This window comes from Camellia sinensis, chromosome 12 (assembly GCF_055761805.1).
Source record: "Camellia sinensis isolate YWXY chromosome 12, ASM5576180v1, whole genome shotgun sequence".
NCBI classification, from domain to species: domain Eukaryota; kingdom Viridiplantae; phylum Streptophyta; class Magnoliopsida; order Ericales; family Theaceae; genus Camellia; species Camellia sinensis.
This window is the reverse complement of record NC_138972.1, coordinates 114,599,698-114,743,876: the sequence shown is the minus strand read 5'-3', so window position 1 is coordinate 114,743,876 and position 144,179 is coordinate 114,599,698. Positions and strand designations below refer to the sequence as shown.

Genomic DNA, 144,179 nt, shown 5'->3' with positions numbered 1-144,179 from the left:
CTGTTTTTGGGTCTCATGGTCGAATGATTTTTTTTTTTGCATGCTTGTAGTTCAATACCCATGTTTAACTTTGAGTTTTGAGGCTCATTCCATGCATATACTGAGGTGTTTTCATGCTTTGGGGTCATTTTGCATCATATTTTAGAGTCTATATGAATGTCATATTCTCATGTTTTCTACTCCTTAAGTGTGCTTGAGAGTTGTCCATGAATGCCTTGTTTTCGGATCAATGAATGAGCTTCATTTCTTTGCATGTTGAGCCACCATTTTAGACTATTTTCCCACTATTTCAGACTTGCTTAGGGTCTGTTTGGGGTTGGTTTTGCCAATTGTGCATTGCTTTGGGTATCTCTAGTGTAACGCACTTCACTAGTTTCGGTACCCGGGCCATCTAGCATGCATTGGGTGACATACTTGCATATTTCGGGACCATCTTTTGTGCCATTTTAGAGCTGTATCATATGTCATTCTCTGCCATATTTCATCCTTTTCCATGCCTAGTTAGAGTTGCATGTTGTGCCCTAGGATCGGTCCTTTGCATTCGTGCATATTCGCATGTATCTCGGTTGTCTCATTTTCATCACATGGCCACTGATTTGGGCTTAGTTAAGAGCTGCCCACATTAGTTTAAGCCCATCCCTTTGCATGTTGTCGCATGCCTGTCTTGCATATTGTTGTATGCTTGCTCCATCTTTGCATGTTGTCGCATGCTAGCCTCATTACATGTTGTTGAATGTTCATGTTGCATTTTGTCATGTTGTCCAAGGTTGTTACCTCACATCATGCATATGTGCTTGTTGCATGTCATTAGCCTTGTCAGGTTGTTCATATTGCATGTTTGCCATGCTTACGTATTGCATTGTTTGGATTAAGTGTTAATCCGAGCACGAGAAATGAGAGGCGTTTCATACTTCGAATGATGGAACGTGTCTCAATTCTCAGTCGCCGAAGCTCTTGTTGATTCATGATAAAGTTCTAGGCTTTACTTGCTTTATTTGTGCATTCATCTTCATATTGATTTGCACAAGTTGGATCTTTGGCCATCATGCATCGGGATGCGTGATTGATGGTCGTGGATCCGACTAGGCCTCTCCCTTGATGTTTTGAGGTGATTTGGGATGGCATAGTGCGTATACACCCTTGGGAGACCCTCCATTTTCTCTATTTTGTGCTTTGTTGCAGCTTGGTGTCACAGCACACCAGTGGCCGGCAGTGCACCACTGATGGCCGGCATACTCTCATCCTTGGCCGGCAGTGCCCTGTTGTTGGCCGGTAGTGCTCCTTTCATGGCCGGCAGGCCACTAGTGTATCCCTTCAGCAGTGTTTTGGTAAGTTTCAGCAACAAACACTAGAAGACACCCTACAAACAGAGCCTCTAAAGAACAACCGGAAGGCGTTTCGAGGCGAGGAACCGAAGCGAGCATGCATACCCTCCTCTTCTTCAAACAGAGCTGGAACAATTCTCTTTTACTGCTTACTAGTTAGTTAACATTTGTTATTTGTAATAATTAATTTGTTAATTAATTAAGTTGTGTAATAATTAGTCGTAGCTAGTTATTCATTTGGTTTCGTAATAATTAATTAGCTTGTTAGTTAGTTAATTAGGCGACTTGTATTATTTATTCAGACCCTTCGAGAGAGGGCACAATTGTGTAATAAGCATGCGTGAGTGGGTGCATGTCTTCCAACCCCATTTCTTTCTCCCTTTTATTTAACCACTTACGATGGTTAGATTTAGGGCATCTTTCAATTAGCATACTTATGCTTGCATGTTTGCATCATTCATTTGTATTGCATGCACTAGGCTCGGCGCATCATACTAACTGCATTGTATTTCAATTTCAAGTTGAATACATGTTAGTTGTAGCATCTCATATGCCATCTTAAAAAAGCCGAGCCTATTGTAGTTGCATTCCTGCATGTGTTGCATTAGCCATCTTAACATGAACTAGGATCATGCATGTGATTACTAACTAGTTTCTGTTTTGGCTCGGAATACTCGGTAAGTGTTTATGCTTTAGCATCCTTGCATGTGTGTGAGTGACTGCCATGATAGCATGCTTACCATGAGGCTAACTTCTTATGTAATATACCTGCCTGAATGCCTGTGGGTGAAGGTTAGATTATCTGAGTTGGAAAAATGCATTGACTGTGAGTTTTAAGCCCACTTGAGAGTGGCAAATCATCTTGTTTTCTAAGCCCACCCGAGGGTGGCAAATCCACGTCTTAGCCTATTTACGAGTAGCACTATCAAACCATTTTCAAATAAACAAACATGAGATGTTTTGTTCCAATTTAGGCGATCCAGTCTATACTTGTGTGCTGTGCGCATCACATAGTAAATCTAGGCTAATAACCGGAATAAGAACGCATAATGTTTTCAAAACTCGATATCATGGTTAGTAGAGGCCGATCTTTGATCGAGCGAGCGGGGGTGCTCACGAAGTGACCTTCCTTAATCGTACCCAAGTTCCCGAGCCGAGACAACTTTGGTGATGACGGACACGTGGCCTTAGGCACGAGTCAGGGTTTCTTATAGTCCCTCAAAATAAAATATTTAGGTGGCGACTCTGTATCTGGCAAAACAGTCCATGTTTGGCACTTCTTTCTAAAAATCAGTTTTTCAAAACGATTTGCCGAATTTAGACTCTTTGATGATTCATCGGTCTTGCGTTGCACTCTGTGAGATTAGATACAGGACCGTGATATTGAGTCCTGAACTGTAGTGAGCCCAAATGAACAAAACGGGATTGCCCTCCCGGGACGTTCGGGGACGTCTACAGCTGCTAACTCAGTATTCAACTGGAGAGCACTGGCAGAATAGATGGCGCCTGAGTGACCTGTAACAGAAAGAAGAGATTCTGGCGGTGGTTCGTCCACCCGGGGGCACTCTGATGATCAAGTCAGTTATCTCCCAAAGATAGATAAAGTGCTGAACTCACTGTTCAGAATATAAATTTTGTACCTTAGACCCATTGGGGGTGCCTCTCTTTTATAGTCAACTCAATCCTAGTCCCAATAGAAGCCTAACTTCAATGGACTTCTGCTCAGTGCTTATCTTGGACTCTCCAATAGATAAAGATAAACTCCCTAAGAGCTTTATCCTTATCCAAGCTGAGGTCCTTCCTCATTCTAGGACTCTTGTCTCTTATCCGCTTATCCCGGACTCCGATATCTTCGGAGATAACCTCGGCCTAGCCGAAATCATCTCGGCGTCACGACCAGGGCACGTGGCACCCCGGCTGACACGTCGGCGTCATCTTGGCCACGTGTTGGTACTCAGAAAATATATCCCCACAACTGCCCCCTAGGTTCTATTACCTCGACATCCTGAGGTGATGGAACCTATATCGTCATATCGTATACAATGTCGACTATCTTGTTATATCATCCATTTATTGAGGTCATAATTCGTCGGCTTCACACGACCAAGCCCTGTAGTCTGTCTCATCAAGGTTTTTAGAACCAATAGCCTAGTTTATTTATTTAGCCGAGATCTTTCTACCAGCCGAGGTCATTGCTTCATTAAACCAAGAACTCCAAGAGTTTTTATCACGCGTATGAGCTGTCATGCAAAATAAATCAACCGTTTTTGCCACGCGTCTTTCCCTCACTGGATCGTACTCGATACGCGCCTGTAAGGCGAATTTTTCTCGCGTGCACCGTCTGACACATATGTCGTTTTAGGCACATTAATTGCCTCTTTGCCGCCGTTTTTGTGTTTTAGAAAAAACGTCCTTCCTCTCTCCGTCTTTTCACTTTACACCATCGTTTTTGAAGCTTTCTCTCTTTCTAACTTTTTCTCCAAAATCTGCCATTGTTCAAGCTTTCCTAGCTCTGTAACTTTGCTCCGTTCACCTATTCCGGCGTGATTTTCACCGCTCTGTCGCTTTTGCAACCGTCGTCTGACTTCGGCGATCCCCACACTGGCCTTACTTTTTTTGGTAAGCCATTGTTCCTCCTGGTTTCAGTTCTTGACTTACCTCGAACTCTGTCATTTTTGCGAACTTGCTCATGTCTTCAATCATTTTAATCTATACCTTAATTTTCACCATGTGTTTGAGTATGTTTGCTTCGTGATTCTGTTTTTGCCCAATCCTTTTCTTGAATATTCACACACTGCTCACAAATTTGTTCACTTTTGCCACTGTTCTTGGCCTTGTACCCTCGCACGCACTCTGTCACAGTGTTTTTGATGATTTACCACTATTCTTGATTCTGAATCATTGCTCTTGTTTGTGTTTTCTATATTTTCTCCAGATTCTTGCCTTCAATCTCCGTTTGCTTAGACTTAGGTTTGAGATTTGCCCTAGAACACACGAATCTTAGGGAAAACTGAAACAAATCCCCCTCTGATCTTCACAAATTCTTATCCCAGTGTGACCTTTAGGTTTTGCCGAGGTCTTCTGAGCCTTTACAGAACACTTTATTTCTAATCTATACACCTTCCCCCTAAGCCGACGTCATGGGTATGTGGAAGCATAGGGTAGACATCCCGACCAAATTAGAATACTTTAGGCGGGAGTTTTCCATCTCTGCCGACGTCCACCTCAGGTTGGCAAGGGAGGAGGATTCCATTATGCCCGATGTGAACCCCATGCCTTTCCCAGTAGTGGTCTTTATCGAGTGTGGACTTAGGTTTCCACTTGACACCTTTTTTCTAGAAATCCTTCATTATTATAAATTAAACCCAATGCAGTTTGCCATCAATTCTTATCGAGTTATCAACGGTATAATAGCCTTAGTCAAACAAGAGAATGCTAGGGTTACTCTTGCCGATATCCAATACTACTACACTATGTGTCGCCCGAAATCGAAAAAAGGCCATATCTATTACCTCAAGCCGAGGTCCACTGAGTACAAGCTCATTGCCAACCTCCCAGACTCAAACAACGGTGTTGGAGACGATTACTTCATCGTCTCGGGCAACTAGCAGTTTCAACCAAACGATGACCTCCACATTTATCCCCTAAGCCGAATAGTTTTCGGGGAAGGAGATGGTAAGGGCCAAGTGTCACTTTTTCTTGCTTTATTTTTTAAAGTTTTCAATACTTTGTTCTAACGTCTGTGCTCTTCTTTTTGCAGTTCTTCCCCAGCCACCAAAGGGCTTTCGCAAGTCTTTCTTCCCCAGTAAGGACTTGAAGAAGCTATTGGATTTTCCAGTCCACAAGCAGAGAGCCCCTCTGCTGCTCAATTTCATTCCTACTTACAAGTCGGTTCTTCCCGACGTTCCAAAGAAGATGAAGAAGAGTCAGTCTCCTCCATCCACCACTACTCCTTCCATCACTTCAACATCTCGACCAGAACAAGGATCGACCTCTGATCCAGCAGAGCAACCGTCAACCTCGGCTCCATATATGATCCCACCATCTCAACGCCAACGCCGCCGTAGAACTACAATTTTCACCAAGATGGGTCGCAAGAAAGCTGTCGCTGACGATCTTCTAGCCGACATCCTTGACTGAGTTGATGCTTAACTAACACAAACCCAGCCTCAACCAAAGCCAAAGCCAAAATGTCTGAAGAAGGCTCAACCCAAGGCAACGGTGACTCAGATTGATACTGAGGACACCTTACCAATTTCTAAATTGGACAAGAGCGATAAGACCCTTTCTGCTACCGAGAAGAGGCCTGCCAATGCCCAACCATCCGAATCCACTAGATCAAAGAGGCCGAGGTCATCCTATACGACAACCTCAGGGCCGTTAAAACATGATTCCCCCTGGGCTCCGCCAATTACAATCGACGACAAACTGGTTAAGGCTGGTGATAGTACCAACAACATTAAGGTCGGCGTTGCCCTTTTCACCGCCTTGCTATTGCCCGAAGATCTTAATCGTAATGCTCAGATGAGCGAATACGAAAATTTTGCTCTGATGCTGCAGTATTTCGTTCAAGTAAGTTCTATATACTTGATATTTTTCTTTCTTTTTCTTTTTTACACTTAGAAAATTTTCTAATAAGTTATGCGTTGTCCATTTTTCTTCAGGCGATCCAGCACGCCCACTCCTTCTCAATGCAATCTTTTGAGATAAGGAAGGAGTTGGCCGACAAGACTAGGGAGGTTGCTAGTCTGCAGAAGGCCATAAAAAGGGCCGAGGCAAAAATGAAGACTTTGGCAGACCAGGCCGAAGCTACTGTCAAAGCTAAGGATGATGCCGAAGAAAAAGCGGATGCCGCTGAGGCCATTAACAAAGTTCTTGAGGCCGAAGAAAAGACAACCAAGGCCCAGAAAGAACTCCAAGACGCCCTAGCCACAAAGGAGGCTGAGATCAAGGCCGCCGATGAGAGGGCATATGCAGAGGGGGCGACCGACGTCAAGGAGGATTGTAAAAAACAAGTGAAGCAGGCATGCAACAAGGGTTCCGCCCTTGGTTGGATGGCCGTTCTAAAAAAGCTTGACGTCCCTGAGGACTCCCCCCTCAAGAAATTCGATGTCCTACCCCTGTCATTCCCCCATACTCCAAGCCAATCCGAAGACGATTCTGAGTCTGATGAGGAAGCTTTGGTGAGGAAATCGAAGGAAGCTGCTGGAGCCAAGTCCTTTACTCCAAATAAGCAAATCCTGGACTTGACTCGGGATGAGGAGGGTGAGGAGGTCTCCAAGGATGCTACTCCTGAGAAGGCAACATCGGATATGCCTATCACCGACAAGAGCCTCGATCAAACCCTTTAAGAAATACATGCCGAGCTCGCCGTTGAGAAGGCCGTCGAGATGTCTTCTCAGCAGTCTTTCGAACTCCAGACCCAACCAGCCGGAGGCGCTGAAGAGCCTTAGCTTGATGTTTTTCTCCTTTGTACTTTTTTTCTTTCTTTGAAACAATGCAAGCTCTTTATGTGGCCGACATTCCATCCTTTGAATGTAAATACAACTTCTTCCTTTGAATGCTTGTGTGTTTGTCTTCCCTTTACAGCTCTTATATGACTCTTATACTTAGAATATTTTGCATATCTTCAATATACACCTTAACTGTGTAATCTTCTCGGAGTGAAATACCTCGGTTATACCCACCAACGGTTTACATTGGCAAGTACATAAGTACTTATTTTAATACAACCTTGGCTTTAACTTGTAAATTTTTTCACAAATTTCAACAAGTGTTCAGTTCAACTTCAGCTTGTAAATTTTTCTCAAATTTCAACAAGTGTTTAAGCATGACCTTAGTTTAACTTTATCTTGTAAATTTTTCTCAAATTTTCAACAAGTGTTAAACATGATCTCGGTTTAACTTCAACTTATAAATTTTTTACAAATTTCAACAAGTGTTAAACATGATCTCGGTTTAACTTCAACTTGTAAATTTTTCAAAAATTTCAACAAGTGTTAAACTGATTTTAGCTTGTATATTCTACCTTGTCAGGAACCATTTTTTTAACTTTCTCCCCCCTAATGTGAACTTAAGTTCCACTTTGATTCTCATTATGCATGTATTCCAGAAACATCATTAACTATCTTATCAGAAAAATCAAGTTAAAACTTTATTTATTACTTTGGCTAATAAAAAAGAACTAAAAAGTCTAATGATAAAAAAAATTCAGATTGCAAGTATTCCAGGGCCTTGGTAACTCTTTGCCTTCATTATCTTCAAGCCGATATGCCCCATTGCCCAATATCGAGATGATTCTATAAGGTCCCTCTCAATTCGAGCCAAGCTTGCCCTTTCTAGGATCCTTCTTATTGTCTCAAGACGAGGTCACCGACTTGAAACTCCCTTGGGTTGACCTTCTTATTATAAGCCTTGGCAAGCTGCTGCTGATATGCCGCCAGCTGAATTGCAGCTCTCTCTTTTCTTTCTTCTAGCAGATCCAGATCTCGGGCTAATAATACATCATTGGTCCCATTCTCTACTCCCTGGGTTCTGATCCCTGGGATTTCGACTTCTAGAGAAATGACTATTTCCGTATCATAAGCCATGGCAAATGGGGATTCCCCAGTTGATCTTCTCGACGTAGTCCAATATGCCCAGAATACACTTGGCAGTTCATCCACCCACTTTTCCTTTGCTGCTTGGAGCCTCTTCTTAATCCCATCCAAGATGACTTTGTTGGATGCTTTTGCTTGTCCATTGCTTTAAGGAAAACTTAGAGTGGAAAAATAATTCTTGATTTTGAACTTTGCACAAAAGCTCTTGATTAGCTTACTGTCAAACTGTGTTCCATTGTCTGCAACTAGTGCTCTTGGGATCCCAAATCGGGTGATGATATTTTTCCATATGAAGTTCTTCACATCCACGTCTCGGATCTTGGCAAGGGGCTCAGTTTCTATCCACTTGGTGAAGTAATCTGTTGCTACCAACAGGTACTTCCTTTGCCCAGTTGCTTGGCGCAGTTTTCCAACAAGATCCATACCCCATTGGGCGAACGGCCAAGGACTGGATATTGAGTTCAGGTCTGCTGCTAGTTGGTGCATTAGTGGTGCAAACCTTTGGCACTTTTCACACTTCTTGACATAGGCTTCTGCATCTTTCTGCATGTAGAGCCACCAATACCCTTGGATAATGGCCCCATGAGCAAGTGATTTGGCCCCAACGTGGCTTCCACATATTCCTTCATGTATTTCGTACAAAAAATCTTCAACTTGTAACGGATGTACACACCTCAAAAAGGGTCTAGTGAAGGATCTTCTGTAAAGATGTCCCTTTATTGTCAGACTGAATCTTGCCGACTTCAATTTGATCTTGTGTGCCTCTTTGTGATCATCTGGCAATTTTCCTTCTTTTAGGAATGCTACTATTGTATCCATCCCGCTTGGTCCCATGTCCACACACATTGCTTCACGCTCTGTGGTCAGTGGTTCGATGCTCGGGCCCGACAAGTAGTCAACCATTATCGTCCTTGCCTTTCCAGGTTGTATTGCACTAGCTAGGTTGGCCAGGGCATCAGCGTGACTGTTATCATCTCGGCTAACCTGCTGTAGTCGGCAATTCTGAAACAAGGCCACCAACCTGCTGACCTCTTTTGCGTAGGCTGACATCCTCTCATCTCGGGCTGCTAACTCGCCCGTTGTCTGGTTGACTATAAGCTAAGAGTCACAGAAGATTATCACCTCATCTACTTCTACTACTACTGCTAGTTTCAGTCCTGCAATCAGTGCTTCATACTCGGCTTCATTGTTTGAGGCCTTGAACCCCAAACGAATAGATTGTTCTAGTATCTGTCCATCTAGAGATACCAGTACTACTCCTGCCCCCGCTCCTTGTCGGTTTGAACTTTCATCAACAAATAGACGAAAGGAGTCGCCGATGTAAATACTGCAGGGCCTGAGTTTTTCTTCCTTTCTTTGTTCTGTTGCCCTCGGCTGGGCTCCTCTTTGCTCGTTTGGACATCGTTCGCCTCAGCTCAACGGAGCCTGATGTACGATGGATCTTGGCGTGAACTCAGCCACGAAGTCGGCTAAAACTTGGCCTTTGATTGCTATTCTGGGTTTGTATTCCAAGTCATACTAGCCCAAGACCACTGCCCATCTGGCTATTCTGCCTGTCAGATCTCCTTGCTGTAAAAGGGACTTCAAAGGATGTTCAGTTAACACCACAATTTTGTGGACTTGAAAGTAATGGTTCAGCTTATTTGAAGCCATTACTAAAACCAGCATTAACTTCTCCAAGGGTAAATACCTGGTTTCTGTATCAACCAGGTTTTGCTTACATAGTAAACAGCCCTTTGTTCCCCTTTTTCTTCTCGGATTACCACTGTGCTTATCGCATGTTCCAAAACTGCTAAGTACAGGAACAACTCCTCTCCAGGTTCTAGATTTAAGAGAACTGGAGCCGTGGTCAGATATTTCTTCAAGTCGGCCAAGGCGACTTCACATTCTTCTGTCCATAAGAAGTCTGTGGCCTTCTTCACTAAGTTGAAGAAGGGTTTGCATTTGTCAGAACTTCTGCTTATGAACCTATTCGGGGCTGCAGCCCTTCCAGTCAACATCTGTACTTGCTTCACTGATGTTGGGCTTTTCAATTCTAGGATGGCCTTGATCTGATCTGGGCTGGCCTCAATGCCTCTTCTGGTCGCCAAGTATCCCAAGAACTTACCAGATCCAACTCCGAATGCGCATTTTGATGCATTGAGTCGGAGCCGATATGTTTTTAGGATGTCAAAGACTACCTTTAAGTCTTTCAGATGGTCTTTAGGTTCCCTGATCTTCACGACCATGTCATCGATGTATACCTCTACTGTTCGGCTAATTAGGTGTCTGAACATCTTGGTTACCAATCTTTGATAAGTTGCTCCTACATTTTTTAACCCAAAAGGCATCACTTTGTAGCAATACAGTCCTTTTGGGGTAATAAACATAGTTTTCTTCTCATCTAGGAGGTATATGGCTATCTGATGGTACCCCCTGTAGGCATCCTGGAAGCTCATCCTTCCATGCCCTGAAGTGGCATCCATCAGTTGGTCAATCTTGGGTAAAGGAAAACTGTCATTGGGACAGGCCTTGTTTGGGCTGGTAAAGTCCACGCAGACCCTCCATTTACCATTCTTTTTCTTCACCACCACTGTATTCGATAGCCATGTCGGGTAATTTACCTCTCGAATGGCTCTGGCCTCTAGAAGTCTGCCCACTTCCTCTTCCACTGCCTCAACATGCATTAACGTCAGTCTTCTTGCCCGTTGGATTACAGGTTTGGCCGACCTGTCTACGTTTAGCTTATGGCAAGTGACCTCGAGGTCAATGCCTGGCATTTCTTAAGACGTCCAGGCAAACACTTCAATATTTTCTCTCAAGAAAGCCTCTAGTCCCTTTTCCTCTTCTTTAGCTAAGCCCGAGCCGAGAAGGAAGAAGCGTTCTTTATCCCCTTGTTGGACGAGGATTTTCTTTAGGGCTTCTTCACTCTTCTTAGCTGGCTCCTTGCCGACGTCCTCTAGGACTTCCATGGCCTCATCTTCGACCTCTGCCCTTTCTGGTTCCCGTATGTTGCAGTTGGATTTCATTGCTGCCATGGAGCAGTTCTTTGCCTGCAGCTGATCGTCTATAACCTCCTCTATCCCATGCTCTGTTGGGAATCGCAATAGCTGATGTAATATTGAGGGAACAACCCCTATTGCATGCAACCATGGCCTTTCCAAGATAACATTGTAAGGGGAGGGTGTGTTGATTATGGTGAACTCTGTCTTTATCTTCTAGGTGCCAGCCTGCATTTCCAAGCTTGCAACTTCCAGTGGCCACGTCAGCGTTCCATTAAACCCGACCATTGGGCTATTGGATTGCTCCATATCGTCTAGGTGAAGGCCAAGCTCCTTGTAACATCTGACATACATGATGTCACAAGAGCTGCCTTGGTCAATTAGTATGCGCTTCACTTGGCACTCCCAACCTGGAGGGATACTACCAAGGCATCATTGTGCGGATGTTGTACCATCTCCAGGTCGACTTTAGTAAAGGACACTATTGGTCCCTGGCACTCCTCGACCTGAGGCCTTTTCTATCAGACCTGGTACACGTGCTGCAAGTGCTTTACCTTCTGAGTCTCCCCCCGTATTTCGTTTTCGTTGACCTTCGAGTGAATTACATTAATTACCCGAGGTGCGCCTGCTTACGGTTGTTGTGCTAGGAGGGTGGAGCTGCTGGTGCCTGAGGCAATCTTGTCTGCACTTCCCTTGTCCTGGCCTCATCTACAAGGTCCCTCAAATGGCCTTGCCTTACCAAATCTTCTAGGTGTGACTTCAGGGCTCTACAACCCAGACTCAGATGCCCATCTTCATTATGGTAAGCACAATGCTTACCAAGGCTTCTTCTCATAAACTCTCCTAGTACCCTACCTGGTGCTCTGAAATAGGGTTGGGTTCGGATTTTATCCAGGACTTTGTGAATTGGGATTCGGAATACAGTTGTGACTGTCTATGCGGTTCTCAGTCCTATCTCTTGTTTGTTGGATCTGTTGTTACCTCGGCCTCGCTTCGGCGAGCCGTTTCCTTTCTCTTGCTTTGTCGCCTTAATCCCTGGCGTGTCTTCCTCGGCTCTGGCATATTTCTCAGTTCTGACCATGAGCTCCTCTATGTTTTTTGGCAATGTCTTTGCCAATGACTTTCATAGTGCACAATCATCTTTTAGGCCATTCTTGAAAGACACGACCGCCACCTCTTGGTTGCACTCAGGTATTCGGTTGAACATCTCATAATACATTTTTGCATAGGCCCTAAGGCCCTCATTCTCACTGATCCTCAGAGCCATCAGGGCGTCTACCCTTAATGGCTGTAGTTTGTTTGTCACGAACCTGGCCACGAACATCTCCGCCAGGCCTTCCCAGGTCTTCACACTTCCTTTTGGCAATTTGTGAAACTAGTGTGATGCAATTTTCCCGAAGGATGAGGGGAACACCTTGCAAAGCAATGGCTCGTTCCCAGTGTACAATGTCATCGAGTTCAGGTATAAATCGACGTAAAAGTTAGGGTCCGATTTACCATCGTATATCTGGAACCTCGGCATACTGAATCTTTTCGGGGCCTCAAATTTATCTAACTCCACTGAGAATGGTGTTCTCGGCTTAACAGGGGAAGTTACCTCGACATTTTGTTGCTTCCTCTTGAGGTAATCTCTCAAGTCCTCTTTGGTCTGCCCAGGAGCTCGGCTATCTCCTGATTTCAGTCTTTTAGGTGCACTACTTTCAGCTTCGTTGTGAGCCATTTTCGATCTTTCTCCATTGGTCGCATCGAAGCACAACTCCTGCCTTTGAACATACCGATGTCCTCTAGGATTTGCTTCCTTGGTACGGTGTGTCCTTCGAGATTCTTCCCTTCTCGACTCTTCTCGCCCTACCTCCCTTGAAGGCCGGTGAGAGTGTTTTTCGCTCCTGATGTGCTGTGGGGCTACAGAGATTGTTTTCAGCCCTCCCTTCTCGGCATTGACCGCTGGAATCGGCGTGTCCTATAGCGGGAATGGTGGCTGCATGACGTTGTTTTGCATCATGAAATTGACGACCGATTGCAGGTCTGCCAATTTATTCGCCATCCCCTTTATCTCTTCATCCCTCCTTAGGCATCTTTTTTTCCATACCTGGAGGTTATCCTCATTATAGTACTCGTTTTGGTCTGATTTCTTCGATATGTTGCCCTCCTGGCCGATGTCCTTTCCTTCGTGGTTCTTATCACGAGTCTCTTTGTTGCAGTTGTCTCATTCGATATCAAGGTCAATAGGTTTTCCACTCTCCGTACGAGTGTTGTCCCCTGCTTTCTCTTTATGTCCATCATTGGCCATCTATTCTCCTTTCTTTCCCATAGACGACGCCAAATTGTGTGAGTGAATTTCTGACCACACTGCCAACTCAGTATTCAACTAGAGAGCACTGGCAGAATAGATGGCGCCTGAGTGACCTACAACAGAAAGAAGAGATTCCGGCGGTGGTTTATCCACCCGGGGGCACTCCGATGATCAAGTCAGTTATCTCCCAAAGATAGATAAAGTGCTTAACTTACTGTTCAGAATATAAATTGCGTACCTTAGACCCATTGGGGGTGCCTCTCTTTTATAGGTAACTCAATCCTAGTCCCAATAGTAGCCTAACTTCAATGGACTTCTACTCAGTGCTTATCTTGGACTCTCCAATAGATAAAGTTAAATTTCCTAAGAGCTTTATCCTTATCCAAGCTGAGGTCTTTCCTTATTCTAGGACTCTTGTCTCTTATCCGCTTATCCCAGACTCCGATATCTTCGGAGATAACCTCAGTCTAGCCGAGATCACCTCGATGTCACGACCAGGACACGTGGCACCCCGGCTGACACGTCGGCATATTTACAGCTGTCTATATATCTGGGTCCAGCCTCAGATATTTGTCGGTGGAGAGAGATAAGAGAGATATGCTTTTGCAATTGGGGAGTTATTACACTGAGGTGATTTTCTGGTACCTTGTTTCGTCCCTCCTTTTCTTTCTGCCAATTTTGTCAATTTATTTGGTATACAATGTTGTACTCCTTAGAAGAGTATCCCGAGAATTACGGGTAGTTCACTCAAATGTGTGTAGATCGCTTTTTGACGTGGCAACTAGGACTGTGGGAAGAGAGCCGGCAGAGAGCTCCGGTGAAGTTTGTTCCGGTGTACGAAGATCAGAGGGCAAAAATATCAAAGCTAAGGTGTCTGTACAGAAGGGTTAGCAGAGGTAACAGATCCTGTAGAAGTGTTCGTATAAATGATTTGGAGTTATTTATAAAAAATGGAAGGAATAGGAAGCAGCCGTTACCGGACCCCCTTTGCGTACCGGAGGTTAAGGACACTGGCGGCCAGTGGATATAGGCGTAGTTACCGTAGTCGTGTACCTTTTAAGACCCAGTATGTTCGCAGACGGTACATTCAGAATATTCCCCGATTGATTAAGAAGACTAACAGGGGAGTAAGGAAATTACAGCTATACGATGAACAATTAAGGGACGTTAAGTTTGATAATAAAGGCGTGGCGAGATTACTTAATGGTATTGAGTTGGGTAATAAGAGATTTGACCGTCAATCAGACAAGATCGTGGTTAAGGGTATTGTAGACACCCTATTTTTGACTGACCTTAAGACTCAGACGTCACCGATTGAGCGCTTGGCAATGTTGCATAATGTGCTCGTTCAGAAGTTTCAGAGTCGTGGCCGTGAGCCCTGCCTCCGGACTTCCGAACCCTCTTCTGTGCCTTGCCTCGGTTTGCGAACCAGACTCGGTTTTCTCTGTTTCTTTTCCCGAGGGGAGGGAGAGGTCCCGTAGACCATCTCTCAGTGGCCGTGGGCTACATTTTGTGGCCGCAGGCCATTTTGCCCATTTCGGAGTCCGGTTTCCGGTTTTTCGGGACCGTTGGCCGTGTGCCTCGGTTCGGGACCGCCTAACCATCTCCGTTTGTTCTGATTTTTGGCATACTTCCTGTTTACTCCCTTTTGAGGGACACTGGCGTCTGAGAAACCCACTTCGTGGCTGAATGCCACTTTCGGTGCTTAACAGCCCATTTTCGGGACCCCGAACTACGTGTTTTGGTCCTCGAACTTTCGTTTTGCATCGGTTTTTGTTCATTTTTGGCGGGTACCTCTGTTTCATCACCGGGAAGGTCACTGAAGGGTGGGAGGCCAGCAATTATCTTGGCAACCAGTTATATTCCATTTTCGCCCTCCGACACCCGTTTTTCTCACTTCCCAGCCAATGTTGAACACCTTGGGGCCACTTTCTTCAACCCCAAACCACATATTTGTGTTGTACACACATGGGAGGACCCTAAAAGTTTATGGCCAGCCAGAAACTCCAATTGAACCTTTTGAACCCCTCCTAAAAATGGCTTGTTCTCTCTCCTGTTTTAGAGTTTCCAAATTCGAACCACAGGGTTGTGATGAGGGGACCTGAGAGGCCATCTTTTTGTGGTGGCCGGCCACTAACTCAACTTGACCTTTTTGACCCCTAGCCGGCCGGCTAGGGGGGGTGGCCGGCCGGCCACCTGCAACTCCAAAAGGTGGCCGGCCATGTTCCTTGCAATACACACTTTACAGCTGTATAGCTGTATCCCCCAGAAAATATCTCAATCCGGGAGATATTTTTTGGGGGAAAACTTGCCTCCTTTTCCCCCACCTTTTCCCCACCTTTACTCCCTTTTTTTGTTCCATATAACTAGGGGCCAGCATTTGTATTAGGGGTTACAAAAAAATCCATTAAGCCTCTTGCATTATATCCCCTCTCCTTCTCTCATTTCTACCCTAAAAACACCCAAGTTTCATCCCCTTTTCTTCACTACCACCTAACACCATCACCACCACTCCATTTCCAGCAGCAAGGAGGGCTTCTCAGAGGCTAAAGGTGCTACAACTTGGTCCAAGAAGCAACCAAAGATTGGTCTACAAGGGTGAGTTGCCATTTCCTTCTTTTTAAGCCAATTTTTGCAACATTCCTTAGCCATATATGCTTGCTGTTTTGAGCTCCGGCCCTAACTGAAAGTGGCCTTATTTTGAGCTCTTTTTCACTTTTTCTTAAGGGCTCAACACTGTTTGAGCCCCCCATATTGCACTTGCTTCAATATCCTTCTTAAATACCGTTATCTTGCGTAGTATTTTTAGCTTGTGTGTGATCTGTTTTGGAGCATGATGTAAACTTTAAATAGGCTTATTTTGAGCCCCTATTCAACATTGAAGAAGGGATCAACACTGTTTGGGACCTCCATGCTATACTTGCCTTTATATTCTCTTTTGGGTCCCATTTTTGCATGTTTTGGCAGCCTATTATGCTTCGGTTTTTGGTCATTTTACAGCAATGAAAATAGTCTTATTTTGGTCCATTATTCATGTTTTATTAAGGGTCTTTCATGGTTTGGGACCTCCATATGCTACTTCATGTTATATCCCTCCTTGGTCCCCTTTTCTTGCATGTCTTGGCAGCCTATTGTGCTTCGGTTTTTAGTCATTTTACAGAACTAAAAATAGTCTTATTTTGGCCCATTATTCATGTTTCATTAAGGGTCTTTGGCTGTTTGATGAATATTTTGTATACTTTATGTTATAGCCACTTTTGGGCCTCATTTTGCATTGCATTTCTAGCATGTTTGTATACTGATTTTGGGGCTGCCATAAACTGTAAATGTGCATATTTTTGGTCCCTCTTTAGTGTTGTAGAAGGGTATTTTTCAGTTTGGGTTTTACATATACCACTTGTTTCATTACCCTCTCTTGGCCCCTATTTTTGCATGCCATTGTTGCCCTATCTTTGCTTGCTGTTTAGCCATGATTTATACTGGAAAAATACTGATTTTGGGACTGCCTTGCTACTGTCTATTCATTACATGTCCATATTGTGCATGTTTGGTATAGCTATAGGCCATTTCGGGTGCCAAAATTCATGTTTCGGAACTATTTCATGCATCGGGTGTACTTTCGCCTCATTTCGGGGCTGTTTTCCCCACATTTCAGTGCTGAAATTCCATTAGCATGTTTGCATATCATTTTCCATGCCATTGCATTGCGTATGCCATTGCCTCGGTTTGCGTGCCCGTGTGCACGCATTTCGAGTCACTTCATTTTCATCCATCGGCCTCTTATGTGAGTGCGGCTGAGGCTCTCTCATGTTAGTATAAGTCCATGCTGCATTCTATATGCCATTTTAGCCATATTGCATTGCGTATGCCATTGCCTCGGTTTGCGTGCCCGTGTGCACGCATTTCGAGACACTTCATTTTCATCCATCGGCCTCTTATGCGAGTGTGGCTGAGGCTCTCTCATGTTAGTGTAAGCCCATATCACATTTCCATGTCATCTACATTGCGTATGTCATTTTCTCGGTTTGCGTGCCCGTGTGCACGCATTTCGAGGCATCTCATTTTTACAGTATAGTGCATACTAGGTTGTATCTTAGATCGCATTCATTCATTTTTCTCGATTTGCGTGCACGTGTGCACGCATTTCGAGACATCTCATTTTCATAGCATTGTGTATGTCAGGCTGTATCTTAGTTGTGTTCATGCATATCATGCATATTACATCGTGTTCGGGATAGGAGTTAGCCCGGGCACGGGAAACGAGGTGCGTTTCGTACTCCGAGTGACGGAACGTGTCTCAATTCCCTAGTCACCGACACTCCGGATCATCCATGATGGAGTTAGGTTCTTGTTGTGTTTATACGTGCATTCATTTTATATTGAGTTGCACATTTTGATTCCTCGGCCATCATGCATCGATATGCGTGATTGGTGGCACGAGGATCGAGGCATGCATATATCTGTGAAAATACATTGCCATGCCCCTTTCCTGCTCTCTGTTGCAGCAAAATGATGAATCAGTAACTTTTTGGAGTTTGGCGCGCATTTAAAGAAAAATCACAAAACAGAGGCTAATTGGGGCATCCCAGTGGATTTTCGCGCCAGGCAGCCCAGACATACAGCATTCATCAGAAGCAAGGCAGTCCCTGGCTTGCACGCCAGTTTTACAGCTTTCTTAGTTAATTTGATTAATTAATTAAGAATTTGTATATTATTTGGACTGTATTATTTGGACTGTAATATTCTTTTATTCGGGACTGTATATTTATTCGGACCCTCTGCGCGAGGGCACAACTGTAATAAGTGTGTGTGTGTGTGTTGTATGCCTTCCAATCCCACGTCTTTCTCCCTTTTATTTATCCGCTTATGATGGTTAGATTAGGGCATATTTCAATTAGCATACAGTATGACAGCATGTTTGCATCATTCATCTGTTTTGCATGCACCAGGCTCGGCGCATCATACTAACTGCATTGTACTTTCAATTCCAAATTGAATACATGATAGTTGTAGCATTTCACATGCCATGTTTAGAATAGCCGAGCCTGCTATTGTTGCATTTTGCATGTGCTGCATTAGGCATTTCTGTATACTTAGGATCATGCATGATTTCTAATGTGGTTTCCATTTTGGCTTGGAGTACTCGGTGAGTTTTATGCTTTAGCATCCTTGCATGCGTGTGAGTGACTGCCATAAATAGCATGCTTATCATGAGGCTATATGCTTATGTGATATAATTGCATGAATGCCTGTGGGTGAAGGTTGGGTCACTTGGATTGGAATAAATCATCAATTGTTTGTTTTAAGCCCACTAGATAGTGGCAAAACCATTGTTTTCTAAGCCCACCTAAGGGTGGCAAAATCTGCATTTTAAGCCTACTTGCGAGTAGCAAACCATCTTTCAAAAATAAACATGAAATGTTTTGTTCCAATTCAGGCGACTCAGTCTATACTTGTATGCTGTGCGCATCACATAGTAACCTAGGCTAATAACCGGAATAAGAACATACAATGTTTTCAAAAATAGATATCATGGTTAGTAGAGGCCGGTCTCTGACCGGGCGAGCGGGGGTGCTCACGAAGTGACCTTCCCCAATCGTACCCAAGTTCCCGAGCCGAGGCAACTTTGGTGATGACGGACACGTGGCCTTAGGCAACGAGTCAGGGTTTCCTAAATTTCCCAAAATAAAATATTTAAGTGGCGACTTTGTATCTGGAAAAGCAGTCTATGTTTGGCACTTCTTACAAAATCTGTTTTCTCAAAACGATTTGCCGGATTTGGACTCTTTGGTTCAGACTTAGAACCGTGACACAAAATCGAGTCCGAGCCGTAGTGAGGTCCCCCGCGGGCTTGTTACAGGTATCAAATTCATTGGTAATGTTCAATTGGGACAGGATGCTAAGGACGAAGCTGTGGTCCACCATGTGTTATTTTTTGTTATCAGTGATAATAGTCCGTCAGATTCCGTCCCTACACCTGACAAGATATTTATTGGAGTTGGCGAGGGTAATCCTGAGACCTGGATTGTTGATCCTGACCAGTCCGACCGTTTTCGGATGCTAAAGAAAATGAGATTCAAGCTCGTTGGTGGCAAGGACAAAGAATACGTTCGTCACGGGATAGAAGTTGTAGACCGGTTTTTCCCAGTTGATGTTTGGACGGACTACAAAGATACGCTGTTGGGAAATGTTGGAAGCATTCAAAAGGGTGAATATATTTAGTGGCTACTACTGTTAGTGGAAAGGAATGCAAAATTACTTCAAGGAGTCAAATGTACTTTAAAACTGTTTAGAATTGTAATTTGATGTATTTTTATTTTTGGTGTTCAGGTTAATGGAGGTGGACGATATAAAAACTGGGGTTGTTAAATGTGTTTCGGCAAGTGATTTCAGTTGTATTGAACTTGCGTTGCCTAATTTATTTTCTCAATTGAGGTTAAGATACAAACAAAAACGTATTAAGGTTGATAAAATATTGATAAAGTATTAATAATAATTTTAATACAAATAACATCACTATGTTTGTTTCCAATTTTTTTAAAAAACTTTTTAGAAAAATTTACTTTATTGTTTTTTGTATTTTTTTCACTTTTATTGATTTTTTATAAATATTAGGCATTTTTTTTTAATTTTTAGACACACTTAACATAAATACACTTAAAAAGTATAATTTTCGTTAACAAATCTTTAAAAAATTCACTAAATACCAAAAATATAAAAAATATGAAAATTCAATATATTTTTCTTATTTTTGTGTATTACCTAAAAGTCCTATCTACATATTTTGTGGTAGCTTAGGTTCTGTCAAAAAGTTTTTGAACCAATAAGCCCTATTTAGAGGTAAATAGACGGTTTGCCCTTTAATCCCAAAACTGAGAATGTTCTCAATTTCAAAATTGAGAATGTTCTCAATTTATAATTATCAAAATTAAGAAATTTCTAAATTTTTTTCTAGTACAAACTGAGAATATTATCAAAATTAAGAAATTTATAATTATCAATTTTGAAAAATTTCTTAATTTTTTTCATCATTAAAATTGAGAATATTATAACTGAGAAGGTTCTCAATTTCAAAAAACCCTAGATCTCTCTCTTTCTCTCTCAAATTACAACAAAGAACTACAAAAATAGTTTTACACAAGTGCCATAAATAGCTAGGCATTTCAATCAAAGCCCCCTTCATGCCCTTGTTTTCCTTCTTCAGAAGTTCAATATGCAACTAACGAAAATTACTCATGGCTTTAGCGATTGGGCCAACAACTACAAAAACAGATTACATTAAAAGTTGGGAAATAGCTAAAGATCTCGAACAACCCTTCTCAAGTCCTCGTTTTCCTTGTTCAGAAGATCAATACGCGATTGAAGAATGTTAATCATGGCTTGGGCCCTCATCACTTCAAGCTTCATCGTCTCTCTCTTCATAGAAACATTAAGGATCTCATTTTCCTAATTGCCAATGAATTTCAAATATCCGGAAGGCACAAATTTCTCAAGACTAGATGCATCGAATGTTGGCGGGTTATTCGGATGGTTTTGTTTGGGTTCAAGAGATTCCAACAAAGGGAATTCCAAGAGTGCAAAGGGAAATTTTGTTGTGGTTGCTACAGTTGTAGATATACAAAGATCGTGAGTTGTCGTGAATCTTCCAAACCATTTGCAATGGAGGAGGCTTGGAAGGGTAAATTGATCTATTAAAAATTAATGGGACTTGAAGGAACAAATAATTTTATCTAGGACTTAATGGATTATAAGTTCACAAAATGAGACTTGTATGTAAATGACCCTTAATTTTTTAAAATATTTTTTCATAAATATTTTATTTTTTAGATACATCTAAGTAAGGTGTATTTAAAAAAATATAAAATAAAAAGCTTAAAATATTCACTAAAAAAAAAACAAAAATAAAAAGCTCAATTTTCAAAAAGCTAAATTTTAAAAAAATGAAACCAAACATGTTAATTGTTTTTATTTATTTTATTTTAAAGAAAGGTTGCTAGTTTTTTATTTATTTATTATTATTATTTTATGTTGGGGAAACGTTGCTTGCTTAAACCGCTTTAAAATAAAGGATTTTATGACTTAGGTCAAGTTTGACATGATTGAAAAAAGATAAAAAGTTAAAAAGTTACTATTTTATTTAAGTCACATCATCTTATTTAAGTCACATCATCTTATTTAAGTCACATCACCTCTCTAACACATCACTTCAAACCCAACCCAAACCCAACCAATATTTCATAAAAAGTCAAAAAGTGCACTTATTTAGTCTTCCCAAACTAGACCTTACTTTTTGACTTTTATAAATAAAATAAAAATATATGTCAAAAAAAAATAGAGAGGTGATATTATATATATTTGTCTGTTATTTATTTATTTATTATATATTAATTAAAACTAGAAGTGTTAAATGAATTAAGTTACTTAAACTTGACTTGTGTGCAACTCGTTAAAAAACTTGTTTAAAATTGATTCATTATGTAAATAAATTAAATTTAAATAGAATTTTAAGTTCATTAAATTTGAATAGCTTATTACGAGACTCGATAAACTTATATACACTATAGAAACTTAAGTTATCTAAGCTCGACTTGTTAAAAATTCATTCAAAATAAATTCGCTATATAAATAAATTAAATTTAAGTATAATTTTAAATTTATTAAATTATAAAATCAAGATTAAACAACATATCATTAGTTTTGACTCGAATGGTTGTTTAAGACACTATTTGATATAAATTAAATAAGTGTAATTATTTAGACAAATACACTTGAATCATATTGGTGTTGTTTGACAAGTGGGTTGATTTTTTAATTTTTTGATTTTTTTTTTTTACTATTTTAGTCTGAGCTAAAAAATTTAATTTTGGAAAGGCTTTTTAGTTTTTTAACTTTTTTTTTTTTTTAGAGAATAGTGTAATGATTATGGGTTCAATGTGATGTTTTGTTTGTTGTGGTTAAAATAGTCTATTTTACTTTTTGTAATTCAAATAGTCAAAAAAAAAAAAAAAAAACTTCCAAATCTTGTTTTCAAACGGTGCCATTATCTTGGTTTTATTTTTTTATTTTCTCATAAAAAATTAAAATTTATTTATATCATATCAAACAATCTCTAACTTTTGAGATATTTATATCATATCAAACAATCCCAGAGTGGTTGAAATAGTCTCGTACGTGACGAGACTTGAGGCCAGATCACTGAGAGATTAGTTGAAATAGTTTCGTACGTGACGAGACTTGAGGCAGATCACGAAGCCCAAGATCTTGGTAATAGAATTGGGCCTTAAAAAGAGTTTACCAAAATAGCAAAATTTACGTGACTGACAATAATAGAGTCGAACAAGTAGCAGACCCATTACTATTTCCGGTTAGGATAAATTAGAGCATCTACAATGTGTCAAAGTTGTATATTAAAATATGTGTTATATGACAAAAAAAATATATATATATATATTTGAAGTAAAATCCAAAATACGGATTAAGAGTTTATTAATTTAGTTAATTAATAGTGAGCGAAGAGTGATACAATAAATACGTTAAGGGGTGTGTTAAAAATATATATACATAATAAATAAAGTATATAAATAATTTAATTTAATCATCATTTTCTTAGCCTAAAAAAAAATCAACCTGTCAGACTCAATTTTTTTTCCCCCCCCCCTTTTCTTGAAGGGTTAGACATCCGGGAGGACTTCTCCACAACACTTTTCTCTCTCTCTTTCGCTAGCTAAAACGCTGGTTACAGTTAACACACAACCTAACATCTGACACTAACTTTGATCACTAATGTTGACCTTAGCAGCTTTACTGCAGTACCAAATAACAAACTTTGCTGCCCAAAACTTAATAGCTAACATTAACAAATACACTAACACATCCATTGTGGATACTCTTACACCATATCTCTTCAGTTTAAACCTTGTTTAGGAACAAATTATTTTATTAACTTTTTGAATTTTTAGCTAAAATATGAGGTAAAAAAACTTGAGTATATTTGGAATGACTTTTTGATTTTTTACGAAAAGGTGTGCAAAAAGTAGAGAGAAAATAGAATATTTGACTTTTTGGTATAGGTTGTTGACTTTTTAATTTTTTACGAAAAAATTTGTAAAAAGTAGAGAGAAAATAGAATATTTGACTTTTTGATTTTTTAGTGGCTTCTTAGCTTTTAAGTTAAAAAGTGATATTGTCAAACGATGCTTTACTCTAATTACATTATATCACTTGATATTTTGAAATTTACATTCTTATCCTAGTGGTTAATAGTCTTATTTTACAAACTTCATATTTAAAAAAAAGAAAGTAAAGCAAAGTAAAAAAAGTGAGAGTGCATGAGTTCGATATTTTCATTCCGTCTAAATAATTACATTGACAGAAGGGGTTAGTATAATGTTCCAAATGTCATGAGATGATATGCATTAAATCAAAACCTCAGGAAGTATAAGTGTAATTTACTGTTCTGAATATTTACAATGAGAGAAATTATTGGTTGTCGAGTCACCTATATTGTAATTAATAGTAAGGATAGAGTCCATGATTTTATATTGAGGTCTCGGTTCATAATAAACTATTTTAGTAGCATTTTGATTTTTTTTACTAAAATATGTACAGAAAAATAGATATAATGATATAACAATTTATAGTGATTTTTTAACTTTTTTGCTAAAATATATAGTTGATAAACGAGGCCTGAGTGATTGAAAAATATGTGAGGCATGAAAGTTTATGATTGAGATCTAGGACTAGAGGGTACTGTTGGGCCTGTAGGGGCTCACCACGGGTCCCGTTTCGATAATCTGAACTGTTCAATGTGTAGAACTCATCGAATACTATATATTTGTAAAAAATCACGTTGATCGGATATTGATAGCTTTTTTATCGGATCAGATTTCTGTCAACCGTTTATTTTTTCACCATCTATTTTTTTTAATACAAAGCTGATTTGATTATGTAACTATCGATATCTAATCAATGTGATTTTTTACAAGTATATCGTATTCGACGAGTTCTACATATTCAGCGGTTCAGAATATCAAAAAGAGACCCATGGTGGGTCTCCACGAGCCTAACAGTACCTTTCAGTTGGACTAGAGAGAAGTCAAACTACTTATGATTAACTTAGTCACGTAGTGTCCTAACATCATCTAATAATTTTTCTCATCTTTTAAATTATTACAAAATATTATTTTAATTTTTTAATTATAAAAATGTACAAATAAAAATTTTAAATTATTAAGAAATATAATTTTATTTTTTAAATCATAAAAATAACTTCTTAAATTATAAAATTGTATATAAGTTAGACCTGTAATCAGAATAGTTATAAAGTGAAATATGTCCATGGTGATAGGTCTTGGGTATATGCTCTGTTACATTATGTTTGGAAACTTAGGGGAGAAAAGAAAAGAAAAGAAATGATTACTTAAGTAATAAGAGAAAAAAAAAGAAATAAAATGATTGTGATTTCTCTCATTTTTGTTTGAATAAAGAAGAAATAAAAGAAAAAAAAATGACTGTGATTTCTTTTATTCTTGTTTGGTTAGGTTTTATTAAGAGAAAAGAAAAGAAATTATTTTATGTTATATTACCAAAATAACCTTTCTATATTTTCAATCATTTTATTTCTTTTATTTTTATACGGACAAAATTGGTATTATGAAAATAGTGATTTTTTTTCTCTCCCAATCTCTCCACTTTTGGAAAGATTGAAAATGAAACTTATAAGAGAAATGAGTTTCTCTTCATTTCTCTCTATTTATTCCCATTTCTCTCTACTTATGTTATCCAAACAAATAAGAGAAATACATATCACTCTATTTCTTTAATTTTTTTTCCAAATCACTCAATCTAAACATAGTGTTAAAGTGAAACATGTCACATATAAAATGTTTATTTTACACGCTTTTACAATTTTAGAAAAGAAAATGTTATGAAATTTAAATAAATCATCAATTTTTTTTATCAAATCTTTACGCAACATGCCCATGAGAAAGATTTAAGAAAATATTTAATAATTTATATACGTCATAGCATAACTCTTTTAAGAAATTAAAGTGATAGGTCTCGTGTAATCCAAAATCTGGACCGTTGATCCATCATCATCAACTCTTTCCAGAACTCTCTTCTGTACACCCTCCGATCCCCGCAACTTGCAACGCACGCCTTTTGTGCTTTTCTCAACATTCCAGAAGTTTCTTTCCACAAGGGTTTAGAAGAGAAGATAGCTAAGGTTTTTCGAGTGAAGAAGAAGAAGAAGAAGAAAGATGACGAGGTACTCTCTCTCTCATCTTCGATTGCTTTGTGATCTCTACATTGTTCATCATTTTTTCTTTTTTTTCACGATTATATTTGGATTGGTTTGTAGTTGTAAATGTGTGTTTTGGTTCTTGTACTTCTATTTCTCTGACTCCGTTTGGATGCCGAGAAAATGCTTCTTAACGGTAGAATACTCTATTGAGCTTGTAAATGATCAATGGGTGTCATTCATTTATTGTGTGGTAAATGGTGAAGCGAAAGTTTGATTTAGTAGTCTCTTAATTTTGTTCGCTAAATATGTTAGTGGTAATTGTTTATTTATAGTTAGCATTTACACTTTGTAGCGCCATTTTGGCTCTGTACTCCCTTATCTATGAAAGTGTGATTTTTTTTTTTTGTGTGTGGAGGGACCCTCTTTTTGTGCGTTGTTGAATGTGATAATTGTAAGAGTACAATCGTTCGTATATGTGAAATTAATAATTTTGGGGTTTGCAGTTGCACTTTTTTATTTTTTATTTTTTTTTCCCTAATAAATTTGTACTTACCATTTATTTTTTTGGGTGGTTTTTTGTTTTCATTTTCTTCTTAGATCGTTGTTTGAGAAGGAAAAGTAAGTTTACTACTTGTCTTGATTTAAGATTTAGTATCGTTAGTTGCTTTCTAAGAAGCACGGACACTTCTAAGAAGGTAACATATCCGTGTCCGTGTCCGTCTCCGTGTCGAACACCGACACTCTTTGGACACTCTTAGGACATGTGTCCGACACTCTTCATAACGTGTTCTAATTTTTAAATTTTTTTAAAGACCCGAACACTCTTTGGACACTTGAAGGACACACATGTCAATCACATAAACACACGTGTCTATCGATTGAATACATGTGAAACTAATTATAAGTTTAAACAAAATAACTTAAGATACAATAATAAAACAAAAATCATATAAATTTATAAGAATTAGTGTTATATTGCATTTTTTATTATCTTTGAATGATATATTAATATATATAACATATAATAAATATATAAAATTACATATTTCATGCGTGTCCCCCACGTGTCGTGTCCTTCATTTTTTTAAAATTAACGTGTCAACGTGTCCGTGTCCGTGTCCGTGTCGTATCCGTGTTGTGTCACGTGTCCGTGTCCGTGTCCGTGCTTCTTAGGTTGCTTTGTATTAGTTGGAGAATAAAATATGGTCCTTTGAGAGGTGCAAAGAATTGGTACTGGCCATACAAGGATGAAAGTGAACTATGGACATGGGTTTGTTGCATTGCTAAGAACCCTATTTCTTGGTCATGTGAGAACTGTGTGCTTAAAACTTGATCTTTATTCAATTTGAACAGTATTGCTGATATTTTCTTACAACTTGGTCTGATTCAATTTGTTGTGTACAATTATTTTGGAGGGACCCCCTTTTTGTGCATTGTTGAATGTTTTAATTGTTTAAGAGTAGAAGGTCGTTCATGTATGTTAATTTAGGGGTTTATTATTACTTGATCTTTGTTTGAGAAGGAAAAGTAATTTTATTATTACTTGTCTTGGTTCAAGTTGATGATTCAAAATTAAAATTTCCCCAAATTCATTTACTAGAGATTCACTCTAGATACTATTTCCTGTGATTACCTCTCTTCTCATATGTTCTGAAATTTTCAGTCGGCATCCTGAGGTGAAGTGGGCTCAGAGGCTTGACAAGGTTTATATCACAGTGCTATTGCCAGATGCAAAGAATGCAAAGGTTAAGCTTGAGCCCGATGGAAGTTTTATTTTCTCTGCTAGTGCTGGAGCAGAGAACCACCTTTATGAACTGAAGTTGGACCTTTTTGAGAAGGTTAATGTAGAGGTAAGGCATGGTTTGCTGATTATTGATACCGTTAGTGACTGACCTTTTCTGAATGTTTGCAATGAGTCTGACATGTAAATGATGTTTGGATCTGAACTGCGCCTCTGGCATGTCATTACACGAGCTGATAATGAGGGTTTACCCACCTAGTTTGTCCTGTTACTCTTGACTTTGTGAGGTTGTGGGAAGTGGGTCCGTTAGAAATAATTTAGAATGGAATATTTCCATCTTTGGAATTACACTGTTATGGTTGTGTAGAATTTTCTAGGTGTTTGAGGAGATCCGTTGAGGGATGAAGTGTACGTGTAGTGGCTAGAGTAATGCATATGAAAAATTCTTTCTTAAATATTTTCTATGATTTATTTTTCTGTGCTTTACTTCTGATTCTTATTCTTGCAGGAAAGTAAAATAAATGTAGGCATGAGGAGTATATTTTGTGTTTTGGAGAAAGCTGAGATGAAATGGTGGAAGAAACTATCACGTGGAGATGACAAGGTGCCACACTATGTGAAAGTAGATTGGGACAAATGGGTGGATGAAGATGATGATACCGGTATTCTTCCATCCAATTCACACTTTATTTCATCAAAATTTTCTGCATGATTTTGAAAATATGGTCTTCATTTGTCAATAATTTTGAATCCACATATTTTGCGTAGGTCCTGCTGACTTAGATTTGGGAGGGATGGATTTTTCGGTAAGGATGTTGGTCCTAGTTTTAAAATTTCTTGTGGGTTTTTTATTTTGAATGCTGAATTTTAACTTACTAATGCATTTACAGAAATTTGGTGACATGGGAGGCATGGGTGATGACCTTGATTACAGTGATGAAGGTAATAGTAAATTTAAATATAAAAAAATATTTGATGTAGAGATCAAGTAGTACATATCTTGATGGATGTGCTTTGTTAATGCATTCAATCTTAATTAATAGGATAGAAAACACCGTGCCATGATTGCGTGGTGTTAAATAAGTATAGTTTTATAGCCACGTTTGATTGGAACACTTGAGCTTTGAGGTTCACATAAATGCTTGTTCAACACATCTTAATTGTTCATGCATGCTTTCATATATTACAAGTACTTCGATGTTTTATTGCACCATTTTTCCAAATTTTGAAAAATTTGCGCTGTTGACATGTATATGTACTCTAGTTCAAATAGAAGGGCTGTACATAAAGGGAGTTACTTCAATATTTGTTGTGAATAGTTCAAATAGACTGAACATGTATAATACATGCGTGGAGTTACTGAAACTGAAAGTATAACTTTCTCCAATTGATCGGCAATTTTTGTACGTGTAACCCATATTGTGTTGGTGCAATCTTGGGTAGCCAGCATCAATTTTTTCTCAACGATACCACCCCATTGAAGCTATTAAGTTACCAAATGAACACTTAAAATTAAAAGAACTGTCATGACTGTATGACATGTGAAAATCTCTTTTAAAACAAAAAATTTGCAATTTCTTTATGAACAGAGTATTGTAAAATATGTTGGGTGCAAAATTCAATGACTTCATTCCATTAGAAAGAGATTTTGGCTAAAAGAAAATACATACCTGGAGAACCCTTAACATTAGCCTAGAGAAAACAACCGAACTATTAGGAACAAGACCTATAGAGAGAGAAAAGACCTAAACAGAGAGCAACAAGAAACTAGACACATATAAAATAGATTATTAGGACTTGATTCTTTACACTTCTTTTCCAACTTGAAGATTGTGGAAAATAGTTGTCTTATTTTTTTTAAAAAAAATGCCATATCGGCATATCATATTGTGCTGTATTGTATCCATGGCTAAAGTTATATTACTAAAAAACGCTAATACCCTAGCGAATTATGTATTGGTATGCACGTTCCGGAGCATGGTACACTTCCATTCCAAAACAGTAAATTTAGTATTTCAAAGTGATCCCAAAAGTTTTTTTTCAATATATGTCCTTAAATGTTGCCGTAGGAGGAAAAAATTCAAATATAACGAATTGAAATCTAAGGTGAGTTAAGTTTTGACAAGATAAAAGATCAAAAAATGGGTCATAATGCTCATTGAAAATATTACATTTTGTTGGATATCTAATAGTTAGAAAAAAATTACTTTAGAAGCACCTTAAATTCTCAAGTATAATATATACAAGTCTACACTTATTGTACCACATTTTAGAACATGTGGCGTACCATGCTGCCGTTCCCGTTTCACGTACCAGAACGATCCACATTCCAGGTAACATAGGGCTAAAGATTCCTCACCTGTTCTATATAATCAATGGGGTATTCTTCTACTTAATTTTTCATTCTTTGGGAATTGTATGTGTTGGTGGAAGACAGTATTTATTTATTTACTCATTCTATGTAGATGATGAAATGGCAATGCCAGAAGAGCAAGATGCAGGAGAGGCAGGAGGGGAAGTAAAGCCAGAAAAACATGAGGCAAGTAAGGTGGAAAATGCTCCGGAGGGAACAGCTGAAGTTGCACCGAGCATGTGACCTGTCTTATAATTGAAGGTGTCATTGAATTATTATACCCATGCTTTTTCCAAACTGACTTGGTGTCAATTTGGCCCGATTTTTCATGGTATAACTGCCAGATATTGCCTTGTGTTGTTGGAGAGTGAAACTATTTTTCTGAATATTGACTTGGATTTGATTGTATCTTAGTTTAAGGGTTTGGTGGATGATAATTCAGTAGTTGGGTAGTATATGAATAAAAATGTTTGAGACTTCTAAATGAGGAGTTCTAAATGAGGAGCTTTGGACTCCATCTTATGATTTGATGTTTTGGCTTGTGATGTTGTATTTTGTTTTTTTTTTTTTAATATATTTTTTTATGTATTGCCACGTCATTAGAGTTGGCATTAAAGTTCCAACTCTAGTGCTTTATTATCACTTGTATATGATATGAGTTCACATCATGATTTCTTTTCCCTGCTGTGTTGATGTAGTACTACTACTGGAAAATGCAAAACAATGAGTATGTCCTGTTAAGATCTTTTTATACTATATGTGCAACTGTGGTTTACAAGGATAAATTTGTGCCTGATTTACGCTTAAGATGATGATGATTAAGCCTTCGTTTGACATGTTAAGCTTTTTGATTTTTTGATTATTTTAATCATAAAAAAATTTAAAAATTAACTCACATTCCAAACGAACTCGAACTCTAAATATAATGCGAATGGGGTTGCCATTGCTTGCCAAACGGTGAATTGCCCATCAATTGTGGACAGGAGGTTTTCTTTACATTCTGTGGGTTCCATGGCTCAAAGCCCTCGTTTGTGATGAGTTAATTTAGTCTGAATTTTTTTTTTATTTAAACTAGTAAAAAAAATTAAGTTTTGGATAAATTTTGGTTTTTTTTTGGTTGGTTTGATAGTTGTGAAGGAAAAATTAAAATGATTGTAGTTTGGATGTGATATTTTGTTTTATTAGCTAAATTAGTTTATTTTGTCTTTGGATTGTTTTGACCTATTTTGAGAAGTAAGTTAAAAGTTACTTTTCTATGTGAAATAATGATCTAAAATAAATTAAAAATCAAAAATTAGTTTTTCATCATGTTTTCAAATTGGCCATTTATTGACTAATTTAGTCAAAATAATTCACACCAAACGATAGGAAACCGGTTGGGAAAGGGTGATGTTTGGTTGTGAATATAGGAATGCAGATGGGTGTTTCCTTATAATGGTAATAGACTCGTAGAATATGGAGTGTGTGGTTATGTTTCCTAGGGTAATTTTTATATTTAAAGACTAAAATAATTGCTGACATTATTTTTTGTGTGTTTATTATTAAACAGAGAGTGCTGATCTTCTAATTTTATCCTCCCAATTTTATTTTTAATGATGTTGTCCATTCCTCTCATTCTTATCTTTAATTTCTTTAATTTCACATCATTAAAATTGAAATCAGATAACAAAATTAAGAAAAAAAAACATTACAATGAAATGAAGGTTTGTGTGGCAAGTTGTATGTCTGAACTCAAGACAATGGTGGATGGGCAAGTGGGGTGTTTGGATAGAAAAATGGCTTGTAGCTCGAAAAATCCGAGGCTCGATTGGCCAGAATCACAAAACAACGTCGTTTTCAATTCTTTTTTTTTTCTTTTTTTTTTTTCGTTTTCGTCTTCTTTCTCTTTGTATTTGAAACAGGGAGGGAGGAAAAGAGAGAGAGAGTGAGAGAAAGCAAGAGGCGAGAGAGAAGGAGGAAGAGAAGGTGATGGCGGTCGTCATCGATCGATCGTCGGTAGGTAGATCGCCACTTTCTCTGTTTTCTGCATTTTTTTTTTTTGGATGATGAGGATGATCTGCAGTATATATATGTTGTTGTTGATGATGATGATGATCTGTAGTATATATATGTTATTGATTTTTTTTTTTTTTTTTGTGTTGGGTGATTTAGGTTTGATTTGGTTGATCTCTCTCTCTCTCTGCTCAGGTGATTTGGGTTTGATTTTTGTGTGAAGATGGTGATCTGTATCACTCTCTGTCGCTCTATTTGATTTGGGTTTAATTTTTGGTTGATCTCTCTCTCTCCCCTCCCCTCCTCTTCTTTCTTCTTCTTTTTTTTCATCGTCTCTGTTCATAACAGAGAGAAGGGGAAAAAAGGGGAAAAAAAAACAACAATGATTCATCCCACTAAAAACATCACCACTAATAGCACTAATGCATTAAAAAAGTAAAAAAAAAAAAAAAACACAACCCCAAGACCAAAACATCACATCATTAATGGCGGGACCCACTGCCACCTAATTAGTGGGAGCACTAATTAGTGCTCCCAAGCATTTTTCAAAAAAAAAATAGCAAAACGACGTCATTTTTTGATTCGAGCCACAGTGTTTTTGAGCTACGAATCGAAACTGGGATAGAAACGAATATTAGGGAAATGGTTGACTAATATCAGAACTTCAGATTAGGCATAGTGTGGGACATTTTGAAAAGATGATTAAAAATTAATTTTTTAATTTTATCTGGTTTTTTTTGAAAAAAATGTATATGAGAGATGATTTAATTCCAAAATGAATTAAAAGTTGAGAAATGACTTTTAACTCATTTTTCAAAAGAGGCCCGTATGCTTTGATGTTAATGCAATAATGATGGAAGATGACTCGAATAATTTGATAGTCGTATAAATAATAAAAAATATTACTATTATTATTTATTTTTTATACATATATGTTTATTTTGATTTATTTTAATGCTTACCTATCGTCCGTATTAATTTAAGTCAATTTAACTTAATTATTTAAAAAATATAGGGGTAACTATTACCTTGCTTGGTTTTCAGTTTTTCAAAACACTTTTCAGAAAATTCTATTTTCTTATTTTTTGTGTTTTTTTGTTTTTACTGAATTTTTTTAATATTTTAAGCAATTTTTTTACTTTTTAGATATACCTAACATAAATACACTTAAAAAGTAAAAAAAATTGTAAAAAAAATCTTTTAAAAATTCACTAAATACCAAAAATATAAAAAAATACAAGAATTCAGTACATTTTTTTGTATTTTTATGTATTTATTAATTTTTTAAAATATTTTTTTACAAATTTTTTACTTTTTAGATACATCTAAGTAAAAAAGTAAAAAAAATGTCTAAAATTTAAAAAATATTCACTAAAAACAAAAAAATATAAAAATAAAAAAAATCAATTTTCAAAAAATTTAATCCAGACTCAAACCAAACACGGTGTATAATTTTTCTTCAAATTTTGGAGAATTTTACAAGAATAAATTCAACCAATTCAAATGGGTTACGGGGCCCGCTGTACTCGAGAGAGGCTAACCCTAAAAAAAACACTTCCTGAGAGAGAGAGAGAGGGGAAAATGGAAGCTAAAGATATGGAGATGGATGTGGAAGGTGCGAAACCTAGTTCGAATTCAAACCAATTCAAGCGATTCGGACTAAAAAACACTATTCAAACGAACTTCGGAGACGACTACGTCTTCCAAATCGTCCCTGAGTATGTTCCTCTCATCTCTACATCTTCAATCCCTCTCTCTCTCTCTCTCTCTCTCTCTCTCTCTGTATATATATATATGTGTGTGTGTTAATGTTCACTGTCAAATTCGAATGGTAGGGATGATTGGACGTCGATGGCGGTGTCTCTGTCGACCAACGCCGTAAAATTGTACTCAGCAGTCACAGGTCAATACTTGGGGGAGTGTAAAGGCCATTCTTCCACTATTAATCAAATCTCATTCTCTGCTCCAACGACCCCTCACCTTCTTCACTCTTGCTCTTCTGATTCTACCATCAGAGCTTGGGACTCTAGATCATTCCAGCAGGTCTCTTTCTCTCTCTCTCTCCCTCCATATATTTATGTGTATATATGTATTTATCCCTATAGACTAGCAATACGATTGTAATTTTGCATTTAGATTTTTGAATGGTTTGATAATTGAAAGGTCATTCATTTGATGAATGAGGAAAACCATTAACCATTTAGCAATTTTCGGTAATTTGAATGAGAAAATCCCATTTACAGAAATCATTAAGTAGTTATTGAATGTTTCATTTAAGTGAAGTGAAGGGCATTTTTTGAAGAACAAAACAAAACAAAAACTTGACAGTTATTAAATGTGAGGATATTTTTGAATATGTAAAAAACTGTGACATTTTATATAATACAACTGTCAATTTTTTCTATTTCATATTTTCTATCCCTTTTATTTCAATTGGTGGGTATGGTTCAATGGGTATCGTTCGGAAGTCTATTCTTATAGGCAATAAGGTAATTATATATAATTTAAACAACCTAAATCATTCATATAACCAAGCATCTTCATACCTGCACTATATTAGACTACTTACCGTTACAACCAAACATTAATATTCTTCTCCATCCATCCCTCATTCTCTTCTTTCTCTGCCCTTTTACTTAGTTGTTCAAATTCTATAATGGCATTTTTGTTCTTCAAATTCGGCTTCAACAATTATTTATGTCTCCAATTCAATTACATGAGCTGAAATAAGAAACTCTGAAGACTAAATAGATGAAATTGTTAGTTCAGGATCAAATAGAAAAAGAATAGCAATGGCTTAGAGAATAAAAGCAAAAGCAACTCTGTATATATGCATCTATATATGATGAGTTTATTGGTGCCATGCAGGTGTCTTCTGTAAGTGCTGGTCCTTCGCAAGAGATATTCAGCTTTTCGTTTGGGGGGCCAGGAGATAATCTGCTTGCCGCTGGAAGTAAGTCTCAGGTGTGGAATCTTTTATCTGGGGCTTTGTTCACTTTCAGCTAATGCAAAGTTACAACTGTATGTTAAATATATGCATAGATGATTATTCTCTAGTTTTTGTTTGAGCAATGTGAAATTATTTGCTGAAAGGAGGCTACAAAGGTTTGATATCACTTCCACTCAGCGATTTTTAAGATTATGCCAGATATGCAATTCATTTGAAAAGTTGATATTTGTGTGTAAAAGAAATAAGGTAAACAGGGGATTCATGAATTCCATTTTCTATAAATTTGGCGACAGAAGGAAACCTCTTGCAACATTTTGTAATTGATTTATTAGTAGGGAATGCTGTGTAGTTCATCATGTGTTAATTTTCACTGAATTATTGTCCATAAAGGGCATAATTCACCTCCAAAGCATTGCAGTCCTTACCTAATCTTCATCTTTCTATCATTAATGGATAAATTTCATGCAGATATTCTTCTGGGATTGGAGAACCAAGAAGCAAGTTGCATGCCTAGAGGAATCTCATATGGAGGATGTTACTCAGGTGTGATCTGATGTCTGTATGCGGTCCTGCAGTATTAGTTTCCAAATAATTGGCTATAATGATACATAATGATTCCTATTAGGAGCTTCCATATATTAATTATGATGTCGGTTCTTGAGATGAACTTGTTCTGAAAACAAAGATTGTGATTTAACTATTTTTAATAGGTTCACTTTGTTCCTGACCATCAAAACAAGCTTGTTTCCGCTTCTGTAGATGGACTAATATGTTTGTTTGATACCAGTGCAAGTATCGATGACGATGATCATCTGGAGTCAGTAAGTGCTCTAAACTTTATTTCATTACTTTTTCCATTGTTTCAGTGTTGTATTTTGTAGGCTTAATATATGAGCCAATGGTGTTACCAAAGCTATTTGAACAGTCTTTATACCTTAATAAGTCATGTCAATCACTTATTAGACATGGGTTAGCAAATAATTTAGTAGTTTTCTAGCATGTGGTTTTTGTTTGTTTCCCCCTTTACCCTAAAGAAAGAACATTTTTTTGTTCATAGATGTAGTGAGGTTTATTCATTCAGAAGCTATACCTTCATAAAAAATTTGCTATACGTAATGTCTTCTTGCCCTGTGCACTTATAGCCCAAACCAGAATGAATTTGATGCTAACCAACAGGACTTTGCTAATTGTTTGTTCCCTGGTATTACTCAGCATGGAGATTGAGCTATGTGCTTAATTGCTTTCCAATAGTTAATAATTTTTCTATTTTATATAATAGTTCATTATTTTGTCAATGCTGGTGGCTACTATAGATTATGGAGTATTTTTAATCTCGACATCAATGCAATCTCAGGTTGTCATAGATTTGTTGCTGGAACTAGATTTCAAACTATGTACTTTTTTCTATTTGATATTTTTAAAAATTTTGTCTAATTACTATTAGAATCAATGTAGGTGATTAATGTGGGAACTTCAATCGGAAAAGTGGGCTTTTTTGGAGAGGCAAGCCAAAAACTCTGGTGCTTGACACACATTGAAACCTTAAGGTATTATTGGGAAGTATACTCCACATAAAATAGTCATTTGTGTATTCACTAATGTTTTAGGAACATCACAAGATTTTTGCTTGTTACTGTCCTTTTTAGGCTTATTTTCAGTTTTTCACTGGTTGTGTACTCTATTATGGATAAGAATTTTTCCTTCTCAATAGATTCAAGTGCTAAAAATTGAATAGCTGGCAATGGAATGGATTAATCCTAGCCTGACCTACTTTACTTATGGGGTGGAATTAGAACCTATATTTGGGGTTGGATGGTTTTGATATCGGATTTTGAACAAGAGTAGGACGAATTGCTAACTGTACACTTTGTTTATCACTCTATTTAGATCTCTCTGTGTCCTGATTTTCTACTATTAATTGCTGGTCGGTTAGTGTTTGGGACTGGAAAGATGCAAGAATTGAAGTCAACTTCAAGAACACTCGTTCATTAGCTTCCGACAACTGGGCATTAGATCATGTATGTGAATATTTTTTCCACTTAATAGTCTGCTAAATTTGCCAAACACATTTCATATGTATGATTGCACAACATTTTCTTCTCTTTCCTCTTATGGAAATTTGCTATCATATATCAAAACCAAGAGAGGCAGCTCAATAAGGATTGAGCCCTGTAGAAATTACTTGGCATATTTCATTTATCAAAAAAAAAAAAAAAATACTCGGCATATTTGAGAAGCAAGTCTGATATAGCTACAGAAGTACTAATAATTGGGTTGAACTCATCGCCCTTCAAAGTTTGTTCGTCTTTCTTTTTGAACCATATCAAATTAACATTTGCATACAAAAAAACTAACTGAAAGAACCTGGACGTAAATTAAATCTTCTCAAAACCAAGCCATATTTTCAAACTTTTGGTATAAATTTACATCGGATATTTTAATTGAGCTTTCAGTTGTTGCAGGTTGACTATTTTGTTGATTGCCACTACTCGATGAAAGATGATCATTTATGGGTAATTGGTGGGACGAATGCTGGTACCTTAGGTTACTTCCCTGTGAATTACGAAGGAACAGGATCGATTGGATCTCCAGAGGCTGTTCTCCATGGTGGCCACACAGGTATTGTTAGGACTGTGTTGCCTTTGTCAGGCATGCGGAGTGGGCCAACCCATAGCCGAGGTGTCTTTGGATGGACAGGTGGGGAGGATGGTCGTTTATGTTGTTGGATGTCTGATGAATTGTCTGATGTAAATCGTTCTTGGATTTCGAGTGAACTAGTCGTTAAGTCACCAACGACTCGCAAGAAAAGAAGGCATCATCCTTACTAAAAACATTGATCAAACCCTCGTGTTGTATTCTATTTCCTAATCATTTGCAATTTTGTCTTATGATTTATTTATTTATTTATTTATTGTTTTGTTTCACCCTTCCAATTCGTTGAAGGAGAAAGCAGTTTGGCGGTGTTTGCCTATTGTCTAGGGCTGAAAACAAGTCAGGTATAGACTGTTCGGATTTGGGGTGGGTGCTGTGACAGCAGACGCCACCGTTTTGATTTGTATAATAAAAAATAAAAAATAAAAAGAAAAACCAACAACAGCCCAAATAACCCCTCAAGACAATCCAAGGATATGGAGAAAGAACTGCAAAACCATCTACCGAGAGAGAGAGAGAGCCCGAGTTTTTGGGTCACAAGGAAACAGAAAAATGCAAACAAGAAGCATCTTACAGTGAAAGAGTTCCTCCATGTCAGACAAATAACCATTGGCGTTTCTTTTTCTTCAAAACAAAGAAAGCGCAAATATAACAATCTCTCTCTCTCTCTCTCTCTCTCTCTCTCTTCTCTCTCGCTTTGAACTCGTATGTATTTTTTTGGTTGGGTAGAGACTGCTTCTCTCTCTCTCTCTCTCCCTCAATCTGTATTTGTCTCCGTTTCTCAATTCCCTCTCTATCTGTATTTCTCTATCTTCTCTCTCTCCACCACCACCATGATGATGACGAAGACGAAGAAGACTCAAATGACGGCATCCATGGAGCAGGCGGTGCGGGGGATGAGAGTTTGGTGGAGAGTTGGACCAAGTCCGTTGGGAAATCGATGTAGTGGAGAAGGAAGATGATGTCGCCAGGAAACAGGGTTGGGTTTTCAGTGCCCGACTCATGGGTGCTTAGCAATGAGTTTAAAGTTATGTTTAAATTTAACTTATTTACATAATAAGGCCTCGTTTGGGAACAAGCTAATTTAGTAACTTTTGGCTATTTGGCTAAAAAGGTAAGTAAAAAAAACTTGTATGTTTGGGATGACTTTTTGGCTAATTACAAAAAGATGTGCAAAAAGTAGAGAGAAAATAGAATCTTTGACTTTTTGATATGGGTTGTTGGCTTTTTGGCTAATTTAGTAACTTTTTGGCTAATTGACTAAAATAGTCTCTTGCCAAACGAGGCCTAAGTCAATTTGGAACGAGCTTTTAATAAGTCAAATACAAGTTGAGCTCAAATAATTTAATTTTTTATAGTACGTTTAAATTTCTTGAATAAAGTAATAAGTTATTCAGACTGAACTTGAAAGTATAACAAACTTAAAATTGTGTTTAACTTGTTTATATAATAGAACAATTTCAATCGACTTTTTAACGAGTCTAATATAAATTGAGTTTGAATTAATTTGATTTGTTTAACAAACACACTATTATCTGCATTATATTTTGAAGTATTGGATTGCAATTAGCTGGAGTGTAGATTTTCTGCCATTTGCTTTGGAAGGTCATACATTTTCCCACCAAAGATTGACCAACCTAGAACATCCGCATTAATCTAGTTAAAATCATTTTTTAGCTAAATTAGTGATACTGTTCATAAAAAATGGATGTGTATCAGTCTTGTTACTGTTCATCGATAATTTATGAGTGCTCTAGTACCTCGCTACAACAAGCAAGGTACTATTTATCGCTACAACAAAGAGATTAGTGTTACCGGATGTCCGCTCGAAAGTCGGCTCGGTTAACCGGTCAACGGCCATATTTTTATTTTATTTTTCATTTTTTAAGAATTATTTGGTTAGTAACTCATCGATTTAATAAAAAAAGAAAGAATAACAAACACAATAAGAAAATAATATTTTAATAAAATTAAGTTAGAATAGAAAGTTTGATGTAATAAATACTAAAGAGGTAATTAGCTAAAATAGCAAAATAATTTTTTTAATTATAATTTGATTAAAAATTTAAAGAGATTGATACAGATGCACTTATATCTTTAACTGTGATTAGAGCACAAATATTGAGTGTAAAACAAAATTTGGTAGACATGTCCCGTTGTTAATTAATCCAATCCAGTCATTTTGTCAGAATGCCTATGAATCCAAAAGACTGATATTCAGACTATGGGAATCTTTCTAGGATTCACAGCACCTAGACGCTAATATCTGGAGAGAATATTATGGTCAAGTTTGGCCTATTGTAAAAAGGGTAATGATTTTTTTCCCGAAAAATCGTCCCCCGAATCCCCCGAAACACAGAGAGAGAGAGGGAGAAAAGAGGAGAGGAGAAGAGAAAGAGGAGGGGAAGAGGAATGGAGGGGGATCGTCGTCCCCGATTGTCCGATCGTCGCAGCTCAGCTTCGATCGTCGCCCCGCCTCCGCCTCCCCCCGCCCTTGTTGATGGCCCCTCCAGTCCTTCTCTTCTTCCTCCTTCTTCTTCCCTTTCTTCCTTCTTCTTTCTGATTTTCTTCTTCTTCTTCAGAAATTCTTCTTCTTCTGAAATGAAAAAAAAAAAAAAGGCGACGTCGTTTTCGTTTCGAGGGAGCTCTTTTGAGCTACCAATCACTACTCTTGTAAAAAAATTAAAAAATTACTTAAAAAGTTAAAAAATTAATACTATTCATCAAAAGTCAACAATTACGATTGCACAATTTTCAATCTTAATTTTTTCTTACAAATCAATTTTTACAATTTTTTATTACACATTTTTTTATAAAAAATCAAAAAATTAACCCAAACATCCATATTTTCTTTCTTAATTTTTTAGTCCAAAAAGACAAAAAGTGTACTTGTACACATATTTAGCATGAGGGCAACTAATGAATTCGCAAGTAATTTATGATATTCAAATAATTGTCGAAAATATTGGAGATATCATCAAACAATAAATCTAGTGACAAAAAACAATTGACACAATTTGTCTGAAAACGTCTCTTTAATGGCAAGGCTTATCGTCTAACATGTATAATCAAAGATTATTCTCCGTAATTAGTTACGTATACCCCCTAGTGTAAATCAAGGCACCCAAAAAAGCATGAAAATTTAGTCAGCAGAACCAGAGAGATTTTTGGAAATATATGGAATTCTAATCATTGTTGTAATTTTTCTATTCTGCTAAAAAATACGTTCTGTTTATAAATATAGCTTACAACTTCACTGCAAAATAAAAATAAGATAATATATATCCAGAACAGAAGGCAAATTAGAATAATTCAAATAAACAATCTTAGCCTTTAAAACCATTTAAATCGATTGCTGTCTTAGTGCCACTGTCTTGGATAAAGCTCAGAGCATAATACAAACATGAAAAAAAGAAAATTTATTTTCTTCATAAGATCACTTTTCTTGCAAACGGGGGGACTGAAATGCCTTTTAAAACTAGCAAACCTCCTTGAGTTCAACACCTCAGCCTTATCACCTGCCTCGCCCAGTACCTGCCACCAAGTAGGTCAATGAGTTTTGTTTTTACAAGATCAAGCATGCCAATCATGTCTCAGCTTCTAACTGTAATTTTTTCTCTATTCTTTTTTTTTTTTTTTGGGGGGGGGGGGGGGGGGGGGGTGTGGTGGTGGTGAAGGAACTGTCTAAGAAACACGGACAGACACGTGATACGACACAAATACAACACAAATTTTTAAAAAGTGTCAAACAAAAAAATACAAGTTTATATATTTATATAAGAATAAACAATTATAATGTCATATATATATATATGCATATTTAATTCAAAGATAATAACAGAATAATGTAACACTAATTTTTAAGTCCAAAAATGGAGAATATGCATAAATTTTCCATTTTGTATTGTTTTCCTTTTTATCATTAAATAAATTCAAAAGTAATTGTATTTAAACTTATAATGTGTTTCATGTGTGTTTAAGCAATAGACACTTGTTCGAATCTACAATTTTTTTTTTAACAATAGTAGGACATGTTTGGGCTTGTGTATGACAAGTGTCAAGAAGTGCCTAATCAGTGCAGTGCAGTGTCCCCATGGTGTCTGACATGAAATGCTATTTTCTTCAAAGTGTTTGTGCTTCTTAAGGAATTGTAAGAAACCAAACGTGTAGCCTCTGCTATGTGCATGAGTCATGTGGCACTCGCAACTCCAAAACCAAGACGTTGGGTATTACCATGGATCAACGCAAACTCATTTCTAGACAACATAAAATGCAATCCCTCTAAATAAAACCAATTTCCGATAATTCAAAAATCGAAATGGAAAGTTTCTACCTCTGCTTCCACCAGTCCTCCCACCAGCCCCACCTCTGCCTCGACCTCCACCCATCCCCTTAGCACCTCCATCATCTAGACCGCGGCCACCCATGCCCTTTGCTGGTCGCCCACCACTGGTGCTGTCCTCTCTACCTCTTCCTCTTCCACGCCCTACACCAGGTGGCTTCCTATCTGAAATGTCAATCAATAAGCATATCAGTTTTCTTAACAAATTAACCAAATCACATAACTTTACATTAAGAAGCAAAGTGAAACTCGGTTCATATATGCGTGTCATTCAGCAACATTGCCCTACCAATTGATCTCTTTCAAGCATTTAAATTGATACTCACATCACTAATTGATACTCACATCACTAATTGAACTCACAGTTAAAGCTAAGCAGAGTTTACGAGAAAAACATTTGTTTCATAAGCTAAGAGAGACAACATGCTGAATAAAAAGAAAAGTGCAGTACATACCTGCACGGCTCTTTGTCTCCTCCTGAACTTTATCAATCACCTAGAAAACCGACGCATAACAACACATTAGATCAATTCAAACATTGAAAAATGGATAACAATAAAATGGAGATAGCTAGAGTTAAGACCAAGAGGGGCACGCCAAAGAGATAATAAATTATGACAATCAAGCAAATGCCTTCATGGGTAGCAAATTTTACAACAGTATTGGATCCCAGGACTAGTACACCAAAATTAAAAGAGATTCTCAGATCTTGTACCAAAAAAATTACATATTCATCCAATAAGTTTCATGGTTTTCCACAATATAAAACAATAGAGTATCATTGCAATTTGCATGCATCAGCCACCAGTTACAGTATCAGCTACATTATCCTATCTTGTCTCTATCCAAAACACCTACCACACACCACAGGAGAGGGAATAACAAAGGTCTTTCTGCTATCAGCAGGATTGAATGCCAGCACTAATGTGCAGCCCCTTCTTCTCTTTAGGTAAAAGAAGAGAAATTCAGTGAACTCCTAGTTGAATCATAGTCATTTGCCAAGTGCCATCCAGCTGAACAATACAGCATACCAACCAGTCCTTGAAACATAACTTCACAACAAAGGAATTATACGAAAAGACTCAAAAACTGAGAATGGATCAGGAGATGTGCTCAAACTTGGTTTGGCAGGCTCAATGAGCTTCAAGGTCAACTTGACCTGTTCCACCTGTAGAAAATGACTACTTATATGGGTGGTTATGAAGTGCCTGTGAGTTTTCACACCATTTTAGGACTCTATTGGTTGAGGCATTTGCAGGAAACAATGTCATAGGAGAGTACAGGATTGAACCAGATTTTAGCCACTATTAAAAATATTATTTACGAAAAGTAAAAAAGTAAAATACAGGTCAATTTTAAAGTGACCTGAAAAAAACATAACCGTCTCTTCTTTTGACAGGGAGGGGCATCATCACTCTAGAGATTTAAAATTAAATAAAACAGAAAATGCCATTGCAAGAGATGCTAACACAGCTCAATGAGCTTCTCACAAGCCAAAGATGACCTAAGCTTTAACTAGCTGATTTTATTTTGCTGTCCATCAGCCAAACAAGTTATAGAAAGAATACATGCACACGTAACAAAAATAAATTGACTTGTACTTAGCAATAATAACATGAGCTTGGGGATGTGCCAAAAACCCTCCATGCTCTGCCTCTATTGGTATGGGCTTGGGGAGAACCTATTGGGTGGAGAAAGGTTTGAGAAGAAGGGTAAACCTGAGTCAGGTCAGGCAAAGTATTCAGCATAAGGGATCCTACCCGCCCCACACCACCCTAGCCAAACAGTACATCAAAATGCCTTTATTTTAATTTCCTTAAGTACCCTATGTGCATATGCAAAATGTTGATTAAGATTTCTCACTCTCACATACTTATGTCGCTGAGTGGGAAACAGGAGTTCATTTTAAACTTGGCTCATTCTACTCCATTTAGAAAACACAATATGCCTGAATTCATAAAATCACATCTGTCCAGATCCACATCAACTTGACATTTTAAGCACCACAATATTTTCAGATTCTCAGGATTCAAAACTAAAACACATAGAAAAAGATTGACATCCTATGGTTTGTTAAATCCCACTCAACATATTCTCCAGAAGAACACATCTATGCACACACAAACACACACAGACAAAATTAAATCAAAAAATCTGCCAGGTGAACAAAACGAATTAAAACAAAGGCAACATCTTCCACAAATTAAGACAAAATATATCACGAATTAATAACAAATTAAATTGTTGGGGTAAAATAATATCCACATCGAAATGCTCAAACCATTAAAGATGTATTCACCAATGTGAAGAAAGATAATAGGATATAAAGCAAGGGTTTGTAGCTTGAATATTTGCAGACAATTCAAAAACTAATTAGCATACCTCATCAGGAACTCGAAGATACTTGATTGTATTTCCGCGTATATAGCATTCAGGCATTCGCCAAAATCGATCTCCATCCTAAATTGTGAATTCCAATGACACCCATCATGAATTTAAAAAGGAAAGCAATGTCATATATATGTATACACGGGTATATATGTATTTATCCATACAAAACAATGATAGTAGATGATGAAGAACAAAAGAACTAAATAGAATTAAAGGATAAAGACCTTAGAGGTACAGATGACTTCACGGAGATGTATATTCATCCAAGTATCACAGTTAACCAAATGCCCATTATATGTCTCCCCATTTTTCAGCTCCACCAACTGTCACAACACACACAAACACTAATAAAATAAATATTTACAATATTGCAACTAGGAAGAGAAAGTGAGACATCAATCATACTACAAAAAAATTTCAAGTACATGTTTGTATCAAAATAAATATTTCCAATCAATCTTTTTGAAAAAAGAAAAAAAAAAAAAAAAAAAAAAAAGGAAGCACATGGAAGGATCTTGCCCAGTTTGGTTTGGTTTTATAAAACTTGTTTCAGATTTTTTTTTTTTAAATTTAAAAAATAATTTGGTGAAATAAATAAAAAAAAAATCAAAAAGCACTGAATCATTTTTATATAATTTTATTTTTTGAGAGGCCAAAAATAATTTTTAAAATTTTAAATTACATTTTTATATTTATTTTTATCAAACTAGTTTGGGAAAAATAAATGAGTGGGAGTTTGAAAAAAATATTACAAATTGATGAAAAAATTTAAGATTTTAATTATTAATATTTATAAAGTTCACCATTGATTTGTAATAATTTTTTCCAAGTCCCATTGATTTGTATTTTCCCCAATTAGTTTCCATTTTTTCAAAAATATTGTGAGAACTTTTTCTAAAAAGACACCAAACATGGCCACTTTTGAGGCAAAGTGATGAGATAAAAATAAAATTTTCAGTCCATTGTAATACCTGTCCAGCCCAAGGCAAAAGGGACATGATGACTACGTCCATCATCCTCACCTTCGTCTAGCTCAATGTTTTGGAAATCAGATTGGTGAGCGAACCAAAAAAGTAACCAGGCGAACAAGTCACTGGTTCAACTGTGGGCGAACCAGAATTGAACCGTAATGTCATAATTATGTCATAAATATATTACAATTTATAAGTATAAAAAATATAGATATCAAAATTACAAAAAAATAATAATAATAATAATAAACAATTACAAATATATATATATATTTCTTAAAATTGTTTTTTATACATTTATTTTTAGTAAAAATAATTAAGATAATATTGAATATATAATATATATACTTATTACATTGTCACCAATAGTGTTGATGACTTAGTGGTTAGAGTGCTTATTTTTTATGCACTTGATTCCATATTCAAACCCTCTCCAAAAACTTCAATTCTTCAAACGGCCGGTTCCGTCGATCTGTGACTATTTCGCCGGTTATTCCGATTTTCAAATTCTAAGCCAATTTTGAGCATAGTCTGGGTTTGGAGGGTCATCCGGTCACCGGTTCGACCGGTCCGGCCAGCCAGTCCAGTCTGGGTTTTCAAACATTGCTCCAGCTTATCACCGGTAGTCCATTCAGGGTGGAAACTAAACATGAGGGTTGCACTAGTTCAAAGATTAACAGTGAAACAGATTTGCGATTTTGGGGAAGAGATCTAATAAGTTCTACTTTTTCCATACAATTTTCATTGCATCCTATCAACACTAAACACAATGTTGATAGGCTATTAATTAAGGACTTGGTTATAAATTTTCTCAAGTATTTTCAATGGAAGCAAACAGAACCCAAGCAGAAGTAGAGTAAATAGAAAAGAGCGAGAACAGAGATGATCTTACCATAGGGTGACCTTGAGCGGTCTTGAGTAGAGAAAGCGGAAGCTGAACACCAATTAAAAATTGAATAATAAGTGCAAACAATCTAAAGTAAAAAATCAATAAAAAAAAACCCTAAAAAAAAGACATAGTTCGTAGAGTGAAATACCATATTCCAGGGCACAGAACGCAAAACCTAGCAGATTCAAAGAAAAAAATCTATTGTGAACAACACGCACATTCGTCAATATATATACAGATTATATGAGACGAACAGTGAATAATGAACATAATGGGACTGGCATGAATTAAATCGTGAAAATTAAAACCCTAAAAACGAAGAAAGAATAGGGACTCACCGGCGTGGAGATCTCGGGGTCAGCAAGGGTAGCAGCGTAGCAGAAGATCTCTCTCTCTGACTCTCTCAAGTCTGAACTATTTTCAATTTCGTCCCCAGTCAAGGCAACTATAAAAGAGGAGCGCTACGGGCTTTTTGCATCTTATAATTATAAAAAAGGGTAAATTAGACTGACACCCGATATTTATATTTATTACAGTTTTTTCCTTTTTTTTAAAAAAATTACATTTGTCCTGAGATTTAAAGTTTCATTATAAATTTTTCTATCAGTAGTTTAATTTTTTTAAATACCAATTTTGCTCTTATTGGATAAATTACATTGACATCCCTCATATTTTAGAAATTACAATCCACTCCCTAAGATTTAAAATAGCATTACCAATTGCCTTCTTGGTTAGTATTAGTTGCAAAAAAAAATCATTGAAAAAAAAATTAATTAGAAAAAAATTTTGTTAGTAAAATTTTTAAATTTCTGTTTAAAAATCAACGTATGTTCATTTTTTGAATTTACGTTCTTTTCTCAAATTTATATACTGAGACAACCATTTATAAACCAAAAAAATTATCAAACAAGTTTTTATGACAGTTTTTTTAATTTTTGTAAATATAAATTGAAAACTGAAAACGAAATGGTTACCAAACAGGCTTCAGATGGTAAAAACGTCATAAAATTAACAAATAATTAAATAAGTTACCAACGTAAGAAATGACTTATCAAAAAATTCTTAGGCTATGTATGGTTTGATTTTTAAATTTTTTTTTAAATTAAAAATTAATTTGGTTAAGAAATAAAAAATAAAAAATAATTATCATTTTTATATTATTTTTATTTTTCGAGTGGTTAGAAATAATTTTTTACAAATTAAATTGAAACAGCCATACATATGTATATAACCTGCCCAAAAGTTAAAATGATAATTATTTTTTACTCTTAAATGATAATTATTTTTTATTTTTTATTTCTTAACCAAATTAATTTTTAATTTTTAATTTTTTTTTCTAAAAATCAAATCATACATAGCCTACAAATCTTTTGATAAGTCATTTCTTACGTTGGTAACTTATTTAATTGTTTGTTTATTTTACGGCATTTTTACCATCTGAGACCTGTTTAGTAACCATTTCGTTTTTAGTTTTCAATTTATATTTACAAAAATTTTAAAAACTGTCATAAAAACTTGTTTGATAATTTTTTTGATTTATAAATGGTTGTTTCAGTTTGTAAATTTGAGAAAAAAACGTAAATTCAAAAAATGAGTTTACGTTGGTTTTTAAAAGAAAATTAAAAAAATTTACTAACAAAATTTTTTTTCAATTAATTTTTTTTTCCAACTAATACTAACCGAGGGGGCAATTGGTAATGCTACTTTAAACCTTAAGGAGGGGATTGTAATTTCTAAAATGTGAGGGGTGTCAATGTAATTTACCTAGTGAGGGCAAAATTAGTATTTAAAAAAAATTAAATTACTCAAGGGAAAATCTGTAATAAAACTTTAAACCTCAGAGAGGGAGATGTAATTTCCAAAAGGTGAGGAGGAGAACTGTGATAAACATATGCCTCAGTGGGTGTCAGTGTAATTTACCCTATAAAAAATTACAATTTTTAAAAAATATATTATAATTAAATATAATATAAGATACAGTTAAAGCAAAAAATTAAGGGAAAATTATCAGAAAGTCCTATATGCCAAACTGTTACTCTTTATGGTCCTAAATTGAATCTTTTGGATTGGCAAGTCCTATTTTGCACGTTTGTTAGACAAGCAAGTCCCATTTCAAATTATGTGAGGTGTGACTAGACTGATTTGCCCTTTTTTGTTATTGGCATGTACGTGTATAATGGGATTCAGTGCATATTTTGTGGGATATGTTGCTCTGTCACGTTTGACAAGTTGGATCCTATGTTTATGGGTGTGGCATTTTCGTGGGTCGGGCTGAAGGCTTATTGTGAGTTAGCAAAGTAGGGTTTCATTGTTCTTTGCTGGTGGTGAGAGCTGCCGCAGTCGTCAACGTTCGCTATCATTGCAGGTACATAATATGTGTATATCTTTTTCATAGTTAACACGCCATATGCCCTGCAGATGACGTGTGTTCATTACCACGTTTGTACGTCCTTCACACTCTCCACAATTGTTCTACTTATGTTTTTGTCGCGATGTATCTGCCTCTGATTTTTACCCTTCCCACACCGTCCGTGCGGGGGGTGAGACGATCCAGTTTTTATTCAGTTCATTACTGTATTGATTTTGTTTTGGTACTTTTTTTGTTTTTTTACATGTATAACATGTGTTTGACACATGTCAGTGTCTGTGATCGTAGGTATGGAAGGGAGTTTGATGTTGCTGTGTTCTTATCGGAACATTAACACAGCCTACAATCTCCGAGATCATGGCACGTTTGCCGACTTCATCGATTTTCTGTGTTCGAAGTTCAGCGGGATAGGTCCCCGTAATGTGGGATTATCGTACAACATTCTAGGTTTAAAGAGTCTTACTTTACAAGATGATGTGGATTTGGGAAACCTTGTTATTCTTGCCCAATCGTTCGGGTTGCAACACGTTTGTGTGTTGGTTGAACAGCACGGAAGGTTGGATAGCGTAAGTGCGTACACCGAACAACGGACTATGCAACCTAACCCTGTGGCCAAAATAATCGTTAATGACCAATGAGAAAGTGATGACGAGGTTGATTTGTTGCCTGATTTCTACCCGCACAAAAAAAAAGTATTGCTGACTGAATCATGGGTGCGGGGGTTAACCCACGTCGGGCAATGCTTTGAGGGGGGTGCACACGAATTTCGTACGGTTTTGTGCAAGTATGCTGTGGAGTTTGGGTTCAATTTCGGATATGTTAAGAACGATTCCGTATGGGTAACAGCAGTCTGCTCCATGTTGGAGGAAAAAGGGATGCACGTGGTCTGTACATGCTCGGGTGTTGAAAGCGAATCAATTTTTCTACATTCGGAAATGGAACAATGTGCATAGTTGCGGTGTATCCGTCCGGACATCAAATCATCCAAGGGTTGGATCTGATATGGTTGCTGACATTATCGCAGCTCGTGTTCGGGACAGACCACTCATACGTTCAACTGATGTCATCTTAGATTTGAAAGACGATTACGGGTTGGACGTCAACTACCGGGTTGCGTGGTTAGCGGTTGAGAAGGCAATGGGGGAATTGTTTGGCGCGCATTCTGTATCATTCGACCAATTGCGTTGGTATTGAGAAGCCGTCATGCAATACAATCCTGGGAGTTATGTTGACACCGATTACGATGAACACAACTACCGTTTCTGCCATTTTTTTATATCATTCAAAGCATGCATTGATGGTTTCCTTCATTGTCGTCCATTACTTTTCCTCGACGGAACCTTCTTGAAAGGCAAGTTCAAAGGGTTTCTGCTAGCTGCCACCGCAAAGGACGGTAATCAAGGTGTGCCCCATTTCACTTTTAAAACATTGTATTTTTATGGTTCGAAATATTGTACACGCTAATCATATTCTCATCACTTTTTGTAATAGGTTTGTTCCCGCTTGTTTATGCCATTGTGGACTCTGAAAACAATGTGAATTGGGGATGGTTCTTACAACATCTTGCCAACGTGGTACCCAGTGACAGGACAATCACTTTTGTGTCTGATCGAAACGTGGGACTCATAGAAACAATTCCTATATTTTTCCCTACATCTCACCACGCATTCTGCCTCCAACATTTACAAAGAAATCTGCGGGACAGACTACGTTATGTGAACAGCATGCATCGGATTGCACTGGTCAGCAAATTCCGTAAGTGTGCATACGCACCCACTATAACAACATTTAACCAAAAGGCCGATGAATTTCAAAAATCTGGAAAAACCATTGCTACGAAATTCCTTGCGGATGCACATCCACAACACTGGGCGAACGCGTTTTTCAAGTACGTATATTCCTGTTATGCAACGAAAACATGAACATACCCAACAACAAACGATCATGCTTACTTGTTAAGTTCTTTTTGCCCTTGGCATTTGCAGCGGTAAAAGATACGGCGAAATGAGCTCCAATGCCGCCAAGTCATTCAATTCTTGGATTTGAGACGCACGGAATTTACCAATCACCAGAATGGTTGACAACATTAGGGGTCAGATTATGCGACAAAGGTCGAAGCGGAGGGTATCGGCCCACACATGGACTGGCGCAATTTGTCCCAAGATGGAATCCCGGATGGAAGAAGATTACAACAAAAGTCGGGCGTGGAAAGTGAGTCAAGCGAATAACGACGTGTACGAGGTCCATTCATTCCCTTCTGTTATGGTGGACATCGGCAGACGTACATGTTCGTGTTTCCAGTGGCAAATAAATGAGTTTCCATGTGCGTATGCTATTGTTGCAGTGCGAAAAAACGGAAAAAACCTTGACGACATAGTCGTACCTTGGTACCATGTGTCCAAATACCGTCTGACGTATGCGCCCACCATCTACCCAATACCAACTGTGGAAAAACCACCATTCAGCCCCACCGACTACGTCATTTACCCACCAAATGTCAAACGTCCGCCTGGGAGGCCGAAAAAGAAGAGAATACCATCTAAAGATGAGAATGTGCAACAAATACGGTGTTGAAGGTGTGGTCGTATGGGAAACCACAACAGGAAGACTTGTAAAGAACCCATTTAGATGTAATCCCAAAACGTCGACAAACCAATTTATATTAGTACGATTTAAGTGGTTGCGTACATCGTATATACCATTAAATAAGAATGTGATACTCACATACAGTTCAGTATTTAAACAATTTATTATATGAATTTTTTTGTTCGCCTACAAGTTTCATTTGATTACAATTGTTGTAACGTTCTAACCTTCAGGAAAATATACTTTGCCTACCTTCGCTTAAGCCGTATATTACTGTTGTCATAGTTTTTGTGTTTGAACACAAGACTGCAGACCGTGCCTACATGTACTATGCATACTTGTTCGCGCACATCTCACTAACACACTGTCATGCATATTGTCAACCCCTTTCACACAATCACACCTAAATTATGTTAATGCACCACAATGGACTGGAACGTGTGCCTTATATAACTAGTAAACCAATGTCAGTCTGAATGGGTTGACACATTATCCATCAACAAGTCACATTATACCTGACTGAATGTCCCAGTGCATAACTCAGAGAAAAAAAGCAGACAACATACTTTGCGAACAACCACATCATTCATCAAAATACGCACACATTACACAAAATTACAACCAAAACATAACATAATATTTTCCAAAACTATGCCACCTAACTACAGCCAGAATAAAGTACACGCCAAAAACTGCTACTCGACGTTGTATTACATACACATTAACTCAAACAACAGCATCCCACGTCAAAACAAATCAATGTTGTGCATATTGTCAACCCCTTTCACACAATCACACCTAAATTACGTTAATGCACCACAATGGACTGGAACTTGTGCCTTATATAACTAGTAAACCAATGTCAGTCTGAATGGGTTGACACATTATCCATCAACCAGTCACATTATACTTGACTGAATGTCCCAGTGCATAACTCAGAGAAAAAAAGCAGACAACATACTTTGCGAATAACCACATCATAAATCAAAATACGCACACATTTCACAAAATTACAACCAAAACATAACATAATATTTTCCAAAACTATGCCACCTAACTACAGCTAGAATGAAGTACACGCCAAAAACTACTACTCAACGTCGTATTACATACACATTAACTCAAACAACAGCATCCCACGTCAAAACAAATCAATATCGTGCATATTGTCCACCCCTTTCATACATTCACACCCAGCTGACGTTCAATGCACCTCGAAGGACTGGAACATGTGCATCACTTAACTTGCAAATCAATGTCAGCTTGATTTGATTCAGACATTATCCATCAACCAGCAACATTATACATGACTGGATGTCCCAGTGCATAACTCAGAGGAAAAATCTATACAACACAAGTTGCGAACAACCACATCAGTCATCACATTACGCATACATTCCACAGAATTCCAACCAAAATATATCATAATATTTTTCGAAAAATGTGCCAGCTAATTGAAGTCATAGTGCTGTACACGCCCGTCACGCGTTAATTCAAGACAAAACATCCAACACACTAACCTAACAATATGAACAAACCATAACCTGTGCTACTAATATAATGTGCATAACCAAAAAGATAATTATTTGCGCATCGTAGCGTACACAATCTTAAAACCCCATATTCGAACTAGCTAATATTATAACTATATACTAGTATATGCATCCCTACACACCCTCAATCAGTCGAGATCGCTCTTCAATCCACGCACCAGATCATTCACGAAAGACTTTACCATGATCGCCCGCAACACACTGCAATTGCCCCCATACAGCGATCTTCTAACTTCCACATGGCGCATGTACTGGCGCATCACAGCACAGACAATGATAGCACAGTCAAGCCTGTCCAAATATATCACATTGCATGTTACTAACGTCACATGTATAAATTAAGACAATTCATGTATTGTACCAGGTCAAGTTGAGGGGAAAATTAAAATATGCTTACGATTCGGGACGCTGTTGGGGACAGTCCGCCACTGCTTCTAACGGCGGGTCATACTCCTGAGTATCAACCGAGTCATTTCCAATGGTTTGCCTCTGCACCTCTAACACAATGTTTTTCTACACCACCACATACATACGTCAGCCAACACAGTTTACATGTTCACACACAGACCCACAAATATTGACATTTACAAATGTTTACCAGGGAAAGCACCTCTATGTAGTGTACGTCCACAATTCCGCTCCTCGTCCTTATCGAATTAAAATGCTTCCAACTCCCATCCTCAGTGTCATACACGACCAGCGTCCAGTGTGATTCTTTGCAAATCGGGAAATGTACGTAACGGAAGAGCTTAGCTGCATACAGGTTATCCAGCACATACCTATTCCTTGAGCGTACGTTGTTGTTCTTCATCATGTCCTGCATCACCATGCAAACATGTTACACATTATGACCTTCCATAACCAAACATAACATCTACAGGCACAAACTTACTATGCATATACTACTGAAGAAATAAGATTTGTCTGCAGCATCAACGCCCTCATTTATCCTCTCATGCTCAGCACTTAACAGCACAGCATATGCATCGATCACCTGTGACATTTTCACATGTTCGATTATTGCATGGTTGGTAAAAAAAAATATACGAAAAAAAACAAAACACATTGCATAAATACCCTTCTACGCGACTTACATTCCCCCATATCTCAGATTGGCGCACAAGAGATTTCACATCGGTGAAATACACAGCAACACCGTGACCCTGCACGTCCCACATCACAGCACTGCACAAAACACAAACCACACGTCATCCACCACAAAACATATTAGGATAGCAACGCATAACCAAAACACTTTACATGTACATACCTATCACCATCCCTGTTATATGCATCGGTTATCTTTTTCTTCTCCGCAGCTGTCATCATTTTCCACACCGCGTGTCTGTTGTTAATGTCAAATCCTGATTTCTTCTTTAGATGTACGTCCACATCAATTACATCTGTGCTACCACTGTTTCTGGCATTGCATACTACATTACTTGTAGATGGAGGAACATGCACCACGTTTGAATTGCTCATCTGCCCACTTACACCCACGCACTCAACCCCTGTCACTGTTAACCCCTTTCTATCTTTGCGTTTGACATCCCACATAAATGAATTTTTCCAAACATTCAACCGACCACCTTCAGCCATGTTTGGACTAATAACTACCACCTCTGTTCCAGCTATTACACCATGCTGCATTTCACTAACACTGTTGGTCTGTTCCCTTACTAGCATGACATCCCGCACTAGAACTGCATCCCCAATCACTACAAACACCCTGTTTGGGGACGTATTGTTTGTTAGGTCAGTAACTTGTTCGTTTCCCATCAAACCATAGTTCACACCCTCTACATTCACGTCTACTGCACGAAACGCTTGAGTCACGTTATGCACTTCGCGCTCAGCAAGCTGCTCCTCCAAAACTTTAATTGCCGTTTGCAATTCAGCGTTTTCAGTGGTGAGTTTCTTCACCTCATCGTCCTTATTTTGCATCAAGCAACCAAAACCTCCAACAAGATGCAACATTTACACCTCATTCGTCTGCCTTAGTTTGTCCACTTCTGCGCGTAAATCTAAAATCACTTTGTCTTTCTCGGTGATTTGCATTTCCAGTTCTGCAATTTTCTTCGTAGCATAACAAACATGTATCCCAACATCCACTACGTCCTTCCCTGCGTTTCGTGGAACATTACTGATTGCTGTCCGAAAATGAACCGAAGACAAACCCCGTTCCACATTTCTACCATAAATTCGTATGTCCCCACCCATCACATTCGCATCCAATCCCATGTCCACAAAATCATCTTCATCCACAAAATCATCCCCATCCACACTACCACCAAAATTTTCAACTGCATTTCCAGCAGGCCTAGCGCAGTTTACCCCATTCACCTCAAAAATATTAGCCTCATACTCTTTCATAATCAAATGTCCAAATGTTACCTGTAAACACAACATAACAAAGTCATGAACAATTTTGAAACGATGTCCCGTATAACATAATCATCACTACCAGTTACTATTACCTCGAAACCGACACGCCCTGATAGATTGACCCCACGTGCAGCTGTTACTAATGTGGCAACATCCCATTTCTGAACCTAGGAAATGCAACTGTAGATTTGGGCGATATGATCGTTGAATGCTCACAAAGCCAATACTGTACCCCACATCAGACAGCACAATTAACAAGGTGCAAATTAGTTACATGACTACACCACGTACAACATATAACAAATCGCTTGCAATTAATGGGACAGCTAAGAAAAAAATTACAAGCACACGTACCATCAATGTGACGACACATCCGGTGACTTTTTCAGGTGTTCGATAAAAGTCCCTCACCGAACTCATCAACGAGCTACATATTGCCCCCGTCCAATCGTAGGTTTTCATTGCATCCAAATTATCCACATACCGAATTAGAGCCCAGCTGATTGTTTCCCCAGAATTTGAAAAGAATAATTTCCCACAGGCATATAAACATAGAAACTTCGCAATGTCTTCAACATCACGAACAGTGCTGCCCTCCGCAGCTTCGACTAGTAACGTCCGTATCAGTTTCGATGTTATGCGATAGTGTTAAGACACCTACGTTGTACGAAATCTGGCGGTGCCTTCGGTCTAGGAGTCCAGTCAAGGCACCCAAATCCACATTGGATCCCAAAAATTAATTTGATGTCATCATCGCTTACGCACACACTTCGTCCTCCAATGCGAAACGTCCCGTCTCGTGCATTGTACGCCCGGATGATATTTACCACCAAGTCGTCCCCTTTGCGAAACTCCGCGTGGTCAAGTTGATTTACCAAAATTGCCTCAAACATCAACCAGAACGGTGTTTTTTTAAGGTGAACAAGGTGTTCGTCTCGCAGATTTAGCACATTCACCAACTTCACAATGCCTGCAATGTTCGACCGAAAATTGAGCCTCGCGCGATTAAGCTTCAGTGTGACACTTGGACAATTAACAATTTTAGTCTGTTTGAACAAGATCCATCCTTGTTTACGTACGCCAAGTTCGGTTGTCATTGTTTTGCCGGCTGCGTCTTAACGTTTACGCTCACATGAACGCGTCCATGGACTGTTTGTCCTCCTAACCCCTGTATTTCAAACAACAAATCAAATATTAGTTTGCTTAGCGTTACTTACCAAACAGAAAAGGTTCGTAACTACATTACAATATTATAAAACGTCAAAACCACACACACATAATTTACAACAACAACACTCTTCACAGTCGCACATACTTATTAAAACACAGCGTTTGATTAACCATGTCCCACCAGAAACAGTAACAACATTACTACATTTTCACATACCATTTTATATTAAAGTTTGACTTTATAATGTACGAAAAATACATTTCACACAGTTATATCGGAATGGACATACCTACACCCACCTAATGTCACACATCGTCATTTAATAACTGCCCACATTCAAACAACGTTGGAACCGCACACAACTCTTCCCCTCACGTCACCATAGATTTAAATACGTGACGACACACCTGATCCGTTCCACACAAAGTAACATTGACATTCACAAAACGCCTTTGATTATTGACCCACACACATCTCAAAGACAAGTAACAAGGATGCCCCACAAACACACACACACTACACTATCAACACACCCCACCACTTTCAGCGTTTTAATAGAAAAATCAGTTGCTCTTTATGATAGCGACACCACACACCAACCCACCGAAACAACTACGCACGAACAACCTATTGATTTCGCCCAACATAATAAGCCCTTACACATGTCATACGAAACCAATATCACCAACCACAACGGTGGAATCCATGCATCGTCGATGACTGAAAAAGTTTTGTAAAAACTAATCGCATCATAAAACTTGTAAACAAAGCCAGTTAATTAAGTTTACCAGTCATCGTTCACGTTTGTGAATAAGATATTCCTCCGCTGTATTCTTCCCGTAAACGTCGCACGGTCGTCACGTCGCACCACTCGTTAGGGTTTATCCCACACACAAAATTGCAGACACGCCAAAACGAATCCAGACGCAACGTTTCAGATCACCAAATCTGTGTGAAGCCACACCAAATCTACACCGTGGGAACAATTGAATGAATTTGAATTTTGAACCACCGCTTTTCACCCCTTAATTTTAGGGCAACATTCATTTACATACCAATTACATGGTGTTTCCAATTTGGGGATATCAAACGTTAACGGGTCGAAGCGCCTTGTGTCTCGAACCCATATTGCAAAGTCTATCAACGTAACACCCAACCACATTCATACGTCACATTACTCAAATCCTCACCCGGTTTACACTCAATGGCATTATAGTCATTTAATGTACAAGAGGACTTAGTGGTACATAAAAAAACATTTGGGACCATCCAGACCATAAGTTCAAAAAAGGGGATTTACCAGTCAATTTCCCAAAAATTAATCACAACTAAAAAATATATATAATTAATAGTGCATTTGGTGTAGCCTTTCAAGAGTATGGATGTTAGAAGTACCATTTTATTTTTTCTTTCGTAAATTAGACTCGTTGACAATTAAAATATAAAAATGATTGAGACTCGAAAAAGTATCCATAGTAAGATATGTGTTAACTTTTAATTTATTACATGCTTAATGATTATAGATACAACTCTCATGTCATATCGTGAATTTATTAGTATAAATGTGTGGGTCTCTAATATTACTTTTACAAAATATATATATATATATATATTAGTCTCACAAGTTTTACCTAAGTTCTATCTCTATTTTTATCAAAATTTTATTAGTTGTATGATCCTTTTTTTAAAAAAATTTAATAGCAACACTTTTTTTTTTCTTGTTTCTCAGATCATAAGTTTATAGTTCGATATTGCATCTCTTTTATATTCAAATGTATATTTTATTTAATATATCTTTGTCTCTTCAAATTTTGTATTAATTTTGGTCTATTTAACCTTACTATAAAAGGAAGATTAGTGTAATTATATTAAAAATGTGAGACTTGTTATATTTTCTTCAAATCCCAAACAAAGTTAATGTAATTTACCATTTTTTTTGTACTGTAAATTGCAATTACCTCCCCTTAGTTTAGAAATTCATAATTTTGACATAATTACATTGAATTATTTTAGTAAGACTAGACTAGTCAAAACTAATGTAAATAGTGTGAATACCAAATAAATAAGGTAAGACTAGACTAGTCAAAACTATACATTGAATCATTTAGTCTAAAAGAAATAAAATCAAATTTCTATTCACATGACTAATAAATTATTAATAAAAATGGTTACTTATTTTCAATTTGATTTATTGGAATAAAATGGAATGGCCTTCCATTCCGTAAGCTCCGTTACGGAATGATCATTTCATTATATTGGTGCATGATGTTGTATTTATAATGTATTTTTTATTGTTTTTGTTAGTTAACCAAACACAAAAATGAATATTTTGTTGGAATAATCATTTCATTTCGTTTCATTCTAATGAACCAAATACTATCTAAATGTTATATAAATTTAAATATTAAGAAATTTAATGTAATTATATTAAAATTATGCAACTTGCTATATTTTGTTAAAATTTTAAGAATCATATAATTTACTTTTTGTATGAATATGTTTTTTTTTAATAAATAAGAAGAGAGAGAGAGATGGGAATTTATTTATTTATTTATTTGTTTTTTTTAGAACATGGGAAATATTTATATTAATAAACAACAATATATATAAACAAGATCTTAAAGGGCCATCCAAATAAAAAATAAAAAAAATAAAAAATAACAGAAAAATAAATTCACCAAAAAAATTAGTTACAATTTAGAAAAAATTACCGATCTTCTCAGGGTCCGTTTGGGAAGAACTAAAGTGGGTTTTTTTTGGCTATTTTAGCCACAAAAGACAAAATAGGCTATTTTAACCACAAAAAAACAAAACATCACATCCAACCCATAATCATTACACTCTTCTCTCACAAAAAAAGTCAAAAAAGTCAAAAAGTCAAAAAGCCCTTCCCAAACCAAGCTTTTTAGCCCAGTCTAAAATAGCCAAAAAAGTCAAAAAGCCAAAAAGCCAACCCACTTCCCAAACGGAGGCTCAAAGATGTGGTCTGAAAAGTAAGATCTGCTTGAAAGTCAGTCGTTCCTATCAACGTCGTCCCCATTGCAGCTACCTAACTCTGCCACCACCGCCGCCGCCAAACTTCAGACACTACCAAAAGTTAGAGTTGGAAAAGAAAGTATACTCACAGTGATATGAGAGAAGGCTTGAAAGATGAGAGAACCATTATGTTCTCATTTGGCAAGTGAGTTGAGTTTAGATTTGGACTAAAAAAATACAAAAAAAATAAAAGACTAAATAAGTAAATAAGATAAAATGTCACATGTAAATTATAATCATTTCACTTTTCTTTTACAAAAAAATAAAAAAAAATGCCAAAAAATTCTTTCCAAACAGAATTTATTTAGCCAAGCTAGCCTCTGTTTGGCAAGTTGATTCATGGGCTTTTTTTGGCTATTTTAGTCACAAAAGACAAAATAAGCTATTTTAGCCATAACAAACAAAACATCACATCCAATCCATAATCATTACACTATTCTTTCACAAAAAAGTCAAAAAAACCAAAAAGTCAAAAAGTCATTTCCAAACCAAGCTTTTTAGCCCAGGCTAAAATAGCCAAAAAACCAACCCACTTCCCAAACGAAGCCTAAATTAACTAAAAAATTAAGTTTAAAAAATTATTCCCAAATAAACATGTGGGAATTGAGATGCCTTTTCATCATTTTAAGGGTGAATTCCACTTGTTTTTAACTAATTTTGATTCTCCATTTTTTTTTTTGGTTGTAATTATTTGTCCTAGTTTTCATTATTCTGTAATTTCTATATTTTTTAAGAGAACTATTAAATAGTATAAATTATTTTCCACTTACATTAATTTAGCATTACTTTGTAAATTGTTTAAAGAATTATTAAATAGTGCAAATAATTTTCCACTTACATTAATTTAGCATTACACTAACTTTTTAATAAATATTTTGCGTAAATCAAGTCCTCAATTACATACTTTTTTGGTGCCAATCCATACAAATCTAAAAGTTAGACTCAATTTTTAAATCTAATGATATGGTAATAAATTTATCTCATATATTTTTTAATCATCAACCATTACACATCATTAAATCTATAAAATAAATTTAAAATGCGGACTTATATATCATTTTTCTATTCATATACACTCTCATATACATTTCTTCTGCAATATAACTTCAATTTTGATGATGTTTAATTAAATGAAATGTTAAAATATTTTCTGTATATGATCACATACTTCTTCGGTGCCTGTTTTCTATGTTGGACCAGGACTTCAAAGATTGTTTGGTGCAATCTATCATAGCTGTTTATATAATTTTTTATTGTACAAGTCTAAATCAGACATTTTGATACAGCTTTAGCTCAACTTATTAGACAAAAATGACATATTGTTGGAAATAAATTAAAAAAAAAAAAAACTGATTATCTAAAAATCAGAAAAGAGATGCTTTTGACTTATGTTTTCTAATTATCATCTTCGAAGCTGCACCATCAGGTCCTTAATCCAGATGAACAATCCGGTAGAACCCAAGTCCAGTTTCATGTTCTAGCATTCAACAACAGCAGTGTCCATGGAAATCAGCTCTCAAGAGAATTATCAACTCTTAATTCAGCAAAAATATATAGAAATGTAAAAATAACTTCGAGAATCAAAGAGGTATTTACAATACAACATTATTAATTCAGTAATATATATAATGCTTTAAGTCTACCAGACCGCTTCAAATGGAAATTTAAATCTGGTATAAAATTTGAAAAAGAAAAAAAGAAAAGTAAATTAAAAAAAAAACAAAAAAGGAAGATGAAAAAGAACATAAGGAACTGCCTATTCAGGTTTCCCTCAGTTCTTCAAATTTGTTGGGATCACAGCAATGTAGGTTAGGAGAATCCGTGTCATCGGCAGATCGCACGCTTCATCTTGAAAACAATAATCTCTAGGGTTTTTTAATTGATATTGTCCAAAGTAGATCTGAATCAGATTGCACGGTTATTTTCCTTTCTTTTACAATGTTCGATGTACTTACCAAACCACCAAATCTCATTTCTGTACCATCTGCAACAGAAATGATTTAAATTAAAAACGAATAAACAATATAAAAAAAAATTAAAATAAAGAGAAACAAAGTGATGCAATGTTATTGCAAGATATACTTACTGAGATCCCATTGGAGACCAGTGGTTGTAGTGCTTCCAGAACGCATTCCGATGGGGATAAGTCCACAATGCGGGCCCTCAACGGAGGACTGAATCTGGATCTCATGACGGTGAGTCCTTGGAAGGAGTTGGATGAGGCAATCATCAGATAAAAGAATTATTCGCACGGTTGAGAAACAACATAGAACGTTGATGTTGCCGGCCTCGTGGTCAAATCTTCCACCAAGTGCTCCGGCCACAAGAATGCATAACTGTAATTTAAACAGGAATAAAAACCAATTGAAGTGGCAATCGAAGTAAGCATGGTGGGTGATTTTAATACAAAATCATTAGTAGCTAGTATAACAAATTTTCACTTTCCAGCTCCCAATCGACGTTAGTTGACTTATTCCACTTTCAATAGAAATTAATACGGTCAAGGAGCAATAATAAAATTAAAGCTGAAACAAATGAGAGCAATACACTAAAAAAACTTTGGAAAGATCATGTTGTGCAACTTACATTAGATTTATCCACGGTTGGTGTGTCCTCACATATTAATGCTACACATTTATGGAGATCTGTGGTGTCCTGATCTTGAGATTCATCCACTATCTTGGTCCCCTATTTTCAATTGAGGACAACATACTGAGATTTGTAGTTATAAAGCATTGCATATACAATAATGTCAGGATGACCACATTTTTTTACCATGTTTTGTCTATCATCTGATGTGGCGCACTAGCAATTATTAATATAATGGGTTCCATGTAAATGCCATTTATATCCAACCATTGTAGGTGCCCCACATTAGATGGTGAACAACATGTGGTAAGAGTAGCATTACTATTGCATATATACATATTGGACAACAATGAGGACAAATATGAAAAAGGAAACTCATACAATAACACAAACAAGCTCAAATCATATACAAATAGCAAAAATAACATCAAAATCAAATTAAATGTGTACAACCAGCACTTGACTGTCAATGGTAAGATGCTACGTCAACTCATATGGAACAGCACAATCATACCATTGAGATGAAGCCATTTTACTGTTGAGAGTCATATATTTTTATCTTCTACATTTTGTGCTAACTCAGTTACCAACTGGGTGTAAATACTTGACCAGTTTGTCACAAAAAGTTCATATGTGAAATCATTAAGGAAAAGAGAAAAGAATACATAGGTCATTTAAATTCAGAATTTTGCAATGGCTCTATGAAATTATCAAAATGTTGCTCAGTGCAACAAAAGTAAACAATGCTTTCATTCCTCATAATCATTAAAAAAATTGATTAACCACAACATTATGACTAAATGAGAAAATAAAAAAAAGAAAACTAAAGTCAAGAAGTGCATCATCTGCCTCACTTTTCTGTTCCGTCATATCCACCAATTCTTGGAGTCAAAAACTGAAGCTTTATACCAAGTTTTGACTTTTTTGATATGATCGAAACTAGGCCAACTGGCCAAGTCTTTTCATTCACGCCAGAGTTTTGAGTTTTCAAACATTGAGGACATTACAATTCCACAGAAAGAAAAAAAAAATGAAAGAAATAAAGAAATGTATTTTAAGAATAAAAAACTATGCCAGGATCATGCATAGAAAACTTCCACAAAAATATCCCCAATTAGTTGTGCAAAAAGAATATGGCAAGCTTACCAGGTTTCTATAGAAATCTAGGACTTCCGTTCTAATGGAGTCCATGTCTCCCTTTATTACATCTGGCTTGTACCTGGCACAAAACCCATTACTTAGTATTGCAAAAAGAAACATTTAAAACAAGGGACCAGAAAACACGACAAACAGAGAACCAAGATAATACATGGAGAATGCCCCATGTATTTTGTATTTATTTATGATCTTTCTACAATTCAATTACTGAAAAAAAGATCCATTGTACACAACCACCTGACGATAATTATAATGAATATAAATGTAACAAACAGCAAAAATGAAGCCCCCGGAAGCAAATTGACAAGTGGAAAAAAAAAGGGTCATGTGAGAAATCCCTAAGAATGCATCAACAAAAAAGCACCACAAAGACCATGGACATTGTACTGCTGGTAAAACCACCTCTCTCAAACTCTGACCCCACAAATTCTTGGATTACATTCTGATTAATTGACCACAACACTCCTAACAAAAGCCTTCCACATGAACTGTCCCTCTAAACAAAGAGATTTCCACCCCGCATAACAAACACCCCTAAGTAACCAAAAAGAAAGGAATAGAGAAGGAAGTAATTGTTGATTGACTATGCCTCCGTTTGGGAAGTGGGTTGGCTTTTTGGCTTTTTGGCTATTTTGGCTATTTTAGCCTGGTTTGGGAAGGGCTTTTTGGCTTTTTGACTTTTTTGGCTTTTTTTGTGAAAGAGGATTGTAATGATTATGGGTTGGATTTGAAGTTTTATTTTTTGTGGCTAAAATAGCCTATTTTGTTTTTTGTGGCTATTTTAGCCAAAAAAGCCTGGGCTTTTTCTTCCCAAACGGACCCTATAAATATTAGAATGGTTAGCCAGAATGTGAGGGGCCTAAATGTCGGGGATAAGAGGGTGGTAGGTAGTGAAAGCTTTGCTTGAGGATTGGAGAGAGGTATGACTGTGATGTGGGGCAAGACGGTCTTTGAGGGGATGGAAAATGAAGTTGAATTTTTTTTTAGTGTGATATATTTAAAATTGTAGAGGACGATTTTATGTTGGTGCTCTCAATTATGTATGGTCTTTCGTGGTGTTCTATAGAATGTATGATCTGGTGAAAAGTAGGCCAAGGAGTATTGGAAAGAGTTGTCTTCCATAGCTTACAAATGGGATGCCACATAAATGTGTTTGGTAGGGTAATTTTAAAGTGGTGCAAGAGCATTTTTCAAATATGGCTCAATTTTCTCTCATGAAAGCCGTATCAGATCATTTCCCTATAATGTTGTGTAGACATCAGTGGAGTCTCTTTCAATTTGATAACATGTAACTGCAAGAAGATAACCACTAGCAACAGCCCAAGTGATTGTGTAGCACCACTTTGGTGTGAGGTTGTGGGTTCCTCTCCTATGGAGAGAGGGTTAATACTATTATTGTTCCCCCTTCCCAACTAACATCTAACCCCACTAACTCCTGTTAATGTATATTGTGTGACAAAAAAAGGAAAAAGGAAAATTGAGTGGTGCAAGGAGAAAATATGGGGGGGGGGTGGAGCAATTATGTTGTGAAGGGTATGCCAAGTTCGTACTAAGAAAAAAAAAAAAAATTAATTTGGTGGAGGAGGATTTGAGGTGGAACAAAGAACAGTTTGGGAGGTTGGAAGTTCCGAAAGCGAGAGTTTTGAAGGAGATTTGTTGGATTATAGACGTTGAGCAGGTGAGACTGCTTTCATACTTAGAAAAAGAGTTTAGGGAGAGGGTAAAAGGGGAATTTGGAAGGATAACTAAAGAGTACTGTTATTAGTACCCTATCAATTATTTTAGACCCCTCATTTTTTAACTTTTTTTATTACAATGGATTCGTTTAGAAAGTGAGTTGACTTTTTGGCGTTTTTGGTTTGGAAAGGGTTTTTGATTTTTTTGTAAGAGAAAGAATGTAATGATTATAGATTGGATGTGATGTTTTGTCTCATTTGGCTAAAAAACCTATTTTGTTTTTTGTGACTAAAATATCCAAAAAAATCCCAAGTTGGGCTTCCCAAACGAAGCAAATTATAACCTCAAATGAAATTAATAAAAATGATATCAATAATTTTGAAACTTATCATCTCATAATTAAGCCCACACATTCACTACATCATGAATTAGGATTTATGAAAGCATTCACCTCTATTACCATCCACCAATCTTACCCAAATCTCACCTTCAAAACCTACCTACCCTCAAAACCTTAAAAATCCTTTGACAGCAATATTCCAACGACAACGGTGGCAACCATTTGATTACATACACTTCTCCAACAATAACAACGAATGAAAATTTTTCTGACAATCACAACTCCATGAAACAAGAGAAGTACAACCATAAAAATTCAGAAGAGATTCATAACTTTGATGGGGCTCTTAGCTCAGAGGAGATTGACCTTGTAAAGGTAAGTTTATTGAAAAAAATGACAAAAATAATAAAAACTGTTCGTCATTTTTTTAGAACTGAACTCCCGAACATATGACCAAAATACGGAAATAATGGCCCGAATACTGTTTGTTTGTTTAGGAATAGATAACTGAAGCAGCAGCAGCAGCAGCAGAAGCAGGCAAATAAAGAAGGTCGGACCACCCTTGGGTGGTCGACCAGGGGGTCGACTGGTGGATGAAAGCCTGCCCAGTTTTGCTCACATAGAAAACATACAATTACAGTGCCATGGATGAATGACAAAAAACCAACCAAAGAAGCATGAAAGTAGATTATGTTGTGTGTGTGAAAAGAAGTAATAGAAAAAAAAAAAAAAATCAAACAAATTGACAAATCTCGTAACGAAGTAGAGAAAAAACTTCTTAATTACCACAATTTTTTCATTGGTTTTGGAAAGTTCCACCTTCATGGGTTTTGTTAGAGTTTTGGAAGAGAGCCTTTTTGGGGTGTTTTGGGAGGAGGGAGGGGGGGGGGGAGTGTAGGGGTGTGCATTTTAATGGGTGAAATATTTTTACGACGACAATTTTGATATAATTTGGACAGAGAAGAGAATTTTTAAAGGTTTTATAATTTATAAGTGGAGGTCTAAAGAAATGGGACGTCTAAAATAATTGATGGGGGTGTTAATAACAACACTTTAACTAAAATGGAAGTGAATAGTAGGATGCAAAAAATTGCTCTGGTTGTGGCTGAAGATACATTTTCAGTACGATAGCTAATGTTCATCAGCATCAAAACCTCATTTGCTAGAATTAAAGTTGGGGTTAGAATGTTGACAGGGAAAAGGAGATTCAACAGGGTTTAGCTAATTTTTTATGGGATGGGCTGTATTTGGGGTTTGGAGGAAGATGTCCGAGATTCACTACCACTTTTTTTTTTTTTTTTTGTAATGAAATTGTTCACTACCATGTTATCATGTGCAAACATGATGTTAATTGTTCCATCCATATTATCATGTGACCATGTCACTTTCAGCCTTTCTGCCCCAATTTAGAGCCTGTAAATCCTGTGTTTAATCACATCTCCTCAAGTCTTTTTCTATATGGTCCAGACTGGGTCTCGTTTGACAACAGGCAAATTTAGTAACTTTTTAGTTATTTGATTAAGGCCTAGTTTGGGAAGACTAAATAAGTGTACTTTTTGACTTTTTATGAAATATGGGTTGGGTTTGGGTTGGGTTTGAAGTGATGTGTTAGAGAGGTGATGTGACTTAAATAAGATGATGTGACTTAAATAGGATAGTGACTTTTTGACTTTTTGTCTTTTTTCAAGCATGCCAAACTTGGCCTAAAATATGAGTTAAAAAAAATTAGTATGTTTATGATGATTTTTTGACCTTTTTTTGAAAAGATGTGCAAAAAATAGAGAGAGAAGATAATCTTTGACTTTTTAGTATGGATTGTTGATTTTTTGATTTTTTTAATAATTTTTTAACTTTTTGTCTAAACCGCCCCATTGCCAAACGAGGCCCGAATGTGATAGAAACAAAATAAACCTCATTTTTTTATAAACCAAGTCAAATGAAGGTAGGGTCTAATATAGTGAAGACTCTAAGCCTCCATTTGGGAAATGGGTTCACTTTTGATTTTTTTTTTTTTTTTTTTTGACTATTTTAACTTGGGTTAAAAAGTTTAGTTTGGGAAAGACTTTTTAACTTTTTAACTTTTTTTAAGTTTTTTTTTTTTTAAAAGAGAAGAATGTAATGATTATAGATTGAATGTGATATTTTATTTTTTATGATTAAAATAATTTATTTTATCTTTTGTGATTAAAATAACAAAAAAGTCCCGTTCAACTCTGGTCAAACGGAACCCAAAATTCAGATTCTTTTCTTCTCATTATTTCTTTTAACATTTCCTTCACAAACAAGTGAGGCTTTTGCACAAAAAAACAAAAAAATGTAAAAAGTTAGAAAGAGAAACTCCATTTTTAAAAAGCAAATCTGGGGATCAAACTTTTATTCAAGTATTTTAAGTTTTCACGCAATGAAATTTCCAAAAACCAATTTTCTTTGCTCATGAATTACACAAACAGAAAAGAAAAAGAGGGAAGAGGAAGATATAGAAAGAGAAATTGCAACTTAAGGGCCAAACTTTTTACTCCAATATTTGGTGGGTAAACTATCAAGAATTGGTTTTAAAGCATGTCAACCCAAAAAAAAAAAAATATTGCATTTTCCATGAGCAATTGAGAGGGCCAAACAATATTTGGTAGGCCAGACAGACTTTTTATTCCAATATTTGGCAGGTAAAACAACTATCAACAATTGATTTTAACCATCTGACGAAAGAAATTAAAAATTAAAAATTCTAAATAATCAAAACAAAACTACAGAGAGACACAAGGATCAAAATTTCTGAATTTCCATAAAAATCTTTCGACTCCTACTTTCTGAACAATCAAACCAAGAAACAATTGAAAACAATTGAGAGGAAAAAGGAAGAAATAGCAACCTGTTTCGAACATCAGAGGGTTTATCGCGAGGGAAAAGCCGAGGTAATTCGTCGTAGAGTCGATTAGCTCCACCATCTGCGCAAATACAACGTTGTGGTGCTGTACACAACAATCACCATCAGACAATCAAAACAGAGGAGCCAACAAACAACACCACCATAAAACAAAAAAACAAAACCCTAGAGAGAGAGAGTGAGAATGAGTACCGAGCTCCCAAAGGAGAGGAGTGAATCGAGGGAGGGGTTGGTTGAGGACGACGAGTGCGTAAGATAGAGAGGGTCCGTTGTCGGTGGGACGAGAAGGTAAGAGGAAGTTTGAAGAATGAGTCATTACGTCCATGGCCAATGTAAATCTGGTAGAGAGAGAAAAAAAGAGAGAGACTGAATGAACGTATATTCAGCTGTACAATGGTTACAATGGTGACGATTCTCAATTATAGAGAAGAGCACCGAAAGCATTATAATGAAGAAGGTGTGTGTGGTGTGGTCCCTGTATATTTCTTTACAGCGTATAGGTGGGATTCTTTCCTTTACAGCACCGAAAGCAAGCATTTTATGGCTTGGTTTGGGAAGTGGGTTGGCTTTTTGGCTTTTTGGCTTTTTTGGCTATTTTAGCCTGGGCTTAAAAGCTTGGTTTGGGAAGGCTTTTTGGCTTTTTGGCTTTTTTGAGTTTTTTTGTGAGAGAAGAATGTAATGATTATGGGTTGGATGTGATGTTTTGTTTGTTATGGCTAAAATAGCCTATTTTGTTTTTTGTGGCTAAAATAGCCAAAAAAGCCTCCAACCTCACTTGCCAAACAGAGGAGATGTTGATTGATATGATCTAAAAAAGATAAAAATATGAAATAAGTGTACTTTTTTAGTTTAGCCAAACTTGTAGATTAAGGTTTGACATGTATTTAAAAAATTTTAAAAGTTAAAAAATTATTTAAAAAGTTAAAAAATTATCATTATTTATTAAAAGTCAAAAAGTACGGTTGTATAATTCTCAATCTTAATTTTTTTCTACACATTAATTTATATAATTTTTTAATATATATTTTTTCATAAAAAGTTGAAAAGTTAACCCAAATAATTATTATTTTTTTTTATTTTTTAGTTCAAAAAGTTAAAAAGTGCACTTATTTAGAACATCCTAAACAACTCCTAACAGCATATATTAACAACCCCGCAAACTCAAGGAGAGTAGGCATCCACCAAGTTGAGTTTGGAAACAAGATCACTGAAGTGCCCAGGAAGATGAGTCTTGGTCAAAATATCAGCAGGTTGATCGGCAGAAGCAATAGGGAGAAAATGAATAGTACCACGGGTAACATGCTGGCGAATGAAATGACAATCAATCTCAATATGCTTGGTGCGATCATGAAAAACATCATTGTAAGCAATCTGAATGGCACTCTGATTGTCACAATAGAAAGAGGTAAGGCCAGAAGAAGAAACACCCATATCAACAAGGAGCCAGTGAAGCCAGAGAAGTTCTTGAGTAGTATTAGCAAGAGCTCGGTATTCAGCTTCGGTACTAGAGCCGGCAGTGAGGGATTATTTTTTGCTACGCCAAGTAAGAAGAGAATCCCTTAAGAATAAATAGAATCCCGTGGTGGAGCGTCGATCCGTAGGATCCCCAGCCCAATCAGCATCAGAAAATGCACGCAGTTCAAGAGAGGATGAAGCAGAGTAGTGAAGGCCGTGGAACAGAGTGCCTTTGAGGTAGCGAAGGATGCGGAGTAAAGCAGTATAGTGGGGAGTACGAGGAGTCGACATGTACTGACTGACAATGTGAACAGCATAGGCAATGTCAGGACGAGTCACTGTGAGATAGAAAAGAGTTCCGACGAGCTGGCGATAAATAGTAGCATCAGATAGGAGATCCCCATCAAGAGAAGTGAGACGAATCTGAGAATCAACTGGAGTAAAGGTAGTTTTGCAATCAGTAAAACCAGAACGAACCAGAAGATCGAATGCATATTTGGCCTGGGACAAATAGGAACCAGTAGAATCATGAGAGACTTCAAGGCCTAAGAAGTAGTTAAGAGTACCATGGTCCTTCATCTCAAACTGACGGTGGAGAACGCGTTTGAGGTGGAGAATACCAACTGCATCATTACCAGTGATAATCATATCATCCACATACAGAAAGAGAAAAGTGGTACCATGTGGAGTAGTTCGTATAAATAGAGCAGAGTCATAGGAGCTAGAGGGGAACCCGAAGTCATGAATAGTAAAACTGAACTTAGCAAACCAAGCTCGGGGCGCTTGCTTGAGGCTATAGAGGGCACACTGTAGTTTGCAAACCTTATGAGGTGGAAAAGTGAACCCAGGTGGAGGTTGCATGTAGACCTCCTCAAGAAGATTACCATTGAGGAAAGCATTTTTGACATCCATTTGAAAGAGGTCCCAGTGACGAGCGGCAACAACAACAAGTAAACTGCGAACAGAGGTAAGCCGAGTAACAGGGGAGAAAGTCTCCTCATAATCAATACCATATTCCTAGTTGAAACCCTTGGCAACAAGACGAGCTTTGTAGCATTCAAGAGAGCCATCAGAATGAGTCTTGATTTTGTAAACCCATTTGCAGCCAATCACGGTCTTGCCAGGAGGAAGATCAACAAGATCCCAAGTATGAGTTTTGTCCAAAGCCTAGAGTTCATCAGTCATAGCTTGCTGCCAAAGAGGATTAGTACAAGCCTTACGATAGGAGATAGGTTCATAAGTAAAAAAGACAACAGACCCAACAATATAATCACGAAGATGGATAAGAGGTTGAGTTACCCGGTGTGGTCGACCCGTAGGAGGATCGGTGGAAGAAAGAACCGGAGGAGAATGAGGTGGTGCAATGAGAGGTAGACCTTCAAAGAGAACAGTCTGGACGGAATCAGAAGTGAACAAGGGCATCTCGATGAATGAGGAACTTGTATCAAAATCATCAGAGAAGAGATCTATGGACGGATTAGTAAACAGTACATTAGTGGAAAGTACGGGTAAGTGAAAGAAGGATAGGGAGGAAAACATTTTGTGCTCCCAGAAAATGACATGTCAGGAGATAGGAAGACGTTTAGAGAGAGTATCCCAACAGCGAAAGCCTTTATGTTCAATTCCATACCCAAGAAAGCAACAAAGACGAAAACAAGGTTCAAGCTTGGTGTGTTCATGGGATTGAAGCAGAACAAAGCAGGTAAAGCCAAAAACCCGAAGATTGGTGTATGGAGGGGGAGTGCCATGCAGACGTTCAAAGGGAGTGTGATTATGGATGACAGGGGTAAAAGCACAATTGATAGTGTAGACAACAGTGAGGGCAGCTTCCCCCCAAAAGTTTTCAAGGTAAGAAAAAGAGAGAAGGAGAGCGCGAGTAGTGTCAAGAATATGCTTATGTTTCCGTTCAGCACAGCCATTTTGTTGGGACGTGCTAGCACAGGAACGATGAGGCAGTGTACCATGACTCTGAAGAAAAGAAAGGAAATCTGAATCCTGATATTCCATCGCATTGTCATATCGAAAAAGTTTGATGGTTTTTGAAAATTGGGTGTGGACCATTTGGCCAAATCTATAATAAAGGTGTTTAAGTTCAGACCGAGTTTTCATGAGAAAAAACCAAGTAAACTGGGAAAAATCATAAATAAAAACAACAAAATAACGAGATTCCCCCATAGTAGTAGTAGGGGAGGGGCCCCAAATGTCCGAATGGATAAGATCAAAAGGTGCATGGGAAACAAAAATACTTTTATTGAATGATAAAGCAGGTTGTTTGGCAAGTTGACAGGGTATACAATCGAAATTATCTGAAATTACATGACCTAATTGTCCACTAGAAACCAAAGACTTTAAGCGATTAACAGAAATATGCCCTAAGCGACAATGCCAAAGATAAAAATGAGGTAATGAGGAAGCAGATGCAGGAGCAGCGATCTAAGGAGAGTCAGGAACATGAAGGTAAATGAGTTCATAGAGACGTTCGTGCTTATGGCTGATCCTAATAGTCTATCCTGTCTGAGAGTCCTGCACCAAACAATTAGTAGCAGAAAATGTGACAATTAGACCAGGTTCACATAATTGACCAATAAAAATAAGGTTTATGTGAGAGCAGGGATATGATAAACTTGAGGTAAAGATAAAGAAGATGTGGAAACAGTACCAATATAACGGACAGACATGAGAGAACCATCAGCAGTATGAATTGAGAGAATATGAGTAGATGAAGAGATGGAAGAAAATATAGTACTGGAGGTCATATGATTACAACAAGCAGAGTCAAAATACCAAGAAAAGTTACCTGGGATCACAGACAAAGCAGTAAGAGGAGGTGTACCAGAAGGAAAGAGAAGGTGTTTGAACATGGCCTCTACATCTATTTGAGAAAATAGAGGGGTAGACGGAGCATGTGACTCAGAGAAACCCTCAGAGGTAGCAGCAGCAGCAGCAACAGTAGGAGTGCGATGAGACTGATTCCCGGAACGATGAGAGCTCCCCCGAGAAGAACCACCGCGAGAGAAATGGCTAGTGGAGGATGATCGGGATGGATTGCGAAAACAATCCTGTTGTAGATGACCAGGACCAAGTTTGTTGCAGTATCGGCAGGATCTGACAGGGCAATTGACCAGGAGATGTGTTGAAGGAAGGCCCTGATTCTGACAATAAAGTCAGGCAATGATCCGCTGGGTAAATGATGGCCGGTACTGAGGAGTGGCAAAAACAGAGTCTACATGATGAGTTTGGAGAGTACCAAGATGTGACAACCCTCACTACTGTTTACTGATAACACCACTAATTACTGCTAAACTGAGACTGATCATGATAAGTAATTGAATTGATTGAAATTTTGAGCTAATTGATTGAGTGTGTTAGTTTAAATGCATGCATATCTATTTGACTGTTAAATTATCTGTTCGTTTTTATGTTTTAAACTGCAAATTGAAGGCATTATCGGCGGCCGAATCTGAAATTGATTAACGTTTTATGCTAATTGGAATTTATGTAATTTTATGATATATTTAGTTAAAATGTGATTTGGTATGTTTAAATTGGATTAAATAATACTAATTTACAAGAGTTGGACTTATTCACCAAAATGTCATGATAGTGGGTCACTTATCAATTCATGTTTGAAGCCTATTACACTTTGATACAACATTCCTCAGCCATTTCCTAGAGCAAACCGATTGTGAGAGAGAGAGAGAGAGAGAGTAGGAGGATAGGCTTGAATTCATCAAACTTAACTTGGAGACTTGAAGATATTGAAGGTTAATTGCATAATTGAGCTCTCATTCTTGTAATTGAGGAACCTAGGTATGGAATTTATCCTCTTAATTGTTAAATTAAGTCATATATTGCATGGTTCATGGAAGTTTAGTGAGTTGAGTCTAGAATTGGCTTAATGAGTTGAATTGAAGCTTAAATAATGTATGCATGTGTATATCTTAAAGGTTGAGGTTGTTTTCATAGAAATTCTTGTATGCATGTCCACATTTTTGTTATAGCCCATGAACTCACCATGTTTTGAAGTTAAATCTTACATTTGATCTTGTTTTACAACATTGGAGTTTTAAGGAACCCATGCATGTGTTGAATTTGCATTGTTCATGTTCTTGAAGTTTATTTGAAAATTGTGTTTAATTGAACTACCTTTGGGCTTTGATTTTACAAATTGTTCTTCAAAACATGTTATATTATGGGTTTAAAGTGTTTTTCCAGAAAATGGGCCCAAGAGGTTGAGTTTTGATGCATTTAAGTTGAGTTTTGAGCTTGAGGTTCAAATCTAGAAATTCTAAATTTTGGACTCACGCTCGAGTGAGGAACTCCACGCTCGAGCGTACGCCTTGTGTTCATGCAATCCGCTCGAGCATGAAATGCGTGTATCCAGTACTTTGCATATGTTTACAGTCCGCTCGAGCGAGAGAGTTCAGGCTCGAGTGAGGACTTGTGTCTCACGTTCGAGCGTGGATCGAGCGCCCGTCGAGCGTGATTTTTGGGCATCTAGTATTCTTACTGTAGCTTGCAGTCCACTCGAGCGACGGAAGTCATGCTCGAGCGGAGATCCTTTGTCTGCATATCCGCTCGAGCGTAGAAAGCCACGCTCGAGCGAAATCCCTATTTTCTGAAAATTCTGAAAAGTGTTTTAAAGTGCATCTTTGCATCCTCATTCCATCCTAGGTACTCTTAGGGCTAGTTTAAGGCATCTTAGTGAGGATATTGATGTAGAACCACACCGAGGCAAATTATGAATTAAGTTATTATTTTCCAATTGTGTAGCTTAGTGTGTGTTTATTCTGTAACTGTAGGGTTGGCATCCGATGATGCTCTAGCTGCTTATAGCCCAGTGCTCTGTGAGTAACAATGTTGTAAAGACATGTTCAATTGAGATTATTTTCTGAACAAATGACTGTACTGCTTTATGAAATGACATTGTTTACTGAATGAATGTTTGTCCTATTTGTGAACTGTATTCGTAGCATCCATAGCAAGTTACTGTTACTGAATTGTTACTGCTACTGTTACAGAAATCTCTGTCGGTTTCCATGTTTGGAACCACTACTGTTTACTGATATGATGGCCATCATTGACTGCTCAGTCTGTTAAGACTTACTGTACTGTTTTGCTATTGGATGTACCACATATGACTATTATAGTTTCTGAATGACTGTTATGGCATGAATTATGAGCCATAAACTGAATGACTGATATACTGATAAATGACTGTTTTTAATACTGAAATGACATTCATTCTTAATCTCTTTACGCATATGTTATTCACTGGGCTTTAGCTTACTGTTTATATATATATGTAGGTGTTCAGGAACCGGACTGGAGTTAGGAGCGCCGGATTAGCTCTTGTCTTGTCAAGCCAACCATCGTGCCTCACCTTGAGGTTCCAAGTGCTGCCAAGCTAAGGCTGCTTCGGGGTGTTTTAGATTTCCCATCTTTCTGTCTCTGTTTTGTATCGACTGTATAGACTGAATGATATTGGTATTGTACTGTTATGGTAGGAATTTGGTCCCTAACTGAATACCTGAATGATTGTATATGATATATGTATATACTGTTTTTGTTCTGAATGCGAATATGTTATGAAAAGTCTTTTTGCATACAGACTATTACAGCTCATTGGACATCTTTTAATTACTGTTTTGACTTCCGCCAGCCCTTGTACTCTGTATTACTGTTTTACTGTTAAGTAGGCCTTCGGTAATCTCGGATTACTGGCCGGTTACGGTGCTAAACCCATAGGGGCAGGTTTGGGTCGTGACACAAGACAAGTCTCCTTTGATAGCAGCTCAGAAATAGCTTGTTTAAGAGTGGGCAATGGATGACGATGAAGAACAGAGGCACGTACGGGCTCAAAAGAGGAAGTGAGAGCTATGAGAAAGTGCACCAACCTCTGCTAATTAAGATAGATAGTAAATAAAACAACATCTTCTCGATGAGACCAAGTGGGTTCTGAAAGAGCAAGCTGGTCCCAAACAGAATACATTTGAGAAAGAAAGTCATTAATGGACTGACTGGATTCTTGGCGCATGCGGTGAAGTTGGCTCTGAAGGTGATATTGATGGGCAAGACCAGTAGTCTGGTATCGTTCTTACAAAAAATCCCAGATGCCTTTTGCAGGAGTAGTTACAAAGTCAAGCTGAAAACGACCAAACTAAAGACTGATAGAGGTAACAGAGGTATTTCGAAACCAGGTAATGATCTAGTAGTTCTTACTGTCTCATTCCTCAAGTCAGTCTTCATATGTAGCAGCAGTAGTAGCAGTAGCAATAGTTTCATTAGTGTCTTTCACCGGTTGGGTCACATCCCCGGTGATAATGCGCCAGAGCTTTTTTTCCTTGAGGAATGAAGACATGGCTTGGGCCCACAGAACATAGTTGGAACCATTAAGAATAACAGAAAATGGTATGGAAGGTATCACGACGATTCATAATAATAGGTGAGTAGCGCGAAATAAATAGGAGCAGACCTGTAGAAGCAAAATTAGGTAAAACAGAGTGTACCAGTGAGTCCGGAAGGTCGAAAATAGCTAGGAAATGTGTGCTGGGCAGAGATGACGTCAGCAGAGGCTAAAATGATGCCAGCGGCGCACGTTAGCAGAGTGTAGTGAGGAGCACGATAACAAGAAGACGTGCGGCACACGAGCGGCGCAAGGGAACAGGTTTGGCGCATGCGGGTACATGGTAGCGGGCTGGCGCAAGCGTGGCGCACGGGAGCAGGTTTGGCGCACGCGGGTGCACAATAATGGAGTGGCGCACGTGAGGCGCACAGTAGCAGGCGTGGCGCACGCGAAAAACAGGGCTGACGTCAGACGCTGATGTGAGCAGCAACAGAGGGCGCGTGAAGGTGCGTGTGAGAGTGGTGACGGAAGCTGAGGCGCGCCGAGCGCAAAGGCGGCGCGTGGGGGCGCGTGATGGCGTTTCTGATGACGGACGTGGTGCCGTTGGAATCACGATGAAATTCCGAACTGTTTTGTGTAGTGCTACTGTGTACGGGACTAAGCACCAAAATCGAAAATTACCAGAAATGTATAACTGGACTCTAATACCATGTAAATCTGGTAGAGAGAAAGAAAAAAAGAGACTGAGGTAGCGTTTGGTAGAGTTTTGTAAATGTGATTTGAGAGTATAAGTTGTATTTTAAGTTTGTGTGTTGTGGAATTATGATTTGAGTGTAGAAAATTTGTTTGGTTATGGTTTTTAAATAGAGTGTTGAAATGTGTTTTGAAGATGTATTTTGAATTAAGTTTTAAAAATTTGATGTGACATGTGAAATAAGAAAATTTGTTTGGTGATGTGTTTTGGAAATAATTTTCAAAACTTAATTCAATCAATAATTTATAATCAAACACACAATTCATATATCGATATCCGTATTTTTTTATCAACAGTAATAACCAAACTATTTTTAAAATACTGGAATTAAAAATTGATTTTTTTTCAATTAATTTTTTTTTTCAGTATTTTTTTTGAATAATTTTTTTTTGAATAATTTTTTTCATTTTAAAATAAATCTATGTCAATTATTTTGTGTCAATTAAATTTTCTATCAATTCATTTTTTACGCCTGTACAAACATCTTCTACAATACGTTTCATATATTTTTAAAAAATTTTGTTGAAGTCAACAACTTTTGAGAATACATATTAATAAAAATTAACATAAATACATTAAGTGTAATATTTTAAAATACAAATCATAACGTAAACCTTACAAAATATTATCATTTTTTTTCTCATTTATTACACGTTATTAATTTAGTAATTTAGTATACGGATGTAATATTATTAAAAAATTATTAATATTATAAAAAAATAATAGATAAGAAATAAAAAGTAAAAATAAAAAATAAAAAACAACTTGAATCTTCTGAACCTCAGCCTTTCTATAAAAAAAAAATAATAACAACTTGAACCTTCTGAACCTTAGCTTTAGATAGTTGAAGAGCAGAAAGTTGGACCGGGACAACCGGGAGGTCAACCGGCCGGTCATCCGGCCGGTCATCCCATCTCACACCTCCTACTCAGTTTCCTATCAGATAGTCGAAGCTTCCATGTCTGATGTTTGATACAGAGAAGAAATATGAGGTTCACGCGAAATTTTCAGATACGATAGAGAAAGACATGGAAGCTTTTCAGATCAAAAGAGAAAGAAAGACGAGGGTCACGGGAAATTTTCAGAGACGATGGAGAAGGAAGGGGAAGCTTTTCAGAGCAAAAGAGGAATAAGACAGACACGTTGAAAGCGGAGAAATGAACTACGAGATGCCAAACGGATTTTCAAACCGTAATTTGAATTAACACGCGGAATCATATTTTCAGTGTCTTATCCAAACGTCAAGCGAGAATTCACCTGTTGAAAGTTAATTTGAAAATACAACCAAACATAATCAGAATGAATATATATTCAACTGTATAATGGTTATAAGGGTGATGATTCTCATTTATAGAGAAGAACACCGAAAGCATTATGAAGTATAATAATGAAGGTGTGTGCGGTGTGATTCTTGTACATTTCTTTACAGCATATAGGTGGGTTCCTTTCGTTTGCAATAGGAATGGCAACAGGGCGGGGCGGGGCCGGGGATCATCTTCCCCGTCCCCGATCCCCGAGGTTGAAATTTTCCCCGTCCCTAGCCCCGATCCCCGACGGGGAACTTATCACAGTCACCGTCCCTGTTCCCTAACGGGGATCGGGTTTCCCCGACCCCGAAAACTCCCCGGCCAGGAAAAAAAAAAAACACAAATCTTCATCAACAACATCAATAGATCTCATATTAACAAAATGATCAACAAAATTTCAACATCAACAAATCTCAGATTCACGGTGATGGACGACGGAGGAGGTGAAGCGGCAACAATAGATCTCAGATCCGCGGTGCAAAGGTGCGAGCTGGACCGAGGTGCAGAGTCGACGAAGGTGAAGCAGAGGTACGAGCTGGACAGCGACTCCGGCCTCGCGGACAACGGTGGTGGCATTGAGGAGAAGACGTAGCGGACAACGATGGTGAGGAGAAGAGGTGCGAGAGTGAGAGTCAGTGAGAGTGAGAGAGAGTAGAGGGGAGAGAGGAAGGGTTCAGTGAAGTATAATACAGCCTTGAAGAGGTGAAAAGAGAGAGAGAAATGGAAAGAGAGAGAGTGAGTAGATATTAATGAAAGAGATAGAGCCGAATCAGAGATAAAGCCTCAGTATATTATATATATAATAGAAAGCACATTATATTATATATATATATATATATATATATATAATACGTTAGGGGAGAGACGAAGCGGGGCCGGGGATTGGGCATTTATCACCGTTCCCAGCCCGAAATTAATCAGAGATTTAATTTCAAATATCATTTCCGTCCACACAGAAATATTTTTCAAAAAAAAAACTATTGTGATCGAGGTCGGGAGGTCAAGTCTCTGTCGAACCGATTTGAAAATGTCATCCCTAATTTGCAACACCGAAAGCAAGCATTCTATAATGTATATTATATATATATTAACAGCCAACAACAACAATGTCACACCGAGAGTGAGAGAGAGAGAGATATGAAGAAGATATTCTTTTCTGATACACAGATTGGTTGTGGGCCACTGCTAGAATGAATGGCCTTTCCACCACAAACAAAGTCAACTCTCTCTATAATCACTGACTCACTTCTGTGAGTACATTTACAACCACAAGCGCCACCCTGCAAATGTCAAATCATGAGCTGGCGCTCCATTAAGGTTCATGTACCTTTGCTCTATTAATTAACTAGCAGGTCACCGTCCCATGGATTTTAAAATTTTAATATTTTATATGTAAAAAAATTTAATAATTAAAACTTAAATATAAATAAATTTGTTAATATCTAATAAATTTTTTTATTATTATGTGTAACCAAGTAGGTTTATAAAAATAATTTATTTCAACGTTTAAAAAAAATATATATATTCTCAATCTGAAATTAAATATTCATTTGTTTTAATTAAATTTATTAAAAAATTTTATAATATACAAATTATGACTGGGTTATAATTTATGATATATTATTTTTGTTATGGATAAATTACAAATACATCTCCTAAGGTTTTCTTAAAATACAGATTATTCCTTTTGATTTGAAAAATTACGAATACTCCCTTGTCATAATTTTTTATTTAACAGAATTAACTAAAAAAATAAAATTCATAATTGCTCTCCTATATAATAATAAAATTATCTAGGCACCGTTTGGGAAGTGGTTTTGTGGTTTTTTTTGGCTAATTTAGCCACAAAAGACAAAATAGGCTATTTTAGCCACAACAAACAAAACATCTCATCCAACCTATAATCATTATATTATTCTCTCACAAAAAAAGTAAAAAAAACCAAAAAATCAAAAAATTCTTCTTAAATCAAGTTTTTTAGCCTAGGCTAAAATAGCTAAAAAAGTCAAAAAGTCAAAAAGTCAAAAGCCAACCCATTTCCCAAACCAACCCTAAATTATTAATTGAAACATATTTCTAACATTATTAAAAATTGTTGATTGACTTGATAATTTATTAATAAAATTAGAGATTTGTTATGAAATTAGAAACATCGGGGGTGAAATATAATTTCTAGAATTACAGGAGGCGATTAGTATTTTAATCAAATATCAGGGGGTGTATTTGTAATTTACCATTTTAATTATGTTTCAAGTCTTTTGATTATGATTTATCATAATATTTTTATATGATAATATTTAAATATTTTATTACACGAAAAAGTGTTTAAGATGAATTGACCTAAATATAGGATTTATGCTTATATCAATAAGATCATAAGAGTTATTTATATTGATGTATAAAAAATTATGAATTCAAATAATAAAAAATGTCCTCAAAGGAAATTAGGCACAAAATCTTTATAACCTTAATAATTTTAGGTCTCAAACGAGTCCTGATTAATTCTGTGATATATCATAATAATCGCAAATTTTTTATTCCAGCCAAATTATTTTTGCATATCTTTTCTGACAGAGTTCATGAAGGTGCATTATTAGTAATACTATAAATTCAAAAAATTTATGTAAAAATTATTCAAGAAACATCAATAGATATCTTAAACATACACCGTCATTTTTGATGAATTATTATTATTTAAAATAATACTCCGCACTATTTATCATTTGACATTTATCAATTTATCTTTTAAAAACTTTATAAAAAAATATTAAATTCCATTATTTTAATCAATCAATGTCAAATTGGACGTTATACGTGTATTTAAATCACTTATAGAAATATGATATCTAATATAAAATCACAATAGAGTTACTTTTAATTAATTTAATGATATTTTATATTATGATATGTGTTACAAAATAATAATATTAATTTTAATTTAAAATAAAATTTTAATTAAAATTATTTATTTTAATAATCTTAACTTTATCGTTTTATAAAAAAGTGCACTTTTTGACTTATTGGTGGGTTTGGGTTGGGTTTGGGTTGGGTTTGATGTGATGTATTAGAGAGGTGATGTGATTTAAATAAGATGATGTGACTTAAATAAGATAGTAACTTTTTGACTTTTTGACTTATTTAGTACATGCCAAACCAATCTTTAATTAAATTATTTGTTCATTTTGATAATTTTAATTCTATTGTGCTTTAAAAGTATAATTATTATATAATGATTTTATATGATATATATTAAATTATAAGATGATAAAATAAAAACTCATTTTGATATTAAAAATAATAGTTAAATTATAAAACTAATTCTAATTATTTGTTTTTGCTTTTATTTCTATATTTATTTAGAAAACAAAAATATGTAGAAATAGAACAAAATAAAATTTATTTAAAAGATAATAACAAATGAGAAATTCCCAATGAGGGATGTGAAAATTAAATTCTTATGTGATAATCTTATTTGTCTTGAGAATGGGATGATAAATTACATTTCCGTTTTTGAACTCACTCAAATAATAAAATAAAAGATACATGAAATGAGTCTCATTCCACTTGTCTATTTCTGCCAGGAAATTAATTGTTGTAACGGTTATTGTAAGTACGAGTTAAATCAAACAAAATATATGTTGTAATTAGATTAAGAATAAAACACATAAATTAATTATGTAGAGTATTATTTTTTTTAATATTCTTTTTGAATTATTCATACATATTGTATATACGTATAAAAAATTTAAATTAAATATAATATTTTGTAATAAATAATTTCATGTTAAATAAAAAATTAAATATAACTTAATATTAAGATATCAATAAGATAGGAAAAAAATACAAAATATAAAAAAATAAAATAATTTGAACCATATAATGCACATAATTAAGCACATTATGGCCTTATTTAGGAAATTGGCTATTTTAGTTAGTTATTTGATTTTTTGATTACTTTAACCTAGCTTAAAAAGTTGTGTTTGAGAAGTTAGTTTTTTTTAGTTAATTTGATGGTTGTGAAAGAAAAAATAAAATTATCACGAGTTAAATATGACATTGACTATTTTAGCTTATTTTGCCTTTTAGTTAGCTATTTTAGCACAACCCTCTTTCCAAGCAAGACGTCTGTCTTATTTATTTATTTATTTGTATACCGATATAATTTTTTTTCAAATATCATAATAATTAAATTAAAATATCAACTATATAAAATAAATATGATAACGACAAAACTAAATATATGATAAAAAAATATATATGAAAAATAAGTAATTGTCAATATAAAATTAGTTATTATAATTGAAATTGAATTTGCATAGAACTTTATATGTAAATAAAAAAAATATGCTGATGTGATTTTTTAAGAAAAAAGTAAGTCTTAATGTGCCACATAAGAAAGAGAAAAAGATTAATTTTATGATGATTTACATTTCGGTAAAAAAATTAATAAAAATATTTTAAAATGTTCTTATAAAAAATGTTTTTTTTTTTTTAACTGAATACAATTTTTGAATTAATGGTAATGGCAATGGTAGTGACAATGATGAGTGAAGGTAGAAGTCGTGTTGGGGTGGTAGCAGCAGCAACAATAGTGATGTGGTTATTGTCGCTGTGGCCATGGTGGTGGTAATAATGATAATATGATAATATTGATAAAATTTTAATTTAGAAAATATTTTATATCTTTTAAAAGTGATAAATATTTTCTACCTATATAACTTAGTTTGTATAATTATAAAAAATATTTTCACTCAACATTTATTTTCCGTTACACTAAACGTCAAAGAATATAAAAAATATTTGTAATATAATAATGACATTTATATAATATTATAATACCAATTATAATAAGAAAAGATCATCATTCTATATTTCTATAGTTGGTAGTTCAAGGGCGATAATGACATATGATGGGCAAAAGATGACCACAGCCAGTGGGTTAATAGTGCCGTGATCGGTAGCACTTCTCTTTTTATAATTATTATTACCATATTTGATAATAACATGTTTATGATGCAAAAATATAATCATTCTATTTTTATAGTTGAATAAATTTTACAAAATTACCCATTTATTTTAGTAAAATATGCCATGATTGTATTCAAAATGGCTCAATGAGATAATCAAATTCGTAAAGTTTGTTTGGTTCAAATTAGCCAAGATTTGGACAAACATGATTTGCAAAAGAAATACCACATACTAAAAAATATTGAAGTGTCTTTTTCTCAATAAAAAACTTCGTTGAAGGGACTATTGGCCAAATTTCAAATAAGAAATAATAAAAATTCATAATTTTAAACTTATAAATTTGCCTAAAATAATGTGATAAGAGAGTTGAACAGAAATGGAACTAGAAGAAAATTACGAGGGACCCTTTTGTGTTTGTAAAAATTTTATTTTTCATAACACTTCATTTCATGAATAAAATAAACTCTTAGTATAAAAGATATATATCTCATTCTTCTCTCATTTTGCATTCTCTTTTTATTTTCTACTATTTTTTTTTATCATATTAAAGATTACATATATGATATTTGAATTTTTTTATGTGTATATATATAATTTATATATCGTATTGTACATACATGTGTGTTTACTCATATGATTAAAAAATATTATTTGTGTTTTGATACTTACGGTGATGAAATCCTGATTTTGTCCCTAGAGTTGAGCTTTGTATTATTTAATGGATAACAAATCAAAAATTGACACATATTATATCACGTTATTGTGAATTAATTTGTAAAAATATTTTTGTAAATTTCAAATATTTTTCTTTCTAAATTTATAATTACGCTAGAGTTCTTTAGAACAAACCATATATATATTGTCACTTCCAACCACTTCAGATGTTTCCAGAGGGGCATATTTTCCAATATTCCCGTATCTGATATTTTTGGAGGCATATTTTATACTACTTTAATCATAACACCACCAATATGAGCATATCGGCTCAGAATATAAATGAATCAGATTATTATACTTCTTTAATCACAACAATTCTTTAATCATAGCATACTTTATACTACTTTAATCACAACAACACTAATGCCATCAATATGAGCATATAGGCTATGAATATAAATGAACCAGATTATTACAATTGCTTAGGACACCCTTTTTATTGAGCTTCTAGTGCTATCTTCTTGGTTCAAGATCCATGCTACTAAGGAATTATATGAATTCATCAAAGAAGTTGCATTTCAAATGGAGAATTTTACTTCACGTTACAGGTACACCACAATTTGTTGAGGCAGCAAAGGTCTAACAATGATAAATTTGATAAAAGGCATTATTCTAAATTGACAATGAGGCTAGCCCCAAGAAAGCAACCACCATTTGGTTTGTTCATTGCGATCTCTGTAAGTTGCCCTTAATTTGTTTTATGTGATTAACGAAAAAACTAACTTCTTTTTTTTCAAACGAAAATATTTACTATTTTTGAAACGTGAAAAACATTTTCTAAACAGAATATTGATGATGACAACCCTAAAAGCTGCTAATGAAAAGCACATACAACAATGCTACATCTTCTAATTTACGAGAAATTATTCAATGCTCCTGAAACAAGTCTAAATGGTGCTTCAAATGAAGAATCATTGGCCCAAATCATGACTCACAACGTGTAAGAGTTTTATAACACAAAATCTTAAGTGTCACTACATAAATGAAATAGAGCATTACTTCAAAAACATTGAATAATTTCTCGTAAATTAGGCATGTAGCATTGAATAATTTCTCTTAATTTACCACTCCTAATGATATGACATTAAGATTTGACTCCACATAATAAAATATTTTACAAATCAAAATTTAACACTTAGCAAATACGTCATTAGAGATTATTTTTAAAAGTGATAAGTGACTTAAGCATTTTTTAAAACCAATAATATCAAATATTTATAACCCCAGACATATTTTTCACATATCTCAAAATATTATTATATATTTATATACATTTTTTACACATCAATACTCTTTACACATTTTTCAATACTAGCAGCCCTAAAGGCTGCTTTTAACATTTTCCTATATGAAAAACATTTTTAAAAGGCAGTGGCTTTGGTCCAGTCCAAGATCGGATTGGACCATGCTGTTGGGCCTGTAGGGGTCCATCACGGGTTCCGTTTTGATAATCCGAACCGTTCAATGTGTAAAACTCGTCGAGTACTATATGTCTGTAAAAAATCACGTCGATCGGATGTCAATAGCTATATGAACAAAACAGTTTTTTATCAACCGTTAATTGTTTCACCGTCCATTTTTTTTTATACAAAACTGATTTGATCACATAACTATTGATATCCAATCAACGTGATTTTTTACAGGCATGTAATACTCGACGAGTTCTACACATTGAACGGTTCGGATTATTAAAACGGACCAAAAATATAGATCCCATAAACAAATCCAGTCTTGATCTCAATTTGAGACAACCAACCAGATTTGGCCAGCACTTAAAGATTTGCTAACATTTATTCTCTTTATTGTCCTTGGGCTCCTCTTCCTCATCAGCCACCAAAGCCGCAAACAGATAAAACAATAACATATTATCAATCAAACTAAAGGTGACAAAATGAGCATTTATCCCACATTGAAAGCAATTCATAATACCTACCTACAATCAATCACTCCATTTTTATTATGTGAATAAAAAAAAAATGATTTCGAGTCACCAAAAACTTATGATTTAAATTAGCATTCTTACATTATTAGATCTGACTCCAAAAATTGGCATGTGCTATCTGGGAGACAGCCTGACCCATATTCGGATGGATGACTACCAAGAGAGATGGTACATCACTTCCTACAGCCGAAAAAATGGAGACCCAAATTGGAAGACTTCACATTCCACTTTCTGACCCTCGTATTTTCGAATGTCAATACACAGAAAACATGGTAAATGATCAGCGCAACAATGTGGAAAAAATACCCTACCCTTTGCAGCCCTCAACATAGAGGTTGAAAATACAACTTGAGCACCACACTTCACCTTTAACGGCTAGCGGAACTCATTGCAGACACCAAAACAAATGAACTGAAAAAAAATATACATATATATGTATATAGAGAAATTTGACTACAAACCCTTCTTACCTTTCTTTTATTGTTAAAAAGACCAAGAATAAAATTATACTTTCAAAACTCCCTCATAATTATAAAGTCTTGTATAAAAGACAAAATTTATTATTTAAATATTTTATCAAAATATTATACCCTCAACTAAGAGACCTCAAATTTCATATTTGCCACAAATCCAGTACATCCAAAGGCCCTAAGATCAATGACGATTTCTCGGTCTGGCGATGGAGGAGATCAACTAAGATTGGGAAAGGAAGAGGGAGAGGTCGTTGATCTTCAAGGTGTACAGACGGCCCAAGCCGTAATGGACCATATCTGAGGCTTATTTGAAGGTCCAACAATGATGGTTTTGTGTTGTGAGACAGAGCATAGAGAGAACAGAGAGGAAAGTGAGAAAGAGATAACCTCTCAACTCTGGCTCACTTTACACCCTCAAGTCTTCCACCACGGCGACATCAGGAGATGGAGGCCGATTCTGAGAAGGTGGAAAGAGAGGATTAGGGTTTGAAGAAAGAGGGAGGGAGGGAGGGAGGGATTTTATCAAGGTCTTATAGTTTGATTGTTAAAATTCCAATCTTAAATCATATTTCACTAATGTTTATAATGTCTTGAAAAAGAGATTTAGAGATCTAATTCTATACTACATATATATGTGTGCATATATATTCCTTTATCTACATATGCGTTGGTTGCATGTGAATATATATTTACAAGTTTCAAAGTGTTGTCTGTGTTTTTTGATTGTTGATTTTGATGTTATTTTCTATTTGGTTCCCAAGAGAATGCGGGAAAAGTTAAGAAATTGATCATTTAAACATCAAAGCAATAGTGAGAATAAGACTATATTTGGTTTTCTTGTTATGTTTCTGTGATTTTCTCAGCAACCAAACACGCAAGATTATTAATACAGGACACTTTGTGTGATTCAAAGTGGATACTCTTCTTAGATCATAGTAAAATTATACTTTAAAGTACAATTTTACTTAGAATCAGAGTAAAATTTGCTATGATTCAAAGCAAAATTTTACTCTGGTTAAAAACATGTTAATTTGCTAACCAATATAAAATTTTACTTTGAATCATAGTAAATTTTACTGAGAGTAAAATTTTACTCTAAATTAAAGAGAAATTTTATTTTAAATTTTACTTGGAAATACACTGTAAGGATAACTTAATATGAGGGCTGATAGATATGAAGATAATATGATAAAAGAAACAAATTTTAAAATATTAGAGAGTTTTGAAAGTACTAATATAATTCTTATTCTTTTGAAAGACAAATTAGACAGAGGAATCTATCACTAAATCCCCCATGTATATATACTATGAAAGCAAAATCAGAAAATCAACAGCATCAATGGTCAACCATATACGTCCCAAATAAAGCTGAAATTAATAGCACTTCCATACTGAAATGCCACTTGATAAAAATTCAAAATTTCACAATAACAGCCTATGCTCTCAACTACATACAACGGGTATTCCCACCCTATTTCCTGAATATTTTTGCAGATACCAACCTCGCTCAGCTCTTTTTTACACATTTGGGAATCAGAATCATTTGAAACATGTTTACACATAAAAACAAGGGGATCCTTCGTACAACAAAGCATGAAGTAGCTATGATGCCAAACGGATATAAAATATCACAGGTCTATAGACTCTAGACTGAATTAATAACTGGGAAAAAAACACAAAAATTAAAAAGACAGCATTCCATGTGATCAAAATTGAGATCATCTAAAAAAGGTCAAGTTCCTTCTAATAGTTTTTTCATTTTGCCTTCTAAATCAATCAGCTCCATCAGATAGAATTTTGTACCAAAAATTGCTGCTGCTTTTTTTCAACCAAAAAAATACCTTTGTAAAATGAAGATATCAAGATTTTCGAAAAAGAAAAATATTCCAGTTTCAGAAAAGAGATGAATTTCAAGAAGAAAACAAACATAACTTATTCAATTAATCAAATTGTATATACAGACAAAGGGGGACCTTGAGAAGCACAAAAAATAAATAAAAATAAAAAGATATAAAACAAGCCTAAGAAATATTGTAAAATTTGCAATGGATGCGGAAAAATATCCATAAACTAAATATGATACATGAGGGCCTGAATGATGAGGGCCTGAATGGGGGAAAGGGATTTTTGGGTTGGGGGAAACTGCGATAAAATTTTCATTAATACAGTTACCTAAGATTACCTTACCTAGATGCTTTGCTTGTGAAAAAAACCATAAACTAAAAAAGGAATTCTATACACTTAAGTACCTTGTCTACATGAAGTAGCTGAGGGATTTCTTCTTCCTTGATCCACCTTCTCCATATAGATCATTCCACTGGAGGAGCTCACTCATATTTGCTGACTCCGATGACACACTTGCACATACCTGCATTAGAAAATATATATATAATATGGCCTACAGTGAGCTCAGATATTAACTTTAAGCTAGAAAGCCATAACTAATTCTACAACTCAATCACAATGGAAAAGCAAAACTTCCCAAACCATCCCACTCTCCAAAATGAAGTTACTTTGGCCCCATTTGGAAATAGGCTATTTTAGTTGACTTTTTGGCTTTTTGACTATTTTGGTTTGGTTAAAAAAGTTGTGTTTGGAATGATAGTTGACTTTTTTTTTTTTGTAGTTGATTTGATGGTTGAGAGAAAAAGTGAACTGGTTATGTTTTGGATGTGACATTTTGTCTTATTGATTATTTTAGCCTATTTTGTCTTTATTGGCTATTTTAGCCTAAAATCATTTAAGTTTTTCAAATAGTCAACACTTTAAGCACACATACATCTATAGGAATATGGATAGGGCAACATATGTACCGAGGCCTTGAACAACTTTTTGAGCATGGCACAATAGGAAGCTCAATTGCCAAAGATGAGCAAAAGATAAAGCTAGGGTTAAAGCCAAACTTCCTTAACAAACTAAGCGGCAGCCACACAAATCCACTACCACCCATAAAGAGCTAAAGTACTTGTTATGCAGTCATGGAAGCATACTGATGGGTAACGGAAAGGTGTTAGATAAAGAAAAAATTAAAGTTTTTGTAATTATATTTAATTTAATTTAGAGTTTATTAAGGGTAGTGTTCTTCTATTTTTGGTAACCTTAATTGAGTTTTCTTACGTTGTCTATATATATGCCTTTATGTAATAAGTTTAGGATGGTTTTTAATTAATGATATTAAGTGTTTAAGTTGTGGCCGTTTGTGATTAGGTCTGTGGCCCTTATGTTCTTCTTTTCTATTCTTAATTCTTGTTGAAACCTTTTATCTTCCCTTTTGGATTAATTCTCCATATGCTCTGGTTTTGAAATCAATTGGAGAGTTCAATGGATTTCTTAATAGTCCATTCAACATCACTTACCCTTTTAAAATTCTTAAATAGTAAATTTAAATGCCCAAGAAGAAATTTCTATATAATAGACAGTCAGTTATGTTGAAGAATTTTAAAACTATTTCAAGTGTAATGTAACATTAAGTGGGATCACTAATTCGCATAAGTCAAAGTAGGCTGCCATAAAATCTGCTATTTATGAATCAGTTAAGCACGCAAACAATCTCAACTTTATCAAACAATAATTAATCAATTCTCAAAACATAATTATTTTAAGTTCAAGAAGCTCTAACTAAGGGGCATAGGTCTCCTAAAAATTTAATAAACATATAATATGAGCAATATGAGAAACAAAAGGACAAAATGTAAATTTTTTAACACATCAACTAAATGGGAGCAAAATCAACGTAAATAGATTGATTGTTCAGCTTGCATACACATCTAACTCAACCAATGTACTACTGAAACAATTCAAACTATGCAACACAATTCAAAAAGAAAGCAAATTAAATTCTTTGACAATCAACTATATCAAACACCATGCATACATGCTATAATAAAATGCTAGATTCCAAAATATGCCATAATCAAGCACTAGACAACACATGTAGTCAAGAAGTCAACCACAAGCCCATGGATGTAAAATACCAAATATGAGATATGATTAAGCAAAATCATATATTGCATGAAACCATCGATCAAGGGTCTATTGGGGGAGGGGCATACTTCTTTTGCCAACAGTAAACCAATCCCACAACCAAAAAGTGCTTGCAAAACATATCTATTTCTCTAGAGAAGATGATTAATTTATTTTGGTAATCAAACCATCAATTTCATCCAGTACAATAATTCCCAGTAGAATCCAGACAACAGAAGAAGAAGAAGAAGAAGAAGAAGAAGAAAGGAAAAGAAATTGATGATTCCTGTCACTATCAAAATCAATAATCATACCTGTTCATGTGCATATTTAAAATCCTCCATGCTTAGAGGGCGAACGTCAGCACTGCTATGCAATGCAGGTAATGGTCTGTTCTCCGCCAATGCTAAAGATTTCTCCTAAATCATGCAAATATATTATCATATTGATTGGCTAAAGGACAAAAAAGATAATAATAATTTGTATTCAAGGCATAACCTCCATAATCCAATTCAATACACAAGCTATGTGCAATCCTATATACAAATCCCATCCCAAATGAGCTAAAATTGAGTTCAAATTATTCATCACAAAAAGCATAATAAAAGCAAATGAGACAATTGTTTATGAATAATTAAGTACAAAGATAAATATTCTTTAATAACCTAGTTTATAATATACTAGAAGAACTGATTTTCATGGGGAAACTAAGCAACAATGGCTTGAAGGCAAGACTGGATCAATTTTGCTGACACTAGGTGAATAACAAAATCAATCATAGCAAGTATTAATTCAATGAAACAATCTGCAAGAGCAGTGCAGGAGAAGAGAATGCTGCTTCACATGATATGAATTCAATTCTTACAATAATAAACCTTCCTATAATCCAAGTGACAACCGAGGACTAAGCAACAACAGAGTTACGGGAGGACATGACAAAATGGTACCCCTAAAGGCCTGTCTGTTACATGTCAGGTTAATATCAATAAAAAGATAATCAAAAGAAGTTTACAAACTTCTTCCAAAAAGGGCGCCTTGATGAAAATAGAATGATGTCACTAAAAGAATCGAACTTCACAGGATAGACAAGTGCCCTAGGCTTGAAAACAAGCAAAGATTATGAGTGATCTCAGAAAAAAGAAGTTAATATATATACAATTGTTGTAATCCATGTTCATGGGTGATGATTCAAATGCAGTTCCTCAAGTACAAGTAAAATTTCCACAAAACTCATAACTCGACAGTGCAAGCATTCATAATCAGGGCCCACTATCTCACGGATCCCTTTCAATCTACTTATATCAGTTGCATTTAAAGAATTCTAGCTCCATGATTTCAACATTTTTTTTGAATTAGTACAAAATACAAATATTTCTTAGTTCTAACAAGTTCACAGCATCCAGTAAATAGAATTTGGTTAAATCATTGGCAAGAATCATCATATTCAATTATTATAGTTTATGAAGCACGGACACCTCTCCGAGGGCTCCGTACCAGTGTCGGACACGTGTCAGACACGGACAAGCGTCGGACACGCGGTGGACAAGTGTCCGACATGCAGCAGAGAGTGTCCCTTTTTTTTTTTTTAATTTTATTTTACATCCGGACACGTTATAGACACCTTCGGGGTAATTTCACAATTTACAACATTTGTTTGGGGTCGATTTGTAAATAAATCAAAACAGATCAAAATTTGCCCTAATCTACTTCGATTAGAACACAAACAGCAGAGAAAGGGTAAGAAAGAGAGGACCTAGTCATTTCATCGTTCGTCGTCATTCCTTGTCGGTTGTCTCTTGTCGGTCGTTAGTCGTGTCTCGCCCTTCGTCGTTAAGGTACACCTCTTCTTCTCCGATCTTCGATCTTCATTCTTCTTCGATTTCCCTCAGTCGCTCTCTCTCTCTCTTAGCCTCTTCTTTCCTCAGTCAATGTCTCTCTCTCTCTCAGCCTCTGATTTTTTCTTTTCTTTTATTTTTTCTTTTATTCTGATTTTATTTTTTCTTTTATTTATTTTTTCTTTTTTTTTCTGATTTTATTTTATTTTTTCTTTTCCTTTATTTTTTCTTTTATTCTGATTTTATTTTAGTTTTCCTTTTCTTTTCTTTTTTCTTTTATATTCTGATTTTATTTTTTCTTTTCTATTATTTGAGTATATAATTTTAATAATGTATGTTTATTAATGTATGTTTATTAATAATGATTTTTTTAATAATTTTATGACATATAATAAATAAAATTAATTATATATATTGAACGTGTCCCCAGCGTGTCGTATCCCCTATTTTTTGAAAATTTACATTTTTGCGTGTCGCGTGTCCGTGTCCGTACTTCATAGATTATAGTTCATTTCATCTACTAAAGGGGAGGGGGCATCAACTAGTGTATGTATCCATGTAAGAGGACTAGACAATCTGCATGAAAAACTTCGTAATACGCATTAGATGTTTTGCTCCAAGAGACATAAAGTAACCGATGCATTAAACATGTCGAAATATGCAAGGTTTATTGCAATAAAATAAAATAAAATAAATTTTAAGGTAACTCTGGACTTTTCACCGATAAATTACACAAGCCAGATAGCATTTTAACCCTGAAACAGGTCCAGTGGACAAACTAGAAACCATTTTCATTATTAAACATAAAATAGCTCAGTTTTGCAGTTCGCTTGTAAGAATGAGCTTGTTTTGCAAGCAGAAAACACACAAGAAATTCACATGAAGCATATAGAAAAGTTACAGGGATCTACTAGCATCCAAGTCAATTAATATAGATATTTATGCCCAACTAACCTTCTTTTCCTTCTCCAAAATTTCTCTTATGGGACAATGCGCTGCTGTCACACAAAGATTCTGCAACCAAAATAATCAGAGGAACCACATATTATAAGAGGGAGGGGAGGGAAAGAAGAAAAACAAGGGGAATCCAATCTTTGCTTGCAAAAATCGCAGATTACAACAAAATTTGTAACCTTTAAGTCACTTCCTGAATATCCATCAGTCATATTAGCAACTGCTTCAAGATCAACATCAGGTGCCAATTCTTCTTTGGCCAATACAACTCTCAAAATTTTCTCTCTGTTTGTGGAATCTGGCAAATTTACCATCAATCTGCACCAAATATGTGTCCATTAGATCATTAATTTAAGAGACTTTCCATAATAAAGAACAGAAAAAACTAAAAGAAAGCATATTATTACCTACGGGGCAGTCTCCTAATGACAGCCTCATCAAGGTCAAAAGGCCTATTGGTGGCAGCAAGTACCAGTACACGTTCCTTATCCTTCGTACGCAAACCATCCCAGTTCACCATGAACTCGTTCTTCATTTTGCGCATCGCTTCATGTTCTCCAGGTTTTTCACGTCTTCCCAGCATGCTGTCAACCTAACACAGAAGATGTGCAACAGGAAAAGTGTTGTTGAGGGGGAAAAGGATAATGAAAGAAAGAAGAATAAACAGTCAAAAAATGTAAGCAAAAAAAAAAAAAAAACTCGCGGTTTGACCCTTGTAACAAATCAAACCCTGATTTTTAATTTCTTCAATTTAAACTCTGAATTTCTAAATTAGGCACAATTCTAACCCTTCATTTATGTCCTTTATGCTGTGTTTAGTTGAGAGATTTAAGAAGGGATTTGGAGAGGGGAAAAAAAAAAAAAAAAAAAAAAGAGATAGGTGAAATGTGAATAAAATATATTCACATTTCACCTAGTTTCACACATATTTTCTCTTTCCCTTTCCAAATCCCCCAACCAAACGCAGCATTAACTTATCTAACACAAAAAAATGTAACAGGACGCATGGCACTCCCACTTGTTTTTTCAAAACCTAACTTTGAACTTGAATACATCAAATCATAATACTCCCTCCGTCCCAAAATATTAGTCCCTCTATTCTATTTTTCTTTCTCCCAAAATATTAGTCGCTTTTCAAAATCAAAGACTAAAATAAGATGCATTTTCTATTTTGTTCTTCTTTTAAATTCATTAACAACACAAAAAGTACAATTATGACAATTGATGTTCTCAAAAAAATGTAATACCAAAGGGTAGTTTTGGAAAGTTAATGGGCTCGTTTGGTTTGATTTTCTGAAAAAAATTTGGGAAATTTTCTCTACAAATAAGTTTTCAAAAATAATCAAACCAAACAAATTTTCCCAAAAAAATTTCCCAAAACTTGTAAACCAAGCAAGTTTTCCAAACAAATCTCTCTCTCACACACATCAAATCAATCACTTTTTCCAAAACTCTATCTCAAAATAATTTTCCAAAACATCTTTTAAAAAAAACCAAACCAAACATGTTTTCGTACTTTTTATCTCTAAAACACATCTCTCAAACACAAACCAAACATACCCAATATTTTTTAAGTATAATAATTGTCCTACCAAAAAAAGTTAGGTTGCGTTTGTTAGAGTTTTAGAATTATGATTTGAGAATAGAGTTATATTTTGAGTTTGTGAGTTTTGAAGTTATGATTTGAGTGAAAAATTTGTTTGGTTATGAGTTTTGAATAATTGATGTGACATGATATTTGATTCAAAAACTTACAACTCATAACCAAACACACAATCCAAAATTCTATTTAAAGCTCATAAAATATTTTTAAAAATTCGGAATAATTTTTTTATTTAATCTATAAAAAATAACATGTGCCAAAAAAAAAAAAAAATTTGCACTATTCTGGTCAACCCGCCGTCCGGAAGGACAACCGGATAGGCCAAATTTCAAAATTCAAATCCCGCTTGAAACGAGTTTTCAAAAGTGGTGTGGAATTAATTTTTGAAAGTTGTAACCAAACACCATACTCAAATATAGGTGTGGAGTCATGATTAAAACTCCACACCAAACACAGCCTTAGATTGTCCAAACGAGACTAATATTTTGAGACAGAGAGAGTACTAAAATAATCTTTATTTATTTATTTGTAAAATGATGAATGTAATGACTAAAATAACTGTTAGAATTTTCCATCTTTACCTTCACCTACTCCACTACACACTCCACTTCACCTACCTCTACTCCACTACACACTCCACTTCACCTAACCCACTATCACCTCCACTACACCTACTACCACATTACCTTTACCTACTCCACTACACACTCCACTTCACCTACCTCTACTCCACTACACACTCCACTTCACCTAACCCACTATCACCTCCACTACACCTACTACCACATTTTCTTCTATATATAGATTGTATAGGAATTGTAATTTATGAATCTTGTAATCTATCAATCAAGACATCAATCAATAATACATAAATTCTTACATGGTATCAGAGCAAGGTTAAGAATTTAATATTTTTTCGCTTCACCGGCGGGCGGCAACCTCGCCTTGGCCGCCCGCCGGACCTCAACCTAGTCCGCTAGAATTGTCTACTACATACCTACCTCCTCATCATATCTTCATAACATCTCATTCTCTCTCGGCATCATAGTAGCCGTGATACTGCTCATACTTCTGGACAGCGGAGAGAACATCGTCTTTCTCGATCTTTCCGCCGACGCCGGTGGCGAGATCCAAGGCTCCGGCTTTCGACATCACTCTCCCCAAATAGTCCATAGCAGCTTCTCCACCGGAAAGATACTCCTAACAGCAGCGGAAAAAAGGTGTTTCCCTCAGCCAAACAAGGCTCAATAGCTGTGGTCCTCATCAAAATACGTGTAATTTGCTACTCCTGAACTTGGTTTCCCTATCCTTGCTAACAAGCTTCTCAAATGCTTCCGGGCCATGTTCTTCTATGTACTTCTCAGCAGCAGTTAGAATGTCATCTGGCTTACTGAAGATGTCCTTCTTCCTTGGGACATACTAGACGTTAACAGTCTGCTGTGGGTTAAGAAAGAAAGGCCTCAAATAATGCTCATAAACATATGCAGCACCACTGATACTCTTTATGATGGTGGATATTTCAATGCCATTACAACACAGCACCTTGAAATTTATTTTATTTTATTTTCTTATCTCTCTTTCTGACCATTACAACACAGCACCAGCACACTTGTTCCCACCTTTCATCATGGTCTCCACTTTCTTTTTCTTTTTTTATATTTATTTTAATCCATCTTTTTGAAAACAAAACCAATATCACTTTTTTTAATTCCTTAATTTATTTTAATAACATGAGTGGCCTCTCTTTTCCACCATCTCCCTCTTTTTCTACACAATATTTTTGTACCACCGCCCACTCCATGATTTCCATATTAATATTATTATTATTATTATTATTATTATTATTATTTTCACAAAAAAAAAAAAAAAAAAAAAAAAAAAAAAATTCATTCCAGTTGATTTTTCTGCCTTACCACACCTACCATTCGAGTTTGCCAAACACACTTATTTTTTTCATGTCAGGATCAACCCCGATCATAATTTTACACGAGAAAAAAAAAAAAAAAAAAAAAAAAAAAAAACCACCATAACACACCCAACACCCACAGTGGGATTTTTCTTCTCTACTCTGCTGCAGATCTCTTCTTCTTTCCTCCGTCCTGGGCGGCCCTTGACGGTGCTGCCTCCGTGTTTCCTACGCCGCCGAGCACGTTCACTCCTCCATACTCCTCCACTGCAGCATACGGCGGACCTCCAAATCGGAACATCACAGTGGCCTTCCGCTTCAGCTCCTTATTTTCTGCTTTCAGCACACTTATCTCTGCTCGCGCATCCTTATACATGCGTTGGAGCAGAGCCAGCTGGGAATTTAAATGCTGCACCTCATTTGTCCTACTCTGCAGCCGGTTCGACAAATTTGTGACCGCCGTCATGGTTTCCACGCATGACTTCAGAGTATACTGATTAGCCTCAATATCAGTTTGCACCGCCATTTTTTGCTCCACCGACCGCATCGGAAAGTTCAATGGAGCAAAACCAGAGGTGTTTGGTTGAGGTTCACTGGCCACCGCACCAGTTATTTCTCTTGTGGGCTCGTTCAGTTCTGGAAAGAGCGTGAGCAGGTTCTGGGTAGCTGGACGGGAAGAAGAGGCCATGTTTTTGGGTTGCTAAGTGTTTCAGCGAAATAGCAATTTCAGACTGGTAATGTTTGGAAGGGTTGGTGACAGAATGGCAACAAAGTGTTCCACAGTTTCTCTCTCCGCAGAGGCAGAGTTTTTTCAGCGAAGGGTTGGTTTCAGAGGTTTCAGAATGGTATGCCTCAGCCTCAGCCTTCGTCTTGGTTAAATAGCCGAGGCAGCCACGCGTATCGCGCGCCTCTTGCCGCCCGACAAACTGGCACGCCTTTTCATGGCACATCTTTTGACAAAGTGGACACGCCTTTTGATGGCACGCCTTTTGATGGCACGCCTTTTGACAAAATTGGGCACACCTTTTGAGGGTGCAACTTTTTAAGAGTCCGACAAGACTCTGTAAACTGTCCCGACATTGATTCCGGTTAGTTTTTACAAGTGTCCGACAAGACTCTGTAAACTGTCCCGACATTGATTCCGGTTAGCTCCTTTATGGGTCCGACAAGACTCTGTAAACTGTCCCGACATAGATTCCGGTTAGCTTCTACAAGGGTCCGACAAGACTCTGTAAACTGTCCCGACATAGATTCCGGTTAGTTTCTACAAGGGTCCGACAAGACTCTGTAAACTGTCCCGACATTGATTCCGGTTAGTTTCTACAAGGGTCCGACAAGACTCTGTAAACTGTCACAACATTGTCTTCTACAAACGGTCCGACATGACCCCATAAACTGTCTTCTACAACGGTCCGACATGACCCCATAAACTGTCTTCTACAACGGTCCGACATGACCCCATAAACTGTCTTCTACATCGGTCTGACACGACCATACAGTGTCTCCTATCCTTTTTTATTTTTATGTATTTTCTTGTTTTGTTACTCTCTCCAAACTCAAGTTGGTTAGTTTCTCTCCTCCTTGAGTTTGCGGGGGGCTGTTAGAATTTTCCATCTTTACCTTCACCTACTCCACTACACACTCCACTTCACCTACCTCTACTCCACTACACACTCCACTTCACCTAACCCACTATCACCTCCACTACACCTACTACCACATTACCTTTACCTACTCCACTACACACTCCACTTCACCTACCTCTACTCCACTACACACTCCACTTCACCTAACCCACTATCACCTCCACTACACCTACTACCACATTTTCTTCTATATATAGATTGTATAGGAATTGTAATTTATGAATCTTGTAATCTATCACTCAAGACATCAATCAATAATACATAAATTCTTACAATAACCTTCCCCGTCAATTTTGTTTAACAGAAACAAACAAATGGTTGAGATTGAAACAAAAGTAGAAGTTCAAGGTCAAATTGAAAAAAATTAAAAACTCAAGGTCAAACCTGGGTTTTTTTTGGTAATTTTCCCAAAACTTTTTTAATCATCACTAGACACAACAAAAGGCAATAGCAGAGTAAAACCTAAATTAATACCATCATCAGGAAAAGGCAGCCAAATGCAAGAAAGATAAAGAGCAATCCGCCAAAGTAAAGGAATAGATTATCTAACCAACCTCGTCAACAAAAATAACACTAGGAGCAATTTTACTAGCCAGCGTGAACACTGCTTTGACATATTTCTCTCCTTCTCCAAACCACTGTAAGCAATAAAAGCATGTCAGTTATAATGCCTGAATGAAGCACTTGCAGAAAGAGCTGCAAAGTTGTCAGCTAAATACAAGTACCTTCGAAGTAATGCTCGACATTGATATGTTGATGAAGTTCGCACCAGCCTCAGTTGCAACTGCTTTTGCAAGCATTGTTTTACCAGTACCCGGTGGTCCAAAAAGCAGTATTCCCTTGCAAGGCTGAAAAGACAGTACCCTTATTCAACAGTAGAACAAACATCATAAAATAGCTCAAACTCCCCACCAATTTGCTGACGAGAACTAAATTATATTTTGGGGAAAGCAGTAATAAATTTAAATAATTCAACCTTTGTCAGCTGTCCTTTACAAAATAATTCAGGCCTCTGAAGAGGTAGCATAACCAATTCCTTCAATGTATCCTTAACATTCTCTAGGGCTCCAATGTCATCGAAAGTAACCCCAATGTCACTTGGCGGAATAACATCAGCAAGAAGCTTCTTCTCAAATTCATTCTCAGTAACCACATCCTGAAAAATCTTGAGGGCCACATTCCAAGATCAAGTAATAAAACAAACTTTGGATTTAAAAAAATAATAATAATAAATGAAAACAAAAAATATCAAGTAAACAAAAGAGAGGTATATAGTCTAATTCTTCAAATTCTTGAGTGACAATCAACTTTACCTTGAGTGGTTTCTTCAAATTCTGGGTTTCATTTTCAATTCCTTGTAGAATGTTGAGCCCATACCTAATACTGCAAATTTTGATACGAAAAGTAATGTTAACATCAGACCACAGAGAGGAACACATGAAATCAAAGCCCAGCCAACAATTTTCTCCACAAGGTAGTTGAAAATAGTGTGGCAACCTTTCACTGGAAACTGTGAGCTTGGCTCGTTTAGCTGATGCTTCAGCACAGTGCATAAAGTGATGACTCAAAGCCCAGCCAACAATTTTCTCCGCACCTATTCAAAACAGTTATTGAACATCAGTAAACACGACAATCAAGGCCAATATCCAAAATTGTGCAACTGAAAATTATACTTCAGGACAGCACATACTTTCACTTGTCAGGACCTGATCCTTTATGTACAGTGTTTCAAGGTCGGGACACTCCAGGCCACTCCTGTTTAAAACCTGAAATCAAGAAATCGGTTACAAATACTGAAAGGATGAAGGTAACATCAGAAACAACCAGTCTATTCAATTATAAGAGCATATCCTACATTCACCAAACCAAACCCCCTTTGGTGCAAGCTTGTATGATCCCTAATACGTCCATCAAAGAAAATTAGTATTACAGAAAATCAATTCAAACGGCACTTCATAAATTTCATACTCTAGAAACCACCCACACCTGCTCAAACATCATCCTAATCACCACCTCCTCGTCCTATGTGGACAGAGTTGGCAACCTTTAAGAGGCTAAATGACAGGCAAATGCAATTCAATCTCAATATCAAAGCTCTGTATGCTCCCCCATACAAACTAAAGGGTACACATAATGCCCACGAACAAGCATTAGGTACAAAGTCTACCTCCACCAGCTAAGTCACATCATTCAGGCATCTCATGTAATACGTTGATTTTCAAACAAAATAGTCACCATTAGGCAAGAAAAAAAATACTATATATTTAAACTATTGTCAACCCAAGCAGAGAATGAAATGACTAAAGAGAGAACATTTTCACATTGAGAAAAGAATGTCTTCCACAAGCAGGTGATTACTCACTGAATGAACATTAACGATGTTAGACTGTGATTTTAAAATCTCCATATCACGATCCAACTGTTGTTTCCAGTCTGAAAGTAGATTTTCATCCTGCCACAGCTCCAACAAAATTAACAGCTTTCCTCAAACATTTACAAAAGAACACATTGTACAATACACTGGAAGTAGTCTTAATACCTGAGGCACCTGAATAGTCACCTTGTTGGGGAAAAGACGGGTGAGTTGCTTCATTGTTTTAGGTATTTCTTTGTTTCTATCATGTAGTCTACCGAAGTTATCCTGAATGGAAATAAAGTTCCGTCACTTCAACGCTGCAGTATAGTAATTCACATCTTACATTTTAGCAGAAAGGCTGCACAATACTATTTGACAATTAACCATAAGCACACAAGACATAAAGAATTGTCCAGTAAAATAATACAGAAATGATCATTATTATTTTATTTTTTATCAAAAACAAAGAAAATTGTATTAGATAACATGCCGAGGGACCAAGGTTTTAAAAAGCGGTCGCAACCGTTACGTAACGCCGTTACGTAACGGTTTTGGCGGTTACCGCCACCCGTTACGGCCGCTTTTGCAGTGTGATTGAGATTCACAGGTGTGTCGGCCGTAGTGGCTGCCATGGCGGTTGTAACAGCGCCGTAACAGCCGTAACGGCCTGTTACGCACCATTACGTAACGGTTCCAAACTGTTTCTTTCAAAAAAACACACAAAAAAAAAACTGAAAATGGGGGAAGAGAGATAGAGAGAAGAGGGAAGATAAGAAAGAAAATGGAAGAGCAAGAGATAGAGAGAGAGAAGAGGGAAGATAAAGAATATGTTATTGATTTGTTGAAGCTGTAAGACCTATGTTATTCTATTCAGCTGCTATCACTCAACCATTTTGTTTGTATGTGTCCATCTATATATTGTTTGAAAATAATAATAATAATAATAATTGTGGTCATTATTTATTTGGCTTGTTGAAAATATGTATATTTATATATATATATATATATATATTTAGGCACTTATTTATTCCCTTACTTTTGTTATTGTTTATCTTATATATAATAGTTAGTGACTGATTTTTTGTATAATATAAAGTCATTAATTATTAAAATAAAATGTAAAAAACTCAGTTTATAGTGATTTAAAAATATCAAATATATTGGATCATACTTAAAAATTTACAAAAATTGATCAATATTTATTTTTAACCCAATAAATATGATCATGGAAAAAAAATATGCGTATCGATAAGTTTTTTTCAAATTGTGCGAAAAATAAAAAAATTCACGGTTCCGGTTACCGCAACCGTTACACTACGGCCTTTACACCCCGCAACCGCAACCGCGCCACCGCCACCGTTACGGCGACCGCAACCGCTTTTCAGAACCTTGCGAGGGACACAACCATTACACAATCTGATAGGAGCCGAAATGTTACAACATCTAGGCCTTCCAAAGTACACTTTATATTCCAACTTAGAAACTGTGCACGTCCGCATCACTCTCTCAATCCCCTCTACTCTCCTACACCCTCTAAAACAACACCCACCCCCTTCTTACTCCCTTTAAAATCTCTCAAACCCTCTTCGCTTCTTCCCCAACCCCCCACATTTGATCCTTACGCATATCAACAAACCCTATAATTAACAACAAACTAGAGAATAGACATATATCACAGATCAGACCAGAAGAATCAAGAGCCAAGAACAGTCATTGAGAAATGATGGAAAAGCGCATCCCTAGAACAAGGCATTCAACAACCTAAAAGGAAATCCAAAACAAAGACTGAAGAAAAGAGCGAGGCATTAAAACCCCAATTACAGAAAGTAACCCCCATGCCAAAAAAAACCCCAAAAATGACGAAAAAAAATGAGCCGGCAAAAGATAAGTAGAATGAACTAAGAAAAACAAGAATCACAATTCGGAACCCTAGAAATTCAATCAAAGCCCAAAAGGGCCCAGATGGAAACCCTAACCAGAACTCATACAAGAGAGAGAGAGACAGACAGATTCTAGCATCAGAATTAGTCATTATAAAGTTAAGACACTTAATATAAAGAAGTTCAAAAGTACTAAAACATCTTGATCCGATAATACAACCTCATATTTCATCCTTATGCACAAAAAATAGAGAATTATCCAGTAAAAACTGTTCAATTGCAGTCTCCAATAAATATGATCATGGAAAAAAAATATGCGTATCGATAAATTTTTTTCAAATTGTGCGAAAAATAAAAAAATTCACGGTTCCGGTTACCGCAACCGTTACACTACGGCCTTTACACCCCGCAACCGCAACCGCGCCACCGCCACCGTTACGGCGACCGCAACCGCTTTTCAGAACCTTGCGAGGGACACAACCATTACACAATCTGATAGGAGCCGAAATGTTACAACATCTAGGCCTTCCAAAGTACACTTTATATTCCAACTTAGAAACTGTGCACGTCCGCATCACTCTCTCAATCCCCTCTACTCTCCTACACCCTCTAAAACAACACCCACCCCCTTCTTACTCCCTTTAAAATCTCTCAAACCCTCTTCGCTTCTTCCCCAACCCCCCACATTTGATCCTTACGCATATCAACAAACCCTATAATTAACAACAAACTAGAGAATAGACATATATCACAGATCAGACCAGAAGAATCAAGAGCCAAGAACAGTCATTGAGAAATGATGGAAAAGCGCATCCCTAGAACAAGGCATTCAACAACCTAAAAGGAAATCCAAAACAAAGACTGAAGAAAAGAGCGAGGCATTAAAACCCCAATTACAGAAAGTAACCCCCATGCCAAAAAAAACCCCAAAAATGACGAAAAAAAATGAGCCGGCAAAAGATAAGTAGAATGAACTAAGAAAAACAAGAATCACAATTCGGAACCCTAGAAATTCAATCAAAGCCCAAAAGGGCCCAGATGGAAACCCTAACCAGAACTCATACAAGAGAGAGAGAGACAGACAGATTCTAGCATCAGAATTAGTCATTATAAAGTTAAGACACTTAATATAAAGAAGTTCAAAAGTACTAAAACATCTTGATCCGATAATACAACCTCATATTTCATCCTTATGCACAAAAAATAGAGAATTATCCAGTAAAAACTGTTCAATTGCAGTCTCCATAAAGATTAGAAACATATAGAAACTAGTAAACAGAATTTGAATAACAATAAAAGCCACAAAATTACAACAACAAAAAAATTCAAGTATGCAGCTTGTGTTTAAGTGAAATTGTTTAGAACAAACAACCGAAATTATTAGTAACAAGTAAGCCATATAGGCATGAAATTTGACAAAAATAGAAGCATGCAGAATGCAAGAGCAAGCCACACACACACACACGGATGAACACCCCAAAAGAAGTAAAGAAAACTACACAAACTACATTTTACATACCGGGAAGGCAAGGTCTAGTAGTGCTGTTTGATTGCTCCCGAACTTTGTAAACAGAAGACCACCAGGGTGGGACTGGAAAATATTTATGTATTACATACCATGTTAGATATGTAAAATACAAATACAGAATTATTACTCAACATCAAGTTCATACCTTCTCCTTGCGATTGTCCATCTGGGTATGGGAAGCAATGACGACTACATTTTCCGGTAAACATTCCAGCTTACTCTTGAAGGCTGCATATGTCTCGGGATTCCCCACCACTGATTTCTCTGTGTCCTTTAGAAATATTATTAACGAACCATTTTTACTCTCATTCGAGACAACCTATAAAATGAAACACCGCTAGGTCGTAATAATTGAAATATGAACAAGACAATTAATGATTTAAGATATAAAACATGAACATATAAAATGACACACATGCTGAATTTACCTCAAAGAGTTCGTTTATGGCAAGCTTGTCAACCTCATCAGTCCCAGAACTATCTAGGCGAAGTACGTCAGCTGCAATGAGAGAAATCAAATTTGTCATTACTCTGAAACAGTGATTAAAAACAAAGTGGCAGGATTTTGCGACAAAATTTTAGGGGTAGCACAAGAAGAAGAAGAAGAAGAGACAGAGAGAGAGAGATGTGATGAAAATCACCAGTACAAAAGAATCCATGGTCTTCATCGCAAAAGCCACCAAGATTATTGCCTTCTGGAATTGATTTATCAAATCTAACACCAATTTTGGAAGACCCATTTTCCTCAAATGCAAGAACTACTTTGCCTCTATAACCATATGTTGGGCCCCTGCAAACACACCCACTCAAATATATAACCTTTTACATGAACAAAACAATTGTATCATGCATCCAACACAACTGTCTCCATCCTATTCAAGCAAAGGCTATATTTTTAGCAGTATCAACAGGTTGGTGCCCTTAAGGGGAATTCCTCAAAGAAATGGGTAGGAAAGTCAGGGGGGCAGTCCTCTCTATTGTAATGTGTGCATTCCTCTGTGCACACACACATATCTCAATTCCTTCCTGATGTGTGCTCATCAGACAAGATCACAAGACTAATTGATTTATATATATATACATATGAGATATGTGCCTGATAAAACTAAGCTACACAGTTACTCAATGTGGGGAGAGAGAGGGAGAGACGAATACAATAAAAATTCCCTCAATATAAAACTTAACTAGTGCATAATGCATGCATTCTGCTGTGCACACGCACATATCTTCAACCCCTCCCTGATGTGTGCTTAGACCCAAGCCTGAGCAATCAATTTTGCATCACTGTAACAATGGGAGCAGTTGGTTTTTGGGTACAAATGTTAGTCATGGTAGTCAGTTGATGTGTGCTTAGACCCAAGTCTGAGCAATCAATTTTGCATCACTGCAAGAATCGGAGCAGTTGGTTTTTGGGTACAAATGTTAGTCATGGTAGTACTTTGTACCTGCGATTCCTACAGATAAATACAGCCTTGCATGTGTTTGAGAGCAGAACATATCATATAATTTGTCAGAAAGCATTTATAATTTTACTTATATTGGTAGAATACATACCTTGAAGGAGCTTGTAGAGGAGAAAATCCAGATGGCAAGGAACCCACAAATTTTACTCTATCACCTGCCACAATGACCATTGTTGATGCAACTAACAAGTTAACTAGAAGATAATTTGAAAGGAAAGGGGGTAGGGGGAGGGGCAGTATTCAGACAATAAAATAACCAAACATCTATTCTTTGTGAATGCAGTGATTGGAAAAATATTAGATACCTTTCTTGAAATTGTAGGTCTTTGACGACGCAGTAGATGCCTCCTGCTTAGGCTGTGCCTGAGAACTTATGGAAGACCCACCAGTTATATTTGCCTCAACACTTGAAGCTGGTTTCCTGAGCTGTATTGAAGCTGCCTGTCCAGCCCGTTTCGCAAACACGCTTGCCCTTTCAGGCCTTATACTCTCTTTCACAAAACCAAAATCCTTTGGAATTGATCCCTGAATACATTTAAAGTGCACTATGACAACAAAGAAGCCTCATAATTGTCAACTCCTTCATAGCTAAGGATGCAAATATTGCCTCAGGCATAAAGTCCAAATCAAAAAGAGAGATAAATTCAAAAATAAATAAAGCAAATAAACTTCTAATGAAAGAGGTACTAAAATAAAGACGTCAAAGATGCTTACACCAGGCAGTAGAAGAGAATCAACTAGTAGCAGTCTAGCACCAAAATGTTTGGCAAGTGCCTTTGTCAGTGTTTCCTGATATATTTCCGAACCTAGAAAGAAGTTCAAGTGAAATATAATGTCCAAGATTTTAATCAAAGGAGAACATAATGTACCAACAGAAATTGGAAGTATTACCTGCAGAACCAGATAATAATATTTTTGGACACACCGTAGGGAGATCTGAGGTGTACTTCGCAAATTTATTACACTTCAAATGTAAATAGGTGGATGCAATCAAAACATTCTTTGTGGTCTCACTGTCACAATGCAAGAAATGATGTGTAAGTCCCCCCAAACAACATAGACTAAGGGGTTGTTTGGGATGTTCTAAATAAGTGCACTTTGTGACTTTTTATGAAATATGGGTTGGGTTTGAAGTGATGTGGTAGAAAAGTGATATGACTTAAAATAAGATAGTGACTTTTTGACTTTTTATCTTTTTTTGAAGATGCCAAACTTAGCCTAAATCATGCAGATTCAGCAATCCAAGAAGAAGAAGAAAATACCATAATTTGGTTCACTACAATCAGAATGGAATCGAATAATTATTCCTTAAGACTCCCTATGGAATAACTATTCATTTACAATAGTGGGCACTAGACACATGTCGAACACGCTGGGACACTTTGGACACGCTAAGGATACGGTAAGGACACTCTAGGGACAAGCTGAGTACTATTTTTTTCAAAAAAAATTAATTTTTTTTTTTTACTAAAATAGCATACATAAGGTTGATAAATTTGATAGAATTAAATATTTGACATAAAATACATATTAAGATATTTAAAAATATACATATAATAAAAATATAAAAATATATGTTTTGAACGTGTCCCCACCATATTGTATCTTGCATTTTTTTAAAATTTACGTGTTTGCGTGTCTGTGTAGTGTTACGTGTCCGTGCTTTTAGATGGTGAATGATAATTCCATTTGTCATACATTTTTTCATCATTTTTTTAGTGAGCCAAACATGAGAATGGACATTACGATGGAATGATCACACCATTCCACTTCACTCCATTGAACCAAACAGAGCATAAACAGACCAACAAATGCATATATGCAGTTATCTTTAAAAAAATTAGCAAACTGTTGACATGGTCAGAGGATTCAAATCATAGCAATCAATGGCAACAGTGGATGCAATAGTCTCACATCTGACAACAATCTCCATTATAGCTCGTAAATACACAAATATAATTCACAGCAAAGTTCAATAGAAATAGCACAAGTACTTATCCAAAAATGGTTATGTTTTTTACATTTTGATTGATGACGAAAGAGCATCATAGGTTTGAGATATATGTCCATCTAACAAAAACAAAGATACTGTGCAGAAAGGGTAGAAGGGATGCTAAAGTTTCTAAAACAGTCCAAAAATAGATACAAGGAAAACAATAATAAAAAAGAAAAGCAGAGTTATAACAGATTCCATTTATAACAATCTTAGATTCAAGCCTACTTTAAGAATGTAGTGTTACTGACATTCCAATTATTACTAACTACAAAAATCGGAAGATTGGATTGAATTAAAAAGCATTATTCACAAAGAACATGTGGAACAGCACGAGAAGTGAAATGAACAAAGATGTTTAGAAAAAGCAATGTAACCTAATAAACATTTGAATAATACTTGGGAACCCCCTCACCCCCCTTTGCCACGTGGCAGGGGGTGATTGGAGGAGCAGGAAAAAAAAGAAAAAGAAAAAGAAAAGGTAACCAATGAGAGAGAGAGGGGGTCAAAGGGGGTGGGTGGAAAAGGGGGGATGAATCATTACTCTAAACATTTATACATACAAGAACACATATTTTCTATAAATCAAAAGATCGCCAATATTTCTCCCCAAATACAGCACACATCAAGCATAAAGGTCCCACACATTAATACCTTCATCCTTTCAACATGGACTAACCCATCCCCATCAACCACCTAACTCCTTTCACTGTATAACACCAACCAAAGCACACAGTAGCTCCTATTATACCACAAATAAAACAGGTGGGTTACCAACTCCCCATTTTAACACCAATTAGAACAAACTTCTAGGAGGTTTTGTTTTCAATTGTTTTGTCATCCTTGATTATCAAAGATCAATATCATAACCTATTTGGATTCTAACCTATTATGTTTCAACCCTGAGCAGACACGATGGCTCCCCCCCAGTTACATACATTGCCCATAATGCAATTGAACTTTCTACTATGTACAGCTGTTTCCAGTATCACTATCAACTTAAATAAAATAATTAAAAAAATTGGCACAGTTCAATCTGTAAGCATTTATAATTATTAATGGTGAACTGTAAGATAAAACCAATGCACCATGAAAATAGCTTGGCAATAACAATGTTCAAAACAAAAGCATCAAATATAGCTAGCTATAATCTAAAATAACTATCAAAGTGGAAAGAAAACTAAATAAAATAAACCACACAACAAAAACAAAAAGGTATATAGCTAAAGCCCTACGTAACACGAACTCGAGTGTGGGTATCGGGTACAGGTGCGTATCTAGAAGTTGGACACATCAAAATTAAAATTTGAGGATACATTTGGATACAGATACGGGAATACGGTAAATAATTATTTTTAAAATATATTTTTTATATAAAGATGAGTTAAACAGTTATTTTTTAAATACATTTGTTATTTTTTATCTTATGTATTACTTTTATTGATAATATTTTTAATTTATCTATATAATTTATTTTTTTATTTTTAATTGACATATATATTATAAATAAATAAAAATATAACAAATAAGGAATAAGAAAATATGTTAAAATAAATAATAAATAAAAATGAGATGATTTATTTTATAGATTTTATTAGATTTTTTTTATTATATATGATTTAATTAGATTTATTATTGTATAACAAATTATATGATTTATTTATTATATGTTAAAAAGGAGAGAGAGAGAGAGAGAGAGGAACAAGAAGACAGAGAGAGAGAGAGATGAGGAGATCGACATAGATGAAGACACAGGGAAAACGAGATCGAGAGTGAGGAATCAATTGGTGCGAGATCCAAGTCATCAAAGCAGCAACCAGAGGGGTCGAAGTCTTCACCCCTTTGAAGTCAGCGACCAGGATATCACCTTGCTCTCTTCTATTTCGTTTCTTCTGAACATAGCAGTATCCATTTGTAAAGTGCCATATCCTGGCCGTATCCCGCACCCGTACCCGTGTTAGGTCAACACGGGTACCTCCAAAATTTTGAAGAGTTTGTGTAGCGTAGCTAAAGCCTATAGAAGTTCAAAATCCTAGTCAAGGCCTATGATCAAGGATGAAATTTATGACAATACTAATATCTTGAAGTGCAAGATTGAGACAGCTCTGTGCAATCATCTCAACTGCATATACATATAAAAACACACCCATATATAGGCATACGTACAAACACATGTGATAAATGATAAAATGCACTTTGAATACAATTGATACTTCTGTTTAGTAAACTGATGTATCCATGCCCCTAGACCCTTTACACTGTTACAATTTCACTGGAATGTAAAGAATGAATAATGCATCAATGTCTATTATCATCACATGCCTAAACAGATATGAACTTTACATGAACAAAAGCACCTGGTTCTGCAATTCAACCAACCAGCATGCATCAGCAATAAAAGATGTAGAACAACCAATCAGGCCAGCAAGAGATTACTAAAAAATTTCCACATAATACTCAATTGAAACCACAAAGACCATTGCATGTGACATGTGACTAGAAAGCCCACGTGCAACAAAGCAATCAAGAAGAAGATAACAAGAAATCCAAAGATTGTTAACAGCCTAACACTGAGACCAAGTTTTGCACCTTAAATAATATGGGAAGTTTTCAAACGAAACTTCAATGCTGTTGGCACTAAGAATTCCTTCTTGTAACCCATCTTTAAACGCTTGGCGCCTGGTTGATTCCAAAATTGGAGTGTCAAAATCCTTGAGAAGTTCTCTGATTTCCCTTCGTTCACCAAGAATTTTAGAAATGCTAAAACTTAAACCAAATTCAGAAGTAGGTAATCCTGCAAGCATCTTTAGGAGTGGTCTCCATTCATGACCTTCCCCAGAGACCTTTCCAATATCTGCATCCCCAGAAGCATCCAAACCAATGCTATCAAGATTTGGGTTTTCAATAGCAGCATCAGGAGATGGAACAACAGCTTTCAAACTTGACGAAACACCAGCCCCATCATCATGATCAGAAGTATCCTTCATTTCAGCACCCAGAATACGGTTATCAGATACTTCACAAGCAGAAGGCAGCATAGGCATTTCCGAACCTTGTTGCACAACCACGTCATCTTGAGAAGGTGGAGGAAGTGACAACTCTTTTCGGAGACTTGACAAAGATTCTAAAATTGATGCCACTGAAGCATCTCCTGATCTTGTCTCAAGGTGTAATCCCTTTATTGGAGCACCATGGGCTTCTAGTATGCTTAACGGAGGTGGCATGCCAGAAGCAGCTAAGTCATCATTTACAAGTTGCTGGAAAATCTAATAAATATGTCAAAGGAAACTTTCTCCCTCCTCCTAAGGAGTAATGATGGTCAAACATATATATATATATATTAAGACTACGTGAAGCAATTTGAAATCAATAGTACACTATAACAAATTAAGGTTTTGCAGACAAAATCACTTTTTAGGGACAAAATATTTTTTTGGCCAAAAGTGTCCTTTTTTGTATTTTTAGCAACAAAATTGGACATTTAGTAATGAATTAATATCATTTTGGGAAAGAAAATTTGCCTCAAAAATTAAACCTTTTTTTAACCTAAAAGTGGATTTATTAGCAACATTTTTAAAATTGTTGCTAAAAGTCCTTTTGATTTTTCAGGATGATATTTTAGTGACTATCTTTGGGACAACATAAATTGGTCTCCAAATTTTCTTTGCAACAAAATTTTTCTTTTGGGAACAAAATTTTGGTCCCTAAAACTCTTATTTGTTGTAGTGGTAACTACAATAAACTATGGGATTATAGTAGCTAAGACAATAAGATAAATTAATAAATAAAATTATTAGAATTGACTCCATTAAATAATTTTTTTCTTATTTATAGGTCAATCAAAAAATACACACGAAGTAATTTTTTGTCCATGCTCCTCACTTCTTTCATTCCTGTCATCCCCCTCCTTGGTATCTTCGTTGTTCCTCCCCCTTCCCAAGTGGCAAGAATAAAGATAAATAATAGTTTGGCAAGATTTCAATAACCAACATCAAGATTTCAACGGCGATGGAGAATTACAACCCAATGGGTTATCTTATTTTATTTATACATACATACATTTGATTACTGACTTGACTTGAGCAGCTCACTCCACCAAGAGACTCCACAAAGAGAAGATAATGGATGCTTTGTTTCAAGGGTTTGAGTTTCTCCATAGACAACAACTATCACTTCCATCCTACAATGCTACTGTACATTTTTATATACATATAGATATGTTTATAGTAAGTATTAACAATGGTTGTTGTTTGTCTAGCTTGCAAATTGAAGTTATGTATAGATGAACAAATTTATTTATGTATTGTCAAGAAAGTCATTCAATCAAAATTATTGTCTATATTTGTGTATGAATATATACATATTACATACACAAATGTGTACATGTGTATGTATGTATAGAGGGATTGGTAGAGGTCACGAAGAGGAAGAAAGGAGGTATGATGGTGGGAGGGAGAGGGAAGGGAAGGGACGGGACTGCAACAATCATGGGAAAGGATGGGAGGTGAGGATAGTGAGGAGTATGGGGGCCACAACCGCAGTGGAGGAAGAAAGAGGACATGGGCAAAAATGACTTCTTATCTATGTTTTCAACTAATTAAAAATAAATTCTTAAAACAAACTTTGAAAAAATATTTTTATTCAATAGACTTGACTATAATAAATGTTTCATGTATTGCCTTAATTGCAATAATCCTATAATCTAAATACCCATGCAGCTGGTGTGTCAATAAATATTAAAGGGAGGATACATAAGCATGTCTACCAAATGAGGATACATAAGCATGTCTAGCAGATGAACTAAAAACCACTTCATCACCACCATTCAGAGGTATAGTAGAATTTTTAGGGTAAACTTTTCCATTTACTTGGACAGCTCCTTTTCCGCCAATAATTTCAAGTAAGGTGCCAGGAGAACCTCCCCGCTACGCATAGTAAAGGAGAACTGTAAGTATTATCACCAATTATGATGGGTGATGAATAAACAAACCACGGATGTTTTCTCACTACTATGCGTCTAATTATTGACCTAGTAATCTGATTCAAGAACAAAAATAGCATAAATTAATACCTGTGGTTCTGTGGGCCTCAGATTACACAAAGTTTTACTAATGGATGGATCTCTGATCCACAAGTTGCATTGACGGCCTTGACCAACAGTAAAAATAGGACCATTCATAACAACGTGACGATTCTAAAGAAAAAGAAAAACTTAAATGCATTAAAAATCATCACAAAATAACAGATAAAGATTCATTCAAATAATATAATTCTGTGTTGCTTACCAACAATCAATTGTTTTAAAAATGATTTAAAATACAAAAGGAAAACCATTAACAAAGGCAATATGTTTGAGCAAACCAGATAACTGTTAACTAATGCGATATACAAAATCAAATCCAAAAGTAAATAAAAATAAGAGATGTAAGATACAATTTCTATTTACAAGGTTCATCATGTTTAAAGCCGTCAATTTGACCAAGCTAGCCCAACGCCCATCCATTTGGCCCTGACAATTCCAAGCTACAAGGAACAAATTAGGGTGAGCTAAACTTGAACAAACTTTGAAGCCCAAACTGATGTTAAGGCCTAGATTGGGCTAAAGATTAGCTCAGCCTCTAGCTTGATCAATACAAAGTCTACTTAAGACCAAATATGTAATCTGGCAGTTACAATGTTCCACAACATATTCTAGTTGTTCTGCAATACAAAAACCAATGTGGATACTCAACTCACTAGTGCAGTTGCTGCCCTAGTAGGCAAGAGCTCCAAAATCATGAGTCAAAAGTATGAGGAACCCAACATGGCTCACACTATACGGGTAACAACCAAGCCCACCCACTCGGTAGCACCATGGCTCACCATGGTCCTTCATGCTTCATCCTCATAGGGAATGCTCGAGAGTGACTCTCTCTCTACAAGTCCTGCCTGCTTAGCTGCAACATAACTAGGCCCTTGACTCGCTTATGTCTCCCTTATGTGCTCACTCCTAAGTAAGGATCACCGCTCAATCATTTGGTTTCCTAGGCTAGAAGCAGGGCCCAGGCATCCCTTGCCAAGGATCATAGGACGATTGTAGATTGGAGGCTAGGATTATGGATTCGTCAAGGTTTCTTGGTCGTCTCCCCTGAGATGACAACTCCACCTTGACCAGTCTTAGAGAGAGGATGTTGACCTTAGACTCACATTCGTTGCATGCATGATACACTTCCCGAGATATCATACCAATCTCTGCAACTCCTATGACATAGCCTTCCCAAAGGCTTGAATCATAGGACACAACAATAGGGCTGATATCATCATCCTTTCGAGTTGAGAAGATCCTACCACTTGTCTACAGGTGACTTCGGCTAAAATACTTTGGGAATCTATACAATGATATCATGAATGCAGCCACAACACAACAATACACACAACAAGGTAAAGAGCACCGGCCTATTTTGCACACAACCACCCTACAACCTAAATGTTCAAGTACTCTCAATGCCACCCTCTACCTCTAAGGTTGCCTTGGTCTTCTCCACCACCATCTCCAGTGACAACAACTCTTCGAAGTGTCCAGCATCTTCCCAGAGATCCACAACCAACCACCTCTAACACACCTCACCCACAATAAGAAAAAGGGGTTCAAATGTCAAAAACAACAAACCCACCCAAGGGAGCTAAATGAGGATATAACAACCAGGGTTGGCCCTTAAGGGAGCTAAACGAGAATATAACAATGCCTAAGACCGTCAGCGATGTTTGAAGTATTCATGGGTATACTTCCGACCACGATTCATCCGTAACTTCAGTTCATCTTTAGTTCAATCATGAAATGCAATGGGATCATGCTTTGCTACAAGCTGAGTTCGCCTACAATGGTGCAGTTCACAGTGTCACTGGGACATCAATGATGATTTACTTGCACAAAGATAGGTTTCTGGTGGGCATGTACAACAAGTTGAAGTCAAGAAAATATAGTTCATACGAAGTTCTGAAGAAGATCAATGACAATGTTTTATTTTATGTGATTGATCTACCGGAGGACTTCAAGATTTCCAACACCTTCAATGTAACTTATCTGTATGTACACATATCACATGTTGAGGAGCCGCTTTATCTCAAATTGAACTCAAGGTCGAGTTCTCTTCATGTAGAGGGGATAGATAGAATATTTAACTTAATTAGCAAGAATAAAATGTTCTTTTTTTTTTTTATTCTTTATTTGCAAGATTGAACTTTTTCCTTATTTGTTTTAATTCATTAGCAAGAATAAGTGCTCTTTATCTATTTTACTTAACAAGCAAGATTTAAGTTGTTTCTAATTTTTTTGATTTCTTTATTATTTTTGTTAATCATGATGAAGATTTAGGTTAACTCCGCCAGTCTCAAGCCTGGGTTAAGGAGTAGGGTTGTGTGTTAGGTAGGCGACAACCAACACGTAAAAAAGCCGCTCGGATCCCTTATGAAAATGAATCCTGCTTTGAATCATTTAAATGCTAGGTCGTTCCTCTCAAGTGACGCATTGCGCCTGCCTCCGGGTGTTTCGAAAATGGAGCAAGGGGCGCCGCATCAACGCCTGGGTGCGGTGAAAAATGGGCAAAGGTTCCCGCGCTTTTCTAAACAAGCGTGAGTAAAGAAACTAGTCCAAGAATACAGGTTTTAGGGTAGCCACTTGGAATATTGAAACCTTAACTGGTAAGGCGATGAAATTGGCAAATATTATGATTAGGAAGAGAGTTAGTATAGCTTGCGTACAAGAAACTAAGTGGATGCGTGAGAAAGCTAGGGAAATTGAGGATATCGGTTTTAAACTGTATTATAGTGATAAGGATAGACGCAGAAATGGGGTAGGAATCATAATTGCCAAAGATCTCGTGGAGAATGTAGTGGTAGTCATTAGGAAAGGGAAAATGATTATGTTAATTAAACTAGTTATTGGAGAGAATATAGTGAACGTTATTAGTGCATACGCCCCTTAAGTAGGCTTAGATGACCAAACTAAGAGGGATTTTTTGGAGCAAATGGACGAGATCTTACAAGAGATACTCGTAGGAGAGAACCTGGTTATAAGTAGAGATTTTAATGGTCATATAAGCATAGATAAACTAGGTTATGAAAGGGTGCATGGTGGATATGGTTTTGGTGACAAAAATGGTGGTGGATACGGTTATGAGAGAGTATCTTAGATTTTGCGTTGGCTTCTGACCTGGTGGTGACCAATACTATGTATAAGAAAAGGGAGGAGCATTTGATAACCTTAAAGAGTAGGTCAATTAAGAGCCAAATAGATTACTTCTTAATGAGAAAAGTGGACCGCCTAAAATGCAATGATTGTAAGGTGATTCCTGGAGAGAGCCTGGCCTTTCAACATAGGATTTTGGTATTAGATTTATGTTTTAGAGGGCAATACCAAGTTAGGAAGGATAGTGGGCGACGTAGGACGAGATGGTGGGACCTAAAAAGGAATAAACTAGTATATTTAAGAATAGAATGGATAAGGAAGGTACTTGGGACTTGAAAAATGATACTAACACTATGTGAAACTTGATGGCCAACTGTATGAGGAGAATCTCAAGGGAAGTACTTGGAGAGTCAAACGGGACGGGACCCAGCTTTAGGGAAACTTGGTGGTAGAGAAAAGAGGTTCAAGCGGTAATTAAGGCAAAAAAAGAGTGCTTTAAAAAGTGACAGAAAGATAGAACTAAGGAAAACCTTAAGAGCTATAGATTGGCTAATAAGGTGATCAAAAAAGTGGTGAGAGAGGCTAAGTTGAAAGCTTATGATGACCTATACACTAAACTAGATAGTAAGGAAGGAGAGAAGAGGGTATACAAACTTGCTAAAATACGGAAGAGGAAAACAAAAGATTTTAATTAAGTTAAGTACATAAAAAATGAAGATTCTAAAGTATTGGTGAAGGATGAAGCGATTGAGGAAAAATGGAAGAACTATTTTGAGAAACTATTATATGAGGAACATGGAGATACGGCAATAGGGAAAGAAATAGCCAGTAATACGATAAATCAAGACTATAGGTTCTATCGCAGGATTAGGAACTTTGAAGTAGAGATTGCACTTACGAAGATGAAATCAAATAAGGCTTTAGGATGATATCTTTATTGAAGCTTGGAAGTGTTTGGGTAAAAAGAGAGTTACTTGATTGACTAAGTTGTTTAGCAAAATTTTGTTGACTAAGAACATGCCAAATAAGTGGAGGGAGAGTATTTTAGTGCCAATGTATAAGGATAAAGGAGATGTTTAGAATTACAACAACTATAGAGGAATCAAGCTAATGTGTCATATAATGAAAGTGTGAGAGAGGGTGATGAAACGCCAATTACGAGATATAACAGAGGTGTTAGAGAATCAATTTGGATTTATGCCTGGTAGGTCAGCAATGGAAGCAATTTATCTTTTGAGGAGAGTAATAGAAAAGTATACAGAAAATAAAAGAAAAGAAATATTCATATGGTATTTATTGACCTTGAGAAAGCATATGATAGAGTACCCCGGAATATAATATGGTGGGTGTTAGAGAAGAAATGGGTGACAACAAGTTACATTGATGTGATTAGGGACATGTATGAAGGGGTGGTGACCACTATTACATCGCCTGATGCAGAGACAAATGAATTTCCTATCACTGTAGAGTTACACCAAGGGTCTACTTTAAGCCCTTATCTTTTTGCTTTAATTATGGATGAGTTAACGAGAAATATTCAGGATGACGTGCCATGGTGTATGCTTTTTGCAGACGATATTCTGCCAGTAAATGAGACTAGAAAATGAGTTAACACAAAATTAGAGATTTGGAGAAAAGCTCTTGAATCTAAAGGATTCTGGATAAACAGAACTAAAACATAGTACATGAAGCGTAAATTTAGTAACAGTGGCAATAACAATGAAAGCAGAGGAGAAGTGAAGATTAAGAATCAAGAACTACCTAAGAGTGAACATTTTCGTTATTTAGGGTCAATTATCACAACAGCGGGAGAGATTAATGTGGGTGTGGCCCATAGGATTAAGACGGAATGGTGTAAGTGAAGAAGTGTGTCCGGGGTACTGTGCGATAAATGAATACCCACTAAACTAAAAGGTAAATTCCATAGAACGGCTATTAGACCAGCGATATTGTATGGGACGGAGTGTTGGGCAACCAAAAAACAACATGTAGATAAAATGAGTGTGGCTGAGATGAGGATGCTCAGGTGGATGTATGGCAAGACTAGACAAGACAGAATTAAGAATGAGTGTATTCGGGAATAGGTAGGAATAGCACCGATAGAAGATAAGTTGAGAGAGAATCGATTGAGATGGTTTGGTCACATTCAACGAAGACCAATAGAAGCTGTAGTGGAGAGATGCGATACTGTAACGATAGATGGAAGTGTTAGGGGACGGAGTAGACCTAAATTAACGTTGACTAGCATTGTAAATAGAGATATGGATCTACTTAATTTGATTAACGAAATGACCTTTGATAAGACCGCGTGAAAAAGAAGAATTCATGTACCGACTCCATTTAATGAGTCTTAAGACTTGGTTTGGTTTGGTTTGGTTTGGTTTATGATGAAGATTTAGGTTATTTCCTAACTTTCAATTTTTTTTTTTTTTATTTATTTTTTTGTTTTGAGATAACTGGATATCAGTATCTGACCCTACAAACCAACTAATCCGAGAGACCAATCCTACCCACTAGTGGGGGAACTTTTAAAAGCAGGGCCAGAGCCTCATGTAGATTATTAGGTCTCCAATACTTAGCCAATACTTTGTTTTGTATAACTACGCATACAAGCATAAGCGCAAAACGACCTTTTATGAATAAATATTATTTAGAGAATTTTTTCTTTCATGTGAATTCAATGTTCTATCTTTCTCATGATTTGAGAGCCCCTTTCTATCTACAAAAACAATATACAGTTCTCATGTGCATGTTCTGCTACAGCATAAAGACCGATCAAAATTTGTCAAACCTATAATTATATATCAGATAAGAACCCTAATGCAAAATACGCACTGGAAAATGTGTAAAACTCACAACACGTATTTGAGTTGCAGTAGATACTGTAGAACTCTACTGCTGTGTTTGGTTGAGAATTTAGAAAGGGATTTGGAAGAAAAAAAAAAGGAAAAGATGTTTGAAACAAGGAGAAATGGAAGTATATTTTATTCGCATTTTAATTTCCTTTTCCATTTCCATTATAAAATCCTTCTTCAAATCCCCAACTAAACACAGCGGATGTATATTCTTTTCTTCAATTCTTGCAAATTGGTGGCAAACAAGAAGTGAATAAACAAAGGCTGAAAACTAAAGGCCTACCTCAGAGTACTGAGAGAGGAGCTTTCCCCATGCGACCTTGACATTTTGCTTCAGTTGCCGTTTCTTTGCCCGATTAAGCGCTAAAGCAACCGACTTTACTTTCTCTGCATCCATGGCCGAATCACCTTAAACCCCATCGCCCAAAAAAGTGAGAAAAAAGCTAGAAATATCGATGAAAACAGCACAACAAACCATAATCCAAGAAAATCAAGACACGTGCAGGAGAAAGAAGAAGAAGAAAAAAAAGCACCTAAAGGCTCGCCTTCCACTTGAACATCTGGGGATTTTTCAGGCACAGTCGCATCGAACCCATCTGAATTACCAGTACGAGGCGGATCAGAAGATCTCGCCTCCTGGCCTCGAGATTCACATCCGGATTCCTTCGCCGGAGCTAGGGTTTCGGGAGGTGTCGCACAGGGAGACGAGGCCTCCGCCACCTACCACACGATCCAAACACACCAATCAAATTCATACAAATCTTTTACATGCAGGTATTCAAAATCAAACACTAATTGGAGGAAAAGAAAGAACCTTTGATCGTTTGGCGTTGGGGAGAGAGGAGGAGGAGGAGGAGGAAGGAGAAGAGAGAGGGTGTTTGGAGGAAGATGAGCTTCGCCTGGTTTCAACCATGTCGGTCGATCTTTGTGTTTGATCTCTGAAGTGATGTCGTTGTTCTTGTTGTTTGATCTTCTCTTGATCCAAAGTTTGTTGCGGGGAATCAGACGAAGAAGAGAGAGAGAGAGAGAGAGAGAGAGAGAGAGATAGGTGGTTCTACCTGTTCTTTTTGGATTTTATATTGAAGGGGGCTGGGGTTGGACCGCGGTGGGGTTTTATAAAGCGGTGGAGAGAGTAGGAAGGAACGGTCTGGGAAAGTAATTACCAGGGAGGGAACCAGAAGGAAAATCCTGGAGGTATTAAATTTTCTAAATAAATAATTAATTAAATACCTTCTATGATGGATATTTATGTGAGATATTTACATTGGGTTTAGTTTAGAGATTTGATGATGATTTAGAGAAAGAAAACAAAAAAAAAAAAAAAAAAAAAAGAAATATTTTCTTTCTTCTTTCTAAATAACTTTTTAAATTTCTTTATCAAACACAATTTTAATTATTTATTTAATAAAACTTTGATATTACGAACATTACCCGAGCCAAATTATTGAATTGATGGAATTTGGAATGACCTGGCATAAGTTTATCTTAGCAAAATGCTTTACTACACTCTTTACTCTTTATATTGGATAAATAAATAAATCTAAGATTGGACCGTTGTAATAAAATGATTCTTAATTTTTTTTTATTAATTTAAATTTAATTTTATTTATTTACCTTTAATTTGAACAGTCTACTTAATTTTGTTAAGTAAAATTGATAAAAAATATTATATTTTAGCCCTTAAATTTAACAAAAAATTATATTTTAAATATTTTATATATATATATATATATCTATATTGAATTTAATAGTTAGAATACTTACTTAATGGAAATAGGTAAATGTTTAAATTGAAAATAAATTAAAAACCTTAGATTTAAATTGACAAAATTTAAAGTTCATGATTTATTTCGTTACAATAGTCAAATGTTTAACAAATTTTTTCACTTTGGTCCTTGAAGTTTTTTCTCCCTACTTGGGCCCTTTTTGTTTTAAATTTTTTTATAGTTTACTCCAAAGACTAAATTATATGCAAAATTAGATGAAAAATGACATATTGAATATAACGGCCCACTACTTCCACATAAGTCAATCATGCAAACCTTCCTTGTAGAGCTTGTGGCCAATCCAAAATAATCAATCAGAATACGATGACAAGATCATGGCCAACCCAGAATAATCAATCAGAATATCCGACAAACTCGTGGTTAGGCCACATGATTGGGGGCCCAAGTAACATGTGAGTCTATCAACATGACCGAAAAACTTAAGTTCAGATTACTTAGTAGAAAGTTAGTAGTGTTTTATATGCCCAATATCATACATGCAAACTTATGATGTGTGAAGAGATGTTACATTGACAACCACATAACATAAAAAATATTTTATTATATATAACTAATATATATAGACATAAACTTAAGTCTCAATGTAATAATATATTTTTATGTCATATGACAGTTAACGTGTTATTTTCGGTATAATTTTTAACAGAGATTAATTTCAAAAATAAATTGAAAATTTTTTAAATATGAAGGGTCAAGAAAAAATTCAGAAGCCAACGTAAAAAAATGACCAAACATAAAAGGAACAAAGTGTAACAGAAATGTCTCAGACCTCTAATCCAAGAGCACTAATAACTCTAATATTGGTATGGGTCCCACATGATTGGATGTTTTGCTCTTGTTCTTTTTTTTTTCTTTTTCTTTTTTATAATTTTCCAGCTCATTGGAGCTGGTTTAGCGGTCCAAATTTAGTGGTACTAATCCCTGCTGAAGTGTAATTACCCTATAAAATTACACTCACATTCTCACGCTTCATTTGTTTGAGTAAAAAATATTTTCCAATTTTTTATTTTTTATTTTTTATTTTTTTTGTATTTTCTAGTGTTTGGTAGAATAGAAAACAAAAGTTAACAAAAATACATTTTCTATGGTCAATGAAAAATAAGCCTATTTGGCCAAAAAATATTTTATACTTTTAAAAAGCGAAAAACATTTTTTGAACTAAAATTTTAGCACTTTCACCTCCACCATCCCAGCACCATCACCGTTGCCATCATCGCCACCATCACGTCACCACTTCCACCTCTACTTTCGTTCCATTACCACTACCACCATCACCAAACATAAAAAAAATAAAAATTAAATAAAAAAATTATTCAAACAAAAAAAATTGAAATTTTTTTTTGTATAAAATATTTTCTATTAAAAAATATTTTATAACAAAAAAAAATGGAGTATTAAATTTTTTGAAAAATGCGATACTGGAAATGGTCTCACGCATGGAGAAAATGACTTTTTGTAGGTTTTTCAATTTTCTCTTTAAACCCATCGTGTTGTTTTTTTGAGGCTTTGAAAATATTATCTAATACTGATAGGCATCCAAGAGGGCCCAGCCCATGGCTCGGGGCCCAACTCATGGCCTAGGTATTAAAGCCTAGTAACCATGAGAAGCTAATGCTGGACCAGGACCAATAGTACTCAAACACTTGTTAGGTAGGGATTCAGCCACGTAAGTGTAGATACCCCATTTTTGATTGCTCGTAAGACTCGGTCAATGATCAAAATTACATTGTATGTGATTCGAATGATCAACGAAGGACTCCAAGGTCGGGCTTCGAAACAATCCTAACACCTTCCTATTTACCTTATTTATCCTTCAGAGGTCCTTTTTTGAACATTGCGCCACCCTACACTAAATTGGAAGCAGAAAAATGAGGAAGTACCTTTGGGTCCAGCCGTGCCTCATTAGGAGCCGACCGTGGCTATTTAAGGTCGGTCGTGCCTTGGTAGCGATAAACACTGTTTTACGTGGGAGCCCGCCAACTATCTTTTTTTGAAGATATTTTTAATCTATTTTGCTCGAATTCTATAAATACAAGGTTATATATCTGTTTTGAGGGTTAAACAATTTCCAAAGAGCCTATACACTCACTTGAGAGCTCCTTCTTCTTTTGCAAGCCGTCTTTGAACAAGCTTGCCATCTTTGAGTCCTAGTTATACATCATACACACCCTTAAACCTTAACCTTGGGGTCTTGGTTAAACCTTGAGAATCATAATTCAACCTTAAAAGTGTGTTAAGATTGAGTTTGCTCAACAATCAAAGCTTACTCCATTTAAGAGGTATAAGTTTGTAACTTTTATTTCTTGCTTTCATTTCACTTCATCTTTATCTATTTCTTGTGTTCTTGAGCTGTTTTGAATCCATATCAAGTGTTGAAACTTGAGTTTAAATAAGCTACCAAAGGTGGTGAGGATTAACACTCTTACTTGTACTTACTTTCATAGCTCAACGCTTTGTTTGTTTTTTTTTTACACTTTTGTTCTTTAACTTTTAAACTGATTTCCAGAGTTTAAAAAATAGCCGAAAACATGGTTTGAAGTTCTAAAAGTTGGGGGAGGGGTTAGCCATCTCTCATTGTTCTAGTTGACTAGTTTAGTATCTTTTTGCTATTATCTACCGTTTTATGCTATTTAGCATAAGTTTTGGCCACTGTTTTTTATTTAGTAGCTGTTGTTTTAAGGCTCTCCTAGTTTCTTTACTTAGTGTATGCTTTGAGTATATAGCTTGTTGCGTTGGAAGTTCGTATATCTAGCTTGTTGCGTTGTGTTACCCATGCTTTGATAGCTTTTCTTTGTTTAGTTTTTCGTGTCAAAAGTCCCATTCTAATAATCAATTTCACGAAATCACTTCTGCCACCTTTCTCATTTTTTTTTTTCTTCTCTTGTTTGAGAGTTATTTCAAAAGATTGACGGTTGTTCAAGGCATGGAAAAAAGTCCTATGCCCAATGGCCTAATCTCTACAGAGATTCATCGTCAAGGCATAGGCTCTTTTTCATGCTGAGAATCGCTTCTCATTTGACGTTCCTTCTTGTTTAGTGGACTTAACCATCACCTTGGACAAATTGATTAAGGGGTTGTTTGGGATGTTTTAAATAAGTGCACTTTTTGACTTTTTATAAAATATGGGTTGGGTTTGAAGTGATGTGGTAGAGAAGTGATATGACTTAAATAGGATAATGACTTTTTGACTTTTTTAATTTTTTAGGACACCCCAAACAAGGCCTAAAGAATGGAAAGGGCTGATAAAATGAGCTTAAAATCAATGAAACCGACACAAAGAAAATGAGTTAGATTGCTTGGGTTCGGCCGAACGTTATGCCGAATCCATTGTATCAAGAGTCGTCACATATCAATTCATGATGTTTTGATGAATCTTGAAGTGTCTCTGTCTCCCCTCTTTGAGCTCACTTCATGATAGGATGGAGAAGTGGTTGTTGTTCATTGCATTTATTGATTTTTGTCCGATTGTCTTCAAAATCATCAAGCGATTAAGTTGTTTATTGATGGTTTTGGAACCAACTTCGTTCTTCTCTTGAACCTCTCCTTAACCGAGAAGAGTAGAAGGGACAAACAGAGCTCTAAAACACTCTATCTGCATTGTTTTTACTTTAGAGCACAAAAATAGGATTTTACATGAAATTAGGGCACGACCGGTTGTTTTTGGGCCCAGCCAGGCCTCATTAGGGGCCGGCCGGGCCCCAATATTTGGTAAACAGTGTATTTCTGTAGAAACAGAGGGCAATGGCTGAAGGTGAAACATGGCAGATTCCCAAAAAGCTAGACAGAGTAGCTTCTGAAACCTGTCTTCTTTGATGTGCATGCATTGCTTTAATTCATTATTGTAATTATCATTGTTATAAATTATCATTGTTGTAATTAATTAATTATCATTGTAATTAGTGTTGTTGTAGTAATGGTCCATTAGGTAGTTAATTCATTACTCATTATTAGCCTTTGTTGTAATAACTTAGCTAGCTAGTTATTTATTCATTCATTTGGTTTTGTAATAGTTAGTTTAATTTAGACATTCAGACATTCATTCGGACCCTCTTGTACGAGGGCAAAACATGTAATAAATGTGTATGTCTTCCAACCTCTATTTTTTTCTCCCTTTTATTTCTCTGCTTATGATGGTAGCATAAAGCATCTGTTTCCTTAGCATTTTTTTTATGACTTGTATCCACTCGTGTTATATACATAAGAGTCTAGTTCATCATTCTAACCAATGTCAAGATCAAAATATTTGCTTGAATACATGTTTTATCTCATGTCTTGGATTGAATCAAATGTCATGCTAGTAGCCAAACTTATTATTTTGCATAATTGTATGTGTTGCATTATGATTAAGGCCGAAATGTACATCATTGAGGCCGTTAATTAGAATCTCTTAACTTCACTTGCTGGTCAAACCGTATATTTTATGTGTGTTGAGTGTCAATCAGGTTATACATCGTCGGAGCATAAAATGAGCAAAAAGACAGAATTTGGCAGAGTTGACTTTTCCTGCACGTGCGTTGACTTTTTCCGCACGTGCGTTGACTTTCCCGCACGTGCGTTGACTTTTTCTGGGAAAGTCAAACCGACGTTTTAAACCTGTTTGGACGAAATTGGAAGCATAAAAAGAAGAGAAAAAGGCTGGATTAGGGTTCTGAAATTGTTGGGACCTAAAGAGGGAGGCTAGGGTTTGCAAAAGAGAAGAAACAAAAAGCTTCAAGGATGTCTCCCATGGTGATTCCTTCTCTTTCTACCTCATTCCACTCCTCCATGAGTGGCTAGACTTCTTTTCTAGGGTTTTGATGAAACCCTAGCCATGTAATTATGTAGTCTTCCTTTTTGATTTTATATTATGTAAGGTTTGAACCATTGTATGGTGTTTTAGAAATTCTTTATATATAATTTTCATTATCTTTTCAAATATTTGACTTTCTGTGATTGTTGAATATTTTCCATACATGAGTTTTCTATTCCTTCACATTCAAGGTATGGGACGAACCATGCTACGAGGAACGAGTCGTATCACTACCCTAGTTTAGAGTGAACGAATCGTATTGCTTGAGATGGTTCGTGCTCGTACATTGAATGTGATAATCTTCTTGTTAAATGCTTTGAGCTTGTAGTTGTGAAGCATTAATTTGTTCAAACCATAGCATAATTAATTTCAATTGGAAACCCTAATTATGTGGTTAGTGGTGAATTCTCAACCCTAGGATTTTTCCCCAATTTAGTAAATCCAATTTCATTTATTATTGATAATTTAATTCCTTAGTTTAATTTATTTGTTAATTAAATTAGGTTATGATCATTCAATCTTTTTATCAAAATTAATTTAGGAATTTAACAATTAAATTGGTTTAATTTCACAATAGTCCCTGTGGATCGATACCTGGACTTACCATTATTCTAATAGAATTTGGTATAGTTTAGTATTTAATTTTGGTGTGTTCAACGACCCATCAAATTTTGGCGCCGTTGCCGGGGACTTCTGGCGAAATTAGTTAATTTAAAGTTACATTCTTATTTTAATTTTTAGTTTAGGATTTTATGCTTTTGGTGTTGCTAAGTGTGCAGAGTGTTTGAAATTGGAGCTATCATTGAAGTGTAAGCGGAGCGCAGCCGAGCTTAAATAAAAAACCGCAGCACTAAAGTGAGTAAACAGAAGCAAACACTCACAAGCAAAGCACCAAAGTGCTAAAACAGAAGTCAAAGCTCAAATAGAGGTTGGGGACAACGTCTACACGTCAACCATCCGTAAGACGAGTAAAGCGTTTTCGTTAAACCGCTGTGAGTATTTCTTCCTTTGGTATTGTGCTTTCATACTTAGTGCACAGAGTCGGAACTTGTTGTGCGTGTTTGGGTAGTGTATGCACGGGCGTCGTTCTTGTCGCCCTGAATTGTGGAGTTTGGACCTTGAACTAGAAAGGACCCTTAGGAGACTTAGGACCTCTGCCCGTATTCCTAGGCTTGAATATTCATACATTGAGCCATTAGAGATGGCAGATCCTAATATCCCGAATGAGCCTAACCGGACACTTAAGGATTATTTTACACCCACTGCATATACATCACCATCATGCATCCAATTGCCCAACACCACTGCTGCTCATTATGAGATCAAGTCCAGCACTATACAAATGCTCCCATCATTCCATGGACTAACTCATGATGACCCTTATAAGCATTTGAATGAATTTCTGGAAATTTGCTCGACAGTAAGGATCCAGAATTTCACAAATGAGGCCTTAATGTTGAGATTGTTTCCATTCTCGTTAAAGGATAAAGCCAAACACTGGCTAAATTCTTTACCTGCCAATTCAATCACAACTTGGGACCAATTACAGCAACGGTTCTTGGAGAAGTATTTTCCCATAGGTAAAACCAACCAACTTAGGCGAGCCATCACAAACTTTGCTCAAATGGATGGCGAGAAATTCCATGAGACTTGGGAAAGACTTCGAGACCTTCTCCAACAGTGTCCCCAGCACCAAGTGCCTAATTGGCAACTTGTTCAAACATTTTATTATGGCTTAACTGAGCCACACCGCCAAATGGTGGATTCGTCCTGTGGTGGGACATTTATGTCTAAAAATGATGCCGAGGCATGGCAATTGTTTGAGAACTTAAGTGATAATTCCCTTCACCATGCCTCCGCAGCCCGGCAAGTCCGGCAACCCGTAGTTTGAGCCCCAAAAAGAGGGGGCATTTATGGAGTCGGGCAAAACCTAGAGTTAGCCCAACAAGTAGAGGCACTGTCCCGCAAGATAGACCATTTATTAGCTACGGGACATGCCCCTACCCAGCAAGATCAGCCTCAATTCCGTGAGGCATGTGTTATATGTGCGAGCCCTGCTCATGACTTGAGTGAGTGCCCTTCGGCATCACAATTTCCGGAGTTAGTCCAAGAGCATGTGAATATGGCTCAAGGATTCTCCAACCCGGGTAATGACCCATACTCCAACACATATAATCCGGGATGGAGAAATCACCCTAACTTCTCATGGAGACCCCCTTCACAAGGCACTTCTTATAATCCTCCACCACCAAGGCAGAATTTGAATAATTTTGCCAACCAATCATCCTACCAACCACCGCAACCTTATCGACCCCCACAACTGTACTGGCAACCACAACCCCTGCCTGTTCCTCAGGGCAACTCCGCCTTTGAGACTCAGGTGTTAGAAGTTCTTTCAGAACTTAAGGGGTTAGCATCGATAGTTCACTCCCACACTCACTCTATTGCCAAGATAGAGACCCAATTGGGTCAAATAGCTAACTACATGAATCGAAGAGAGGAGGGAAAATTACCAAGTCAAACTGTGACCAACCCTAAGGGACAATATAGGGCAGAGAGTTCGGGTGGGAATGGTAAGCAACATGAGCAAGTGCAGGCGGTGGTTGCTTTAAGAAGTGGTAGGGAGTTAGAGCCTCAGTCAGTTGCGTCTGATGCAACTAGAGTTAAGAATGGTGACTATGGCGGTACACCTAATGAGAGCAAGGGTGAGGGGGAAACACTTAAGAGGGATAAGTTAGTCCCTAGCACTCCATATGTGCCTAAGGCACCCTTTCCCCAATGCCTCGATGCACCGTCCCCTTTTAATAAGAAGGCGGCATCTATGGAGGCAATGATGGATGTCTTTAAACAAGTAAAAATCAACCTTCCCCTGTTGGAGGCGATTAAGCAAGTACCATCATATGCCAAATTTCTGAAGGACCTTTGTACGCAAAAGCGTAAATCTAGGACACATGTGTCCCAAAAGGTCCTACTCACGGAGCAAGTAAGCTCCATCTTGTTAAATGACACACCTCCTAAGCTTAAGGACCCGGGTGCCCCAACCATTGCATGCATTATAGGGGACCATTTCATTGATAGGGCCTTATTAGATTTAGGGGCTAGTGTCAATTTATTGCCGTACTCTGTGTACGAGGAATTTGGGCTTGGCGAGTTGAAGCCCACTACTGTCACTCTTCAATTGGCTGACCGGTCCCTCAGAGTGCCACGTGGCATGATTGAGGATGTGCTAGTTAAGGTTGATAGGTTCTACTTCCCTGTTGACTTTTTGGTGTTAGATATGGAACCGGTAACCAGTTCTAAGAAACAAATCCCGGTGATCTTAGGTCGACCTTTCTTGGCTACGGCCAATGCATGCATAAATTGTCGGACCGGGGTTATGGAAGTTTCATTTGGCAACATGCAAGTGAAACTTAATGTTTTCCAAGCATCCCAACAACCTCACGAGAGAGAGGAGTGCTTATTAGTGGATGTTGTGGATGAGATTGTGGAGGAGGCTTTGCCCTCCATTCTTGTAGAGGACCCTTTAGAGGCTTGTTTAGGTCATTTTGGGTTTGAAAATTTTGATATTGATGGGTCAGTTAAGGAGGTTTTGAAATTGTTGGATGCGGGTATCATATACCCCATCTCAGATAACAAGTGGGTAAGTCCCACACAAGTAGTGCCCAAGAAATTGGGCATCACTGTTGTTGAGAATGAGGGAGGAGAGTTAGTCCCCACACGAACCACTACTGGGTGGCGAGGCTGCATTGATTATAGGAGATTAAATTCCTCGACTAGGAAGGATCATTTTCCTTTACCCAGGGGTTTGATGGACCCATTTTATTATGATTGATAGATTGATTCCTTATTCTCTTTTCTTTCCCTTCTATGTTATTTTGTTTTTCTTTGTTCTCGTCATGCTTTATTTGCGTCTAGGAGACTTTAAATCCTCTAAAGGTGTAATTCCTTTGGCGTTAGCCGTGCCCGAACGGCATCTGACGGTCTGGTATAGCCACCTAACCGTGTTTGTAGTGAGTTCCTAGGAGACCAACTGAGACGGTGGAAATTAGAGTTCGAATGGCAAAGCCTAGAACACAAAGGTTTGGGATTTCCGAGACTAGAGTCTGGTTTAAATACCCAGGGGTGTGGAGATTGCTTCAAAACTACCTCGGCTTGAACTCTGTATGGTAGCCCCATAGGTTGAGGTAGCTTTATGCGCCTCGATTCTGGATACCGAATCAACCTAGTCTGTCACCCTGTTGGAGAATAGGGAAAGTTACAAACACAGTTAGGGAGAAAAGTAGTACCCGTGATTTTCGCGTGAAGATTATACCTTTAGCGGGCATTCCGTTATTTTCTTATGTTTTATATTTATTTCGGATGTCAATTGAAGGTAGAAATACTTAGTTTTGATTTTTTTTTTTTTTTTTTAAAAAAAAAAAAAAAGTGTTATGCTTATTCAATTAAAAAAAAAAAAAAAAAGTCTGTGTTGTACTTGTCAAAAAAAAAAAATTAAATTATTGTTATACATGTTCATTTGTAAACAAATACAAATATAAGATTAAAAAAAAAAAAAAAACAATTTCCCGCATGTGCGTGTGCGGCACTGTGCACGCACATGCGGCACTGTGCACGCACATGCGGCACCAAATCTCACAAAACATAGTTGCCCTCTGCTTAATAAGCAGGTGCGAAGGGCAGCTGCGTTGACCACGCCGCACGTGCGGCTTGGGCCCCGCACGTGCGGGACGCTGATTGAAAAAAAAAAAAAAAAAAAACTGCGCGCCTGGGTGAAATCGCCGCACATGCGGCCTTGAAAGTGGGCAGGCTAGGTGCGTGAGTTGTTCTGTGTTATTTTATTATTATTATTATTATTATTATTATTATTATTTAATTATTATTATTATTTTTTTTAATTTCATTTTTAATTTATTTAAGTAAATAAATGCATACATAAATTTTAAACATAAATAAATAAATATACATTTATTTTATTTATAATTTTTTTTTTAACAAAAAAAAATTCATTTTATTTATTTAGTTATTTATTTATTTATTTTTATTTTCTATTTTTTTATTCTCGTAAAAAAAAAAAAAAACTAAATTACGATTATTGTTAGTACCATTGTTAATTTGCTATATTTGTTTAGTTTATATTACTTCGTAGTAATTCTGGTTAGTTTAATTAGTTAGTCGATTTTGGTTTTATTTTTATTTTTATTATTATACTTGTGTAGTTAGTAATGTTATTTTTCTTTTTCTTCTATACTGTAATTGTTCATTTAATGAATAAGCAGTTTAGTTTTTATTTTATTTTATTTTATTTTCTTTTCTTCTCTTCTTTTAAGTAGTTTAGTTTAGTTTATCATTTAATGAATAAGTCGTTTCGCTTAGTTTAGTTTACATTTTATTTAATTTATTTTAAGGTCATTTTTATTCTTTTTTTTTAATTATTTTCGTTTTTATTAACCAAAAAAAAAAAAAAAAAAATGAAGTTTGTATATGTTACTCTCTGCCTACCTGGATGTGCACCTACAATTCTGGTAATTTTCTCTCATTTCTCTTTACTTTGCCATTGAGGACAATGTCATATTCAAGTTGGGGGATGAGGGTTATATTTTATTTTGTGCATTCCTATTTGGCTCATAATTCATGCTTATACCTGTTTTACTTGACTGCATTACTTCACCTGATGTGACTTTTTGCTAGTAGGGTGATGATATTTGCATATGTTATTTGGAGATCATAGTAGACTTGTATGAAAAGGATTTATTGGGTAGATACTTGCATGCCATGTTTGCACGAGGAGAGTTGTCTGTGTTTGTGATTTTAGTACATTTGTCATGAGTATGCCTTAATTCACATGAGCACACTATCATAGCAGTGATCTTTTTATTATAATCCCTGGTGTACATCATTGATAATAGCTAGAGTTACAGAAAAGAATAAATGAGGAGCCAAGATTCTAAAAAAAAAAAAAAAAAAAAAAAAAAAAAAAAAAAAACCTTGACTAGTTTGGGTCCGTAGCCTTTTTAACTCGAGTTATTAAGCCCGTAGGGGTGTCTCTACACCTAGTGCCCTAAAACCGTCTGGTTTGGGAGTCATTGGCCCAAAACTTGCTACATGGGTTAATTAGAAAGCTTAAGGGACTTAGACATTGCACAGTTAAGGAAAAATAAGAAGAATGATTTGTTCGGATTCGTAGCCTTTTCAACTCGAGTTATTAAGCCCGTAGGGGTGTCTTTACACCTAGTGCCCTAAAACCATCTGGTTTGCGAGTCATTGGCCCAATGCTCGTTACACGGGTTGATTAGAAAGCTTAAGGGATCAAGACATTGCACAGTCATTAAAAAAAAAATAAAAAAAAAAACTTTTTAAAATCTTGGCTGCAATAGGTTAGCTTTTCTGTATATGATGGGTGTTATTATGAGTTACACTGGGTTATTATAGTGGATAGTTAACTAATATGGAGATTGCACTTTACACCGAGGGTACTCATGACTTGTCTACTAGCATGCACAAGTATAGTGAACTTTACTTTTGTATTAACTGAATTGTGATTTTGACTCAATAGGTTCCTTCATGCTTGTCCACTGTGTCTTTAATGACTCATGATGTCTAAATATCACACTGTAGTGGCACATAAGTTGATTGTTAGGTGGAGTAATGTGGTCATTTGTTGTTGAGTATATATGAATATGTTAATGTTTGTGGGTATCATTTCTGGAAACCCTCACGAGACTTTACTCGTCCACTTGGGGTAACCTTGTGGTTTAAAGGCTTGTTGCATATGCTAAATGCAACCGTTTTCCCACGAAAGAGGAAATAGATAGATTTTGTTTAATTTTATTTTATTTTACTTGCTTGAGGACTAGCAAGTAGTAAGTTGGGGGATGTGATTAAGCCCGAAATGTACATCATTGAGGCCGTTAATTAGAATCTCTTAACTTCACTTGCTGGTCAAACCGTATATTTTATGTGTGTTGAGTGTCAATCAGGTTATACATCGTTGGAGCATAAAATGAGCAAAAAGACAGAATTTGGCAGAGTTGACTTTTTCCGCACGTGCGTTGACTTTTTCCGCACGTGCGTTGACTTTCCCGCACGTGCGTTGACTTTCCCGCACGTGCGTTGACTTTTTCTGGGAAAGTCAAACCGACGTTTTAAACCTGTTTGGACGAAATTGGAAGCATAAAAAGAAGAGAAAAAGGCTGGATTAGGGTTCTGAAATTGTTGGGACCTAAAGAGGGAGGCTAGGGTTTGCAAAAGAGAAGAAACAAAAAGCTTCAAGGATGTCTCCCATGGTGATTCCTTCTCTTTCTACCTCATTCCACTCCTCCATGAGTGGCTAGACTTCTTTTCTAGGATTTTGATGAAACCCTAGCCATGTAATTATGTAGTCTTCCTTTTTGATTTTATATTATGTAAGGTTTGAACCATTGTATGGTGTTTTAGAAATTCTTTATATATAATTTTCATTATCTTTTCAAATATTTAACTTTCTGTGATTGTTGAATATTATCCATACATGAGTTTTCTATTCCTTCACATTCAAGGTATGGGACGAACCATGCTACGAGGAACGAGTCGTATCACTACCCTAGTTTAGAGTGAACGAATCGTATTGCTTGAGATGGTTCGTGCTCGTACATTGAATGTGATAATCTTCTTGTTAAATGCTTTGAGCTTGTAGTTGTGAAGCATTAATTTGTTCAAACCATAGCATAATTAATTTCAATTGGAAACCCTAATTATGTGGTTAGTGGTGAATTCTCAACCCTAGGATTTTTCCCTAATTTAGTAAATCCAATTTCATTTATTATTGATAATTTAATTCCTTAGTTTAATTTATTTGTTAATTAAATTAGGTTATGATCATTCAATCTTTTTATCAAAATTAATTTAGGAATTTAACAATTAAATTGGTTTAATTTCACAATAGTCCCTGTGGATCGATACCTGGACTTACCATTATTCTAATAGAATTTGGTATAGTTTAGTATTTAATTTTGGTGTGTTCAACGACCCATCACATTAGTCATATTGCGTAGTTAGAATCATACCTTTTTCTAACCCTTTTATTTTCTTTTGGCTTGCCTCGGAGTACTAGGTGAGTATTTAATTGCTTTAGCATACCGCATGCGTGTGATTGTTACCATGTCATCAAAGTATGATTCCATGAAGCTAAGTGCTTAAGTGATATATCTATTTGAATGCCGATGGATGAAAGCTAATTGCTTGAATTGGAATAAATTGATTAATGTACATACAAACTCACCTTTTCAAGTGACGCGTATTCAAAACACTTTTTTTCAACCAAACATGAAATCAAATGTTCCAACTTTTGCAAATTAGTCTATACTTGTGTGTATCACCTAGTAAAGTTAGCCTAATAATCAGAATAAGAGCATATAATGTAAATAAAAGTCACATCATAATTAGTTGAGGCCGATCTTTGATCGGGCGAGCGGGGGTACTTAATTCATGGCTGTTCCCTCTCGTACTTAAGTTCCCGAGCCAAGACAACTTTGGTGATGACAGACACGTGACCTTTGGCATGAGTCATGGGTTTCTTAAATTTTTCAAAAATATTTAGGTTGTGATTATGTATCTGGCAAAGCAGTCCATTTTTGACATTTTGATTTGAAATCTATTTTCCCAAAGAATTACCGGATTTAGACTCATTTGTGTTTATCTATTTCACATTGCACATGTGGAATTAGATTTAGAACCACGGGAGTCTGAATTGTAGGGCTAGTCGTATCCGAAAGGAGCACGAAAAGCAAAGATACAGTAAGCAAACAGAGATCCTGCAAAGTTATTGCACCCGCACATTAGCCATTTAATGAGGCCCTTATAATATTAAATGCAGCAACCCCTTCACGCCGAAGGATACAGACTCACCATGAACGATGTCAACTAGGCCATAGACTTTTGGCCAATAAGACAGCTTAGAATGGACAAGGAAATGATAAACAAATGATATAAGGAAATTTTCGAGATATGTCGAGGTTTAGTTTTTCGCCTTTACTTATCTTTCTCTCTCTCTAATCAATCTGCCTTAACCTAACTTAATCGTCAGAGTGTCCGTTGGAGGAGTACCTCTAGTCCTCCCCCTTAGACCTTTTTGCAAGCACGTTTTGAAGACACCAAGGCTAGTAGACCCATTAGAAGTGTGGGTCGTTCCGACCCATCATCCACTGAAGTTATTGCAATATCAGTTGGCGCCGTCTGTGGGAACATTCTCTGGTAGGCAATCATTGCCACCGAAGGAAGCTCCGTTATCACCCATTTTCTGCATTAGGATTGATGGTTACGACAAGATCCATGGCTTCTCAACATAATGCTTGTAACCCTGAAGCCGAGTCCTCCAATCCCAATAACCCACCTCCATATTTCACAGAACTCACTAACAGCATCAATCGCCTAACTAAACAAAACCAAGCCCTAATCAATGCTTTGCTCCAACGTGACTTACATATCCTTCCTCTACTACCACAAATAGTCCCCCCGAACCTAGAATAAACCCACAATCATCATCAACTCCCACCACACGTGTCCCAAGAAATATTTCCACCTTTTGTTCCACAGCCTCAACCATCGGTTCTTAATGATTTGCGCCCCCTCTTCCAGCTCCGTCAAGAGGGGCCACCGCATTTCCATAACTATCCCCCACCGTAATACACTGCCATCCATGAAGGCGAGGCCAGCAGTGTTCAACCCTCAATTCATGCTTACGGGGACAATGTCCCCGTTTGGAACGAAGAACTACAGGCCATGAAGATCCAGCTACAAGGGGTCATATAGAACATGCAGCACAAACCTTCTTCCACTGTTAACTCCCATTTTACCGCTTCCATCAGGGATAAAACTCTGCCCCTTAAGTTCAAAACGCCATTAATTGACACCTTCGATGGTACCACCGATCCAGTCGACCACGTGGAAACGTATCAGACACTTATGATCCTCTATGCCTTCCTAGACGAAATCATATGCTGCACTTTTCCCATCCCCTTAAAGGGGTCGGTGCTACTCTGGTTCAGCTAGCTTCTTTCCGACTCTGTTACTTCTTTTCACCAGCTCAATAAAATCTTTCCTAAGCCATTTTATCAGTGCTCAGTGGTAACGGCATCCAGCGACCCAACTACTAAATATCCAGCAGACTGATGGGGAATCGCTGTGCAACTTTGTTACTCGTTTCAACACAGAGACCTTACAAGTGGAGGAAAATGACGACAAGGTCATTTTTACAGCCTTTATGGCCGAATTATGCCCGTCAGATTTTCTCTTTTCCCTTTCCAAGAATCCCCCAACCGCAATGGCCACCCTTCTCGCCAAAGTCCATAAATACATGAATGCCGAAGACGCTTTGGCAGCTCACCAAGACTCCACCTCTAAAGCCTCACAGACATGGGAAAAGAGAAAAGAACCTGAACCCAGGCACCCACAATACATATAACGAGTTGAATCAAATTGAATTTATTTATTTATTATTCTTTTCAATATCTGTTTAGTAATTTTTTATTTTAATATGTTTGTGGGTTCGGGTGTTGATTGGAGTTGGATTGGTATGAATTTCTAAATCGTTTGATTGTTTAGTTGTTATTATTATAATTGTGGTGTCGTAGACCATTCTATTTAAATTGGTGAAAATAAATTATATTATTTCTTGATTTTGACTTCGTAAGGCTCGCTTGGTAAATTTTTTAGTTTTAATTATAGTAATTCTTGGATCTTGAGTAATAAATGAGATATAAATTTAATTTTTTTTAGACTTATTTGATTAGCTCATACTTAATCATTTTGGTTCATGTTTGATTATGTGAATGGTGGGACCATCTTAAGTCTTAAAAGTTATTTATACTTTAATCTCAGCTAGAGATTTATTTTAAATTATTAAACTCTATTCATTTTGGACCCAATTGATTGAATCATGACTCGTTTGTAACCATGTATTATTGTTGTTATTATTATTATTATTATTTATTTTATAATCTTGAGAGAGTTACAAATATTAATGGTGTGCACCGTCAAACGAAATATATTTTGTGATGAGAAAATATTATATCATTTTTGTCATTAACAATGTTGAAATATACTTTTAATTGATATATATGTATGTATAGATAGATATTTGTATTGATTTGAAAAAAAAAAAAAAAATTTGAAAGCAACACACGTGGGCCCTCTCTCTCCTCTCTCATTTCCTTTCTTTTTCTTTTGTTCCTGTAGAACGCTTCCCCATGTTTTCTTCTTTCTCTCTATTTGGTCTCTCTCTCTCTCTCTGAATTTTTTTTTGGTTACATTTATCATATAAAATCTTTGATCTACCAAAATCTATTAGGTTTTAGACCATAGTTCTTAAGATCAAAGTGAAGAGCTTGGCGAGAGCAACGTTTTGGCCGATGGAGATCGAAATCCAACAAAGTCGAAAATTGGGGTTTTTGCTTGTTTCCTCTTCTAGCTTTTGTGTTAGGGATTTTCTAAACATTGTCTATGTGTTTTAGCTTTATTATGTGTTATTTTGATAGTGTGATATTTGAAAAGATTAGGGTTTGATTAATGGTATATTAAATGCATAAAAAGGGAAAAGTTCTCAACTTTTTTAAAAAAAAATCTTTTGTTGGTTGGGTAAGATTTTGTATGACTCATGAATTTTGAGAAATATGTTTTTTCATGAGAAATTCCCAAATTTTAGTGAAACCCTAGAAATTTAAAATGCTAAGATTAAGATTTTGGCTAAGTTTGTGAAAAGTTTATAAGGATTAAAAATATATGTTTGTTTGAACAAATGAGAATTTGAAAATGGATGTTTAAAAGGATGAGATTAATGTTCGGAACATTGAAAATCATTGAGGTTTCTTTTGAAAATTGTTTAATTTGAAAATATTGAACTTTTGAGAAAGATGAAAATATTTATCATGTTGAGATATTGAGAAAAGTCGAAAGAAATATATGTTGTTTTTGACATCATGAAAATTTTGGGTAAATTCTTGAGTTTGAATAAAAAGGAAAAATTGATGAAATTTCTAGAAGAATGTCATGATTCTTGATTGAGTTGGAAAAGAGAAGATTGAACATATGATTGTTACTCCAATGTTGAAATGATTGAAAATATGAGATTATGAGTTATATTTGTCTTTTGATATATTTTATATAGAGATAATTGTTTGAGCAACCGTGGAGGGTTGTATTGATTATTGTAAAAAAATTACATGTGAAATAAATAAATTGAAATATTTGTAAATTCATGCATGGCATTGAACATTGCATAATCTCATGATTTAATTTAATTCTTGCGTTGGATTTGAAAATTTGATTTTCAAATTGATTCATTGAGAATATTTGAAATGTGTTGAGTTATGGGGTAAATACGTTTGGTAAATCCGAACAGGGGGTGTAGATTGGTATTGTTTAAGTTAGCCTGAATGTCCAGGGTGAAAGACCGAAAACACGCGCGGAGTAGGTGCCACGTGCCTTCCTGTTAGGAGCCGGTAAAGTGGAGATTGGTAGTGCTAGTTATGCCTACTTGCAGACACCAGCCTAGAGATTTCCAGTATCGTATTTACCGCCCCTTGTTATGTGAAATGAACAATTGAATTGGTTATGCTTTTGAACAAGTGCATGGCATGAGAGTTTCAAAATGAGAAAACCTATGATTTTTGGCATTTGCATCTCATATGCATTGCACCTCATGATATTGTTAAACTGCATGCACTTTATTTAGATTATCTCTGCTGAGCTTTATGCTCATCCCTTAGTGGAAACCATTTTTAGGTGATTGCGATGTGCCTTAGTCGAAGTGAAGGCAAGGAGGAACTTTTAGAGCACGAAGCTCGGTTTTTATTTGTTTTCTTTTTGTAAGCCAAGGGCTATTTGTGTTTGGGTGTGAACACCATTTTTGTGTAACCGGGCAGGGCCTTGCAACTTGTAGTCAATAGGGCATTATCTTGTACTTAGCTTGCTTTAAATTCTTGTCATCACATGCCATAGATTTATATTTTAGAAATAGTGAATGTATGAATGTATGTGATTTGTTATATGATTCTTACTAGAAAGTCATGAATAGAAAAGAAAGGGGTTTTGGTCCTTACATTAATGAATGTAATATTTATCATTCTCTCTCTCTCATATTAATGATGGAATAATTGAGAATTAGATCATCTTGAGTTAAATTGGGTTTATTAGATGTGTATATTTTTGGGGCATTACAATACACCCACCGACCTCCGCAGTATACAGATCGACCCCCATGCTCAGACCGACCAACTCCTACCCGACCACTTAGTCTGTTCGAACAATACACACCCTTCAACTCACTCATGGAGCAAGTCTTGTACCAAATCCAGCATAACTATAACCTCAAGTGGCCCTATCCATCAAAATCCCCCTCCCTCCGTCGGGATCAATCTAAATATTGTCATTTCCATCGTAACCACGGCTACACCACTAAAGAATGTGTCAACCTTAAAGATCAGGTCGAGAATCTGATCTGCCAGCGACGCCTTAACCGGTTGACAACAACTCACCCTCACCAAAGACCTCAGACGAACCCCCCCAAGCGCAACGACCGACACACTCCTACTAGATAGCTTGAACCACCTAGACAATGTGATGACCAGGCTCCACCACAACCCTGCGCACAAGGTGGCCCTGCCCCCCAGTAGAAGAGATAAGAGTCATTGCTAGTGAGCTCGCTTGCGGCAGACCATCTCGATCGGCACAACGAGCCGAGTTCAGAAAAATTAGGCAAGGTTCCGATAAAGAAGTGACAACAGTAGGCCGCCCCTACAAACAACCCAAACAATGGTCTGATCCGATCACCTTTATGGAGACAGACTGCACAAACGTTTGCTACCCCCACGATGACCCCCTGGTCATTTCTGCTCTCTTATCGAACTACAAAGTCAGACGAATACTTGTTGATAATGATAGCTCCTCAGACAGTATCTTCTTCAACGCCTACCGACAACTTAAGGTAGGGGAAGAGAAGTTGTTGCCCCTACAAACCCCTCTGGTCGGTTTCACCGGAGATTAGGTGACATCCAAAGGCTCCATCGAACTCCCGATCACCATCGGGGAATATCCTCGGTAGTCTACAAAATTATTCACTTTTCTCGTTGTCGGCTGTCATTCCGCCTACAACATCATACTTGGACGCACAACTCTCAACGCCCTCCAAGCCGTAACCTCCACATACAATTTGGCCATGAAATTTTCAACCGATCAAGGGGTCGACACGGTGCGAGGCGAACAGATGGTGGCCAAAGAATGCTATGTCGCCTTATTAGAGGAGGTTAGACTAAGGGAGGTCATGATCATAGAAGGCCTCGATGTCAGAGATGAGGAGGAGCTAATCAGAGGGGAACTAGTGGAAGAACTAACTGAAGTACCCATTGACCCCACTGACCCGATGAAGACGGCCAAAATTGGTAGCAAGCTACCCCTTGGCCAAAACCGACCTTATAACCCTCTTAGCCGAGCATAACAATGTCTTTGCTTGGACTCACTCCGACATGCCAATTATTGACCCTTTTCTCATTTCTCATCACCTCAGTATTGAGCCCCAATTTCGGTCCTTCCGCCAAAGGCAGCACATTTTTCATTCAGAGCGCAACAATCTCATCGCTGCTGAGTTAGACAAGTTGTTGACGGCCCAGTTCATCAGAAATGGAGACTATCCCAAATGGCTATCCAATGTGGTCTTGGTCCGCAAAAACAATGGCAAATAGAGACTCTACATCAACTGTTCCGACCTCAACTGAGCTTGTCCCAAGGATAGCTACCCACTACCCAGGATAGATCTATTGGTTGACGTAATGTTAGGACACTAGATACTCAGCTTTATGGATGCTTTCTCAGGCTATAATTAGATCTTAATGCATGCAACTGACCAGGAGCACACATCCTTCATTATTGACAGAGTAACTTATCATTACCGTGTGATGCCATTCGGTTTGAAGAATGCGAGGGCCACTTACCAACGCTTGGTCAATGCCATTTTCAGAAACCAGATAGGTAGGAATATGGAGGTCTACATCGACGACATGCTCGTCAAAAGAAAACTCTCCTCCGATTACCTGGCCGACCTGCGGGAGACCTTTTAGGCCCTGTGCAAGTATAAAATGAAGTTGAACCCAATAAAGTGCGATTCGGCGTTGGGTCTGGTAAGTTTTTGGAGTTCATGATTAGCCACAGAGGTATTGTGGCCAATTTAGAAAAGATCAAGGTCTTAATAAAAATACAATCGCCTCGAACAATAAAGAAGGTTCAGCGACTCACGGGCAGGGTTGCCACCCTCAACCATTTCATTTCGTGAGTGACTAACAAGTGTCTTTCATTCTTCAAAATTCTCCAACAAGTTTTTGAATGGAACACCAAATCCGAGGAGGCCTTCTAATAACTGAAATAGTGCATGGCCAACCACCCTCTTCTCTTTCAAGTAATGTCAGGAGAGACCCTCTTCCTCTACTTAGCTGTTTCCAATACTACGGTCAGTGCTACCCTTATCAGATAAGAGGACTCAGTCCAATGCCTAGTTTACTACATTAGCCATGCACTTTAGGAGGCAAAACAAAACTACCCCTTGTTAGAAAAAATGGCCCTAGCTCTGGTCATCGCCTCTAGATGCCTCTAACCCTATTTCCAAGCCCACTCCATAATGGTCCTCACTGACCAACCTTTAAAAAAGGTTATGCAACAACCAAAATCATCAGGCAGGCTCATGCAATAGTCTGTTGACCTTAGCTAGTACGAGATCACCTACCGACCCCAAACAACCATCAAAGGCTAGACTATTGCAGATTTTATCTTAGAGTTCACTAACCTCACTCCCAACGTACCCCCAACATCAACAAACGTCATTCCTAATACAGAGGACCCCTACTCCTGGGCTCTTAGCATTGATGGTTCATCCCACAAAGAAGTTAGTGGAGCTGGTTTGATCCTTACCACCCCCGAGGTGAATCTTTCAAGTGCGCTCTCCGATTTCTGTTCGCCGCAAATAACAACGAGGCCGAGTATGAGGCCTTAATAGCAGGTCTTCGGCTGGCCAAGGACATTGGGGTCGACCATCTCTGTGTGTCTAATGATTCTCAGTTTGTTGTTGGATAGATAACAGGCAAATTTGATACAAAAAAGGAAACAATGTGATCATACAGAAACGTCACTCTTCCCTCACCCGCCTCTTTAATAGCTTTCACATCAAGCATGTCCCCAGGTCAGAGAATTTCCAAACAGATAAAATGGCCCAATTAGCCTCAGGAGACCAATCAGACCTCAGCCACGGTGTCCAAGTTGAATATTTGACCCACCCAGCAGTCTCACCGGATCAGCACGAGGTTCATTTGCTCAAAGACAAGCCCATCCCACGAGCCCAAGACATTATCCCATTCTTAGAACAGAGAGTCCTACTAGTGAATAAACAGGAAGCCGACAAGGTCAGGACTCGGTCATCTAATTATGTCACTATTGATGGCATCTTGTACAAGCGGGGATTCTCATGACCATATCTTAGGTGCCTAAACGCTGACTAAGCTACCTATGTGATGAGAGAGGTCCATGAAGGGGTTTATAACAACCATTCTGGGGGACAGTCCTTGGCTCATAAAATCATTTGCACGAGTGATTTTTGGCCCACACTCAACCAAGACGCCACTGAATTTGTCCTTAAATGTGACAAATGCCAACACTTTGTCAACACACCCTATGCCCCACCAACAGAGCTGATCACACTCAGTAGCCTCTGTCTCTTCGCCAAGTAAGGAATCGATTTTGTCAGTCCCTTGCCAACCAGCAGAGGCCAAGTAAAGCTCGCTGTGGTCGCCATCAATTACTTCACCAAGTGGGTAAAAGTAGAGCCTTTTTCCAAGATTACCAAGCGGAACACCACCAAGCCATGTTTCTCCTCCCCTGGCCACCCCCAAGCTAACGGGCAGGTTAAAATTACCAATCGCTCTCTGTTGAAAATAATCAAGACCAAATTGGAAGCCGCTAAAAGACTCTGGGCCGATGAGCTCCCAAATGTGCTTTGGGCCTATTGAACAATAGCAAGAACTCTCACCGGCGAAACCCTTTCCCACTTAATATATGGTACCGAAGCAGTCATCCTTGTGGAAATCAGTCTTCCGACCTCCCAGATGATACACCTAAACATAGAACTACAAAACGAGCTGCAACGGGCCAAATTGGGCTTGATTGAAGAACTACGAGAGTCGACTGCTGTTAGGTTGGCCTCGTATCAACAAAGAATGAAGAAACATTATAACCACAGAGTCAGACCCCGAGTATTCACAATGGGAGACCTAGTCTTACGGGAAGCCACCATCACCACCAAGGACCCGACCGAAGATAAGCTCGCAGCTAAGTGGGAATGCCCTTATTTTGTCAAATCCATACCACGTCCGAGCATTTACCGTCTGCAAGACATGGAAGGCAACGATCTCCCTCAGCCTTGGAATGCCGAGCGCTTGAAACAGTATTTCTAGTAAAATAGCGTCTTTAGCTTTTTGTACGTCCAATTGTTGTATGGTTCGCTTTGATGTTCAAAACACTTGTTCATTTTTGCCTTTTCTATACAATGTATAAACTTATGATAGCAGGACTATGCATTAATGACAACAATATTCAATTCTCATTATTTGTGTTATATCTTTTTTAAAGCCTAACGAGCTCAGCTAGACTGAGTCCAACAAAGTCTCAGTCAAATTGAGCACCTCAAGCCTTGGCTAGATTGAGCACCAAAAGTCTCAGCCAGACTGAGCCAAGCCTCGGCCAGTCCGAGCACCATAGGTCCCAGCCAGATTGAGCACCATAAATCTCAGCCAGACTGAGCCAAGCCTCGGCCAGTCCGAGCACCATAGGTCCCAGCCAGATTGAGCACCATAAATCTTAGCCAGACTGAGCCAAGCCTCGGTCAAACCGAGCACCACAGGTCTCAGCCAAACTAAGCTTGACGAGCTCAACCAGACTAAGTCGAACAAGCCTCAGCCAGACTAAGCACCCCAAGCCTCGACCAGACTGGGCACCACAAGTCTCAGCCAGGCTGAGCTTGAAGAGCCCAGCTAGACCGAGTCCAATAAGCCTCGATCCGACTTAGCACTATAGGTCTCAGCCAGACTGAACCAGACTCAGACCCCCCAAGCCTCCGCCGAGCTCAAAGTAACCCTTAAACAGATTAAGTCGGCCACGCCTTCTAGTTAACACAAGCTAATGAATAATGGGCATAGACCAACACTCACCTGTTTATTTACTTAGTATAATACTTGACTCCATTTAAGCATGTCCCTTCCTTCATAAGCACGAGCCCCCGACCAATTTCTTTTTAACAAAAAACAATCACTTTGCTTGGTTAGAGTTTTCCAAAAACACTTTTCAGAAAATTATACTTTCTTATTTTCCATGTTTTTTTTGTTTTTACTGATTTTTTTTTAATGTTTTAGGCAATTTTTTTTTTTTAAATTTTTAGACATACCTAACATAAATATACCTAAAAATTTGAAAAAAAAACTTTTAAAAATTCATTAAATACCAAAAATACAAAAAAAAATACGAGAATTCAATATATATTTTTTTGTATTTTTATTTATTTATTAATTTTTTAAAATATTTTTTCATAAATTTTTTACTTTTTAGATACATCTAAGTAAGGTGCATTTAAAAAAGTAAAAAAATGTTTAAAATATTCACTAAAAACAAAAAAATACGAAAACCAAAAAACTCAGTTTTCAAAAAATTTAATCCAAAAGACTCAAACCAAACACATTGAATACAATTCAAACCCCTCTTTGATTTGTCATAATTTAACCTAAAACTTGAAGAATTTAATGATTTCCGTACTCTTTTTCCTTTTTCCTTTTTCTTAGCCAAACGTGAAATTAAAGGCTATAAGCTCTTAACCAAACCTCTGCATGTCAAAACTTGCAATTGAAACTATATATTCCTTCAAACTAGGGGTGTAACTCGGGCGGGTTCGGTCGGGTTAGGAGGTTGTTGATTAAGGCCGAAATGTACATCATTGAGGCCGTTAATTAGAATCTCTTAACTTCACTTGCTGGTCAAACCGTATATTTTTATGTGTGTTGAGTGTCAATCAGGTTATACATCGTCGGAGCATAAAATGAGCAAAAAGACAGAATTTGGCAGAGTTGACTTTTCCCGCACGTGCGTTGACTTTTTCCGCACGTGCGTTGACTTTCCCGCACGTGCGTTGACTTTCCCGCACGTGCGTTGACTTTTTCTGGGAAAGTCAAACCGACGTTTTAAACCTGTTTGGACGAGATTGGAAGTAAAAAAAAAGAAGAAAAAGGCTGGATTAGGGTTCTGAAAGTTTTGGGACCTAAAGAGGGAGGCTAGGGTTTGCAAAAGAGGGAGAAACAAAAAGCGTCAAGGATGTCTCCCATGGTGATTCCTTCTCTTTCTACTTCCTTCCACTCCTCCATGAGTGGCTAGTCTTCTTTTCTAGGGTTTTGATGAAACCCTAGCCATGTAATTATGTAGTTTTCTTTTTTGATTTTATATTATGTAAGGTTTGAACCATTGTATGGTGTTTTAGAAATTCTTTATATATGATCTTCATTATCTTTTCAAATATTTAACTTTCTGTGATTGTTGAATATTATCCATACATGAGTTTTCTATTCCTTCGCATTCAAGGTATGGGACGAACCATGCTACGAGGAACGAGTCGTATCACTACCCTAGTTTAGAGTGAACGATTCGTATTACTTGAGATGGTTCATGCTCGTACATTGAATGTGATGATCTTCTTGTTAAATGCTTTGAGCTTGTAGTTGTGAAGCATTAATTTGTTCAAACCATAGCATAATTAATTTCAATTGGAAACCCTAATTATGTGGTTAGTGGTGAATTCTCAACCCTAGGATTTTTCCCCAATTTAGTAAATCCAATTTCATTTAATATTGATAATTTAATTCCTTAGTTTAATTTATTTGTTAATTAAATTAGGTTATGATCATTCAATCTTTTTATCAAAATTAATTTAGGAATTTAACAATTAAATTAGTTTAATTTCACAATAGTCCC

The 144,179-nt window shown here is 36.6% G+C and overlaps 8 protein-coding genes across 16 annotated transcripts; 4 read left to right on the top strand and 4 right to left on the bottom strand.

Moving 5' to 3' along the window:
* Positions 1 to 25,218: 25,218 nt before the first annotated feature.
* Positions 25,219 to 30,020, top strand: LOC114302555 (uncharacterized protein OsI_027940). Its single transcript, XM_028247593.2, has 6 exons — positions 25,219 to 25,466; positions 27,106 to 27,292; positions 27,692 to 27,845; positions 27,952 to 27,989; positions 28,074 to 28,125; positions 29,649 to 30,020. The coding sequence occupies exons 1-6, from the start codon at positions 25,459 to 25,461 to the stop codon at positions 29,777 to 29,779; spliced, it is 570 nt and encodes a 189-aa protein (XP_028103394.1). The 5' UTR covers positions 25,219 to 25,458; the 3' UTR covers positions 29,780 to 30,020.
* Positions 30,021 to 31,100: 1,080 nt separating this feature from the next.
* Positions 31,101 to 37,373, top strand: LOC114302544 (WD repeat-containing protein GTS1). The gene is made up of 9 exons (XM_028247580.2): positions 31,101 to 31,531; positions 31,688 to 33,246; positions 33,364 to 33,571; positions 34,397 to 34,492; positions 34,947 to 35,021; positions 35,189 to 35,299; positions 35,934 to 36,025; positions 36,412 to 36,496; positions 36,941 to 37,373. The coding sequence occupies exons 2-9, from the start codon at positions 33,032 to 33,034 to the stop codon at positions 37,304 to 37,306; spliced, it is 1,248 nt and encodes a 415-aa protein (XP_028103381.2). The 5' UTR covers positions 31,101 to 31,531; positions 31,688 to 33,031; the 3' UTR covers positions 37,307 to 37,373.
* A 2,921-nt stretch (positions 37,374 to 40,294) lies between these two features.
* LOC114271375 (putative U6 snRNA-associated Sm-like protein LSm4) lies at positions 40,295 to 46,221 on the bottom strand. Of its 2 annotated transcripts, XM_082899660.1 has the most exons (9): positions 46,062 to 46,199; positions 45,872 to 45,898; positions 45,727 to 45,768; positions 44,835 to 44,965; positions 44,088 to 44,186; positions 43,855 to 43,932; positions 41,928 to 41,967; positions 41,464 to 41,637; positions 40,295 to 40,664 (listed from the first exon to the last, which is right to left on the bottom strand). In XM_082899660.1, exons 4-9 carry the CDS (start codon positions 44,877 to 44,879, stop codon positions 40,645 to 40,647), a joined length of 456 nt encoding a protein of 151 aa, XP_082755786.1. In that variant the 5' UTR covers positions 44,880 to 44,965; positions 45,727 to 45,768; positions 45,872 to 45,898; positions 46,062 to 46,199; the 3' UTR covers positions 40,295 to 40,644. The 2 variants fall into 2 exon arrangements, with proteins under 2 accessions (XP_082755786.1, XP_082755785.1); XM_082899659.1 differs by lacking the exon at positions 44,835 to 44,965 and having other exon boundaries at positions 46,062 to 46,221.
* A 3,073-nt stretch (positions 46,222 to 49,294) lies between these two features.
* On the top strand, positions 49,295 to 50,137 carry LOC145803826 (uncharacterized). Its single transcript, XM_082897191.1, has 3 exons — positions 49,295 to 49,493; positions 49,583 to 49,979; positions 50,077 to 50,137. The coding sequence occupies exons 1-3, from the start codon at positions 49,295 to 49,297 to the stop codon at positions 50,135 to 50,137; spliced, it is 657 nt and encodes a 218-aa protein (XP_082753317.1).
* Positions 50,138 to 50,164: 27 nt separating this feature from the next.
* Positions 50,165 to 50,665, top strand: LOC145803825 (uncharacterized). The gene has a single exon (XM_082897190.1). It carries the CDS (start codon positions 50,165 to 50,167, stop codon positions 50,663 to 50,665), a length of 501 nt encoding a protein of 166 aa, XP_082753316.1.
* Positions 50,666 to 53,068: 2,403 nt separating this feature from the next.
* LOC114302424 (uncharacterized) lies at positions 53,069 to 54,624 on the bottom strand. Its single transcript, XM_028247450.2, has 3 exons — positions 53,501 to 54,624; positions 53,325 to 53,415; positions 53,069 to 53,224 (listed from the first exon to the last, which is right to left on the bottom strand). The coding sequence occupies exons 1-3, from the start codon at positions 54,205 to 54,207 to the stop codon at positions 53,105 to 53,107; spliced, it is 918 nt and encodes a 305-aa protein (XP_028103251.2). The 5' UTR covers positions 54,208 to 54,624; the 3' UTR covers positions 53,069 to 53,104.
* Positions 54,625 to 60,347: 5,723 nt separating this feature from the next.
* Positions 60,348 to 68,084, bottom strand: TPK1 (thiamine pyrophosphokinase1). The gene is made up of 6 exons (XM_028212980.2): positions 67,663 to 68,084; positions 67,456 to 67,555; positions 62,558 to 62,630; positions 61,409 to 61,510; positions 60,909 to 61,158; positions 60,348 to 60,806 (listed from the first exon to the last, which is right to left on the bottom strand). Exons 1-6 carry the CDS (start codon positions 67,793 to 67,795, stop codon positions 60,688 to 60,690), a joined length of 777 nt encoding a protein of 258 aa, XP_028068781.2. The 5' UTR covers positions 67,796 to 68,084; the 3' UTR covers positions 60,348 to 60,687.
* Positions 68,085 to 87,340: 19,256 nt separating this feature from the next.
* Positions 87,341 to 118,801, bottom strand: LOC114271363 (uncharacterized). 8 transcript variants are annotated; one of them, XM_028212983.2, is made up of 27 exons: positions 118,396 to 118,801; positions 118,115 to 118,301; positions 117,865 to 117,968; positions 111,631 to 111,753; positions 111,311 to 111,484; positions 109,149 to 109,825; positions 105,458 to 105,579; positions 105,281 to 105,372; positions 104,872 to 105,091; positions 104,658 to 104,721; positions 103,745 to 103,893; positions 103,532 to 103,602; positions 103,249 to 103,422; positions 103,095 to 103,166; positions 99,879 to 99,980; positions 99,702 to 99,791; positions 99,030 to 99,105; positions 98,837 to 98,933; positions 98,653 to 98,722; positions 98,316 to 98,504; positions 98,065 to 98,187; positions 97,894 to 97,977; positions 92,592 to 92,776; positions 92,364 to 92,502; positions 92,185 to 92,244; positions 89,710 to 89,814; positions 87,341 to 87,800 (listed from the first exon to the last, which is right to left on the bottom strand). In XM_028212983.2, the coding sequence occupies exons 1-27, from the start codon at positions 118,492 to 118,494 to the stop codon at positions 87,687 to 87,689; spliced, it is 3,762 nt and encodes a 1,253-aa protein (XP_028068784.2). In that variant the 5' UTR covers positions 118,495 to 118,801; the 3' UTR covers positions 87,341 to 87,686. The 8 variants fall into 8 exon arrangements, with proteins under 8 accessions (XP_028068784.2, XP_082755781.1, XP_028068782.2 ...); XM_082899655.1 differs by having other exon boundaries at positions 98,316 to 98,495; XM_028212981.2 differs by having other exon boundaries at positions 117,865 to 117,989; positions 118,396 to 118,780.
* Positions 118,802 to 144,179: the final 25,378 nt, after the last annotated feature.

Excerpts from the sequence above, each read along its gene's own strand:
- LOC114302544 (XM_028247580.2), top strand. The coding sequence starts at position 33,032 with ATGGGTTACGGGGCCCGCTGTACTCGAGAGAGGCTAACCCTAAAAAAA. Across the intron at positions 35,300-35,933 it reads ACGATGATCATCTGGAGTCA|GTGATTAATGTGGGAACTTC; the intron begins GTAAGTGCTCTA and ends GAATCAATGTAG. Across the intron at positions 36,026-36,411 it reads ACACACATTGAAACCTTAAG|TGTTTGGGACTGGAAAGATG; the intron begins GTATTATTGGGA and ends CTGGTCGGTTAG.
- LOC114271363 (XM_028212981.2), bottom strand. The coding sequence starts at position 118,494 with ATGGTTGAAACCAGGCGAAGCTCATCTTCCTCCAAACACCCTCTCTCT. Across the intron at positions 105,580-109,148 it reads AACTTCCCATATTATTTAAG|TGAGACCACAAAGAATGTTT; the intron begins GTGCAAAACTTG and ends GCATTGTGACAG. Across the intron at positions 104,722-104,871 it reads GACCTACAATTTCAAGAAAG|GTGATAGAGTAAAATTTGTG; the intron begins GTATCTAATATT and ends TCATTGTGGCAG.
- TPK1 (XM_028212980.2), bottom strand. The coding sequence starts at position 67,795 with ATGGACGTAATGACTCATTCTTCAAACTTCCTCTTACCTTCTCGTCCC. Across the intron at positions 67,556-67,662 it reads TCCTCTCCTTTGGGAGCTCG|CACCACAACGTTGTATTTGC; the intron begins GTACTCATTCTC and ends TGTTGTGTACAG. Across the intron at positions 62,631-67,455 it reads CCCTCTGATGTTCGAAACAG|GTACAAGCCAGATGTAATAA; the intron begins GTTGCTATTTCT and ends GTTTTGTGCCAG.
- LOC114271375 (XM_082899659.1), bottom strand. Across the intron at positions 44,187-45,726 it reads CCGCTCAAGGTCACCCTATG|TTGGTGGAGCTGAAAAATGG; the intron begins GTAAGATCATCT and ends GTGTTGTGACAG. Across the intron at positions 41,638-41,927 it reads GGAGACAAAGAGCCGTGCAG|ATAGGAAGCCACCTGGTGTA; the intron begins GTATGTACTGCA and ends TTGACATTTCAG.
- LOC145803826 (XM_082897191.1), top strand. The coding sequence starts at position 49,295 with ATGCAATACAATCCTGGGAGTTATGTTGACACCGATTACGATGAACAC. Across the intron at positions 49,494-49,582 it reads CGCAAAGGACGGTAATCAAG|GTTTGTTCCCGCTTGTTTAT; the intron begins GTGTGCCCCATT and ends TTTTTGTAATAG. Across the intron at positions 49,980-50,076 it reads TGGGCGAACGCGTTTTTCAA|CGGTAAAAGATACGGCGAAA; the intron begins GTACGTATATTC and ends TGGCATTTGCAG.
- LOC114302555 (XM_028247593.2), top strand. Across the intron at positions 27,293-27,691 it reads TTGAGAAGGTTAATGTAGAG|GAAAGTAAAATAAATGTAGG; the intron begins GTAAGGCATGGT and ends TTATTCTTGCAG. Across the intron at positions 27,990-28,073 it reads TGGGAGGGATGGATTTTTCG|AAATTTGGTGACATGGGAGG; the intron begins GTAAGGATGTTG and ends ATGCATTTACAG.
- LOC145803825 (XM_082897190.1), top strand. The coding sequence starts at position 50,165 with ATGGTTGACAACATTAGGGGTCAGATTATGCGACAAAGGTCGAAGCGG.
- LOC114302424 (XM_028247450.2), bottom strand. The coding sequence starts at position 54,207 with ATGTTGCATCTTGTTGGAGGTTTTGGTTGCTTGATGCAAAATAAGGAC. Across the intron at positions 53,416-53,500 it reads TATAACAGGGATGGTGATAG|TGCTGTGATGTGGGACGTGC; the intron begins GTATGTACATGT and ends TGTTTTGTGCAG. Across the intron at positions 53,225-53,324 it reads AATCTGAGATATGGGGGAAT|GTGATCGATGCATATGCTGT; the intron begins GTAAGTCGCGTA and ends AAAATGTCACAG.